Source organism: Bubalus bubalis, chromosome 9 (genome assembly GCF_019923935.1).
Source record: "Bubalus bubalis isolate 160015118507 breed Murrah chromosome 9, NDDB_SH_1, whole genome shotgun sequence".
Classification (NCBI taxonomy): Eukaryota; Metazoa; Chordata; class Mammalia; order Artiodactyla; family Bovidae; genus Bubalus; species Bubalus bubalis.
Genome location: NC_059165.1, coordinates 13,965,684 through 14,087,579, shown reverse-complemented (window position 1 = coordinate 14,087,579; position 121,896 = coordinate 13,965,684). Strand labels below are relative to the sequence as shown.

The following is a 121,896-nucleotide window of genomic DNA, read 5'->3' as shown; positions in this document are numbered from 1 at the left end:
CCTTTCCCACAACTTACTTTGCACCAAGAGAGAATGTGCTACCAGAGTTGGGTAAGGTTTAAAGAAATGACTTTAACCATAAGCTAATAGAAGATTTTCACGGTTTCCAGTAAAGAGATTAAAGCTAATTCCAAATGTTGAAGCCAAAGTGATAAAAAGAGTGGGAGCTACTCTTTTGGGAGAGAAAAGGCAGCTAGCCCTTCTGTTTCTCTTTAGCTCCAGGAGAGTGAAGAGGCAACCTCCCCGTCCTCCTTTATTCCTTTCTGTACTCTCCACCAAGAGGCTGATTATGTTAGGCCAAGGCTGTGCTGCCTACTAAAGAATGTGCTAAGTAGCTCTTGGCCAAAAGAACTCAAATTTAAGTGTGATCAGAAACACCTGGTGAAGTGGTAAATAATCCAGACTCTCTCCTGGAATTTGGTTAGCAGGTCTGGGCGTGGACCAGGAACTTGTATTTTTAAAGGATGATTCTGGTAAGGGTAGTTTGTGTGGCATATTTGAGAAAAAGTCTGGACCTGGAATAGAATCTGGCTCTCCTGCTAAGATAAGATGTGTGTGTGTGAACACATGCTTGCCCAACTTTAGTTCTGGGCTCCAGGAAAGCCTCTTGCCCAAGCAAAAGGTTTTGCTTCTACCTAAATCAGAAGAGCTCAATGTTTTTAATTTGGGGCCAGTGCCAAGTTAAGTAACAGCTCCCACTAGTTAGTCTGCAGACCTTTGAGCCAGAACTTCCTGGGTAGAACCATGGTTCTAACCTTATTGCACACTGGAACTACCTGGGACCTCTAAAAAATACTGATGGCTGGTCCCACTTCCAGAGAGTCTGATTTCATTGATCTGGGGATAGTCTGAATAGCTAGGATCTATTAAATCTCCTTGAATATTTCTAATGTGAGCCAAAGTTGAGAACTACTGGGGTAGGGAAAATATTTTCATTTCCCTGGAGCCCTGGCTAAAAATAATCTTAATATTCACCCTTTAACATGGTGGACACCATAGAAGAAATCTTGAGTTTTGCATTTCTCCAAGGTAAAACAAAACAAAACAAAAATCAACAATATACAAGAGGTAATGTCTTAAATAGTCTTTACCTGTAAACATAGTCAGGGATAATAAAAATATTCTTAGTCTGGCTTCTTTTGTCATTTGGCAAGAAAGAGAGGCATGGCATGACATAACTGAGAACCCTCTAAAGTATTTCAGAGATTAAGTCAACTACAACAATGCTCCTGATGTCAACAACTTTCTCTAAAGAAATTGAAAGGTGTTAAGCTTTTATGTTTTCTTTCTTGTTTTCCTGAGACCTAGCTGATCAGATTTATCATTGATGTGGGTACAGCATTTCAAGAATATCTATGGCTTGATTCTTTTCCTTTTCTAGAAATAGGTGAATGAATGTAACAGCAAACATACTGAACAAATGGACGACCAAATTCTGATCATTAGAGGAACAATGACTTTATTAAATCTGTGATATTCTGATATGTTCATACAAGTTAAGTGACTAATTTTCTTTAAGCGGTTTTTTTCATAACAATCTGGGGTATTTGGGTTTTGTGAAAATTAAACTATCTCTTGTCACAAATCAGTGCAATTCTTTTTTTTTCATTTTTTCATTTTTTTTTTTAAAGAGTGCAATTCTGTATTTAAGGATGATGACATTTGTCTCAGAGACAGGTTAATGGGACTATGTCTGAGTTAGGTTGGAGCCCTGTGGAAAAGTTTAAGAAAGTGTAAGTAGATATGCAAAAATTAAGAGTTTTAAACTGGGCATCCTTTCAACAGAGCAATGTATGGATTTTGGGGAGTTTCACATACACTCTGAAACAGTCTGCGTAATTTTGAATGTAATTGTTTCATCCTGTTTTCCTAGGATAAGGTCCATAGCTTCTATCAGATTCTTAAAGAATTTATAACCACAAAATGTTAGAACCCAGGGTTCTATATATTTAAGTAGAGAATCCTCCACTCCAGGCCCATTCAACACAGTGTGTTATTGAGAACAAGATATAGAAAATGAAAAATAATAATAGTCTACTTTGCTCTTCAACCCTGCTAGTCTCAAGGCCAGAATTACAGATGTTTATGTGATATACCTTGGAAGGAAACTTATGACCAACCTAGATAGCATATTGAAAAGCAGAGACATTACTTTGCCTGCAAAGGTCTGTCTAGTCAAGGCTATGGTTTTTCCAGTGGTCATGTATGGATGCGAGAGTTGGACTGTGAAGAAAGCTGAGCAGCGAAGAATTGATGCTTTTGAACTGTGGTGTTGGAGAAGACTCTTGAGAGTCCCTTGGACTGCAAGGAGATCCAACCAGTCCATCCTAAAGGAGATCAGTCCTGGGTGTTCTTTGAAGGAATGATGCTAAAGCTGAAACTCCAGTACTTTGGCCACCTCATGCGAAGAGTTGACTCAGTGGAAAAGACTCTGATGCTGGGAGGGATGGGGGCAGGAGGAGAAGGGGACGACAGCGCATGAGATGGCTGGATGGCATCACCGACTCAACGGATGTGAGTCTCAGTGAACTCCGGGAGTTGGTGATGGACAGGGAGGCCTGGTGTGCTGCGATTCATGGGGTTGCAAAGAGTCAGACACGACTGAGCAACTGAACTGAACTGAACTGAACTGAACTGATGTGATATAATGACAGACATTAGGTCTCAGCTGATACTGATTTGTGATAAATGAACATCAAAGGGAGTGGCAAAGATTCTTACTTTTGCTTATTTTGCTGAAACTCCCACACCGTGGTGGGAAGAGTGGGCAGTTTTGACCAGTCAGGAAAAGTTGATAGTGGCCAAGCCAGAGCCTCTGCTTCCAGTGTACGGAATGGGTACAGTTTTTCTAACTGCCAGGCAGAGACTACATGTAATATTTTCTAGCCGATTCTTGTTCCTGCATCTAGTTAGATAATGTCAGCCTGAGGTGGTCGTTGTTAAAGACTGCAAATGCAGTACAGAAGTACCTACTTTTCATCACACCTAACACGGGAAGCTGTATCTTTTCTGAAAGGATAAAGAGGAATGACTTCTTGAAAACATTACTTTAAATAGGATGTGATTTAATTTTAAAATGTATTCACTTACAGATATTAATTCTAATTTCTATTTGGGAATTTCTTCTAGGTGGCATTTAGCCTTATCATGGGGAGGGATGTGATTATTTTTTGTTAAAACAATATTTTAAATAAAATGTATCTAATATTATATAGTATTATGTCTGCAAGACATTTGAGTAGGGAAGGTATATAGCTAAATTTTTCCCTGGGGTGAGAAATATGATGTGTGAAGTTAATTTTTATTAATAAGGCTACTTCCAAAATACATGCTCAGTATACAGTTTCTTGGGGATTCAAGGAGTGACAATTAGCATTGTAGATATTTAGATATGAAGCTACAACTCTCACGTTTTTGTAAACATTAGTGTCATTATAATGGTTTCAGCTTTCATGAAAGTTAATGTGCATTTGCCTAAACAGGAAGAAAAGGAAATCTTATTGAAAATTGAGAAAACTGTTTTTATTAAATTTGACATTGGAGTAAATGCAAGATAATCCATCCCATGTTAAAAATAAGGAACTATGTATAAGTGTTTAAAATTGGCACTGCTACCATTCTTAAATTTGAGTGACGAAGAACCATAAAAACTGGTTTGTATTTGCTTTTGGTTTTCTAATCAGTTGATTGACCCAAGCCATTTTAAAAGAGAGATGGCAATGTTTTATCTCTCCTTTAAAGAAGAGTCCGGTAATTTAAACGGAAAAGTGACACTACATTTGAGCTACTGGTGGCTTAAGTTCCCGAACAACAACAAAGACAATTAATAATTCCTTTTCTCTAATGGAGGAGAAACAAATCAAATGTAAATATAAGTACTGTTAAATGCTAATGATTTTTCAAAACGTTTTAGTCTTAGAAATGCCAGTAACTGTCCCCATTATAGATATATGACTGAGGTGGCAGACATAAAAATAAAGCACTTCATCTGTTTGCAAATTAAAAATGCACATGACTGATTGAGGACTCACAAAAACTGGATATTAATTCTTCTTGAGGAAAAGAAGTAAGGGTGCTATCCTGGGTGACATTTATCCCCATATGGAAGAGCGGGCTTTTTAAAAAAATTATGACAATGACGTTTTAAGCCACATTACATTTATATAGTGTTTTCATACCATTAGCACTTCAAAATCTTTGATAGTGGGATGTCCAGATAAAATCCCCGCTGAAGTTTTATGTTACACCTGCTGCTGCTGCTGCTAAGTTGCTTCAGTCGTATCCGACTCTGTGCGACCCCATAGACGGCAGCCCACCAGGCTCCCCCATCCCTGGGATTCTCCAGGCAAGAACACTGGAGTGGGTTGCCATTTCCGTCTCCAGTGCATGACAGTGAAAAGTGAAAGTGAAGTCGCTCAGTCGTGTCCGACTCCTAGCGACCCCATGGACTGCAGCCCACCAGGCCCCTCCGTCCATGGGATTTTCCAGGCTGGAGTGGGGTGCCATTGCCTTCTCCATATGTTACACCTAGTGGAGTGTAAATGATCTTGCAGCTGACAAAGCTTAAGAAGAAACTCTGACCCTTGGATATTTTAAAAAATAATCCATATTGTTTATTTAATCCCAAGTATTTTTTAATTGCTATCATGCTACTTTCCCTAGTCCTGGCTGGTGTTTTTTTCGGAGTTGCTACACTGGTTCTTTCTTTGAAACAACATACGTAATCCAGCAAGGCACATGTCAGCCAGGCTTCAGGTTGAAGCCAGGCCTGGGAAATATTTTCCAAACAATCCCGTCTTCATCCTTTCGGCCTGAGGTGGAACTATTGAGAACGCAATGGGGAAATTGCACTGAGGGGGACGTTGGGTCCTGTAAGGGTCCTACTACTCTTGAGATACTGTGCATGGAATAAGTGAGGAGAATTACTACCGCCTTCACGTAGCATCTGGAAGTGCTAAAGCCTCTGATGACCAAACCTCTCCATGAGCTTCCTCATGGGAGAGTCCGGCTTCTGCCCACCTTGGGGGCAGCTGGGACCTGGTCTTGCTAGTGATAGCCACAAAGGGCCGTGAGGCTCAGCTGATCATCACTGGGTGAAGAAGCGTCAGGATCACTGTAGATCTGCGTCAGGGCTAAACTCAGGATCTCTTTCTTTTCTTTGTAAAACCGTAGTTCTTGTCCTGCTTTCCTGGCTTCCTCCAGCTCCCTCAGGGCCATTCGCAGCTCTTGGGAGAGAATTCCCGGCGACTCCCGCTCCTTCATGATCCAGTCTAGGGCCATGTGGCTGCGCATCTTTTCATCCAGGGAGTACTGGGAATAATAGGAGATGACTTCCTGGGAACCAAGAGACAAGGTCCAGAGCATCAGTGAAGAGCAACAAAAGTACCTGGGCTCATGGCCTGCTGACACTTCGTTTCCTATGCCTCCACCCCCCACCCCAGCACACAAACACCCGTGGGGGTTCTACGGACAACCAAACCTCTCTGATGTTCACGAACTGAAGCCCAACCCCAGGACACACCTCTTAAAGGATCAAAATGACTTAAGTTGGTACCCAAAGTAAAGGTCACTCCAGGTTGAATCAAAACACTGCCACCAGGAATGACCTAAAATTATTCACAGAACAGAGCTCTAACCTTACTGGAAAATATATATTCCTTTGAAACTGCATTGTTACAACAATTAGTATGAGCTTTACCTCATTTATTTATAATCCTTCTGCCCAACATTAGCTGCTTTGGCAAGATAGAGGGAAACAACTGCACAGAAGGATTCGGGCAGAACTGGGTTTGGTCACACCCACTGCGGAAAACAGGAAGCTTTGAGTCAGGACAAGACTTAGACACCAGGAGAGTCAGCTTTCTACCTGCTGTGTTGTTAGCATAAGGAAGATGACAGACTAAACAGCTCACAGTAACTATGGGAAGGACCCTAACAATTATGGAAGATAGGTATTATCATCACTGATATCATAATGGTAACTTTATGTGCACTGTCTCTTACTTTCTGCAGACAATGCAAAATTAGTCACTATCTTCCAATTCTCATGTTTAAAATTCGCCCGTACACTGTAATGTCATGTGTAAGTTTGATGAACGCTCTTTAAAAAGACCTTGTGGAGTGGATGTGTTGCTTATTTTTATTTTCAAGAACATATGGTATTTATTTATGACCTTAACAAATTAAAAACAATCACGGAAAAGTGTTTGTAACCAACTCGGCATGTTTCAAAGGCTTTTTATGAAATCAAAGGAAAAGAAAAAAATAGGCAAAGCCATTGTCAGCTACTCATTTCTTTTGCATCTTTGACATTTTGAAAGCCAGGCTTTCTAGGCAAAGAACAAAAACTCCTGGGGCAGCAATGCATGGAAAACTTTTACATCCGCCCTCATCTTGCTGACTAGTAGAGGCTGTGCTCCTCATACAACTTCCTGTTAGCAAATTCTCAAAAATAAACTACTATCCTCGAAATCTAGTGGGATAAAGGAAGAATAAATCTTCAGTGATAGTAGGGTGAGAACCATTACGTGCATGGGAGGGGTTTGCCTTTGCCACCAAAAAAGGGGGCAGGATGCTTTTCATAGATAGCTAAGAAATAGTGAGGCCCTGTCTCTGAAAAATAAAGAAGGAACTTCCAAACCCCAAAACTGAAGTGACTGAAAAAAAAAATTGAAGTTATAGAAAACAAAAACAAAAAATTGAAGTGATGGAAATACCATGTCTCCCACCTTTATAATCAGTTCTGTTACCCACTGGGAACATTTGGTGGGGGTGAGAAGAATCCTCCTGCTACAAATAACTACCTGTTCTCGGTGAGGAGGTTTGGAGGTGGCGCAGACTCACATTTCTTTCTGCTTTGAAGAGTGGGAGGGGCACACTGCATGGAGTAGATGCCGTATCTGACTTAGGAACTAAGTCTGTGTTAGTGATCCCTCCATTCTAGCGTTCAGTACAGGTGTCTAAAGCTGTCCTATGGCTAGCCAACATTCTTCTTAGTGTGTGGGGTCAGTCCCTGATGCAACCGGACTGATATATCTAGATCTAAATCTAGATAGGTATATCAGAGAGAGATATACCAGATAGAGATATACCATATATATATATGTGTATATATGTTAGTACACTTATATGTTGCACATATAGTTATGTGCACATAAATTTACATATATATGTTAGCATATACATATATACATGTTAGTATACATATACTTCCCTGGTGGCTCAAACGGTAAAGTATCTGTCTGCAATAAGGGAGATCTGTGATTGATCCCTGGGTTGGGAAGATCCCCTAGAGAAGGGCATAGCAACCCACTCCAGTATTCTTGCCTGGAGAATCCCCATGGACAGATGAACCTGGCAGGCTACAGTCCAGAGGGTCTCAAAGAGTCGGACATAATGGAGTGACTAAGCACAGTGTATATATATATATATCCTCTGCTTTTAATAAATAAGGTGCTAAACAGAGAAAAATTCAAATAAAGGAACCTCAGTGGAAGATGCCATACAACACAAACCTGCTTTTTATTGGGAAAATCTCACCTGTCGGGAACATTTTGTTTCACGAAGGGCTTTGAGGCTTCCATTCCAGTGCAATAGTTGGAAAATGGTCATGAGCTCCTATAAAACCCAAATGTTTGTCATTAGTCTCAAAGCAGAAATGTGAAGGAAAGTGCCTCAGTGATTGCTGAAGAGGTCGTAACCCTAACTCCAGCTATATCAGGCAAATGGAATACACAGTACTGTCAGAACACTTTGAGACTTTTCAAATACCACAGCCGTAGGCTTCCGGAGCGTTTTTCCTTCCCTCCTCTGTTTTATCTATATTTGGCATGAACTATTAAATAATGGACAAATACCTCTCAACAGTGTAAACACATATGCTGTAACAATTTTACACCCAGGAAGTTATATAAATATACCAGCACATCTTCGAATAATGTGTAGGCAAGGCTATTTATTGCATCATGTAAAAAAAAACTGCTTGAGACTGGCAATATTTTAAATGTTCATTTTTAAAGGAATGGTTAAATGAAATGGTTACAAAAAGGAATGGTTAAATCCTGAATTGTAGCAGAATATAGCACCCCCAAATATGCAACTTTGGTATATTGATTATTTTGAGCTATAACTACTTAAAAAACTGCAAACAGAGGAAGAGGCTTTCTCTGAACTCCCCTTATCTCCCAAAAGACAGATCCTCCAAAAGGAACTTAATTGTTATAAATCCCTTCTCCACAAGTTTCATCAACCAGGGTGTACTGACTCTTATCACAGAAGTAGAAACTGAAGTCCACTCCATGCTCAGCCAAACTTTGTCTCTATCATATCTCCTATCTATTCTTCTAAGGATCAATTCATCTTTCTTAAAGATTATCTCCTTTCTCCTGAGGGGCTTCCCTGGTGGCTCAGCAGTAAAGGATCTGCCTGCCAATGCAGGAGATCTAAGAGACACCGGTTCGACCCCTGTGTCGGGAAGATCCCCTGGAGGAGGAAATGGCTGCCCATTCAAGTATGCTTGCCTGGGGAATCCCACGGGCAGAGCACCAGGTGGAGCCTGATGGGCTATGGTCCGTGGGTTGCAAAGATTCAGACATGACTGAGCAACTGAGCAGGCACACATGTGCTTTCCTGAGAGGCCCACACCCGCTCTCCCTTCCGTATTAAGATGGTATTTAATCCTGAATTCTAAGCCGCCTTGTGGAGGTCCTCATTTTTCCCTGGGTATCTCTCACACATACATGAGGTGTACTTCTGTTTTTCTCTTTCTAATCTGTCTTTCATTACAGGAGTCTCGGCTAAGAATTCAGAAGATAAAAAGAAAATGATTCTTTCTCCCTTACAACATGGTCATCCTAGTAAATACACGGCAATCACAAAGGGTAAGAAGGCACTCTCGTTCTAATGTAGAGTCTCTGTGAGGTGGTGTTAAAAGCAAGGTGTCCAACATGTATACTGAGTGCTACTACTTGATTAAAAAAGAATTAGAAGATGCCTATAAATATTTGCTTATAAATGCCTAGAAGAGCTCTGACAAGATACAAAAGAATCTGGCAACATGAGTCGCCTCTGGGGAGAAAAATGGAGCGAGACTTTCCTCCGACACTCGTTTGTACCTTTTGAGCTTTGAACCAAGTGACAATATGCCATATGAAATAATTTAAATTTTAAAAAATTCAGGCCAAAAAATAAATATAGAGCATATAATGGACAAACTACAGAAACTGTAAAATACCCCTGAGTTTATAAATTCAGTCAAGAAAATGCCTTAAAATATGACCAATAAGGATGAATTGATATTAAAGCCACCCACAGTTTTCACATTCAACGGCCAGGGCTGAGCACAGCATTTAGCCTTTCTGTCAGCATCATCCTTTCCCTGCATGATACCGAGTGCAAGCTAACATGTATTCAACATACTGAAGATTTTGTTTTTCCAATCTGATTAGGATTAGCAGTCTTCCGTAGGAGTCGGACAGGACTGATCGACTTCACTTTCACTTTTCACTTTCATGCGTTGGAGAAAGGAACGGCAACCCACTCCAGTGTTCTTGCCTGGAGAATCCCAGGGATGGGGGAGCCTGATGGGCTGCTGTCTATGGGGGTCCCACAGAGTCGGACATGACAGAAGCGACTTAGCAGCAGCACTGAAGTTACCTACATTTTTTTTTTTTTTCTTTTTTGATCAGAGAAACATCTACAGTGGATTAGTGGTAGTACAAACCACAGCCACATACCTATTGGAAAATAACAATACAGTTAAGGAACTTCCTGGTCATGAGACAAGTTTTGAAAGCTTAACATTTGAATAGATGTCTATGCCCATTCAAAAAAAAAAAGTGGACTTTTATTGTCTTTATGTCTGCTTGCTCTGGAAAACGTTTTCACTATGAAATCTGGAGACATAAGCTCAGTTTGAGATTACAGTTACCTTGAAATTATGAGGTAAAATTTAAAGAGATACGATCATCAGAATAAATATTCTCATGTCTAAATGTCTCCTGTCTGAATAGCACTATTCTCACGTTTAAATTGCCCTTAGAATGTAACGCTTTTCTTCTTTTCAGTTTAGGATTTTGTGTATGTATTACTACATGGTAAGCACCACAAGAACACACTTTGTTAGTCCCTCAGTTGTATCTGACTCTTTGCGACCCTATGGACCGTAGCCCACCATTCCTCTGTCCATGGAATTCTCCGGGCAAGAACACAGGAGAGGGTTGCCATTTCCTTCTCCAGGGGATATTCCTGACCCAGGGATCAAACTCGGGTCTCCCACACTGCAGGCAGATACTGTCTGAGCCATCAGGGAAGCCCAAGAACAGACAGAGACCTTGGTAAGGGCAAAACCATGTGTTTCCATTAATTAGAATATGACATGGACACCAGCTGAGCCACACACTGACCCCATGTCTGCCCAGGGTCCTGGGTCCAGTGCCAGGGGGACTCACCCCTCTTAGGACTCCTCTCCACTTCTCTCTGCCCCCTTCCAGATTTCCACTCTGTCACAGCACTATGCTGCTTTGGGAAAGTGAGAATCTTTTGTTCCCAACCAAATCCATAATCTAATCTGGCTCCCACCACTGTGCCTTTTATTAAGATAACCCCAGTGGCTGAGGAAGGTAAACTTGTGTTGCCCTCCTTGCTATACCCTCAGGCCTACTCACCGAATGCTTTGCAGACATAAACAAAAATGGATAGGAACGCTGTTTAGGTTCCGATATGAAGCAGTCTCCATGGTGTTACAGGAGGGACAATATTGACAAATGTTTTATTGTAAGACTCCTCTTAAATTTTGCATTTTATTGTATATGTCTGTTTCCTTAAAGAAGAAAACGAATGCCACTCCACTCCTTTCCTTATCCTGCAATCTTCACATAATGTCGACAACCCAGAAAGAGGTATTGAGTTTATTCTGTGACTTCAGTAACCCTCCTGGCATCGTCCTTGCATCCATGTGGCCCAGTTTGAGAAACAACCTATTGCTAAAAGGGCTCTTAATTCCATCCTCTGATAACTGTCCTGCCTTTATAATATATTTTCCCTCCAATGTCCTCTAAGCTTTCATTCTTATTTTTGTGCCAAGCCCCTCATCCAGATAAATTTCTGTTGTGTCACTCAGCAACCCTCCGAACACTGTGGAACCCACAATTCTGTGAACAGAACTGGAAATCTTTCTCATATCCCTTGACAACCTACCCCTCTCATAAAACTTCCCCACTGAGACTTGGACTGTTTTCGCCTGCAGGAGGAGGATTATCCTCCTCACCTCCTCTGGTTTGTCTAAATTTCTATCCTGTCATCAAGCAGTTCTTTCCTCTGCAGTAACACAACTGCCTCTTCTTCCCTGCAGCTCTTGTTCCTAAATCCCCTAGGAAAGATAACCTTCTTTCTACCTTCTTACTTTGTGTCCTGATCTATAGTGCTTGCCCTCCTCTCTGGAGGAGGATAACAGATCTTACCATTGTTACATGAAGTATACTGAAATATTTCCACATTCTCCCTGTCCCATTTCTTTATTTCCCCTCCCATGACCAAGAATTGATGCTTTTGAACTGTGGTGTTGGAGAAGACTCTTGAGAGTCCCTTGGACTGCAAGGAGATCCAACCAGTCCATCCTAAGGGAAATCAGTCCTAAATATTCATTGGAAGGACTGATGTTGAAGCTGCAACTCCAATGCTTTGGCCACCTGATGTGAAGAGCTTACTCATTGGAAAAGACCCTGATGCTGGGAAAGATTGAAGGCAGGAAAAGAAGGGGATGACAGAGGATTAGATGGTTTGATGGCATCACCGACTCAATGGACATGGGTTTGAGTAAACTCCGGGAGTTGGTGATGGACAGGGAGGCCTGGCATGCTGCAGTCCATGAGGTCACAAAGGGTCGGACACGACTGAGTGACTGAACTGAACTGACCTGAACTGAACTGACCAAGTTCGCTATCTTCAGATCTTCCTGAAGCTGTGTGTACCCTGGCTCAACCCCAGGAAATCCTTGCGTGCTTATCATTGATGGCATTGGAAATCCTTGCATTATGAAAGACTGGCAAGGAGAGGGTGGCTGTGGGCTTCTGTGAGGACTCAGTTCCTAGTTTTCCCATGACTCCTCACTGCCTGGTCTTCTCAGCCTTGTTTTCTACTTGTTGAAGCCCTATCGTTTTGAATGAAGTCTGTTTGGTGGGCTATCTGTCCTGTTTCTTCCTCACTGAAGTCTTTGAGCTGTGTTTGTAACGTAGGCTGACCTAGAAGCCTGGCTCCTCTCCATGGGCTTACAGATAAACAAGAAGCTGGCCTAGAGGTGGGGTTGAGACTAGGGCCAGGTAAGTGAAGCAAGACTTAAGGTGAGTCGCACAAGTTCAGGGTCTGTTATTTAAAATCCTATCTTCATTTAAAATTTGGATGTTTCATTTGTCATAGATTTTTGCACATTTATTTTGAGTTTTAAATGTATTACATTATAATATTATTTGCCTTGATTACTGAATTTTTTGTTGCTCCTTTAAATTTTGTACCCCAGTTAAATGCTTGACTCTTCTTACCCTAGTCTGGGCTGTTCTGGGGATCTTGTCTCAGGGACAAGGGCAGTTTCACGAGCTTGTGATCTGTGCAGTCACACACGCTTTGAGCTTGGTTTAGTGCTTTGCTATCTTTAAATTCATAGCAATTTTTGAACAAAAGGCCTTAAACTTTCATTTTGCACCAGGCCCCATACATTATGTAGCCAGTTCCCTTTACCAAGTATTAATCGCTCAGTCGTGTCCGACTCTGTGTGACCCCATAGACTGTAGCCCACCAGGCTCCTCTATCCATGGGATTCTCCAGGCTAGAATCCTGGAGTGGGAAGCTATTTCCTTCTCCAGGGGATCTTCCTGACCCAGAGATCGAACCTGGGTCTGCTGCACTGCAGGCAGATTCTTTACTGTCTGAGCCACAGGGAGCCCCCATAAGTAAATTTGAAATCAGATGGTGAATCGAGTCCTGTGTTTTCTTTCTCTTCAGGAGCATTGCAGTTGTAGCTTTTGTTCTACAGCTTTTCTGGTTCATGTTGTCATTCATTAAATCTAAACCAACAACGACCGGGGTCTGTCCTAACAGAGCTTCCTGGTGTTGCCTCCTACGAGAAACGATGTGTGGCCTCCCAGCTACTTCGCAGGGAGAAAATGAACACTGCTTCTCTCTGGAACTCTGTCTGGGAGACTGGCTTGGTTCTGTGATTCATCAGGAATAAGAAAAACAAACAGTGTAAATGGAGAACTTGAAAAGCAGGTGGGCACCATCTCCCCACCCAAGAGAATGGATTTAAGAGGAAATTTGTTTATGGGATGAGGTTTTAAAAGGCAACCTGGAGAATTTAGCAAAGATGTAAATAAACAGCTCATCTTTGGATTGCATTAGGCTTCAGAATAAATATATTAACCAGCTTCAGTCAAAGTCTGCCTTGAATCTGACCTTGACAAGACCCAGTGGCTAGAGCTGCCGCCATCCCACCCCTGCAAACATGAGGCAGTTTTCTCTACGGAGAGAGGCAAGGCTACCTTAAGCAGGCACCCCAGCCTCCCGCCCACGAAGTGAAGGTAAGCAGAAGCCGATCAGGTTTCTTCTGAGCTCTGCCTCCTTAACGGCCGCCCTGGAAAGCCGGAGGGCAGTCAGGAGACACCAGTCTTGTTTTTAGACTGTATAGTCATCTGTAGCTAGATACAAACACACATCTATTACCCACCAGGGGGACTGAATTGCTGTGTTGACTGCAAACAGCCCAGGCCTGTGGTCAGTTCCCATTATGAGCAGAAACAAGTTGATGCATTTAACCCAGGCCATGGAGGAATGTGTAGGAAACCAGCAGGCAACCTGGGGCTGGAGGAAGGAAGAGGGGTGTACTTCATGGCCCTCCCTGTGGGTTGCCAGCATCCCTACTGGGAGGAGGGAGTTTGGATTTTTCCTACTCTCACGTCTTCCTCTACCTCTGTCTCTCATCCGGCATCCAGCCTCCTTTACGAGAATTTATGAAACATTTCCACAATATGAGTCAAATTATTATTTCACATTCTTAAATACCTTACTACACAGACCACACAGAAAACATGCAGCCCATTGTAAGGCAATTAAAAAAAAAAAGTATTACTAAAAGGTGGTTGAGTACAGCCTTTCATAATACTTGGACAGAATTTAAAAATTAAAAAAAATTTTTTTTGCCTTTCCTATATTTGGCAGACTAACCCACTGCATTAAAAAAAAAATCATTCTTGATTTTTCTGAAAAGAGTTACTAAATCCTATACAAGCTACCATGTTCTTGGCCAGGCAACATTCATTCTGTAAGAAAAAAAAAAGTACAATATTCTTCTGTCAGGGAGAGAGGAGAAATTAAAATAAATGATTTCTTTCTTAGGGAATCATTGTGCTAAATGCTTTATAAATGCCACATTGTATAAGTCCCACAAAAAGTCTACACAATGGACATCATGATTCTTATTTTGTAGATGAGAAAAACTGAGTCTCAGAATGGCTGAGTTCACAGGCGACAAGTGGTAGAACAGGCTTGGCTCTTGGATCTGTATGATTTGTTTTAGTTTGTGTTCCTTCTCTTGTGTCATGCGCCTCCCTTTCATGTTCCCTCTGACTTTAGATTGTTATGGGATATAAAAAATGACTCTTGCCAGTTTCACTCTTGTATTCTATAGCAGGGCTTCCCCCATAGCTCAGTTGGCCAAGAATCTGCCTGCAATGCAGGAGACGCAGGGCCCTGAAGCATTTATTGCTGGGAAGCTACTTTGTCCTCTTCTGGAGACTTTAGGTTAGATAAAGCTGTCAGGGGAGTCCATCCGGTAGCCTCTGGCATTTCAAGTAAAGCAGTCCTTCTTCAGAAATATATATCTATCAGTTGTCCTTTTTTACTGAGCATTTGCCATATGCAGGAACCGTTCTGAACTCCCTATGCAGGCTCGTTTAATCCCCACAATGGCACAGTGAGGTAGCACCGCTATCATTGCTATTATTATTCTTCCTGATTTATGTACAAACGAGGAAACAGATTTAGAGGTGGGCAGCCGAACCCACTCCCCAGCCAGGGCTGAGAACCACTGGCTGCTGCAAGCAGCTGTCTACACCAGAAGGTGAGCTTCAGGGTCTTTTGCAAACCAAGACAAGCAACGTCAAAGGTCCGTGAGACCACAACTGCTTAAGGAGAAATCTGGATGACTGAGATCTTCCTAGGAAAGGATGAGAACAGAGCAATTTTGCTTTAATCAAACAAGAGAGTGGTGAGTGAAATTAATGAATTTTAAAATGGGCAGGACGGACGTACCCACCTGAGAAGCGGCTGTGGCACCGTAATCAGGAAAAGAATTTGAAAGGTACCAAAGACGGTATTTGAAAGCTGGCTTTAGGGTTCAGCTATACCGCCACTGTAAATTATACCACGATGAACATTTTTGTCCATAAAACTTTATATTCTGATTGCTTCTTGGAATCTAACCTAAAATAATAGAAATCTTGGAGGTAAAGTCTCCTTATTATAACACTGCATATTGATTCTTAGTAGCATTGATGTATATGGATGGTCAACTGTATTCAAATTTAATTTTTTAGAGAGCATACTTTTCATTCTCAACCACTATTGAATTTTTGTCTGTCAAGCCCAGTATAGGATAATAGTCAAAATATGAACTCAGAAATCAGACTGCCTGGGTCTGAACCCAGGCTGTGCCATTTACTAAGCTGTGTGACATACTTCCTTCAATGATGACATGGGTATAATAAATACTCATACGTTTATTGTGAAGGTTAAATTATGGTAAGACTTGTTAAATGCTTAGCACAGTGCCAGACAAGGTAAGCATCCAACAAGTGTAAGCTATTCTTCTTCTTCTTACTACTAATATAATTAATTTACAAATAACAGGTAATATAGTTCCTTAGCTCTGTTATTGCTTGTCAGCAGTGGAATGAAAACAGCTAGAGCTTGCTAACTTTTTTTATTTACTTAATGATAGGAGATGGCAGATTTGTTTAACAAAAATACCATAATGGACGGGGAAATTATTTAATATACATTGCAGTCACCTTCATCTATAACTTCTGAAAATTAAGAACCAAACGGTCATGAGCAGTATTTCAAGCTGTTTGATTTGATTTAAAGGGGAGCTTTATACTGAAAAGCTGGTAAAGTGCTAATAGGGTCATAAGATGGTTATGTTCCCTACCTGTTTCTTAGCTTAAGTCTTCTACTTTCCTTCAAGAAGCAAAGATCGTGCCTTGTTGACTTGTTTGTTTTAGCCTACTGCAGTGCTGCTAAAAGAGAGTTACAGTGCTGGATTCTAAGAGGGTTAAATGAAAATGACCAAAATAAACAAAGAGCTGTTTGTGATAAGACTGGCATTCCCCCAGGCTTCTAGGGGCTGTGTAGCAAAATAAACATGTGGCAGGTACCTGAAACTCTAGCATGGTCTTCCCCATGTTTGACTCCAACATGTAGTGATAGGCTCCGATGCTGGTGCTTGGGTCGTCTGCGTCATCCAAAGTGCCCTTGGGAAGGAAGCAGAAAAGGAAAGCATCACGGATTTTTCCTCCTCTTCTTTGGGGGTCATGAATGAATCCTGTGGCCCCACGGTGAAACTCCTGTGGTTCTAACCCTTCAGGTGTGCACCTTATAACCATCTCCAGCTGATTTGGGATAAAAGCCTTAATCTCACCATCTCTAAGTGAAGAGGGTTTTGAAGTCAATTTGAATCTAGCTTTTCATTAGAATGTTAACTGATTATATACTCAAAGAGAATAATTATACTAAAGCAGAAATTCCCACATCTCTATAGAGTTTTTATTGGTAGTGGCATTAATGCCACCCTCATGAGCAGCCATGAAATTAAAAGGCGCCTACTCCTTGGAAGGAAAGTTATGACCAACCTAGACAGCATATGAAAAAGCAGAGACATTACTTTGTCAACAAAGGTCCATCTAGTCAAGGCTATGGTTTTTCCAATGGTCATGTATGGATGTGAGAGTTGGACCATAAAGAGGGCTGAGCGCTGAAGAATTGATGCTTTGAACTGTGGTGTTGGAGAAGACTCTTGAGAGTCCCTTGGACAGCAAGGAGATCCAACCAGTCCATCCTAAAGGGGATCAGTCCTGAATATTCATTGGAAGGACTGATGCTGAAGCTGAAACTCCAATACTGTGGCCACCTGATGCGAAGAACTGACTCACTGGAAAAGACCCTGAGGCTGGGAAAGATTGAGGGCAGAAGAAGGAGACGACAGAGGATGAGATGGTTGGATGGCATCACCGACTCAATGGACATGGGTTTGGGTAGACTCCGGGAGTTGGTGATGGACAGGGAGGCCTGGCATGCTGTGGTTCATGGGGTCACAAAGAGTTGGACATGACTGAGTGACTGAACTGAACTGAATGAATGGTTGCCCTTCAAGGCTGTTTTCATCCATTATTGAAATCTTGAAATGCTGACTTGCTTCATAGGATTCTAATGATCACCAAGCAAATTATGTAATTAACAGGGAAAAAATTTCCAGTTGTATGGACCATTCATATTTTACCACCATGATTCTTTTTTTTTTAAATTTATTTATTTTTTAATTTGAAGGTTCAAGAGAGAGGGGACATATGTACACCTATGGCTGATTCACGTTGATGTTTGACCACCGTGATTCTCAATGGGAACTTTTCATAATAGGCTGGTGTTCAACCTGGAGACATGGATTTTGGTTTACATTTTTTCAATTCTGGGCCACTTAATCTTTAAGAAACAAGGTGGGTGGGTGATGGGGAAAAATGAAATTCCCCTTCAATATTTGGTTATGGGGAGTGGCAATAAAAAAGCTAACATGAGCTCTGGAATGGCATTGGGGCCTGCCCTTCAACATCCCATGGCCTTGGATTCCTGGGAAGGTGGGCAGTGGCTTTGTGAGACTGAGCAAACAACTGCCGGCCTCAGATAGCCGCAAATTTATAGCTTTTGAATGCAATAACATTAACACACTACTGCCGAAATATTTATGTTGGCTTTTTAAATATCCCAGAGGAAATCCATCCAGAAGCCTATGAACCATATATATTCTCCTTCCTTAGAAATTTCCATGAAAAAAAATGATAAATTACATTTACACTGTGGACCCCTCCCTGCTCCTGAGTAAATTCCACACATATAAATCAGGCATCATTTTCCTAACTTCTCTTCCTCAAAGGCACTTGAAATTTACAGGGTAGAAAAATAAAGGCTTCCTTTCATCCTCAGAGCAGAGACAGACCAGAGCTCCCTGAAGTCTCTCTGCCAGGACAACCACTCTCAGTCCCTGCCGCTCTCCCCCTCATCGCTTCTCTGTGTGATAAGAGCATTTATGAGCGGGGAAGGCAGCAAAAAAGGTCATAGCTGGTGTGATAATGTCACCTTCCTTATCAGTAGCTTCTCCAGAATGACAGAACCTTGATTTGCATAGTCAGGTTAAGGGAAGCAGGGAATGAAAGTCTCAGGGTTGATCCATGCTAAAGACAAAGCAGGAGGTAGCTTATCTCTTTGGTAATGCCCTTTGGTTTCTGCACTTTTGGTAATGCCCTTTGGTTTCTGCACTTTAAGGACACACAGGGAGATGCCTGCCCCAGGTGAGACCCAAGGCTTCCTCCATGGTGAAAATGGTTTATAGTTTGGAGGTACAAGGATCAGGAGCACCAAATAATTCATGGGGCAAATAATCTACTCCTAGATTGGCGAGAAAATGTCCTGTCTAAATTTCTAAGACATAGTTTGGCTCTCAAAGCACTTTGCATTTAATTCCATCTATTACAGAAATTTCCCGAGCTCTCGGAATAAAGTAATCGATATTAAGTGTGATAACTCTAACATCTAACAAATATTAGGCATACAGCTTTTCTCATAGCTAAGCAGTTAGTGGGTTTCCCTTGTGGCTCAGCTGGTAAAGAATCTACCTGCAATGTGGGAGACCTGGGTTTGATCCCTGGGTTGGGAAGATTCCCCTGGAGAAGGGAAAGGCTACCCACTCCAGTATTCTGGCCTGGAGAATTCCATGGACTGTAGAGTCCATGGGGTCGCCAAGAGTCACACACAACTGAGTGACTTTCACTTCACTTCACTTCAAGCAGTTAGTATTTCCTTAAAAACACAGATTGCAGGACCTCGTGCTGGCGGGGGAATTGGCACTTTTAACAAGTGCTTCAGATAATTTTTATGATTAGTCAAGTTTGGGAAAAACTGAACTTCTTTATGTCTAGGTTAAAGTGGTATTCAACTGCATGCATCCTCAGGCCCTAAAAGAATCAGTGCTCCTCAAACAGCAAACACCCAAATAAACAAATCAAGATGGATAATTCGATCCACTTTGATAGACAGCATGATTAACTGTGATCCAGGAAGGCTGAAGAATCTTGCTGAGACATGGCTAGGGAGACAGCCCCAATATCATGATTTTCAAGCTAAGTGCTCTTTTTGCTGAAAATTAATGATTTAATGGGTTTAAAAAAAAAACAAAACAACAAAAACACCTGCACAGTTCTTAAAGAACTTGTACACATAGCATCTCCCAAGATTCAAAGGCCTCAGTACTCTCAGTATAGCCAGCTCCGCCTTCCCTGGTGGGTACTCACGCTGGTGGAGGCAACTGCTTCCTGCACACTCTCCATAATGAATTCCTTGGTGATCCGGCGAGAGGGCAGCTCGTTGAAGAGGGAGTTGATTAGGGCCACTTTAGCTGCATCCCGTCTGGCCTCAGCTCTACTTAAGCAGCACTTAAGAAGGGAAGGAGAAAGGAGTCATTAAAGAATCTGGCATCTCATCATTTTGCCCCAACTCAATGGGTCTCTGGACATTTATTTCTATTTATACATTTACCGTCTGCATCTATTCTTCCATAGCCATTGCTAATCCCCTTGATGATCATGCAGACTTTCTTGCAGCCCCAGAGCCCATGCAAATGTCTTGGTTAGTCTTCAAATGTTTTAGTGTTATTTCACAGTCACTGAATGCCTACTATGTACGAGAGGCTTTCACGCTCTGTTAATAAATAATAACAAAAGTAATAATGGCAACTGTTCTGTGCTTAGTGATTGCACTCATTACCAGGGCCCTCCTCAAATCTTTATTTCAGAGAAAAGAAAGTAAGGAACGAAGGAAAATGGGAGACACGTTTAACACAATAATTAAAAACATATATTCTGGAGTCAGACTCCTTGGGTTCCGATTCCAACTCTGGAACTTACTAGTTGAAAAACCAGGGACAAACTTGTCTTTCTGTGCCTCAATTTCCTCCTATCTAAATGGGAATAATAGTGGTCCCTGTGTCGTAGGGTTGAGGATAGGCTCAATTCATTAATATAGAGAAAGCACTGAAAATACTCAGAATGTGGTAACACTCTATGAGAGTACCTCAGGCTTATGTGTTTTTAACCTTCAGGTTAGGACCAAGTGGCTTCTGTGAAAGATGGTTTGGGCTTTTTCTCTTTATTGTTGGATGGCAATCTATAAGCTTTTTATGTAGCTTCAGGCAGCAACACCCTTCAAGCTTTAGACCTCTCTCAAGGTTTAGGCCAGCTGCCTTAAACCAGGGGTGTGGAGACTGGGAGAGGTGTCTTTGCAGTTATGGATCTGGCTGGAAATATTTGTACAGGATACGAATTCTGAGTCAGTAGTCTTTCACTAAAGCTTGGGTACCACCTCTTCCAGGAGACCTTCCCTGAGCACTCCCGGTTGCAGGCTGGGAGGACCAGCATCCATAAGAGGCACACACCACACTGAGGTGTAATTGTCTACTAGCGCTCTGCCGCCCAAACCCAGGCTGTGAGCAACCTAAGGGCCGAGTCTTTGACCTAATCTCTCTCTGTCTTTGCCCCTGCAACATAGTTTGTTGAATGAATAATTGAATATAGCCTAGGAAATTGAAAGCACCCATCACTAAAGCGACTGACAAAGTATTTAAGAAATCCTCTTAAAGAAGAGAATTTAAGATATACACTTATTAATTTTTAGAAGTCCCATTTCAATATACCCTTTGTTGTATTCATAATCCAGTAATAGAAAAATATACTAATATGTGAATTGCAGAGGGAAAAATTGGCCTTTTAGTTAGGCGCTCTGAGAGTACTCATTTTGCCCGAGTGTAGGATGTTTATTATTCTTTGGAAAATCAGTTCCCTGTTAAAAAGCAAACAGAGTTTTTGCAAATATTACCTGACATCTGTAAAAGCAGCTCATTTTAATAAGAATTTGCTGTATGAAACATATAATAATGCCGTTGGGGTTTTAGAATTTAGAGAATTAGATTCAGATCTGGGCACTCTTACGAAACTTTATGTAACTTTCTATCTAAATAATAGCAATTTAAACCATCTTTCATAGAGCGAGACCTAGTAAACACGACTTAGATAAAAGAAGCTATCTATTTTAAATAAGACCAGCTAAGTACTAGATCAAAGGCGCCACATACATTTACAACCAAATGGCACTGCTTCTGAGATCAAAGTGCTGCAGGGCTGAGAGAACAGAAAAAGCCTTTACCCAGAAAGCATGGAAAAGGACTCTGAGATTTAACCAGTATCGAGATTTTTAAAGAAGACACATGTCTTTACTTATTTTATTGTTTCAATGTACAGAATCTTTGGTTAAAATGGGGGAGAAAGTGTACCAATTAATAAGTACATAAAATAAAATAAATTCTGAGCCATCAAAGGCTTTCCTTGCTATTGTTCTTTGCATTTCTGAAAGACAAGTACTTCAAAATGTCTATAATGTTAACCAGCCGCTTTCTTTTAAATTTTGGAGCTACAAATCCAAGCCAGTAAAACTGCATATTTTTCTTTAGGGATCTTTTAGTGGGAACTCTCAAACTGTAAGGACCTGTGTTTGGACAAGAAATTTGGCCAAAAGCAATCTACTTGGCAAATCGAAATCCGAGTGTGGATTGCGCTGAAAGCACAGGCACTGTGAGAGTTACCATCAAACAGTGGGAAATGCTGCAAGAAAATAAAATATGGTAAGTGACAGGACGTTTTATTGATGTGTCCAAACTGGTCGTCAAAGACATCATTTGGGGAGTGAATGAAGTATGATGTTATTTCAAAGCAACTTCCTGCTGGAATTGGACTCCCCAGGTTGTATGGTTTATTCTTGCTGTTTGTCAGCCAGACCCCAATCATAAATACAGATTTGTAAACCATGACTTATCCGCTAACCATTCTTACTTGTTAACACAGAGAGACAACTTCTGTCCTTTGCACTTTGTGAAAGTGCAGGGCTGGAATATTTAATAGTCAAGATTTTACTAAAGGCAGCTGTGGATTTCTTTAGCATGTGGAGCCACATGTTTTTCAAGAGGCTAGAAGACCCCACTCAGACATTTATCTTGATGCTTGGATGCCTTTCATTTGCCGGTAGATTATAAACAACTATAATCATTTCAAAGCCTCTCAGCTCTAAAATTAAAGCCAAAAAAAAAAAAAAGAGCATCTGTGGCATTGCTCAGGAAAACTATTTAAAGGTGGGGGTAGCCAGCCTCTGAGAGAACCCCCAGCGATCCCTGCCTCCTGGTATTCACACACTTGTACAGTCCCCTCCCATACTGTACAGGGTTGGTCTGTGTAACCAACAGAATATGGCAGAAGCTATGGTACGTCACATTTGATATTAGATTATAAAAGGCACTGTGGTCCTTCCTGGTCACACTTGCTTTCTCTCTAGGAAGAGTGAGCTGCTGTGTTGTGAGTAGTCCTACTGAAAGGTACACATGCTAAGGATCTAACTAATTCCTACTGCCAAGAGCCTTCTGAGGGAGATTGGAAGCTGATCCTCCAGACCCCATCAAGCCTTTAGATGTCTGTGGCTCCAGGCTTGACTGCAACCTCTGGGAGACCCTGGGCCAGAACTACAAAACTAAGCAGCTTCCAGATCCCTGATCCTCAGAAAGAGTGAGACAATGAGAAGTTTTGTGGCAATCTGTTACCCAGCCACAGATAGCTAACACAGAAGCTTTGCTCCCATCAGGTAATTGGGAACTTCTTCAGCCCACCCTTGAGGTCTGTCTGTCTTGGTTGTTCAGTCGTGTCTGACTCTTTGCAATCCCATGGACTGTAGCCCGCCAGGCTCCTCTGTCCATGGGATTTTCCAGGCAAAAATACTGGAGTGGGTTGCCATTTCCTTGAGGCAGAACTCACTAATAGTAATCCTTGTTGCTGGGTGCTGAGCTAAGCTGTTCCAGGTGGTGCTAGTGGTAAAGAACCCACCTACCAATGCAGGAGACAGAAGAGACGTGGGTTTGATCCCTGGATCCCCTGGAGGAAGAAATGGCAACCCACTCCAATATTCTTGCTAGGAAATCTCATGGACAGAGGAGCTTGGCAGGCTATAGTCCACAGGGTCCCAAAGAGTTGGACACGACTGAAGTGACTTGGCACGCACGTACAAGCTGAGTGTTTTATGTCGATTGTCACATTTAGTTATCACCACAATCTTGTAAGGTTTATTTTATTGTGATCCTTACTTTTCCCTTGAGAAAACAGAGGTTATATAGCCCAAAATCATACAACTTAAAAAATTATCAAAGCAAGATTAAACCCCCTGTCTGTCAGACTGAAAGCCCAGATTTTTAACCACAACACTATTCAGCTTGTCACAGAAATGGTCACCTACCTTGGAATAGAGAAGAGAGATAATTTGGCTAAACTCTCCCAGCATTCCCCAAATCAGTATAGATAGTACTTCGAGTGAGTGAAGTCGCTCAGTCATGTCCAACTCTTTGTGACCCCCATGGACTGTAGCCTACCAGGCTCCTCTGTTCATGGGATTTTCCAAGCAAGAGTACTGGAGTGGGTTGCCATTTCCTTCTCCGGGAGATCTTCCCAACCCAGGGATCAAACCCAGGTCTCTCGCATTGTAGGCAGACGCTTTATCGTCTGAGCCACCAGGGAATTCATACTTTAGCCCAAGCTAAATACTTGGTACTCCATGGATTGTTTTGACATAAGATTCCAAGAATATCTCTTCCCATTCCCACATGATGAACTCAACTTCTTTTAAAAGAAAAGGCCAAGGAAGAAGCAGTGTAGGGTCTCAAGAAACTGTCCTCAGTGATGAAGGCATGTGCTAACAATTATATTAATATCATCTTCTCTCCTATGTCCTTTTGGTTCTTTTCTTCACTTGGACTGTAGGAATAAGGAAAATGGAGAAAGACCAGCTGTGACTAGAACAGGAGATCAACTGTCAGTCCCTGTTAGAATTTTCTTGTGCTGTCTGGAATTGTTCCCTTGGTTAAGAATGGAGCCAAGAGACTTGAGAGTTTTACCACACAAATTTTAAGGGTTTTTACCTCAACAACTTTAAGATATATTTGGTAACCCTTCAAGAGCAAAAAGTCATTTAAATTAAACTTCTCCGGCTCCACCGGATGAGAAATTCTCCCAAGACCAGCTCCTTCTGGCTCTTTATTTTATTTTGGATGTGAGATCATTGACAAGCTACTAGGAGCCCACAGGGTATGTTATAAAGACCATTGCTAAGCCTCGGCCAGCAGTCCAAACCAAAAATTCGAAACCTTTAGTTTTCTTGGTAAGATCACCTGGGGAACTTGATAACATGCACATTCCCAGTCAGAGTCTCTTCAGATGGACTGCAGTGGGGGTCTGCATTTTAACAAGCTTCCCAGGTGATTCTGAGGCAGGTGGATCCAGGACTATCCTTAGAGGAATGTTGCTGTAGCTTCTGTCCATTCTGTGTCTCATTTCTAATCAGCAGAGGCAGAACCAGGTTTTGTGTGGGACCTGAAGCTTACACAGTTTGAGGGATTTTGTATGAGAAAAGCAATAAGAAATCACACATTTTAAAAACTGGCCTGTGATTTGAAGTAACCTATGCAGCAGAAGTTTCACTGGCTTCATGGTTGAGAGGGAGAACAGTCTCTGGTCACCACCATATGTGGGGTTTTCCCCTTCACACCAACTAACTCTCTTGTTCCAGCTGGGTATGCTACAGTTCAGTTCAGTTCAGTCGCTCAGTCGTGTCCGACTCTTTAAGACCCCATGAACCGCAGTACGCCAGGCCTCCCTGTCCATCACCAACTCCCGGAGTCCACACAAACTCATGTCCATTGAGTCGGTGATGCCATCCAACCATCTCATCCTCTGTCGTCCCCTTCTCTGCCTGCCCTCAATCTTTCCCAGCATCAGGGTCTTTTCCAATGAGTCAGCTCCTTGCATCAGGTGGCCAAAGTATTGGAGTTGCAGCTTCAACATCAGTTCTTCCAATGAACACCCAGGACTGGTCTCCTTTAGGATGGACTGGTTGGATCTCCTTGTAGTCCAAGGGACTTTCAAAAGCCTTCTCCAACACCACAGTTCAAAAGCATCAATTCTTCAGTCCAACTCTCACATCCATACATGACCACTGGAAAAACCATAGCCTTGACTAGATGGACCTTTGTTGACAAAGTGATGTCTCTGCTTTTTAATATGCTGTCTAGGTTGGGTATGCTACAGTTTAACTCAATTCTGAAACTGTCCACCTGGAGATAGCATCAGATTCCATAGATGGCTCTGTCCTACCAGATTACCCCACTTCAGACACCAATCACACAAGTCCAGGCTGTCCTCTGTGTTTCTGACCAAACTGCTAAAAATGACAGATTCCTACAACTCCTTCCTCAGCATCCATCATTTGCTAGAACAGTTCAGAGCACTCATAAAAATTAGTTACCTACTAGATTATTGATTTGTTATAAAAGGATACAACTCAGGAACAGTCAGAGAAAGATGCATAGAGCAAGGTGTGTGTGGAAGGACTCTGTGCTTCCATGCCTTCTCCCAGCACCACCAACCTAGAAGCTGTCTGAATCCCACCATTTAGGACTTGTATGGAGTCTTCATAACATAAGCGTGATTGACGAAATCTTTGGCCACTGGTGCATAAATCAATCTTTGGCTCCTCTCCCTTATCAGATCAGAGGTCGGGGCTGAAAATTCTAAACTTCTCGTTATATGGCTGATTCTCCTAGCAACCAGGCACCATCACTATGAGCTTCCCCAAAAGCCACTTCATTAACATAAACTCAGGTGTGGTATAACCCTTTATTTGTTATGAATACTAAAAGATACCTTTATCACTCTTATCACTTAGGAAATCCTAGGGGTGTCAGGGGCATTTGGGCAGGGGCCAAAATATATGTCATTATGAATCTCAATATCGCAATAGTATATCCACCTCTGCTAACATGAAACAGCCTAATTTCTCACTAGAGAAATTACTTTTACACAAAAGTTAGGGACAGCAGCATTCAGGTTGAAAAAAAAAATCGTTTATGACTGTTCTTCTAAAATTAAGCCTTTAGGAAGTATATAGGCACTTCTAACTTAACTGAAGTCTCAATATTCCTTTTTACTCAGCGGTTCTTATTTCTTCATGATAATTTTCCATGTGTCATACTATACAACAGAAAAATTAAACCAAGATTTATTGGTTTAATAAATAAACAGGACAGCCAGTGGGCTGTCCTGAAATAAAATGGTAGTTAGCCCATTTTTTTAGGATGTACAGAAATTTTAAAAATTCATTGAAATAAAATTTTAGCAGTCATGTACATATTGTAAACATAGAAATGCCTAATAAGATACTAGTTTTATTGTTAATTATTGATAACAATAAAAATTGAAATTATTATAAGTGCATTACTATTCACAGAAACATTTTCCAGCCAGGATGACACAGTTTATATTCTGAATATTAACTTTCCTAGTATTCCTTATTTTATTAACAGTTTTTCCCATGCTTTGTATTAGAACATGTATTGAGTGACTGTTTCCCGATACTAATATTTTTCTGTCCATACACCCCAACTATAGGGCGTTCAAAAGAAAGTCTGTGGAAAGATATCAATATAAGTGACTTTTCTCCATCTTAAACAATAGACTTTTTAGAATTTTTCACATTTACATTTTAAAGACATCAAGAAAAATAAAAGTGTGCAGATCCCAAATCAAGTTAGGTACACTTTATTCTGTGCCTACCAGTGGTAGCTGAGGAGCTGAAAAGTGGTTGGTAAGGAGCAGGTTTTTTGAAAAAGACCCGTTGTGTATTATACATTTGACAGACCGTGTCTACATGTAGACTCGGAGCTGAAGACGCCATCTTCTCTGGGGCCAACAGCAGGTCAGTGTTATTTAGTGGCCTTTGCTCAGTAGCACGTCGGACCCAAGGGGCTCTCCCAAGCTGGAGCTTTGCAGGTGGCAAAACCAAATAAACGGACTCTGTGCGAGGTGAGAATTCTTGCCCAGATTCTTTAGGCTGTCAAGCCTGTCATTCAGGTGGTGGGGGGCATTTGCTGGTATGACTCGGAGTCCAGGTCTCAGCAAGCGACTTGCAGAGTCTGCATGTACAGCCTGCCAGCTCTGGCCAGTGTCACCAACACCTCGCTTTCATCCTGACAGCAAGCCATCAGCACAAAGAATACCACACAAACCAGGCCCTGATGCTAATTGTCCCCTTTCAGTTCTTTAAGACCTCGACTGCCCTGGTCTAAGCATGAACATGTGCATATGCTCCAATTTATCTAATTGTGGATATATTAGCTTTTTTTTTTTTTTTTCTTCCCAGATGGTGATGAGAAAAAGGGCAACCGTTAAGACTCAATCACCCAAGTTAATATGGTGTCTCTTCCCCCATAGGTCAGGCTGGCTGTAAATACATTGGGAACAATTTGGAGCTCTGTGTGTGCTGGGAATGGGGGGGGTGGGGGGGGGGGGATGGTTTTTGCTAGGTGTGGGGGAGGGGCTGGTCTGGGAGTCCAATTTTCAGGGAAAACTCACCCAGTTCCTGTCAACTGAAAGAAACGTTTCACGCACATGGTGGGTCAGAATGTTATTTTTATAATATAAACCACCTGGCCTCCTCCTTCCTTTACCTCTGCTGCAAATGCTATTCTACACACATACCTAGACCCAGGTCCCTGGCAACTATTACAAAACCATGTTGTGCTTGGCTCCTGCAGGTTTTTTTTCTTTTCCCTTTTTTCTTTTCTTCTTATTCTTTTTTTTCAAGTTAAGGTGAAGACAAGATGGATTGATCAGAGCTCAAAGTTTTGGTTTATTTTTACAGTTGCTTTGATGTAAAAGGACTTGGCTCTGATTGTGTGGAGAGAGATGCAGGGATGGGGTGGGGAAAGGTGAAGTCAGCCTTTCTTCCTCACTCAGCAACTCCTAAGACTGTGAGCATCTTCCTCAAGTTTAATAGCAAAGGCTGGGGATTGTCCCTCTGGAGATTGTCCCGAGTCAATTTACCTGGAGCCTTTCCCAAAGCATTATCTTTCACTATATGTGGAGGTTCTATTGGGAACAGCAATAACTATCTCTGTTCACTTTGCTTGATGAAAAGTCAGCAAAGAGTTCTGGGTGATAACCAGGTCTCATTAAAACAATACTCACTTCCAGTTTCACAGGCAAGCCATTAAAGCCTGGATCATTAGCTGACATATGACTTTCAAATGGGAAGGGGTTTTAACTAATCTTCCTATCTTTGAGTCTCCTTAGTTGCCAAACAGGATGCTTTCCTGTGGAGATTTCTACCAGGAAATACCTCCTTTAGAAGTTAAGTTACATTGCATAGCATGTCGTGCGTCTGAGTCAAGGTATACACATCTAGTGACAAAGAAGAGGTCGTGGCTGATTTCAAACAGTAATAGTTGACATTAAAACAGCATTAGTGCAAGGCAGTAGTCTCAATTTTATGGCAGGAACTAAATCTTTCTTTGGAGCATGGAATGTTAAGGCTAGGCCTTATTCAATAATCAGTAAAAAGAGAACATTACAATTCCATTTAGCCATGACTATGAATTAATCAAATTTTCTCCTAGTCCTTCTCTCTTGGGAAAAAACTTAACTTTATAAACTTAGTTCATTGTGATTTAATACTTTAAAACAAAAAGAAGAATCATGCAACCTATGAAAGTCTAAAATATGTTTTATATCTGATAGTAAAGTGCATTTATTGCCTTAAAAATGTTCAGTTGCTGTCATGTCCAACTCTATGCGACCCCATGGACTGCAGCATGCCAGGCTTCCTGTTCTTCACTATCTCCCAGAGTTTGCCCAAAATCATGCTTATTCAGTCACTGATGTCACCCAACCATCTCATTCTCTGTTGCCCTCTTCTCTCTGCCCTCAATCTTTCCCAGCATGAGGGTTTTTTTTTCTCCCAATGAGTCAGCTTTTCGCATCACGTGGCCAAAGTATTGAAGCTTCAGCATCAGTCCTTCCAATGAATATTCAGGGTTGATTTCCTTTAGGGATTGACTGGTTTGATCTCCTTCCTGTCCAAGAGACTCTCAAGAGTCTTCTCCAGCATCAGTTTGAAAGCATCAACTCTTTGGCGCTCAGCTTTCTTTAGGGGTGGTGGCATGGAGTCAAGCACATGTTCTAGAGTCAGGGGAGGACTTGAATCCTAGTCCTGCTGATGTAGAAGTGTGCTTTTAGGTGCTCCGTTCACTCTTTTTGAGCCTTAATTTCATCATATATACTTTTGGGGAGGGGGGTGGACTAGAGATACTATAGCCCTAAAAGTAACTAAAACAAATGAAACATACCTATCCTTCTTTTGGGTAATATGTACCTTGGAAAAGTAGTTTTTCCAGGTGACTGGCTGTAGAAAAGTAGTCTTTCCAGGCAAAGGCTTTGGTGTGAAAACCAACTGGCATAAAAATGGAAGGCCTCTCAGAGACAGTGCTTTGGAAGAAACTCATCTGCTATGAGTGTTCTCCCGCTTACTTCTCCCAACTGTGTGACCTTGTTACACATGCCATATACTGGTTGAAAATGAAAAGAAAAGAAAAAAATCAATCAACATATTTTTATGGAAATATTAAATGTCTCAATTTTATATGGTGCTTGGCATGATACGAAAAGCCCAAGTACCACAAAATAGGTGAAAAAAAAGTATGGTACCGCAGTGAATTAGTGTTTTAAGCGTCAAATAAACTATCACATCAATATTTTAGCCAGGGGATGTATTTTTTATACAATCAAAACTCATATACATAAATAATCACATGGTGTAGTATTATACTCAAAAGAGTTTTTACTTTTTATTCCAAATAAGAATAAAGTGCACTAACCCAAATCATTCTAGCAGACTATAGGGAAGACTATGTCACTGGCTTGAAAACAAAAACTTGAATCACAAAACTTTTAATCAAAATATAAAATAAGAGAAAATACTCAATTAAGTTCCCCCTTTTGGATTTGGAAACAAAAACAGCTGCTGAAACAATGAGTGGCTTTCCTTCTGAGTTCATCAAGAGGGGAGCCAGACGTTGAGCTGATGGCTCTTGTGTTGCTCTTATTGTAAAAAATGGAAATTATTGCAAGTTTTCATGGTCATGATATGTGGCTAGGGAAGGATTAACTGCCTAGACAAAAATGGCATGGAGAGAATGCATCCAAAATGCATGAATTCATACTAAATGCCTGCAGTATTAGAAGATAGTTTCTTTTATAAAAGACAATAAGCACTAATGTGTTTCAGTATAACTTTCTAAAAGAAAAATAGTTTAGTAACAATAGATTGTTTTATTTATTGTTTAGAAATTCAAAAACAACTCATATTTTCACTTCTCTTTTTCTATACCAAAGTAGTTTATGCAGGCATGGTTAAAAGGCAGATTTATGGTTGATTTATCTCCCTCTGGCTCTGTTTTTTAGGGGGTTGTGGCATCAAAACGAACTGAAAATTCTTCAATTAGTCTTCTTGGACACAAGCCTCCCATTTACTTCAGTGGGAGGTTTCTTTTCATAAAACCAGTGGTTTGTGTCCACCAGAGCCTTTTGACTGCTTTCCTTTGATTAATCAGAAGACTAAGCTCAGTCTGAATACCGCTTTTCTAAAGAATGAATGGGCGTAATCTCTTAGAGCTTTCATGAACCAGAAGGATTAATCCTGCAATCCAGTCCCATACTCCACTTCAAGTATTTTCAATTACTTGGCACCATTGGAGGTGACGTCCATGGCTCAGTAAGAAGGCTACTGCTGGCATAATGATTTCTCCATGTCCCAGCACATGGTCTTGGCGTTAATAATCCATCGTGAAATGATTTGCAATGCACAAGGGTGACATTTGATTATGTGAGAGGCATTGCAGGAATGAGCATGCGGGCTCTCACAGACCAACTGCTGGCAAAAATATGATGAAATGTTATGTGGTGAAAATAGCATTTAAGACGGTCTCTGAAGAACCAAGAAAAGTGTACGGACATTGGTTTTGGAGAAATTTTCTTTTTCTCTTTTTTCCTTCCTGGTTTTCCTTTCTCAAATCACATTTTTGGGGCCAAATGGGTTAAGATTTGGCAGCCAATCACCCAAGCACATTTTCAAAAACATATTTGATTCAGGAAATTCTGGATCTTTTAAAGCAAGGATGTTAACAATCCTCCTGAGAACCTTAAAATATGATGGTTTAAACATAAGGAAAAGGAAACCCTGAAATGATCAGAGAAATCACCAAGAGGCCACCTTGCTGAAGAGTTCAGTTTTTAAAAGTTTGTTTCCTACTTTTTAGAGACCACAAGGAAGATGGTAAATTTACTACATATGGAAAGTCTTACCATTTGGGATAGAAATTTATGGGATGATTGGGAAATTCATAGTTCTCAAGGCAGCAAATGCAAAAACAAAACATTAAAATTTCTTAGACTTACATCCTCTAGATCTATTCACAGATCTGTCAAATGTATTATATTCTAAGTACATTATAATAAATATAGTTATTACATATGAACAAACATAACACATCCCTGGGTGTGAGTATGGCCAAATATTGGTTATGTGAGATTGTGGGTGGAGGAAAAGTTACTTTGCATAAATGAAATTCAGAGAGAATTAGAAGGCTTTTTTTTAAATCAATAAGTTAAAATTAATCCATTTTACAAACTAATCACAGACAGGAACACAATGATATCAGCTGATTTTAATGTTACTGATTTTTCCTTCCTAGCCCACCATCTTGCAGAATTAGGTGAAATACCTTAGTTGATGTATTATGTTGTATATAGTAGTATATACTGTTTTGTATATCAGTCAATAGTGATAATATTCTAAAAAAGGACAAATATAAACTTCATTGATTTTTTTGATTTGTTATTCATCATTTAGTTATTCATTCAACTTCCCTGGTGGTTCAAATGGTAAAGAATCTGCCTGCAATGCAGGAGACCTGAATTTGATTCCTGGGTTGGGAAGAGCCCCTGGAGAAGGGAATGGCTACCCACTCCAGTATTCTTGTCTGGAGAATTCCATGGACAGGGGAGCCTGGTTGGGCTACAGTTTATGAGGTTGCAAAAAGTCAGACATGACTGAGAAACTATCACTTTTTTCCTTTTCAATAACATTTATTAGGCACTTACTATATGCAAAACACAGTACTTGACATTTTAGTGATATAAGAATAGAGACTCTGTCCCTGGGGCACTTACATTGTATTATAGAGACTGAACATGCACATAAGTAGCTGTTGTTGCTGTTTAGTCACTAAGTCATGTCCCACTCCTTTGTGACCCTATAGGTTGTAGCCCACCAGGCTCCTCTGTCCATGGGATTTTCCAGGCAAGAACACTGGAGTGGGTTGCCATTTCCTTCTCCAGGGGATCTTCCTGACCCAGGGATTGAACTCAAGTCTCCTGCATTGTAGGCAAATTCTCTACTGCTAAGCCTACAGGGAAGCCCCATAAGTAGCATAAGGTAAAAAAAAACATTAAATACTAGAAGAGAAACAAGGATAACTGCTTTGGAAAATCAGAGGAGGTAGAGACTTCTAATAGGAAGATTCAGGGAAAATTCATGGAGAACATGCTATCTGAGTGAAGTCTGGGAAGGCAGGCAGGGTTTAGACATGAAGAGAAGGTGGCGATAGAACTTCATAAGTAGGTCACACTCACAAATGTCTTTCTTATTTATCTTTTCAAAGATATAGTTTTTGATTTTGTTGACCAGGTTTGCCAGTTTTGGCCCTATTTCATATCAGATCCCCCAAAGGTATCCTACATATAAATCCAATCTACCTTAAAAGAAAACAAAATCCCCACAGTGAAATCAATGACGAAAGTCCTTTGATCCATGAACAGAATGCTGTCCCTAAGTCTCATGCAGTCACAGAGTTGTGTAACTTTTGTTATGAACTTGCTTGGAATATAATGGGCCATTTCAATATGAAAATCTGTGCTGCTTTAAGTCAAAGAAATTCTCTTTGTATTTCTTTGTATTAATACAAATTCTTCTTTGTATTTATTTCTTAGTATTTGTTTTGTCCCCTTATTTCCTTTGTCTCTTTCTAGAACTCTTATTGGGAGAAGGCAATGGCACCCCACTCTAGTACTCTGGCCTGGCAAATCTCATGGATGGAGGAGCCTGGTAGGCTGCAGTCCATGGGGTCGCTAGGAGTCGGACATGACTGAGCGATTTCACTTTCACTTTTCACTTTCATGCATTAGAGAAGGAAATGGCAACCCACTCCAGTGTTCTTGCCTAGAGAATCCCAGGGATGGGGGAGCCTGGTGGGCTGCCGTCTATGGGGTCGCACAGAGTCGGACACGACTGAAGTGACTTAGCAGCAGCAGAACTCTTATTAGATGAATGTTTACCTCCAGGATTAGTCCCACTTTTCCTGTCCTGTCTTTTTTCCATCTCTTTGTCTTTTTGCTCTAAGTTCCAGAAAATTTACTTTGTTATTTAGTTTTCACTTTGTTATCCTTTATCAGTTTGTCCGTGATCTATGTCTCAGTTCAGTTCAGTCGCTCAGTCGTGTCCAACTCTTTGCGACCCCATGAATCGCAGCACGCCAGGCCTCCCTGTCCATCACCAACTCCCGGAGTTCACTGAGACTCAGGTCCATCGAGTCAGTGATGCCATCCAGCCATCTCATCCTCCATCGTCCCCTTCTCCTCCTGCCCGCAATCCCTCCCAGCATCAGAGTCCTCTCCAATGAGTCAACTCTTCGCATGAGGTGGCCAAAGTACTGGAGTTTCAGCTTTAGCATCATTCCTTCCAAAGAAATCCCAGGGCTGATCTCCTTCAGAATGGACTGGTTGGATCTCCTTGCAGTCCAAGGGACTCTCAAGAGTCTTCTCCAACACCACAGTTCAAAGGCATCAATTCTTCGGCACTCAGCCTTCTTCACAGTCCAACTCTCACATCCATACATGACCACTGGAAAAACCATAGCCTTGACTAGACAAACCTTTGTTGGCAAAGTAATGTCTCTGCTTTTGAATATGCTATCTAGGTTGGTCATAACTTTCCTTCCAAGGAGTAAGCGTCTTTTAATTTCATGGCTGCAGTCACCATCTGCAGTGATTTTGGAGCCCCCAAAAATAAAGTCTGACTATGTCTACTTATCTATTTACTCACTTTTTTATTTTATTGTTCCAATCTGGCAATCACATTTTAAATTTCCTGTTTCCTGCTTGCTTCTTTTTTCATAGCTACTTTAGGGATACTTATCTTTTCATAATTTTCTGAAGATACTTTTTGTAACACTCTTTTAGGTACTCTGCTGTTTGAATTGTTTCTGTTCTTTTATTTGTTTGCCTTTTTTCTTTTGCTTTTCTTCAAATGTTTGGTGATCTTTAGATCTTTGACATTCGTGGACAAAAAAATAAAACCCAGATTATTTAAGCAGCTGGCAAGACCTTGCTCTGTGGCTGAGTAGGTCTGTTTTCTTAGGAGGCCTCCCCTGAATGGAAGTCTGATGCAAGCTCTGTATGAGTGGGCAGCTTTCACCTTGAATGCTCAGTGATGGACCCGCAGACTCACAAGGATTAGAGAATCCTCTTCTCAGGATTCTCAGGATTCTCGCTGCCCTTCTTTCCCCTCCCCTGTCCCTCATTCATGCCTAAGTGTCTAGAGTTACATCAAGTTCTGTTCTAAAGCTTCTAGACCACTTTCAAATCATCCTCATCAGGCAATTCACTTTCACTAGTCAGATGTAAAAATCTACTGCTGACCACAGCTCAGGGCAGAAGAAGGCAAGACCCCACTGGCTGGCAGTGTCTGAAGTTTTGAAAGCAATTCTTTAAAATTACCCCCATGCTACTGTCAGAGTAAGTCTTCTGAAACATGTTTGAATATATCTTGCACCTGCTCAGAATCTTTCAAGGGTTTTGATTTTATATAGAATAAAACCCATTCTTCATTGCGAAACATGAAGATACTTACAGCTTGATGTGAGAGCCTAACCATCTTCTACCATTTCATTGCCAAAGACACACTTAGGCTCCTCACATTCTGAAAATGCCTGTGGTTCTCTCATTCCATGCCTGTGTACACTCTGTTCGCTAGGCTGAGAATGTCATCTTGCCTTCACCAATTGGCAAAGACACCCTCAATTGCCCATCTCCGTTTGTGATTGCTTCCTGTGAATTCTTTTTTGACTTTCCCTAGGCAGACATAGGGTTGTGGGTCTATTTATTAAACTACATCTTCCCTTCACTCCACAAAGGATTTGAAATAATATAAAACAGATACATGGTAACCGGATGAAACAAAATGAGTGAGGCACACCGAGTTCAAAGGGAGAGTAAAAGTAGAAATATAAATAATATCAAGTATGTGATTAGTCCTAAAAATTACATGATGCAGAGTTTTATAGATTTATACTACAAAGAGATACACTGAAATCTTGCCCCTGAACTTCTTAGTTGTCAAAGAGGGGAAGTTGAGTTCTTCTGAGTTTCACATTGTCCATAAACTATAATTGAGGAATTTTTGCCAGCTATTGAAAATTAAGAAAGTTCACTGCACCAAAGGGCTATTTACAAAGGTGATTGGTAAACTGAGAAGTTCTTACCTTTATGCCTTCATTGACCCCTGAATATAATGATGTAATTACTATAACTTTTTTTGTACATTTCTTTCCTCCAAGTAATTACCATATATCCTCATTACTTGGCCCAGTGCTTGGTATTTCCTAGTCACTCAATGAGTATTTGTTGCACACACTAGATAATCTGATGCTGATTGTTTGTACAAACAATCTAGGGCTACAACTAGAAATGTATCATCATTTATACCCTTTCATAAACATAATAAAGAATTAACCAACTGGAAGACTCTTTATACTAATGATCAGAACAATACTTAGAATACCTCTATAACTAGATAAACACATTGCATGTATATCTCATATGACTCCCAACCAACCGCATGGGTACTATTCCCTATCTCAAAATCAGGGAAATAGATAAATGTTTCCCCAAGGTCTACAGGTATTCAGAACAGAACTTGGGATTAGCACAGGTGCCTGAACCCAGCCCTGTGACTCTCAGCCTTTGCTGTAGGTTCATACTCTGGTGTGTAGTAGATTGATTACTATTTGACTACAAATTTCATGAACATGAAGATTTCCTACTGATGGAAAGGCCCTGATGGAAGGACTTTGCCCAAGTTCCTTTGTTCTTTAAGGCTTATTCCAAAATGTTTGAGGGAAAAGGGAGCAGCTATCAGGCAAATGAAATGCTATAAAATTCATTTTCCACAAAGCAATATCAGGGGATAGCACCCTAATTAAAAACTACTCAATTTAAAAGCCAGAACCTCTGACCAATTTTTCTCATATGTAATGGAATATGGCACAACTTTTTTTTCATTACAACCAAGAAAACTTAACGATGTTACCATTTTATAAAAAGGCTTACTCTATGTTGTCTGCATCAGCTTTCACTGATCAGTTTATGGTTTCTTACCTGAAAATTGCCAAAACAGCTTCCCCCTGGGAGGGTCACATAACTCACATAGGGTGGCCCAGGAGATGGCAGCGACTCGTAGACCACCACACCTTCACTTGGGAACGCAGCCCTCTGCTGCTGCTTGCTTTCCCAAAATTCCTGTAACATCGACACAACATTCACTGAAAAAGACAAGAAAAATAATCAGTAATTAAGGGTGGACATACCCTGGCAAAAACAATATTTTATTTGTGGGTTGGATCGTGTAACATGTCATTTCCAATGTAAGGAAAACAGAGTATGTGTATGTTCTGGGGGGGTGGGGGTGGGGTGCTTTCAGTTGTGAAAGAGGCAAATACTATTTAGCACAAAATTGTTTGACTTTTCATGAGCATGGCTGAAGGGGTTTGGCACCATAATTCTAATGACATTGCAGCCTGTTACAATTACAATTTAATTTTTGATATCAAATTAAAAATCTCTTCCTTCTTTGACAATTTTCCTTAAAAATTCTGTCCAGAGCTATGATTATCCATGAATCCCATTTCTCACAGATCCTTAGACCTGCAAAGGGAAAAATACAAGCAATGAAACTTTCATTGGAACTCACCTATTTTAAGATTTAAGAGGAGAAAAGCAGAGAGAAGAAAACTCTTTCATGCTCCTCTCCACCCTAATCTAAAAGAGAATGAAAGCAATTGTGTAATAAGCAAGAGGCTGGGGGGCGGGGAAACAAACTCTAAGTGAAACTAATAACATGGAAACCTTGTTAAGGACCACGTCTGTTAGATGACTTCAGAAAACATAGTAATGGCCACAGCCATGTGTTTTGGATTAAATGACCTGTGATAGCCTGCAGAAGTTCCAGATCAAATTAGCTTGGTTTGTTTATCCTCTACTGCAAATTGAATTGTGGAAATTAACAAGGATAATAGAATTGTCGAGGCAAAGGAGACCCTATAGGTCACGCAGGCGAGACTCTGCTCCATGCCCGAATTCCTTGCACAGCTCCACTGCCAGCTGCTCATCTGCCCTGATTCTGAACATGTGGAAGGACCTGGTCCTTGGCACATCGTAAGGTGCACCATCTCAAATGCTAATGGTTTTAACTATAAAAAGGTCCTTTTGGGGAGTGAGCTGAAATCTGCATTCCTATAATGTTCCTGCAAGCGGGCTATTTCTCATTTCTGGGACTCTGACCTCAGAGAAGTTAATCCCCATCTTCACAAGAAAACCCACTACGTACTCGAAGGTGGCATAGGAAATATGTTGGTTTTGCCTACCTGGCATTTGCTTTTCCCCTTTGTAGGAAAAGCCTAAAAGCTTTCTTTAAAGAACCACCTTTCTTTCAATTGTGTCTTCTCCAGGGCTGAAGGATGGATATTACCTCAAAGTCAAGTCACTTAGGGTCAATAATTTTTGTTGGGAATAGTGGAAGACTGGATTCTCCTTTTTCACTAGATTGTTGGGGGTATGGGAGAGAAGTGTGGTGCTGCCCAAGCAAGGGGGAAATCACGGCTGAAAAGAAAGCCAGCGTAGAGAAGGGCAGAACCAAGAGACAGGGAAAGAAAAACTAAGTTCTCATGTCATAGTTTGAGCTCCTGAACGAACACAACTGCTTTTTCCTTAAGCCATTTTGAATTGGTGTTTCTCACTTGTATATGAAAGCGGACTAATGTAGAAAGCTCTCAGGTTTCCTCAAGTTCTAGATTAAACAGCTTTTTTCTTTCAAACATTCTTTGTGTAGTATGGTGTCTAGGCCCTTTGACATCCTCCTGATGTATTTCTGAATATATGTGCTTCAAAATGTAGGGCTTTGCTATTTTGCAGGAAATTAGGAGAGTCACAGTTTGATCTGGAGGCAAAAATATTTCACAACCACCTTCTAAGCTGTTGAATAGAGCACCTGGTTCTTTTACTTCATTCTTAGGTCACTGATCAGCTTCCAGTTTACAGGGCATAGTTCAGGAAAATTATCAAGATGCCTAAGGAATTGGATGTCTGTATATATTTAAGAACTGCAGTTTTTAGTATTTATGATGTGTTTTGGGAAATAAACCGGGAAATATAAGACTGTCAGGGGGGATAATTGAATTAACCAATAAAATGTATGCTGATTGGTCAAGGTGAGCTTGGTAATTACAGACGTTTTTCATTCATTCAAAACTATTTGAAGTGATATTTTCTACCAGTTGACGTCACTCAGAATAGAACATTTATTTCCTAAATTGTATTTCTGCTCCCTATCTTCCACTCCCTCCCATGTCCAGGAAAACAAGTATTTTTTGAGCCAGCTGATCTGTCTTTCTACTTGTAGGTGACCTCCAGAATTCAGCAGTGATGTCTTGAAGATTAAAGCAGTGATGTCTTGAAGCCTAAAACCAAAACCAGCGGTCTGTTGCTCTGATAGTCAGCAAGGGCCATTAAGCTGCTATTTTAAGTTAGTTCATTGCTGAATGATGTTCAGCTAAGACCTGGAGTAGGAAGATGAAGACTCATCTAGGTAAAATGAACACAAGAATTTTGGCATGTAAAACTGTGTGGATTAGAGTTCAAAGTATGTCCTAAGTAAAATTTATAGAGGAATAAAAGTAGCAGTTTTCAGATCTTTTATTTTGCAACTTTGAAGGATTTCTTTGATGGTCTTACGTATGTCATCACCTCTGAAGAGTGCAACATATGTCATGCACACACAACTCATCTTTCTATCTCTATCTTCTCTTGTCGACTGGAAAACCAGATGAATGGAGTGCAGAGGGAAGAGGGCCAGCTTGTTGTTTGGAATTCCCAAGATCAGCATATCTGAAGATGCTTTATTTATGAAACACACGCTTCTTTATTTTTTTGAAGTAGTAACAGCAAAGTTCACCGACAGCGTGAAAGAGAACGCTAGCAAAGGGTCAAGAGTGCTGAAGAAACCACCCAAACTGGAGGGAAGGCCTCATGGCCAGTTTAGACTCCAGCAGCAGCTGCGCCTTCACGGACCAGCCAATGATCCTGACTTTCACGTTACAAACTCAGGCCACCAAGCATGCAGTATCTCTCCTCACATCTAGGGACCCACCTGTGCATGTGCTCAGGCCCACCTTACTTCCTTCAGTCTCACATCAATTGGTGTCGCTTCTACTGGGCATTGTTCTAATAGTCATTCTCTTGACCTTCTATTTTTAAATGTTTCTTCTCCTCACTGCTTCTCAGCAGCCATATGTATGCCCAAGACAACAATATATGAATAATCAATCAAAAGAAGTACTCGAACTTGGGACTACTTTTGGTTACTAGTTATTAAAATTTTCTCAATATACCCCAAGCTGCTGGAAAGAATATTCTGTATTACTCTCTCTGCTTCTCTATCTTCCATTCATTTTTAACCCACCACAATCTAGCGTTCTGCTACATTAAGCTTCTGAAACGACTCTGGCAAATGTCACTAATTCTAACTTTCAGTCCATATTTATTTGACCTCTAGCTGCATTTGACACAGCTGATAAATTTCTTCTAGAAACTTTCATATCCCTAGCCTTTTTTGACTGTATTCTCCCTGTTTCTATCATTTCTTCTGAGTTGTTTTTATGGGTCTCTCTTCCTCTGCTCACCCTTCATGGTGTTTTGCGTGAGAGTCTTGTCTTCGTCTTTTCTTGCTTCACTCTGTTGCTCTTGAATGACAGAACCTATTTCTAGTCATCCGTCTACCATAATATATGCCAATGATTACATTCTCCTGTAACTTCAGCATTGTTAATAGATCTTTCCGTTTTTTTATTGCTTAAATTCAACATATTGCTCAAACTCAACCCATTTGCTTTTCCATAAACTCTTTTCCTGAGCCACTTAAAAAGTGATATTATCATTTACGCAGTCACACAAATCAGAAAACTGACAGGAACTTTCAACTTAATTTCCTCTTTCCAGACCTAATAAGTGCTAGAGTTCTGTCACTTCCATATCCCGATGTCTCTGATCACCGCTTCCTCTCCGTTAATATTGCCATTGCTTCATGGGTTCACATCTCACCGTATATACTGCAGTACCCTCCTGACTCCAGCCACCTTCCCATCTAACCCATCCTCAGTGGTTTCCAGGTAATCTTTCTGAATGTCATGGTTGATTAAATCACTCCCATCTTAAAATCCTTCTGTGAGTCCCTCATTACCTTCAGAGCAAATAACTCCTTGGTAAGTCATAGAAGGCCCTATGTCTTGATTCTCTTTCTCATTCCAAACTTCTCTCCTCAAATCACACCCCAGGCCCCCCTCTCTCTCAGGCTTTTTATGCTACTAGCAAGCCCCTTACTTCTGTTTGCCCTCTTGAATGCCTTTCCATTCTCTGTCATCTTCCTGGCTGGCACCTACTCATTTTTTTTTTTTTAAAGATCTGCCTCCAGTAATAGCTTCTTAAAAATGAAAACAAACCCAAAATAATCTCTAAACCCTTCCCCTGGAAATTGTAGTTCTCTGAGAGATAGCATGGATATTACTTGGGGACTTGTTAGAAATGCAGGGTCTCAGGCCCTACTCCAGACCTACTGAACCAGAGTCTACATTTTTAATAAGATTCTCAGGCAATCTGACGCACATTAAAGTTGGAGAAGCCCTGGGTAGGGTAGGAAGAAGTTGCTCTTCTCGTCTCCCTTATCACGTGCCTATTATATGCCAGGTATTAGGCATTTTCTCATTTAATTCTTACAACACTTTCTAGAAACAGGTATTATCATCCACAACTTAGAGATAAGAAGTTAAAAGATGCTCAGGGTACAGTCCAGTCACACAGCTATTAACTCTCAGCCTTGGGATTTTTAACTTAGTTTTGTCTGGATGTATAGTCTCGCTCTTTGCTCATTCTGAGCCACTCCTAATTATAATGGAATTTAAGTTGTTTTCATGCGTGTCTACATCTATCAGGAGGATTTTAGAAGCATAATAAATGTTGGTTGAACAGCTGATGCCATGAAAGTTATGCAAGATGTGCTGCCCTTGTGAAGTTGTTGGTAGGGAAAGTGTAGGGGACTCTGCACAAGAATTACTTCACCTACCATTTTCTATGGACCATTTTTCTGATGCTTGTCTTTGGCAGTCAAACAAAGCAAAGGGTTAATATTTGTATTTCTCCATGCACGTGATACGACACATTTCCAGCTTGGAATTGTCACAGTGAATGTCAGTCTGTGTCATGTCAACAGGTGTCCTGATCAACCTTCAGCCAATACTCTGCTCTAGCTAAAAGCAACACTGTAAAGCCCCAACAGTCATGGGCTTCAGAAGGGGCTGTGATTAAGTCTCACATTCCAGTCCCTCCTTTCAAGGAAAAACGACTAAAGAAGAGACCACAAGAGGAACAACAGCAAATGACAAAAGACTGAGGAAGGCCTTGGCACCGGTTTCCTGGGAAGAGGGGCATGAACACAAGTCAGGGTCAAGTCTCCCTGCCTGATTGTGCCTTCTCCCTGAGGGTCAGGGAGCTATAGTCTGGAACACATATTTTTCTGGCTATGCATTATTTCTCCCAAAGTTTAGTGAAATTCTTTTTCAAGAGTTTCTACATTGTTTGGACACTAAAGGAAAAGGGCGTTTATTCATAAGCCAGGACAAGATACACTAATCATTCACGAGGAGTCTTGACACCAGACAGGAGAGAGGCAGTGAATCCTGAGCTGGAGATCCAGAGAAATCAGATGCGTAACAACCTGGCTGATGCTGGAGTCAGGACAAGTTGAGCGACCCTCCAACTTTAGGGTTTAACACTCATAGGCCATACATAGGTCTTGCCTTTGATAAGGCTACTGATGTTTAACTGGAAAAATTACTATACAGAAATAGAATATCAAATGGCTGAGGCTGGGGGTATGAGAGGAAGTGGAAGGAGAGAGAATTGTTGGGGAGATCCTAGGAATGATAGCATGAAATCCAGTTCCTTTTTGTGACTACTATCAGGTTATGATATCTGAGAGTTAAAAAAAACAAAAACAAAAAAAAAATTAACCCCTGAGTTGACTTTGCACATCAGACTTTTTAATCACACTCCATTGCTCCACGTTGCTTTCTCAGACACATGTAATAGACCCTGTTCTGGACTAAATATTTGTGTCTCTCACACATTCATATGCTGAAGCCCTAACTCACAATATGATGTTATTAGAAGGTGGGGACTCAGGGAGATAGTCAGGTTTAGATGAGGTTATGAGGGTTGAAGTGAAGTGAAGTCGCTCAGTCGTGTCCTACTCTTTGCGACCCCATGGATTGTAGCACTCCACGCTCCTCCATCCATGGGATTTTCCAGGCAAGAGTACTGGAGTGGGTTGCCATTTCCTTCTCCAGAGGATATTCCCAACCCAGGGATTGAACCCGGGTCTCCCACATTGTAGGTAGACACTTTACCGTCTGAGCCACAAGGGAAGTCCTTATGAGGGTTAGTTGTAACCTTATGAGGTTAGATGTAAACTAATAGCTCAGTTGGTAAAGAACACACCTGTAATGCAGGAGACCCCGGTTCGATTCCTGGGTCTGGAAGATCCCCTGGAGAAGGGATAGGCTACGCACTCCAGTATTCTTGGGCTTCCCTTGTGGCTCAGCTGAAAAAGAATCCGCCTGCAATGTGGTAGACCTGGGTTCGATCCCTGGGTTGGGAAGATGGAGAAGGGAAAGGCTACCCACTCCGGTATTCTGACCTGGAGAATTCCATGGACCATACTGTCCATGGGGTTGCAAAGATCTTCATGGCAAATAGATGGAGAAACAGTGGAAACAGTGACAGACTTTATTTTGGGGGTCTCCAAAATCACTGCAGATGGTGACTGCAGCCATGAAATTAAAAGATGCTTACTCCTTAGAAGGAAAGTTATGACCAACCTAGGCAGCATATTAAAAAGCAAAGACATTACTTTGCCAAGGCTGTGGTTTTTCCAGTAGTCATGTATGGATGTGAGAGTTGAACTATAAAGAAAGCTGAGCACTGAAGAATTGAAGCTTTTGAACTGTGGTGTTAGAGAAGACTCTTGGGAGTCCCTTGGACTACAAGGAGATCCAACCAGTCCATCCTAAAGGAGATCAGTCCTGGGTGCTCATTGGAAGGACTGATGTTGAAGCTGCAACTCCAATACTTTGGCCACCTGATGCAAAGAGCTGACTCATTTGAAAAGACCCTGACACTGGAAAAGATTGAAGGCAGGAGGAGAAGGGGACGGCAGAGGATGAGATGGTTGGATGGCATCACTGACTCAATGGACATGAGTTTGAATAAGTTCCAGGAGTTGGTGATGGACAGGGAGGCCTGGTGTGCTGCAGTCCATGGGTTCGCAAAGAGTTGGACACGACTGAGCAACTGAACTGAATTGATGAGGGTTAGAGCCCCACGATGGGACTGGTATCTTTTTATAAGAGCAGAAGGAGACACCACAGCTTCCTCTCTCAGCCTTGTGAGGACACAGCAAGAAAGTAGCCATTTGTAAACCAGGAAGAGGGCTCTCACCAAAACGCTGATTCTGCCAGTAACTTTATCTTGGATCTGTGAGAAATACCATTACATTTCTGTTGTTTAAGCCACCCACTCTGTGGTATTTTGTTCCAGCAAGCCCAAGCTGACTAAAACAAACCTCTTTAGAGGGTTTGAATACTTTCCTATCAATAAGAAGACAATTTGCTATGCAGCTGATGGGCATTATTGTGGGTACTTTCTTTCTCACTGTGTTTTGAAATTTGAACATGAGAGTCTCCAGAGCAGTGACTAGATCTCCAAGTAAGTCTTTCATTAAGTGAGGTTTCCCCCTTCCTCCAGCTTTCTTTCTGAGTATAAAGTTCAGCATTAAAGCTTCACAGAAGGCACTTGACCAATGAAGACATCCAGCAATGTGGAACACCTTAACCGTCCAACCTTGACCCTTCCTAGCAGAAAGCCTCCATTAGCTTCAGCAAAGGCAGTGACTTCACTTGCCCTTGAACACATACTGCACGGTTTTTCCCCTGTGCTTTGGTTCAAGTCCTCCTTCCTACCCTGAGTGTTGTTTCTGCCTCTCCTTTCTAGCCATCCAATTTACTCTCAAATTTCAGAGGAAATGCCACCTCCTCCATCATGCCTTACTGCCTGATTCCAGCCCACATGAATTGCCTCTCCTGTGCTCTTATTCCATCAGTGGCCCTGTGTCTTAGCACTTAATCTCCTATAAAGCATGCTAACAAAATGGATGTGGTGCTCCTGGCTAAATTTATCAAGTCAGACTTGGCTGGGCTTACTTCTGGCCAGAGGAATGAAATGCCTTGGGATAACAATTCATCTTATAGAGAAGAGTTGTATGTTATTTACCTAACAGCAGATTGTGATTCCAGAGGACAGGAACTCTGGTTCATTCTTCTCTGTATTCTCCTTGGTATCTAGCACAGGCCTGTTCATGTAGAAGCAGTTGCTGAATTCATCTGGACTCTAAACAATACTACATATCTGAACCATGCAATTGAATGAACATACAGAAGAGAGGTGAAAGTACTCTTGGAGTACTTTTAAAGTACAGTTCATGGGGAGATTAAGACTTCCTTCTAGAATAGGAGATTTCTTATAGAACCACCATCGTGCCCACACAGCATGGGTGTGTTGGTGGCAGCCATGTCTCAGCTGGAGATGGTTGAGTAGGTGCAGGAAGATGAACCCTGGGTAGGGTGATTGCTAGTTGCTTGCCAGCTAGGGTTTTACTTTCATGATAACTAGAGCTTGTGGCTATCCTGAACAGAGATCTAAGTACTTTTGTCTTAAAGTGTCAGTTCTCCATTTATGTTGACTGCCTGGAGCATAGTGTTGAAAAGGATTTGAAAGTAGTCTCTCTGGGATCAGTGGAACAGAACACCAAAATTAACCAGCAATGAGGCCCTGGTCTATCTGGGGACCCTGACCTTGATGACATAGAGTCAAAAAGAAGAAAAAAAAAAACCCTCAAAATAGGCCTTTGCACAACCCAGAGGGATGGTATGGGGAGGGAGGAGGGAGGAGGGTTCAGGATGGGGAACACATGTATACCTGTGGTGGATTCATTTTGATATTTGGCAAAACTAATACAATTATGTAAAGTTTAAAAATAAAATAAAATTAATTAAAAAAAAGATTTACAATTTGATTGCAGAAATAATGAATTCATAATATAATTTGTTAACAAAATATTAGACTGCTACATTGTATAAAAGAAATGATTTTAAGGTAATATTTAGAGTTCTAAAATTTATGGCACAATAACTAAGTTGCACTATAAAGAAAGCTGAGCGCTGAAGAATTGATGCTTTTGAACTGTGGTGTTGGAGAAGACGTTTGAGAGTCCCTTGGACTGTAAGGAGATCCAATCAGTCCATCCTAAAGGAAATCAGTCCTGAATATTCCTTGGAAGGACTGATGTTGAAGCTGAAACTCCCATACTTTGGCTACCTGATGAGAAGAACTGACTCATTTGAAAAGACCCTGATGCTGGGAAAGATTGAAGGCAGGAGGAGAAGGGGATGACAGAGGATGAGATGGCTGGATGGCATCACTGACTCAATGGACATGGGTTTGGGTGAACTCCGGGAGTTGGTGATGGACAGGGAGACCTGGCGTGCTGCAGTCCATGGGGTCGCAAAGAGTCGGACACGACTGGACTGAACTGAACTGAACTAAGTACATTTAAGGGGAAAAGTAGATAAATGTGGACTGAAAAGGACAGAAAAATTATGCAGAGGAGGAGAGTCTAAGTTGAACCTCCTCAGAAAAATTAGATTTAGACCAGGATGGGGAAGGGGGTAGAAACTATGCTCCCCAAAAAGTGAGAGTGGCATTTGACAAAAAGAGTAGGAAAAATAGTAATGCCTCAGTGGAGGAATTGTGTGTGGGAGTGATAGGAAAGTATGCCATGAAGAAGGGGGTAAGATTTGATAAGCAACATGGCAAGGGGACTTTGCTTCTTTTAATAATTGGAAATTAATTATATTGTTCCGGTGCCCCAGGCTTAGGCAAGCGGGTGAGAAATGCAGGGGCACTGATTTCCTTGTCCTTTGTCTTTGAGGTGCTGTGCTGTCTGTAGAGGCTCATTCATAAAAAACAAGGGCACAAACATGGTGAGAAAACGTGTGGCTGCTCTTGTGCATCTGGGTGAACCCAGGAGAAGTGTTTCTCTGGTGGGAGCTTGGGCAGAAAAATCTACAAGGAGGGGGTAGGAGATGGAGCAAGCAGAGTCCTCCATACCTACTGAATGCCCCTGTTCTCTCTGTAAAAGGCAGTATTTACAGGGTTGCTGTAAAGCTTAAAATGGAAAATGCTCAGAACAGAACTTCACGCGTAGTAAGCACTAGAGGGTTAGCTATTATTTGCGGTTGGAGAAGGTGAAGGAAGAAAGGAAAGGGCATGATTATATGCTGGCACATTGCATCTTTGAAACTGACTGTTCCTAGATTGGAAACCATATCATTAAACATTCTGAAAATAGTCTCAAGTCTGAAAATTCTCTAATTGTACATGTTGGGCTATTTAATTTGTGTCTAAGATATGTGAAGAATTCAGAGATGGAAATGAGAAAACTCTTTTAATATCGTTCACTGGTAAAGTCAAAGCTTCGTAATAGCCAGAAAATAAAGGGAAGAAATACTACATGTCTCAAAATCTGGAAACACGGATGTTTGTCCAATTTTTCACTTTCTGATGAATGCTAATGGTAACAGTCCTGCTCTTAGGAAAAACTACAGAAAGGAACTAATGCTTATTTCAAATTAATGTTAATAACTCTTATGCTTCGGGAAAGTAGAAATATTATAGTCCATTGCCCAGTTCAATTACCTAATATGAGGTAAGTCCTGACTGGAAAGACAGTCACTTGTCAGCAATAAGGGATCTTAAAAGTATGTCATAAATCTATCAGAAAAAAGAGCCCATTTTTTTATGCCTTACATGAGAAAAAATTCTAGCTGGGTAAAAATTTCCTTTGCCAAAAACTAAGACAAATTGGAAAGGCTACCGTTTTAGGATAAACCAGTTAGAGGCTTTCAAGATGAGAAACATAGTTTCAAATCGATTCTCTGCCTCCAAACTGATGGATTTATGGTATGTAATGTTTTAACATAATCTTTAACTATAAATTACTCTTAGCAGGTGATATTTTTAAATCAAATGAACAGCATTTTCTGTTCTAGTAATTCAATCACATATACCTTGTTTTTGTAAACGTGATCTCCTAGTTTTGTTGAGGAGAAACAGGAAAAGGATTTCCAAATAATTTAAGGAGCAAGCTCAAGGCATCTTACCAATTTGACATTCATGCAAAATTGGGTTCCTTTAGGTCTTGTGTTTGGCTTGGCAAACACCAGGACAGTGACCAGCAGAGCCAGCTGTCTAAACATTTATAACCATTCTCAGGCTCTGACAAGTTCTGATCAGGCTAAAGGAATCTTGCTGACACCGCTTATGTGTCGTGTACAACATGTAAGAAACTTGGGCCACGTCTTCTTTTCTGTAGACACTCTCTCAAAGGTAGCCACAACCACACACAGATATGAGACAGCCGAGAGTCTTGCTTTGTTCCCAGCATTAGTAGCTTTCTTTTAGTTATTCTCCAGAGTCAGTGCCTAGCTCCTGCAGCAGTTGGGCAGCTGATCATATTTCTTCTTTTGTTTCCTTTTTCTTTTCTTCTGATCTGGTCCCTGTTCTCTATCCTGAACACGTTTTCTAAGGGAATTAAATCCTTTGGGTTGTTTTACAAAAGTAACGTCTTGGAAGACTCTCCAAAATTAAAAAAAAAAAAAAAATTACATCATTCTTTTTGTTTTAATTTTCACCTTTAGAATTTAAAACTGAGCTATAAATCATTTAGGAGAGAAATTTAAATAACACTTTTTTATTGGATGATAAATGCTTTACAATGTTGTGTTGGTTTCTGACACACAACAACATGAATCAGTCATAATTGTATCTATCTATCTGTCTAGTCAAGGCTATGGTTTTTCCAGTGGTCATGTATGGATGTGAGAGTTGGACTGTGAAGAAAGCTGAGTGCCAAAGAATTGATGCTTTTGAACTGTGGTGTTGGAGAAGACTCTTGAGAGTCCCTTGGACTGCAAGGAGATCCAACCAGTCCATCCTAAAGGAGATCAGTCCTGGGTGTTCATTGAGAGGACTAATGTTGAAGCTGAAACTCCAACCCTTTGGCCACCTGATGCAAAGAGCTGACTCATTGGAAAAGACCCTGATGCTGGGAAAGATTGAGGGCAGGAGGAGAAGGGGATGACAGAGAATGAGATGGCTGGATGGCATCACTGACTCGATGGACGTGAGTCTCAGTGAACTCCGGGAGTTGGTGATGGACAGGGAGGCCTGGTGTGCTGCGATTCATGGGGTTGCAAAGAGTTGGACACGACTGAGTGACTGAACTGAACTGAACTGATCTATCTATCTATATATATCCCCTCCCTTGTGAGCCTCCCTCCCGCCTCCTAGCTGACCCTCTAGGAGCTCCAGAGCTCCAGAGCTCCAGGCCAGGCTCCTGTGTTAAATGAAACTTAAAAAAAAAAAAAAAATCTTTGGAAGTACAAGGTAACTTTTTAAGAAGGTAACTTTTTAAGAGAGAGAATATCAAGGAACAAGATGGAATCACAAAGACAAAATAAAAGGTCATTAAATATACCACCATTAAATGGCAGCACTTGAACTCCCAAGTGTGGTTTTCATGTACATCATGGTTCAGATGATGTCATCCAATCACAAAAGCTACATAGACCTAAAACCTGATGTAATCTATTTAAGCAACTAGGAAGTATATATCTTTCCCGTGTACCACTGGGCATTGCATTTGCACTGTAAGTCAGAAAGAGAAAAACAAATATCCTATATTAATACATGTATGTGGGATCTAGAAAAATAGAACAGAGGAACCTAGTTCCAGGGCAGGAATAGAGACACAGACATGGAGAACAGATATGTGGACACAGCAGGAGAAGGAAAGGGAGCGTAGAAAGGATGAATTGGTAGATTAGGCTTGACATAAATAGACGACCATGTGTAAAATAGATAGCTAGAGCGAATCTGCAATATAGCATAGGGAGCTCAGCTCGGTGCTCTGTGGTGACCTGGATAGGTGGGGTGGGGTGGGTGGGGCTATATGGATACACATGGCTGATTCACTTGCTTATACAGCAGAACCTAACACAACATTGTAACACAATTATATGCCAATTAAAAAAAAAAAACCAGAGAGACTTTGTAGGACTGTTGACTTTAGATAACAATCAAAGATCCAAGAAAACAAAAAACAAACAAAAAAGAGCAAACACTGTTGCTTTGCCGACCAGTTCCGTTTGTTAAAATGGTCAAATCTGTGCAAATGTGGCTTTAGGTATGTCACGAACTTTCCCCCGGTATAGTCATTATAAGAAAGCTATTCATGACCCTGCCACAGCTATTTAACTGGGTTTTTGTACAAGGCACAGACAGGGTTCAGCCCTAAACAGCTTGATGTACACAGCCTCTGGTGATTCAGAGTTGAGGGTAGACTGAGAGAATGAAAATAAGAACCGGCGATCTGAGTCACTGTGTCAGTGTGGTATATGAGATAATTTGGGTTGCTCTACCAAGGCCAGGGGCTTCCCGGGTGGCTCAGATGGTAACGAATCTGCCTGTAATGCAGGAGATCCGGGTTCGATTCCTGGGTTGGGAAGATCCACTGAAGGAAATGGCTACCCACTCCAGTACTCTTGCCTGGAGAATCTCATGGAAAGAGGACCCTGGCAGGCTACAGTCCACAGGGTCACAGAGAGTTAGACATGACTGAGTGATATCACAATACCAAGGTCAACCTGAGGCAGTGCTCTGGGGAAGTCGTCTGAGGTGGCTGTGTTTATTTTCAGAACCCCTTCTTCTGAAGAAGAAGATGCGCCCTCCTGTCTCACAGAGCTGTCAACTGAACCCTGTGTGCAATTAGGCTATGATTAAGGTGTCAGTGGATGATGGCTTAGTAAGTCCCAGTACCATTTATCTCATCATATTTCACCTGACAATGGGAAAAATCTTCCTCCTTTTTGAGAGGGAGAAAACCAGTGAATCAGCAACCAAAAAAGTCTGTTGTACACCTGCAAGGTGCCTGGCCCCATGAGGGACGCCTCTGGTGGCTACACAGAAGTGCAAGGTATGGCTTTGCCCTCCTGGAACTCGCAACTGAGATGTGGAAAAAACATGCCAGCAAAACTATAACTCAAGGGGCAGAGCCTTGTGAGAAAAATGGAAACTACATTATGCAGCCCATAAGTGCCAAAGGAGTAGTGACTAAATGATGGGTTCCCACAGCTGTGTAATGGGATGGATCAAAATAGGGATCAACTGATTATCATCGCAGAGGAAGGGAAAAACAAAGCGAAACCATAATGCAAACAGGATTCCAAGGACACCAGAGAGAGAATGTAGAAAACGACAGGGACTGTAATAATTGCCTATTTTGTCATTATTAAACTTTCAGTAGGATTCTTTTTTCCCCCTTTTTCTTTTAAAATAGGAGTTTTAAAAACTACCTTGACAGATTAAACTGATGTGAGCATTTGAACATGGAAGAAAAGGAATAAGAGCCTTTGGGGTTAAAATGTCAATATAAAATGTATTCAATAAAGAAGATTCTTTTATGAAAGGCTTCTAAAGTTGTCTTACATTTCTTAAATCAATCTGTAGCACATAATCAGTAAAACCGTATCATTTAAACAGAAAAATCATAACTTAGAAACTCACCCTTGTGCAGCTGTATCCTATTATGGGCTGTAACTTAACACATGAGTTTCATAAGTTGTTAAAGTTGAGCTCAGGCTAACAAATCTTAACTGTTAAAAAAAAAGCCTAAGGTGAGATGAGACTGCAGACCATGGAGAAGCAACAGACTTGATCACAGGATTGGTGTCAATCAATATTCTTTTTGATTTGTTAAATCTTATTTATATATTAAGAAATAAATGTATTAAGACAGATGTTGCCATTAAGTGATCAAGAAGCCTCTTCCTTTTTTTCCATTTTGAAAAATTTTCCTCTGACACTATTAGTATTTAAACTCTTCCAAATGTATCTTTACTGAAAAAAGGAGAACAGTGCTTATGCCACAGACAGCTGAACTGAAATCTGCATTTTTCTCTTGAAATAAGTCAAAATAAAAGTTGTATCCTACAATAAAGTAAAACTAGCATTTGAATTGGAGAAGGCAATGGCAACCCACTCCAGTGTTCTTGCCTAGAGAATCCCAGGGACGGGGGAGCCTGGTGGGCTGCCCTCTATGGGGTAGCACAGAGTTGGACACAACTGAAGCAACTTAGCAGCAGCAGCAGCATTTGAATAGGCTTCTTCAGTAGAACAGGCATCCACAGTTTAGATGCTAAAATTATCAGAGTTCAAATTATTGTAATTAAGATGTAGTCATTAATCCAAAATGAGCTAGCAAGAAGTAGAGGTTTTTGTTTTTTGCGTTTTAACCATGTTCTTTCCAGCATACTTTCTGTGGTGGAATGCAATGCAATACGTGGACGGATTTTACTGCACAAATGCCTTCATCTCTCAATTCCTACTCCATTCCCTTATGTGAAATACAGAAACCATAAATGTATCATCAAATTTATAGATTTCAGATAACTATGCTAAAAAGCATGGGGTGGGGAAAATACTTGACTCTTGAGAATTTTTCTTCTCTTGCATTCTATACAGCCAGAATCATGATTACTAAGATATTTAATAGGTCTATAGTCTGGTTCAATTTTTCCAAAGGGTAAAAATGTACTTTTTGAGGTATTCCCCTAACTGGGATAAATATAAGCTTTCATACAGAAAAGTGTCTCCTCAAATGGAAGAGTTAACAAACTTCAAATATGTGACAGTTTTCTTCTCATTGTGCAATGTGTAGTAAAGGTTCCACCTAATTTGTTTTCATTGCAAAATTTTGGGGAACATTAGTGAAGTCTAACACATTACTTTATAAATCAGTGCTAGAAACCAACACATTCTCAGTGTTTCAGTGACAACTAAGATAGTTTGTAACTATCTGTTTGAGAAAGTTTGTCATAATTTTGGCTTTATTTAGTGAAAGTGGTTTCTCCCTATAGGCATGTTTACATTCACAACTCTTGTATCTTGCCTGAATGGGCAAAAGGATTCTTGCTGTAAAAAAGCTGCAATTCTCCCCAACTTAATATCAGGAAGTGTACCTTCAACAGATGTCAATACAATCTTTTCCTCAATACAACATAATGCCCCATGCTTTCAGAACTAATCTAGCATCACTGTTAACTCCAACAGCTCCCTGTTGCCTGCACTTGAGTGTGATTCCACCTGCCTTTGCAGCCTTGTCTCCACCTTCCCTGATGTGTCGTTCTTGTATTGCCTGATCTGCCTTTCGGCAAACTGTTCTCTCTCTTCAAAAATTCCCTTCCCCTCTCACTCTCCTGTTACACTGCCACTCAGATAGGCTTATTTAATGGACCCTCTCCAAATATCCAGAAAGGTCCATTTCAGTCCCACCTCTGTTTTCCTGACAGACACTGCCATGACAGCACAAATGACGTGGCAATATAACTCTTCTGAGAGGCAATGTCTTGTATCAGTTAAAGGTGAGAAGTTGGAATATAGAATTTGAATCCTGGCTGTATCATTTCATTAGGTGTGGCCTTGAGCAGGTCACCTTAAGCTCCAGCAACTTCACTTCTCTCACTATAAATCACAATAGTACCTACCTTATTGACATGCTGTGAAGAATAAACAGTCTCAGCATAGTGTCTTAATCACAGGATGAGGACTTGACATCCTAGCATTACTAATGATGCATGAAGAAAGATCCCAAAGATGGCAGATAAGCTTATGATGCTCTTGCAGTTTGAAGAGTTAACAGGATAGGATGTGAACGTGAAGACATCTTGAAATCAGGGAGTGGTGACTTCCTTTGGGCAAGCATGTGAGAATCTGTTAAACTATGGCCAACAGATAGTAAGCTTACTCACAAACTCAAGAAAGCTGACAAAGGCTGCTTTCTGGATAGCTCATCTTAGGTTGTGACGCATGACCAAGAAAAGAAATTGGATGTTGCACAAGGCCAAGAATGGAAGGCAACATGGACGTATGCCTTACTTCCTCTGCAAAGAGATTCTGCTGGGCGGTACAGACTCCTGGAGATACCTGTTACAAAGTGGAGACATTCAGGCAGTGGAGAACAGTCCCGTGCCAGCTTAGATGAACAAATTACAAATCGAGAGCCCACCTCATTTAAAATTTCTTTCCATTGTTTTTCATTTGAAACTCGAAATAGAGGAAAGGGGGAAAATGTCATGAAATTCATTTCCTTTCAGGAAAGAAAATAAATTACAACTTTTGTCAGATGAACACCTTGCCTAACACAAACTAGAGATTTAGTGCAATAAAAAATGCCACGTGGAGGACCTCCTTGGCTGAGAAAAGCATTCATATTTTATTTCTTTAAATGAATATAACTATCCCCATGTGCATTGGTCCCAGACCAGAAAACTCTCTGGGTACTTTTCCTGACCAATTTGAAGAGAAAATTCAATTTACTTTTGCTTGTTTTTATACAAAATTGAAAGCCAAGTGAAGGCAACAAATTAATCAAATGTACCTCTCTTGTATTCTATGTTTCAGAAGAATAAAAAGAGAAAAAAAACTACCTTTGCATGTACAGAAGAGAAATTTAGAAAAACTCATTTAAATGTTATTATTTTTCTATGCTCCCTTGTTCAACTGTGTATGGTTTCAAACATCATTGAACTGGCTTTTCATCTTGCAGGAAAGCAAGGTAGTAATTTTTCTTATGGAGTTGGCAGTGATGTGCTGAGGTGCTCAGTTCTTCCCTTCTGGCAGAAAAAGGCTGGCCTGGGGTGGGGGGAAAAGGAGCCAGGAGTGACTAGAGGAGAGGAGGCTGCTTAGAACCTACTATTCAAGGTTGATGGTGACTTTTTACAGGCTGGGTAAAGCAGGCTTGCGGTGGTAGCAACTTACGGGTGTGCCAAAGAAAATGAGTCCATGTGCTAAACCCTGGCATGTGCATGGTAGCTTGCCAAGGCACGGCATAGGCCCTTGTGAAGTCTGCCTCAGCAAGTAAGTGAACCTGTTCCCATTTATTCCACGAGGATGGTGAGTGGTTGGATGTTTCGATAACATAAAAACCCCTGGCACAGAATTCTGCCATTTGGCTTCCTTTCATTTAGTCGTTTTTCAGATTAGAAACACCTGAAGGGAGAGGCTCAGTAGTTAAAATTCAAGCCTATTCAGCCTTGTGAGCAGAGTCGCAGAGTGGCAGCCCATTCTAGGGTAAGCAGGCAGTGCTCTCTGATTAAATTTAAGTTCAGTGTTAATAAACGAAGTGTGTGACACCTCTTTTCTTTGCTGCATGAAAGAGTTTCCACAAAGGCCTAGATGACAGGGCATAAGTTACGTTTTATTTTAACCTTTTTCTATCTTATTTTCTCTGGTAAACTGTAAACAGCTGCTGGGATTTAGTTGGATTCAGAAAGTGGTCCACATAATTTCAGATGAAGTTTCTTAAATTCACAATGAACTCAGTGAAACATTTTACCTCTATTTCTTTTTACTGTTTCCACTATCCAAACCCTCAGCGGAAAATCCCTGGTCCTCTACAATTTATCCAAAGCCTTAGGTCGAGAGCCCTTTTACCCTTCACTAGTGAATTCAGTGCTATGATATGCAGTCTTTCCTTGCCTCTTCACTTAAAAAAACATGCCAAACCTGAATAGATTCCAGGCTAGACGGGAGGGGGTGGGAGAGATTTTTGTTAGTTCTAACACAGCTATTGACACATGCTTGAAAATAGTATTTAAAAGAAAGCAAGAAAATTAGGAAACCAAGAGAACAAGAGAGAAATAAAGGAAGAAAGAAAAAAGAAAGAGCAGATTTTCCACTTTATGCCTTAGAGGGCAAATTGGTTACAATTTAATTTCTAGGAAGAATATTTTATAGAATAAAATTGCCTAACATTTCTTCATCACACATATGAGAAATATAAACTAAAAGGACATCTGGAAACGAACATTATTCAGCAATCAGAAAGCAAAAATCCAAACCATTGATGTTTTGATGGAGACAAACATATGAGATTCCCAAAGAAGAAAGCTGTAACTTATTTGAAGTTAAAAAAAAAAAATTCCATATGCATTTTACCTTTTGGGCAGCTCCATAGCAAAGTTCTGTTTCAGAAGCCCTTTGTAATATGAACCCCACTGTAGATAAGATACAAGGCGAAGATAGTCTGTCTTGCAGCAGCAGGAAATCAAATTGGTTCCAGAAACAAAGTTACATGACAAATGGTTTAATAGTATTGCCAGAATTGGAAATCTTGATTGAATTATTTTTCATAATCATTAAAAAAAGATTTTGAAATAACTCTGCCATGCATAGTTGTTTAGTTTGTGTGTGTGTGGGGGGAAACGTGTTGTTGCAGAGGTGGGAAGACATCTTATTTTATTGGCCTTTTAACGAAAGTGTTATCATTTGTTATCAAAATTTAAGAGCTCAGTGGTGATTTATTGTTAACTTTTGTTTGCAACAAAACATTTCAAACACAGTACCTCTTTAACAAAACTAATACATGGCATGGAGGACTAAACAGGTTTAAAAGGGGAAATATCTTATTATCGTCTTCAAGTTATTTTTTGTTTTAATCCTAGTACCAATCAGCTTTGATTTATTTTAAAGAGCATCTGGAAAAGTTCATCAAGTCTGAGGCGAGTCTTAGACTTTAGGACAGACTTCTAAACGGTTAGCAAGATGTATCATTGAAAAAAATAACCCAGCGACTGATACCCGTAGGTGAAATGAAATCATTCTCCTGACTGAAGTCAGGAACAAGTTAAATACCACTTAGACCACAGCACACGACTACAGAGATTTAGGAGAAACCATACTTAAATAAGATGTGACTAGACATTTAGGACTATTTTCTAAAAAAGTCAAAAAAACCTTTTCCCCCTGCAGTACTTACAGTCTTTGAAGACCAGAGCCGGGTCTCTGTGAGGCAAGACTTGGGCAATGATGTGTCTCAGGGATTCCAAGGTTCTGTCCATCTTGTGTCTGCCTGTGCGAGCCTGCAGCACAGTGCCCTCATGCCTGGATTCTTGCAGCCCTGGTCTGAATTTGTGCAGCTCATTGATGCACAGGATTACCAAAGAATCTCTTTTAACATCTGCCAATCAGACATTTCCCAGAATCTAAAGACCCCTCAGGGGGCCCTCCTCCCAAGCTCACTTATCTTTGTTGTATGCTGAGCTAATTAGCTCTAAAGGCTGGCTGACAGGCGGGTTCCCATTGCTTCCTTCTGTTAAACACACCCACCTACAGGCTAGCTGGGGAAGCTCACTAATCATGCGAACAGCCTTACTCTCCAACCAGATTCTGCCTGAATGGTGTGCAGCTTTCCGACTTCGATATTTCTTTTGGTCGTTCATCTTCTGATGTGCTGTCTTCGGGTGAATAGAATCAGGGAGATGATTTCTCAAGAAAGTTTCCTTAGTAGCAAAGTAATTTCCAGCTTAGAATCCATATAATCTAAACTCTTCTTTGGTAAATAAAAAGTGCTATAAAGATTGTGGATGTAGCCAGGCTCTAGATCATGCTTTCAGTTTGAATTCAGGAGCATCTCTTTGGGAGCAAAGTGTTTAATCTTTTCATCCACCCAAATTATAGTCACTTTTGATGGGCAGTGGCAAGTAAAATTTCATAGTCTGTCTTTTGGCTTTGCCTGGGAACATTTGTTTCCCTCTTTATCCTTCGAGGCAAATCATTCTCAAGATTGATTTTAATGAATTCTGATATCATTCACTTCTCTTCATGATAACTTTTTATATTAAAAATTTCAGGAGAAGTAAAAATATATGTTTCAAAGAATATAGGTGGTTATGAAAACATCTGAAGAAAACAAAGCTGCTTTTTCTATTGAGGTCCTACACTGCTCACAATATTAAATAGTCTTTTCACAGGAGACATATCATAGAATTCCACTGCAGTAATAAGGTTTTACACCAGATATAAAAGGACTGATTTCAGTGGCTGTAACCTACATTAGTTGAAGGATTATTGAGGACTTCTTTACTTTTATTTAAAGTATTTTTCCAGGGTAGGCACAAGAGATTGCTTTCCAATTTCTAGATTCCATAATCATGTTGTACCATACAATTACCTGAATGCAGTCCTTTAAAGACTATATAAAATGTTTTCCATGTGATCAGTTTCTTCAGCTAGTTGGTAGAAGGGGTGGGCTTAATAAAAGGAAACAGAAGGAATGAGGCTAGAATAGTAATTCCTATTGTAAGGACTGCCACTAAGTAAATCCCCACAGGAATATGTATATCCCACAAGGGCTGCCTCAGAGTGCAAAGATATTATAAAGAAAATCAATTGAAAGAAATCACACTTTACGTTAAGACACAGGTATACTTTACATGTGCTGTAACATGAAATCATCAATGCCCCTGCCATCCAGTTTATAATTTAAGAGAAACTAGATGGCTTGTAGATTAAAAACTATTATATATTGATTGGACATGAAGTATAAATGAATGCATAATATTTTCAGTGTGATAACTGAATTGGAAACATTCCCATTGGAAGAACAATATCAAGAACAACAAAAAGTACAGAATTCTCAAAGACTGATAATCTAAAAGTAGAAAAATTAGAAATGATTAATGCTGGGATTTCAATCAATAATGGACTTTTTAATGGGATTAAATTTAATTCCAGTAGTACTTTAGATGTGTAAGGTGGTGGAAGGAACACTGAATTTGGTATTAGTATGATCTGGGATTTGATTTTTGTTACCTGTGTAACTTTGAGAAAGTCACTCATCTTCTTGGGACTTGGAATCCTCATCTAAAAAATTAGGGGTTTGTGCCAGACGCTCTCTTTTAGATCCAACATCTGTGACTCTATGGCTACATTGCAAATGAGCACAAATATTAACACACATTTTCTAAACTTCTGCAAAGTCATAGATTTATTTCCTAAAAGCTAGATTGTTTTCATACAGATCACTTTTGTTTTCATAGTCAACTTCGTATCCCTTCATCAATAAAAAGGGACACATATACATAGGGTGAAATCAAAGGCACCTTTAATGCTAACTAGAAGGAAGGGTAAGCCTTTATTAAAACCTGTCTTCAACCTCCAAAGATTTTTCTAAAAAGGTAACCTATCAGAATCTGCTTGCTGTTGTTTTCAGTTGCTCAGTTGTGTCTGAGGCTTTGCCACCCCGTGAGTGTAGGCTGCCAGGCTCCCCTGTCCATGGGATTTCCCAGGCAAAAATACTGGAGTGGGAGGCCACTTCCCTCCTCAGAGGATCTTCCTGACCCAGGGACCCATGGATTCTTCACCACTGAGCCACCTGAGAAGCCCAAACAGCTGCTAGAGAACCCCAAAACAGCTTTGCAAAGACTATTAAAAAAAAATCATGATCTGTAATGGGTTCTATTTTAAGAAATAATATAAAACAAGGAAATTCTAGAAAGGTGGATATACAACATTCCAGTTGGATAGTATAGTTTCTTCTTTTTCATTAGGTCCAGTCTGAAGTCTTTGCATATTCCCTTTAAAGACTTCTCACCTTCCTTAAAGCACTGTTGTGAAAGTCTAGAAAAACAACTCGGTTTCTCACCACTCTCTCTCTCTGATGTAGAAAGCACCTGATGAAGATGAAAGAGCCTGAGAAACCCCTGTGCTGTGTGCCCATGTTAGTACAGAGTCTATGGTTCACACATTAGATCCCACCATCTCTAGTTCATATGCCAAAAGCACAATTAGTAAAACAGGGTAGATGACTACAGTGAAAATACAAAATGATGTTTTTAGAAATCCTGTTAAGAATACCACTTAGAAGTATGAGAAATGGCATCCAACTGATATATTCAGTGTTCAAAACTTATCAGCCAGTAGTAAAAGGGGAAGGCCGGGTGCCACAGCACGTACTAAGCTCCCAGAGAGGATGGTTAATAATACAGATGAGCAATCTCTTGTTGTTAACTAGCTCATTACAGGTAAAACTGATAAGGAGGCAAGCCATCAATTAAAATAAACAGAATAAATGCAACAAAGAATCATCTTCAGTTAAAACAGGAAGTATCTCCACTCTCCTGCTTGTGGTGTCACTTCATGCCGTGCCTGGACCTGGAGGAGGAAGATGGGTAAGTGAAATAGGAGAGCTGGTGTGTAGATGAGGCTATAGTGCAATTGGTGGGAATACAGGTCCTGAACGATGTTAGCGCAACGTATGCCAACTCCAAAGACTCAGTTCAGTTCAGTTGCTCAGTCGTGTCCGACTCTTTGCGACCCCATGAACTGCAGCATGCCAGGCCTCCCTGTCCATCACCAACCCCCAGAGTTTACTCAAATTCATGTCCATTATGTTGGGTGATGCCACCCAACCATCTCACCCTCTGTCATCCCCTTCTCCTCCTGCCTTCAATCTTTCCCAGCATCAGGGTCTTTTCCAATGAGTCAGTTCTTCGCATCAGGTGGCCAAAGTATTTGAGTTTCAGCATCAGCATCAGTCCTTCCAAGGAATATTCAGGACTGATTTCCTTTAGGATGGACTGGCTGGATCTCCTTGCAGTAAGTGAGCCTGAGCCAATTTAAGACTATTCAAAACAAAAACAGTGGGGAAAGATTGACGGCAGCTCCTTCCAGATTCCAATGGAGATGTGTAGGGGAACTGGAAGGTCCGAAATGCCAGGTTGGCCAAAGAGGGTCAGAGCCCTGTGTAGTGTTGCTGGGGGTATGGGGGAAGGGGAAAAAGGGCAAGGCCAGGAAGAAACTGACTTTGCAGAGATAATGACTAATGACTGTTCAGTGTCAGCTTTGTTTAGCCTCAACTAGGAAGGGGCCAGTAGGAAGAATGAATGGCTGGTTAGCATCAACTTTGTTTACTCGTAGCTGTGAAGGAACAAGTAAAAGGAATGAAATGGCTGCTCAGTGTTAATTTGTTTACTCTCCGCTGGGAAGAGACCAATGAAATGTTTGCATCAAGGAAGGTATTTATGAAAGGGGTCAGTTGGGAGAGGCTTCTTCAGATTACCAGACAGAAGAAGCTTAAAAACACAGGCCACATGAAAGAACTTTACCTCAGATTATTTGTTCATTGATATTTTTCTACATTCAGGATATTAAGTATTAATCTGTTAAACTACATAAATAACTAGAAAATTAATTCTCCCATTTACAGATTAAAGGAATGTATGTTCTCTGATTTTTATAGAAAATTATGAAAAATGCTTTCCTGAAGTAATTTCCCTCCCCACTGGACAGAACCACTCTACTGAACTGCCCTTTATCTTTGCCAGGGCAGTCAGTCAACTCTTCACCGAAAAGCACAATGAAAGGAAACCCCTCATTTACCTCAGCCTTACGTTTCAATATATTTGAGGATCCTGAATGAGCCGATGCCACGCTGGTTGTTTTGTGTAACCAAGTACTCAGCCCTATCCTGGTATTTGGTCTCTAAAGAGAAGTACAATTGATTCTTTAAGAAGTACTTTGTACATATACACAATGGAGTATTACTCATTGAAAAGAATACATTTGAATCAGTTCTAATGAGGTGGATGAAACTGGAGCCTGTTATACAGAGTGAAGTAAGCAGAAAGAAAAACACCAATACAGTATACTAACGCATATATATGGAAGTTAGAAAGATGGTAACGACAATCCTGTATACGAGACAGCAAAAGAGACACTGATGTATAGAACAGTCTTTTGGACTCTGTGGGAGAGGGAGAGGGTGGGATGATTTGGGAGAATGGCATTGAGACATGTATAATATCATATATGAAACGAGTCGCCAGTCCAGGTTCAATGCACGATACTGGATACTTGGGGCTGGTGCACTGGGACGACCCAGAGGGATAGTATGGGGAGGGAGGAGGGAGGGGGGTTTAGGATGGGGAACACGTGTATACCTGTGGCAGATTCATGTTGATATATGGCAAAACCAATACAATATTGTAAATTAAAAAAAAAAAAAAGAAGTACTTTGGAGGACAAAGATATCATTGGGGGAAGACTTTGTTAGTTCACGGGTTAACAGTTCCAGGATAAATTCAGAGTTTTTTAAAAGGTGGAAGAATCTGGACGTTCAAATTTACAAGACTGGAGATGACGATGCCAAACCTTCTTGGGTCACGAGATACATGTTCTATGGAAACGGAACTGACTCCTGGCTTGCTGTACTTCCAGGATACTATGTACTTTGAAAGAAGAGTTAAAATTTTTCTTTTAGCTTGTTAGAGTGGACTTTGCCAGTGGCCTTTACGACAATATTTTATCTTCTAGAAGACTTTATCTGATTATTGGTTCCTCTCCCTCTCCCTGTACTTTCTCACAGGATTACCACCCCTGTTGCCTCTGCTTCCCGCTGTCCAGGACAAAAATTTGAGTGTTGGGGAAAAACTACATAAGCTATGGCTATTAAATGATCAGCTGGATCTTAAAAGAGTTACCTGAATGCCATCTGAGTCTCAGCCACTCTGTATAAATGGAAAGATGTGGCCTTCCGTAACGGGCATGCTGGGGGCTGAGACACACCGGTTTACATGGGCTAATTAGCTACCTTCTTTCTTCTTAATGTAATGCCACACTTCTGGGTATGAATTGCATGAAATGCTTAAAACTTTGCAACAGTGAGCAATTTAAAATGAAAATCTAGACTATGAAAAGAATTAGTTATTAGATTAAAACAAACCAAGGGAAATGTTTTTGGCTATGAACAAATGACAAAGCTGAGATTAGTTGATGGCAACATGAGGTTCAAGCAAGCCAGTAACTTCACAGCTCCATGTATTTCAGATGAAGCTTCCGGTAAAGACTGCATCATTAGTATACTCTCAATTCAATTCAGGCCACACTTATGGATATGCTTACATTAAGATAAAAGCCCATCCATTTCACACTGTGAACTATAATTTCCATTTCACTTCCTATTCAGTCACTGCCAGAGCACTGCACTTAGCGTGCGTCCTGCTGACACAGAGGAAACATTATTTCTTTCCAAATTTGTTTAAAGAAGGAGGGATAGAAAGGGGAGCTATTTTTCCACAAATTGAAAACTGGAGAACGACCAAGTTAGAGGGAAATATATTCTCTCATCCTCTCGAGGTGCCGCAGCAGACTTGAGCTCTGCTCAAGGAAAAAGAACTACTCCTTCGGTATTACCCTGCTTCCCTTCCACCTCCTCCAATCAAAGAAATTCCATTCAGGGCTTCAGTCTACTGACATGGGTTTTCTTGGGTCTGTGAGAAGATGCAAAGGCTTGTTACGGAAAAACAAACAACAAAGAAAAACCAACCGCTTTCTAAAAATGGAGGAACTTTGTGAAAGACAGGACTCAAAGCCGGGTCTGGCTATAGGGCTGTCTTTTCTTATATCTCCACTGCACCAGGAAGACAAATCAGTCTGTGGAGCTTAATCACTTGTAGAATTGAAAAGCCCTAAACCACCCGAGTACACTGCTTCTCCTACCATTTGCCTAGCTGTTAGCATGAATTTTATCTTTTCTCTCACTTCCAACCTTATCCAGTCAATGTGACTTTGGGGAAGTAAGTTTACACCGTAAGTTTTCTTATCTCTAAAACAAGAAAAAGACAATAAAGACTCTAAAACTCTCGTAGGATAGGATTCTATTTCAGATTGTCTTAGTTGGAATACCTAGGCTGACAACAGGATTAACACTTTAGATTTTAGTTTTCCTTCAATCCACTGTCTAACTTTGACAAAGTTCCCTTTAGTTCCACCCACTTGTCCTTTTTTTAAAACCAAATAATTGCACTGCTTAAACATCTATAATCATGCATTTTCCTAATACATCAAGTTAAACTTATTTTTAAAAATATATATACAATGGCTAAACAAGGTGCCTTCTCTATAGGACTATATTCAATATCCTGTGATAAACCAGAATGAGAAAGAATATGGAAAAGAAAAAAAAATATAACGGAGTCATTTTGCCGTACAGCAATGAACACAGCATTGAAAACCAACTATACTTCAATAAATTAAAAAAAATTTTCAAAATCATCTTTAATTTGAACTTTTGGCACACACCACCTTTTTCCACATACAGTGTAACAAGCTTACTACCTTAATTTCTGTCGTCTGAATTTTCTGCGTGATTTCCTCTTAGCAAGCTCTTTCAGTCTACCTATTTAAGCAAACCCCCCTTGCCCAAGATAGCTCACCAAAACACTCTGGCATTTCACTTTTGTCCTTAGAAATTCCTCAGCACTAGATTCATGATATCAGGCTCTTTAGAATAGTCCACTTTGAGACCTTCAGTCAACAAAAATTTCATTAAAAAAACCTGTGTACCCCTTCCCCAGATGTCACTTTATACCCCACCAAACACTTGGAAAACTGGACGTTTTTCTTTTTCCTAATGTAGGACTCTTAGGTAGACACCTCTTCTACCAACAACAGTACAGTTACAGTAATCAGGGTGTGTTTTTTTTGATTCATTTAAGTGGTTGTATTTTATTCTAAAAGGAAGCACACAATACTTGACACATGTCCTAAACAACATATTTATGAGGTATGCTCCTATTTATGAGATTAAACCAACAATGACTTGATTCCACGTTATACAGTTATAATGTCATCATTATAATATTAAGAGAAAAACTTAAGATCGTTAAATACATCAATATTAGTCTTTTGAGTATTGTTTCCCACTCCTGGTTATTATGCAACTGGGCAGCTCGAGACTATCCTGAACCTTACCAATCCCCAGCCTTATACAGTAGAGAAAGATGGTTCCAGTACTTCATAAAGCACGTCAAGGTCAAATTAAGATGGCCCCGTGCTCTCTAGGGAGCCGTTCTGAGGAGGGACGAAGAACAAAGGTGGTGAACCTTAGCCCGCCCAGAGCACTCCGTCTGCAACATGAAACAAACCTACAGCTCAGGGGACTGCTCTCCCTGAGAACCTGAACTCGACCCTCTATCCTGCGGAAACAGCTGATAAAACCTGTGAGGCAGCAGCTTTACCTGGAGTTTTTAAATTAGGCAACTATGTGTTTCGTCAGGAAATTTACTGAGCACTTAACTAAGAGAATGATTATTTTGAGCTACACTAACCTTACAGTTAGTACCTTTTAAAAGATCTTTATGGTTCTGGAGAAAGCTCAGCCAGCCATCTGTGCGCCAAAGAGCAGACCAATGGCTACCAACACCACAAACTTAGCCCGAGTTACACAATTTGTTATTTTATAGGAAAAGCTTATTTCAAGGGAACACCAAGTAGACAGCTTAAGGCTGCAAGCAAAGCATCTGTGCGCCTTGATAAAATCAGCTGAAACACCATGAAAAAAGATTCCTTTGGACTCTCCCTTTTGGTAACTTTAAGTCATTCGAGTAATACATATTCTACTCAGCCCTCCATATCCTTAGAGGCAGAAACTGCTGAGAGGGAGTCCACGTGTTTGCATTTTTATGAGGGACTTGAACAAGAGAGGATTTTGATACCCACAGGTGGTCGTGGAACCAATCCCCAGAGGATACTAAGGGATGACCGTAATGTATCAAGTCCTGTGCTAAGCTCCTACAAGGTGATGCTTCATTTTGTCTTCAGAACAACCCTGACACAGACACCATTACATGTCTTCATTTACAGATCAAAAAAGTGAGGTTAGAAAGGGTAGGGGAAGTACCTGAGGGAAGTGGCAGAACCAGGATTTATATCTCAAACTCCCAGGTTCAACAAGTGTTTTGAATCGCAATACTTTCACTACATTAGTAGTAGTAGACTTAAAATTTTTCTTATCGTTCACTGAATGAGTGAGTGAAGTCGCTCAGTCGTGTCTGACTCTTTGCGACCCCATGGACTGTAGCCTACCAGGCTTCTCCGTCCATCGGATTTTCCAGGCAAGGGTACTGGAGTGGGTCGCCATTTCCTTCTCCAGGAGATCTTCCCGACCCAGGGATTGAATCCGGGTCTCCCGCATTGTAGGCAGACGCTTTTACTGTCTGAGCCACCAAGGAAGACTCTATTGTTCACTATGGATGCTTTAAAATGTGAGGGTTACATTTTGTCTGAAAGCAAAGTCTCTAAATTCTAAATGAGGGTCACTTAAAAACATCTTTTAAGAATCATTATTGTGATTGGATCCAGAATTAAATTTGTCTATTTGACTAACGGGAAATCTTAGGCTGTTAAAAATAAGAACTATGTTTATTTGCCTTCTAAGTTCCTCAAATTGTAGATTGTTAGGGAACAGGCACCCAAAAGTAGGCTGATCAAATGAATAAAGCTGAGTAGGGTGAAGTCATATAGTTTCACTCCCAATTTGTTTTTGAAACTTTTTAATATAAGAACATGTATTCCAAAATAGTCTGTGGTTCTATTACATTGTCTTCAACTTTGTTATTAAAATGCTCTAAAGTAGATAATTAAAAAAATGAATACCTCCATTTAAAGACATACCTAAAATTCAAAGCTATGTAAATACTTTCAAAATTAGTATAATTATCAAGGGACTTGGATTTGACGTTTTCTTGCATCTATATTATTATTAAAGTGAATTTATCAGAAAGGTTTACTGGGAATGGACAGTAGGCCTAGTTTTGCAAAGGTTAAAGGGAATCTGCTGTATTTATCAAGCTTGGGAAATAATCTGCTGTTATATCTCCTGGCCACTGCTAACTACAGATTCAAGTAATTCAAGGTCATCCTGGCTGGCGACTGTGGGGTCACACTGCCATCTAGTGGCCATCTCCACTGCAGGTGACATCTCTCTTTCTGGCCATGTTGATGCTGAAGGGACTGGATTCCATTAGTTACCTGTATCTAAGAACCTATTTTCACATCTCACTGGATAATAAAGTATTTGAGGGAGAAACCATGCCTTATGTATTCTTTTTTTTCTGGGGGAAACGACCCCCAAGGCAGCGAAATATCCACCTATAACTTTAGTCAGCCCTCCTATAAGTGCAGATTCAGCCAACCTCAGACCAAACAGGACTGTAGTATTTACTGGAAAAAAAATCCATGTATAAGTGGACCCTCGCAGCTTAAACCCATGTTGTTCAAGGGTCAACTACATTTGTTAACTTTGATGTGAAATATGTTCTCGACTCACCCAGCTAAGGATATCAGAATTTTTCACTTCTCATCCTTTCTACTCCTCCCTACCCTTAAGTCTACTTCTGCTCAGGCTGCATAAAATCCGGAAACAGTAAAAAATCATAGTGAGACTGTCTCAAGTTTCTGGTCCCATTATCATGTTTCCAATTTAAGAAATGGAAATAGATACTGCTGGCTTATCCTTAATACTAGAGACTAAAAAAAATAGATGGCAGTGAATTCTTCCAGCGGCTAAATGAAACACAACCAAGTCATTAGCAAATTTTCTAAAAGATAAACATCATTATAATTATCATTCCAATGCCCAGGTACACTTTAAAGTGCTGGGCATTGTTCCAGGTGCTTTCTGTGAGTTCTCATACAGTCCTCAAAACAATACTACAAAGTGGTTATAAACCCAGTTTTAACAGTACGAAAACTGAGGCAGAGGAGGAGAAAAAAAGAGGGAGAGAGAAATGAGACTCGCTTAAAAGTTCCCAAGGGTAAATGGAAAAGCTGGGATATGAAACCAAGCAATGTACTGGTAGAGAACAAAGAAACAACAAGCACAGTGATATTTAGATTTCAAAAAATACTCAAATATTCCTAACAAAAATAACTCGGAAAAGTGAGTTGCTTTAGCAGAGAATTACTCTTATCTATTTTTTAGAAAACATGTATTGAATGAGCCAAGTTTATCGATGAAAGAAAGTTTATTTACCTATTTATATATCTGCCTTGGTCCAAAAAATACTAAAGGTGGCTTAAAAAGGGATCATAGTCACTTTTTGCAATATAGTCAGGTCTTAAATGTATTACTCTCCCCAAAAGCTAGCTGCTTCCAAACTTGATTTAATATTTTGCATGTTTTCTCGCCGTTGCTTGGTGAATATATTTGCTTCTCCCTTCTGTAACCGTCGTCTCACAGCTGATTTTTGTTGTTTTGTCAACTGACGTTTCACCTTCTGTTTCACCAATTCCTGGAAAGATATTATGAATTAGTATCACTGAAAACTGATCATTTTGATAAGGAGTAAACGGTCAATAAAAGAAAGATTTACATTGCTAATATTTTAAAATTCTCTGTTAAAAGCTTGAGTTTAAAAAGTTCCAAACACTGACAGTATACTATATTAACCAGCAATAAAACAAAACACTGAACTGCTACAAAATAGGAGGAATTAAATTCTTAACTGAAATACAGATCACAGCCAAAAGCAGGGTCTAGCAGTATAGTAGTGAACAGGCACAATGTTTGAGTAACAAATGATCACAGTGCCACCTGGTGTCACTAGGAAAACTGGGAAACCCAAACAACTGGCCAAACAAATCCCCCAGACCCAAACCCAACAAGATGGAAAACAAAACCATCACCACCAACAAAAAACCAAAAAATCCCCAAGACAAAAAAATCTGCTGATTCATTTGCTTTCTAAGTAAAGGCAGGCATGGTTCTGTAGCAGAAAATTATGTTTGAAAGCATTTAGTACTGGTCAAATACACGCAAGAGCGCTTGCATAACTTTAGGTGTAGAAACGACTCGATGGCAGGAGTTACTCATGGAAAAGTCCTCATACAGTTTCTGGGAGAAACGTATGTTTTCACATGATGAATGATCATAAATTCAAATTATTTCTTTATCACTTAAGATATAGGCTGCCAATGCTAAATGACATGCAAGATGAATATTTTGTTCAGAGCAACCTTTTTTCCCCCCTCTGGAGTATTCAGCCTGTTATTTAATCATATATAATCTTACATCATTCAACCTCTCCTAAAAAAAGAAGTTGAACGGTGAAAGGATTAAAGCAAGGGGCTCTTCTTACTATGCCTCACCCTGTTAGGCACAAAGAAGCATTTATTAAAAATCTGTCATTAAAAAGTAAAGATTAATGGATATGAGAGGTAAAAAGGAACTAGGAAAACTAGTCTTCCTAATGCAGTGTTTCTTGGACTGTATGTGTATTAGTGTAAAAATCTGGATGAGTCGAGTTAAATGCAGACTTTGGATTATTTCACATAGTTAGGCAGACGGGCTTTAACAAGTTATCCCTCTTTATTTTAGTCTGATGATTCTCAATGGGAAGAAAAGTAAAAGAAGAGAAAGGGAAACAAGAATCAGAACGCAAGTTCCTGCAGAGGCTGATACCCTATGAGATGCAGTCTCAGGAAAGTCACAGTTTCAGAACCACCTGGTTGGTATTGCAGAAGTTTCATGACTGAAAGCGTTAGGACTGGCTGAAAGTTTAACATGGGAGTGACTTTTTTCTATCTCAGGAAACTAGGCAACTGTCACAGTTCCTCACCCCAGGACACCAGAAACCTGAATCAGATCAGCATTATAAGCCTGGTGTCCTGACTTATCACCAAGACAACAGAGCAACACCTTCAGACTTCTGAAGTCAGTTATTTCCAAATCACAACTCTAATACTTAAATTCTCAATCAGGTGTGAGAACAGGATAAAAAGACATATCTAGTAATAAAAAGTCCTCTCCCCACCCACCCAAATAACTACCTAAGTCCATACTGTCCCATAATAATGTAAGCTCGGTACAAAAAAAGAGATAAAACTAGGAAAGAAAGCACTTAACAGATTGGTGACTGGGAAAATTATAGAATGTGTACCATGTTTAAACCAGAGTTCAGACAGAGGCCTCCAGGATAGCTCTAAGAAAAGAAAAAATCAATTCGTTTTCTAAATATTCTGCTTGAACTTCCCCTTGGTTCTTTACTTCAGCGAGACTGTAAGATAATCATATCAAGCAGCTAAAGAAAATAAGGAGATAATGAATTACTATGCATGCATGTCCTAATTTAGAACAATTTACAACTCCTACAAATTTAACTTTTATGTTAAAAACAAGTGGGAAAAAAAGCCACATTAGTATATTTAAAAAAGAATGATGAAATGGGAAATAAAATACAGTTGACCCTTGAATAGTGAGGCTGTGTAGGGGCATGGACACACTTTACAGTCAAAAATCTGAGTACAACTTGAAGAGTCAGCCGCCTGCATCAGAGGCGCCTCTGCAAGTGCAGAGTCAACCAACTGCAGACTATGTGGTTCTGTGCGTGCTCAGTCGTGTCCAACTCTGTGACCCTGTGGACTGCAGCCCGCCAGGCTCCTCTGTCCATGGGGATTCTCCAGGCAAGAATACCAGAGTGGGTTGCCATTTATGTCTCCTGCATTGATAGGCAGGTTCTTTACCACTAGAACCACCTGGGAAGCCCACAAGAGTGACCCAGTAAACATCCTGGAAATGTTGAATGAATAGTTACCGGAGGAATCGTTGAACAGCTTAAAACACTGCCCACAGAAGTAACACTCAGGGTTCTTGTTCTATGTCGATTAGTATCTTCCATATTTTCTTCATCTCTAAAAATAAAATGAAAATTTACCTAGTTAATTCTTAATAGTTAATTATGCTTGATTATAGAATATTTCTATCAATATTCTGAAATAAAGCCATTTCATTAAACTACCCCAAATCTAAAAGTTAAATTTTAGATCTTTTGCTATCTAAGCTGAGGCTGATTCACAAATATGTGAATTTGTCCAAAAAAAAAATCTTAGAAGAAAAATAATGTAATGGTAATTTTAATTGTACATTAACAAATAAGTACAGAAGTTTCAAAGTACCAGAGAAAATTCATTTTAAGTACATATATTAAGAGCACACTTACTACATTTTTATTAGACTATACATTAATCAAACATACGTTAGATGAATAATTATTTAAAAATACAAACAATTCATACATCTAAAACCTCATCAATTTATTATTTGAAAGTAATCGTTTGAATTTTAAGGCAGAACTGCTTAAAACTGAATACATGTGATAGCATCAAGTCAACGGTAGACAGAGTTATTTGAATTTTAACAATATAAGTGATATTTGCTTTTATTCTGTGCATGAAAGTGAAAGTCGCTCAGCTGTATCTGACTCTTTGCGATCCCATGGACTATACAGTCCATGGGATTCTCCAGGCCAGAATACTGGAGTGAGTAGCCTTTCCCTTCTCCAGGGGATCTTCCCAACCCAGGGATCAAACCCAGGTCTCCCACATTGCGGGCAGATTTTTACGAGCTGAGCCACCAGGGAAGCCCAAGAACACTGGAGTGGGTAGCCTATCCCTTCTCCAGCGGATCTTCTCGATCCAGGAATCGAACTGGAGTCTCCTGTATTGCAGGTGGATTCTTTACCAGCTGAGCTACCAGGGAAGCCCCAAAGGAATGTTGCACCCGAAGAGGAACTTGAACCCTGCACCCTCAGATTAAAAGGACGCTCTACTGACTGAGCTATCTGCACATACCGATGCAGAATACAGCTGTCATGCCATTTGAAAAAAGCACTCATTTACCAGAATCAAAGAACAGGTCTCCAGATTAAAGTGAAAATACAATCAACAAAAATCTATACCTGAAAGGCCTGAATTCTTTGTTGAATGATGACAAGGCAATCAGATGAGGGCACTCCTCTTCATCCTCCTCAGGGCCCACGAGGATTCCACCCTGACCTGTCTCCCCATCTTGCCTGGCGTCACGTTCATGTCTGTTCTCCCAAGAAAATTCACTTACAGAACTGTTTTCAACAACCTGCCCTTCTATTTCTTCTAAAGCTTGACTGAATTCAGTCATTTCAAATCTGTGTGCATCAGCATTGTCCTCTGACAAACTCTCTTCCTTTATTTGCTCAAGGTTTTCAAATGACCCGCAACAGCAGGCAACTGATTCACCTACACAGTTCTGTCCACTTTCATTTTCTGATCTACAATCTGACATCTCTTCGTCAGAAAGTGGGAAGTCAAATCTCTCCTCTGTTTCCGTATTTTTATCCTCTGGACCTGCTGGGTGAAGCAGTTCGTCGTCTGCCTGCATCTCCTTAGTGTAGCCACTGGCAGAAACCTCTACGTCAAGAGAATCCTCCCTCCTAGGAAAAAAGAATGTTACGCATTTAGGAGGGAGAAAAAAATCCACCTGACATGGGCAAGTGTATTTAGTATTCGGATGAATCATGACTCTCAAATGAGTTTAACAGTTTATAGATTTTAGAGGTTTTTCTCTGGCTAAAAGGTAATACTTAAATCACTTAAGTACACAAATATAAAAGACATAGGTTAGTTGTCATTTAAGAATAAAAGGACTGCGAAGAGCAACAGATATTAGAAAAATTACAGAAATTTCAGTGCATACTGACTTAATAAATTAACTTTCAGAGGGGGCTAACAATTTTAAGTTAGGTCAATCATCCCAAATCAGAAAACAGCATCTTAATTGAGCACATAAAATGAGAAACTTTGGCTATGAGAATTATATTCCATGAATCAATTAAAGATAGTTTCTATAGTGAATAAAGGAAAAACACATTCTGATAAACACTTGACTTTATTCCTTAAAAATGCATTCTTCACAGAGCATCCACTACTGAATAAGAGTTCTTGAATTTATAAGAAACTATGTTCCTCTTCCAAATTCAGTAAGGTTAATGGACCACAGGGAAGCATAGTTTTTAAGTTTCATTTGTATATTACCAGCAGTGATACTGAGCAATGATTATAATGTACCACAGGTCACTATTCGAAAAACTTTTAGATGAAAGCGTTAACTTCTAAGTAAATAAATCAGGTATTTTAACAGAATTCTATCCTTTTATCCAATACAGTGTACAAACCTTATATCACTAAAGGTTGGGAAAAGCTCACTTTCATAGCTGAAACGTTTCATGAAGAAATCTCTAATGCATTTCACATCTCTGTCAAAATACCTGCAAAAGCAAGAATCATTTTTTTTTTATACAGACTTTGTTGCTCATCTTTTTCCTTATTAGCCAATGACAACATCCCTGCTATTTGTTATGACACTCTTATCCTTACATGAAAGAGAAAAGGATGTTACTCAAAAGAAAAATCAGTTGCCAGTATCTGAAAAACTAAAACAAAAAGCAGAGGAACTAACAAGGACTATAAGCTATCAAGGGCATACAGTTCCTACGGTTAGAATAAACTCAAGGTTTCCCCATACTGTGACAGATATACATACGAAACAAGGAAAAGATACGGGCCTGCAGTTTGGGGGCCAATTTCTACTTTTCAGTCTGTCTAGTTACAGTTCCCATCAGCTATGTTCACTAGAACCTCTAGTCAACTGGGAAAGTTGAAGACAAAAACATAGACTAGTGACTCAGAAGAAAAAGTCTGGGGACTAATGAATGTTATGGTTATATTATCTTTATTACCCATTAGCTAATATGCAGTAAACATCTATAAGAAATTAATAATGCTATGGCTTATAATTAGTAATCTGAAGACACGTTACTCTGGGAGTAGAAGGACCTCTGAGTATCAGGGTGCTTTTTAGGTAACCATAAAATAGCAGGAACAGATTAAATTCTCCAGAAGGTGTCCAGAAAGGGAGAATTGAGAGACAGGATGACATGGAATTGAGAGAACAGGAGAGAAAAGTACTCAACCTTAATTTGATTATGCTCAATTGCATCATGGAATACAAACACATAAAGGAAAATGTTCTGTCATATTTCACAATTGGGCTTGTTTAGATGGTCAAGTAACATGAGAAATAAGATTACCACAGTATATAAATTGATTCTGCCCTGTGTCAGGATGAGGTTTTACGTGAATTCCTTTCTCTTAACAAAATAAAAGCTAAAAATGATAGGAGGTGGTATCATTATCTGTCTGGTAACTGAGGTTTAGTATAAAACCACAACTTTCATTAAGGCCATAAAAAATTATTAAATTATGCTGGTGAAATCCTCTTGGAGGCAACTATGCAACAGAGAGAAAAGCAGAAAAAGGCAGAAAGGATGGTGTTCAGGGTCCTCCCTTCTGTGTCCCTACTTCTGAACAGGCTTTTGTTTTAAAAATTGGGGTTTTACCCCAAAGTTTGCTTGGATAGATAGTTCCATAGCTAAGAAAGCTTGACTTTTGCAAGTCTGTCAACTCACAAGAGTAATTCAAATTATTTTGATGATTTATAAAAGTAAACAGTTTCTTCAGACTTCTAATAAACAATATTATTTTAATGAATAAATTAATTTTAAAACTGGATCAATGTGCATTTTTCCCCCCCTTTAAAATACTGAGGAGTAAGAAAAGTTCTTAGGTGGAAAGATCCTAGCACTTTGATATCCTTATCAGCCACTTCAAAACAGTTATTAACCCAAATGGCAGTATGACAAGGCTGAAAACTTAAGAATAAATTAAAAAATGACTGCAGCACACATAAACACAGCTATGTCCAGAGTATACCATTCAGCATTGGGATGAGAAGTTGAAACCATCTGTGGAAAATCGATCATGGTAATGTGGTCATCTTTATCCAAAATGAGATTGAATTCATTGAAATCTCCATGAATCAGTCCATGATTTGCAAGTTTAACAATTAGTTCCATAGCTTCATCATATACTGATGCAGGATCTTCAACATGGTGTATTTGACATCTGAAAGTATGGAAATGGTTCATTTGTCATCATTTATAATTTTAATTAAAGCAAGCATAGGTGTATTTACATATAAATATTATTTCCATTTCAAGCCTCTCTAGCTTCTCTTCATTCCTATCTGTATATAGACATGATATAATACCTCTTATTTTTTTAAAAAGAAAAAAGCTACAACCCACTCAAATCTACATCTTTCCACTATTATACACATTCTTTATAACCAAACTCCTCTAGTTGTGCTTTACCCAATTTTTTCCCTCCCATTCTAATGAACCCATTTCAAACAGGCTTTCATCCATCCTGCTCCAATAAAATAGCTCTTGTCAAAACTACCAATGACTTGCCATATCCAATGGTCAATTCTTGATCATCATCATAATCTGGTCTATTAGCTAATCCCTTCCCGGTCTCTGAAGCAGATCCTTTCACTTGACCCTTGGCCTACTAACTCTTAAGGCTATCCTCTTTTTGCACTGATCATTCCTTCTTAGTCTTTTTAGCTAGTTTTTTAGCTTTTCCCTGACTTATAAATTTTGGAGCTCCTCAAAGTCTAATCCTAAAACCTATTGTCTTAACCATTCTTGATCTCATTCACAGACTTCAATCTAGACTTTCTCTGAGCTTATAGGCATCTCTAACTTACCATGTCCCCAAGTGAACCTCTGATTCTGCCCCACTCTCTAACTCCTAACTGTCTTCCTGCAGCCTTTCCCATTTCTATAACTGGCAACTTTATCCCTTTAAGTAATTCACTATTCAGGCCCCAGATTTATTTGCCACTTTCTTCTTATCAATATCTAATCTCAAACAAATCATGTAGGCCCTAACTGTAAAACTCATCCAGGATCTGACAATGTTCCCTCACCTTCAAGTCTACCATTCTGATCTAGACTACCATCATCTCTTTCAAGGATGATGATAATCTCCTAACTTTTCTTCCTAATCCTGTCCTAGTCTTCCTTTAGTCTATTTTCAATACAGCAGCCAGAGTGATCCCATTACAGCATTAATCAGATCATGTCTCTTCTCAATTCAAAAATCCTCCAATGGCAGGGAATTCCCTGGCAGTCAGTGGTTAGTACTGTCATTGCCACCAAAATAATCCTCCAATTGTTTCCTGTCTCAAACAAAACAGTCCCTGTAATATTGTCTCAATGGCAGTCATGTGAGGAAACAGAAGTGTATCAAAGCAACCTTAAAGTTACTCAATGTTGGCCTTCCCTGGTAGTCCTGGTAGATGGTAAAGAATCTACCTGCAATGCAGGAGATCTGGGTTCGATCCCTGTGTCAGGCAGATCCCCTGGAGAAGGGAATGGCAACCCACTCCAGAATTCTTGCCTGGAGAATTCCACGGACAGAGGAGCCTGGCAAGCTACAGTCCATAGGGCTGCAACGAGTCCGACATGACTGAGCAACTAACACTTCCTCTTTCTTTCATATTTAAATATATCCTATCTACCAAAATAGTCTGCTGCCTCTCCGATCTCATCACTCACAATTTTCTCCTTGACTCACTCAGCTCCAGCCACAGTGGCTCCTCACTGTTCCCTGAACATGAAGTTATGCTCCCATTTCAGGACTTTTGCTCTTTTCTCTGCCTAGAATGTACTTAGATATCTGCATCATTTCTTCTTTTGCTTCTTTCAGGATTCTGCTGAAAAGTCCCTTTACCAATAAGAACTCTTCTGATCATCCCAGCCTTCAACATCCATCTCAGTATTTCTTGTCCCACTTACCCTACTTTATTTTTATCCATAGCATTCACCACTCTCTGATGTATCATATAATTCCTTGTTCACCTATTTATTGCAAGTTTCCTTTCATCAGAACGTAAGCTCTGTGAGGACAGGGACTTTGTTTATTGGGGTGCCTTGAACAGTGCTTGGCACCCACTAGATTGTTAATAAAAATCCACATTGTCAGAATGAAACTGAATTTTCAATTTGCCTTTAAGTCTACTGCTTTTTGTTAATTTCTAACCTCCCCAAAGTCATACTGCATTTAATGAAAAAACTTATTTAAAAAAAACTGAACCTTACAACTATTTATTAGAACTCATGGTTTTAAGAATAATAAATACTTACAGAGGATAGCCATTTATGAGTTCCATGACCACTGCATGGCGATTATAATCAATTGGCTTTGGAACTGGAAACTTCCTTTCATACAATGCCTAAAATATAGCAAAACAGGTAAAAAGTAATGAAGAGGTCATTAATTTTTAGGCAACAATAAAGTTAAGTGTACCTGTCCAAAACCAGGGGGGGAAAAAATCATAACCTTCACAAAATTATAGTTAACACATGATTATGTATGGCTTATTCACAGCACAGGATGAGCTGTACATAAAAATAAAATTGGAAATCAGTTTTGTAATTCACTTTTTTTTTTACCAAACGTTCATTTATTGAACATTTACCAAATATACATTGTGCTAGGGTTACAAAAGTGAGTGTGAAAATGTCTCTGCCTTCAAGAAGTTTAGTCTCTTAGGATATGTATGTCCTCTTCTATTTTGTAAGTTTCTGTCATTTACTGGAATGTGCTTAAAAAATTCAAATGGAAATAAATTGTGTTTTAGGAAATCCTGTCTTCTGATGCATCAGGAAATGAAGTATTGCAGGATACTGGACATTTTGGTTTATAGAGCGCTGACTTATCCATCTGTTGTGTGACAAAGAGTCACTGTAGTCACAGACACTGGTAGTCTGAGGAATGTTACTACCCACCATCCATAAATTCATTTTTTCCCCTATGCTTCACTTTTCCTATCCTATTGCTTTCAAAGTCGTGTTGTTATTACTTCCTTCAAAATATCTTGGTTTTCTGTATTCTGCCATTTGGAATGCCATTTCTAACAGGGCTTTGTCACTGTTACCCCAGCCACATCAACGATGGTTCTAGCTCTGCACACCAAACCTTTCTTCAGTGTACCAGTACCAACTAAGATGCTTGTGTCAATGCTCCATTTTAAAAAAAACTACAACGCTGTAAACATTGATTTCAGTCTGAATAATTTTTCCTAGTTTTCAAAACTCTTTAATCCACTTATCCAGTCCTAGTTCTCTTCAATACTCTGTCCAATAAACACTCTAGAGTGTGGTCGTACAGCCACCTCAGTGACTGTTACCGTACACCCAAGGCTCACGCTCACATCCATGTCTTGGTCATTCTAGCTTCTTTGGAAAAGAATACTGTCTTATCTTTTCCTTATAGACAAGTCATATGAACTCCCACTCAAGAAATCTTCTACTCTACAGAAGTTTCTACTCTACAGAAGTTTCTCTAAACTCAACATGATTTGACATTTAAACTGCTTTTTACTTTATTTTTTAATTGAAGGGTAATTGCTTTACAGAATTTTGTTTTCTGTCAAACATCAAGAATCAGCCACAGGTACACGCCTGTCCCCTCCCTCCCTTCCATCTCCCTCGCCATCCGCCATCCCACCCTTCTGGATTGTTACAGAGCCTCTGTTAGAATTCCTTGAGACATACAGCAAATTCCCACCTGGCTATCTACTTTACATATGGTAATGTAAGTTTCCAAGTTACTCTTTCCATGCATCTCACCCCCTCCTTCCTCCCCTTTCCTTAGTCTATAAGTCTGGTCTCTATGTCTGTTTCTCCATTGCTGCCCTGCAAATAAATTCATCAGCACCATCTTTCTAGAGTCCATATATATGCATGAGTATATGACATTTGTATTTCTCTTTCTGACTACTTTACTCTATAATAGGCTCCAGGTGTGTGTTTATGTTACCTTCCTAATTTTCAGACAGACTGTTACTCCTTTGGTATTCACTGTTCACTTCCACCCTCCCACTCCTACGCTGCAAAATCCTCAACAGAGAGGTAGGCACATAGCCGACACTCAGTGTATGCCTAACAGGGTTACTTTCATGAGGCTGTCTACTCTTTCCTACCTTCCTTAGACAGGAACTGAACTACTTCCCACTCCTCAGTGACTGCTTGGTTGTATATTTTTTATTTTTAAATCCAAATGGTTTTGAATCTGACCCTTGGCAGCTCACGAGTATATAACAACTTTAACTAATGTCACAGTGGTGTAGCCCTGTGCATAACTCTTAAGTTAAAGCTCAATTTTATTTTTATTTAGGAAAAGAGGAATAAACTTATGAAACATATTTATGTACAACCAGACTCTATTCCTGTATCTTCCTATAAACATACCAAGAAAACATTTAATATAGTTTGGGGGAAATGTGTAACAATTTCTACCAAACTGCTTACTCTCACATTACTGATGAGTAATGGTTTGTGGTCACAGGACACAAACCATTGATATATGACAAAAAACAGAGTATGTATGATATTAGTAGCACTTATTTATACTTCCTTGAGGATTCTTCCCTCATGATTACTAAAAATTTAAGTACATGAAACTCCCAAGAAACAACAGGTCATACAACTCTTAATAATTCAAAATTTTAAAAAGTTATAACAAATCCTACTGGAGGGAATAATAAAAATGTAGTTACTTTTTTATTTAATTTACTAGTGAAGATAATTAACTTGGTTATTTTTAAAGATATTTAATTAATCTATATGAACTTATTTTGAAAGGTAAAATGTTAAAAACTAAGATTTTTACCATTTCTAATATACATACAAATTCATAAATTAACATTTCTTCCATTGTGGGGAAAAAATAGTAGTCAACTATCTGAGACACTAAGGTCTCTAAAGAAGGTAACTATCTGATGTTTTTAATTAGAAACACACATACATATATACACTGAACAGATATACATTCACACACACACATTTATATCATTAATTATTTTAGGCTACTCTACCTTGTTAACATTGCTGCATAAAAATTGCCTTTATGCATTTATAACAGCTAAAAACACCTTTGCATAGACGGAAACCACCAGAAAAACATATAACAGAAATAGTCAAAAGAGTTACAAGTGACTGTTTGTAAGGACTGCAACAGGGAGTAGGGAGATATGGCGGCAACGGACTGATGCATGTCACTACAATCTTTTAACTACACATATTGTTTGGTTAATAATTTAAAATTAATTAAAAGTACCTTCATATAAGCAAATTCTTTCATGGCAGAGAGACGAGATAAATAAAGCCAAGACATGTTATGCCTGTGTTTATGGTAATCACGCTTGTTTTTCAGATTTCGAAAGGAGGTTCTTCCCAGTCTGTGAAGCTTTAATGCAAACTGCTGCCCTTCTTCATTTGCAACAATGTAAATATCTACAATCAAAATTTTAAAAGGATTATTATTATATTTTTATTCCAGTAAATTTAATCAATTCTAATTTTCTAACTTTGATTTTAGTTGTACGAAATTTTATCTTTCTCAATAACTCGAAATACTTATTTGGCAAAACTGTTTATTTTAGTTACAATTCAAAGTGATGACATGTATTAATATCTACTACAAAGAAAACAGAGGTGCAAAGGTGTCAAAAATTATTGCTTCCAAATGTGTTTAATGCTCAATTCAATTTAGTGGGAATACATCTAATTGTTCTTTAGTGTCCTACATGTATGAGAAGGGATTAATAACATCTTCCTTTACAATAGTGGTTAAGACTCTACACTTAGACTGGCTAGGAGCTAGTCCTACATGCTGTGAAGTGAGGCCAAAAAAAAAAATTAGAAAACAAAAAAACCCTTCCTTTTTAGCAATGTGAAGTTCAATTTTTAAACTGTTTCAATGAATAAATACTGAGTGTCAGAATACAATCCTAAAGTAATCAGAATGGAGCAGATCTTCCCATAAATATTCTATTTTATTACTGACATTTAGAACATGTCCTAATTACTCATGAGACAAACAGCCTCTCTCTCATGTTGGTGAGATTATAAATTGACACAAATTGGAGGAATTTTGGTAATAACTTTAGCTCTAATATTTCTAAGAATGTAATACTTGACAACTATGAGGAAGACAGCTATGCTGATATGAAATTTCATGGATGCACTAAATGGAAAAAAATCAAGGTGTAGAATTGTTAAGGACTGCTTGCTTTCACCTATGATTATAAAAGATAAATACATCCTCAGAACATTATACACTTGTGTTCACACAGAATATTTCTAGGACATATAGGATATTAAATAAACAGAACAGTAATAGCTGAAACTCCAGTACTCTGGCCACCTCATGAGAAGAGCTGACTCATTGGAAAAGACTCTGATGCTGGGAGGGATTGGGGGCAGGAAGAGAAGGCGACAACAGAGGATGAGATGGCTGGATGGCATCACCGACTCGATGGACGTGAGTTTGAGTGAACTCCGGGAGTTGGTGATGGACAAGGGGGCCTGGCATGCTGCGATTCATGGGGTCGCAAAGAGTCGGACACGACTGAGCAACTGAACTGAACTGAACTGAATAGCTTTGGGAAGTAATAACAGGAGATGGAGACCTGGGTTAGGAGTTAAGATTCACTTTTCATTGTACTCTCTTCTGTACGTCATCATTTTGCAAGTAATGAAGTTCTTTAAAAAAAACAAAAGCCATTTTTTTGACTGAAAAAATTGGACATAAAAAACATTAAGAGGAAATGTATCTCAAAAAAAGTGTTTCATTACAGCATTTTATGCATATCTACATACCTTCTCATATTTAGGAATCTAGTATTAAATTGACTATGTGTGTGCTCAGTCACCTCTGACTCTTTGTAACCCCATAAACTACAGCCCACCAGGCTCCTCTTTCCACGGAATTTTCCAGGTAAGAATACTGGAGTGGGTTGCCATTTCCTATTAGAGGGGATCTTCCTGGCCCAGGAATTGAACCTGAAATCTCTTGCATTGGCAGGCAGATTCTTTACTGCTGAGCCACCAGGGAAGTTGGCACCACCTGGGAAGCCTTATTAAATATAGATAATAATATACTAGACATGCAAATCATATGAAGTAACCAAAACAACTTCCTTTGAAATAGGTTTTCTAATAGTTCTTTTGCTTTTAATTTTTTTGCTCTCAGTTTAAATTATGTAACTATACAGGATAAACTATGTAGGACAAAAAGCAGTGTATAAGAGAGCATGTCATAAAGAAAATCATCCTCTGTTCTTTATTTTTATAATACATAAAAAACCCAAAACATAAGTATTTCTTTAATGCTATTTCAGAATTTTTTTCTGTGTTCTACACATACTTAACTTTGCCTTGTTGATCATACTGCTGTTATGAAAAAATGTGGTTTTTAGAACTTCCTTGTAGTATTTTTAAAAATTATTACAAATGTCCAGTTTTTCAGATATTAAAAAACAAATAAAGTTTTTGCCAAAGATTTCAGTTAGTATAGGAAAACTAATTCTAGGTGTAACTGAACTTTCAGTGATAGACTTAGGAAAAAACAATTTACCGAAATAAGGGTAATTTCAAAATCCATATTGCTTTTAGAAAAATAGAAAATTAAAAAGATGAATCCTTTTCAAAGGGAAATATAAACTAAAGCAAATAATGTACTCAATAGTACTATCAGCACTTACCAGATTCTTTGCCGACACCCATCTGGTTTCCAACAGACTCAACCACCTGTCTAGAAGACAATGTTTTCAAAGCTAGGTAATCGTAGCCTGCGTTTGTCAACCGATAGCCCTGGACAGCTAGACAAAATCAAATGAGAAAGATCATATTTTAGTTATATTGTACCATCAAGTCACATCATGTCAAGAGAAGAATTTAAACCTGGGAAGTCTTAGCTGGAAAAAGACTGGCTACCTAGTCTTATGAGTTTTGGCATTTCTTTTAATTTTTATTTCTTCTCTAGAGCAGTGTTACTCAAATGGTAATCTACAGACTGACACCAGTCTATAAATGCTTGTTACTAGTCTGTGACAAGTTATACAAACTGAAATTAAGTGGTTAAAAAATTTTTGTATCAGTTTGTCTCAGTTGCATCTAACTTTTTGCGCTCTGTGGACTATACAGTCCATGGAATTCTCCAGGCCAGAATACTGGAGTGGGTAGCCTTTCCCTTTTCCAGGGTATCTTCCCAACCCAGGGATCAAACCCAGGTCTCCCACATTGCAGGCAGATTCTGTACCAGCTGAACCACCAGGGAAGCCCAAGAATACTGGAGTGGGTAGCCTATCCCTTCTCCAGCGGGTCTTCTCAACCCATGAATTGAACAGGGGTCTCCTGCAGATGGATTCTTTACCTAAACTGAGCTACCAGGAAAGCCCTATACAAACTGAAATTAAGTGTTTAAGTTAAAATATTTTTGTATCAATATTACAAAATTATTTTGCCTTTAAGTCTAACAAGAAGGAATATGCACCTGTATTTTGATCTTTCTAGTATTTATATTATTTTATCAAGGTACGGACTCTTTATAAAGGTAGAAAAGAGAACTCATCCCTCACCATGATGGTTTGAGAGGTAATGCTCTAGAGTCCTTTGGCAGACTGTACTTTCCCAAGACAGTAGCAACAGTATCTCTATCCTACTTGCTCTTCTGCACCTGGAACTTCCTAATCCCTTACCAAGAAGTGGAAGTTATTTCTCTAACTTCTTTGATCTGGGTGGGCCTGGTGATTGCTCTAAGCAGCAGAACATGGTAAAAGTCTGCTGTGTCAGTTCTAGTGCCTTCTTAGCCTGACAACTTCTATCTGCCTTTTGGAATACCTGCTCTGGGGGAAGCCAATTACCTGGAAAATCACAAATGGTGCCTCAAATACTTACTTTTGGTTCGCTCCCAAGCTATAAGTTTATGTTTTACTAGTTCTCTTAAGACTTTATTACAACCACCATGTTTAAGGCTGGCTATAGAAGCAACCAAACTGCAGGGAACAATTTCATGGTTCTTCATGCCCATTTCAACCTGAAATTGAAGAAATCAAAATGTAATCATAAACAATATAGAGTTGCTGTCTATCAAAACCTTGTTAAAAACTTAACTTTTTCAAACTTCTCTGACCACGCAGTTCCGGAACGAATGGTGAGACACAATTATTACCTTCCCTAGTCATATTTTATATCAATGAAAGCAGAAAACTCATGATGTTTAATCAAGGGAAATTCATGAAAAGGGTTGCTTTAAGGACATTAATTTAGCAGGAATATGCAAAGCAGTCTAGGGAAGGCAAAAACTGGAGGTGGTATACTGGAGAATAAAGACAACAGTCTAAGTCAGAGAAGACAGAAGCCAGAATAGGGAAGAGGTGGTGGTAATGGAGGGGAAGAATTAAAGAAATTAGTATGGGAGAGACTGGCACTTGATAGGGAACAGTAAAGTGAATGAAGAGTGAAAGTTGAAGAAGAGGAAGGACAAGTTTCAAGACATTAATAATCATCATTTGAATGAAGTTTGGGAAAGGAGTGAGGATGTAGATCAGTTCAGTTCAGTCGCTCAGTCGTGTCCGACTCTTTGCGACCCCATGAATCACAGCACGCCAGGCCTCCTGTCCATCACAAACTCCCAGAGTTCACTCAGACTCATGTCCATAGAGTCAGTGATGCCTTCCAGCCATCTCATCCTCTGTTGTCCCCTTCTCCTCCTGCCTCCAATCCCTCCCAGCATCAGTCTTTTCCAATGAGTCAACTCTTCGCATGAGGTGGCCGAAGTACTGGAGTTTCAGCTTCAGCACCATTCCCTCCAAAGAAATCCCAGGGCTGATCTCCTTTAGAATGGACTGGTTGGATCTCCTTGCAGTCCAAGGGACTCTCAAGAGTCTTCTCCAACACCACAGTTCAAAAGCATTAATTCTTTGGCGCTCAGCCTTCTTCACAGTCCAACTCTCACATCCATACATGACCACAGGAAAAACCATAGCCTTGACTAGACGGACCTTTGTTGGCAAAGTAATGTCTCTGCTTTTGAATATGCTATCTAGGTTGGTCATAACTTTCCTTCCAAGGAGTAAGTGTCTTTTAATTTCATGGCTGCAGTCACCATCTGCAGTGATTTTGGAGGAGGTAGATAAAGCTACTTAATTCTATTTGAGCACACTGAGCTTGAGGTGCTGGAAGGTCCTTCATAGAAGACACTTCAAATGACGTTTTAAGGAAAATTGGAAAGGGTGACCTGCACTCGGGAATGAAGTAATAACTACAGGGAAAAAACTGTTAATTATTTGATGAAGAGATACAGTCATGAAAGGGCGTGATCATTAATCAAGAATATAAGGGGAGAAAAAGGAGGGATTAGGGACAGAACTTGGGTGGGAATTCACACCAAAAGGTTATAGGCAGCCAGTCAAAGTATGATTACTGACATAGGAGGTACCAGAGAAATAAAAGGAAGAAGGTCAAGGAAAGGTGGTCACCTATATCAAGACTGGTAAGACTCAAGTGAGACTGAAATATTTTAACAAGTAGGCCACTCCTTGGTGAGCTTCAAAAAGAACTTAAGAATTGCAAAAATCAAGTTTTGGAAGAGAAATCTGGCATCGTTCTAATGTCCCAACCAAAACTCACACTTTAAACTTAATTCACCTTCCATGCTTTGTACTGTTTCTCTAACATTCTCTTGACTCCCCTATTTCTGACAGAGGCATTAAGGGATGAGTTAATGCGCTGAGCAAGTAGAGAACAAAGGTATCTTTTGACAGTAGGTATTTAGAGGAAGTCTAGCTGAATTTCAGAATCTATGGGATGGCAAAATAATGTCTTCCAAATTTTACAATGAATTTGCATTTCAGTTTAGTCCTTAAGCATGCCTATTTAAGCAAAAGATAACAGCTCCTAAATAAAGGTGTTTTATTCTGCAAATGCCTAATCTATGTGTTGATCTTTGTGCTATAAGACTAAGACTATAAATTCAGTTTTTGGTCACTTTCCTGCTTAAAACATTCAGGGGCTCCCCTATACTTAGATTTTATTCCAAATTCTTTACCAAGCCTGTATGGCTCTATATCTATAGCATATTATCTGGCTCCCACCTTCTCCAACTCTTCAGCTTCTTACTTACTATGCTCCAGCCACCCTGGCCTTTCTATTCCTCAAAAATTGTTCCTGCTTCTGGGTCTTCGCACTTAACCACTGCGGTTTCCTCTCCCTTCAATCTTTGCAAGGACTTTACTCTGCCGGCTCCTTTCTATTCAGCTATTATGCCCGCTCCCCCCATTCTTTCTTTCATTTAGCAAATACTTATTCAGTACCTAACGAGTGCCAGAAACTTTTTAAAACCAGACAAGATTCTTGCACTCAGGCAGTCTTGTCTGACTGAATAGTTTAAAAACAGTATTCAGCCCCCTTGCTCTCATCATGCTGTTTCTATTTTATCCTCTTATCATCTTCATAGCACTTTTTACCTGATATCCCTCATATTTATTCGTTTACCGGATGACTTGTCTACTTCTTATCTGTTCTGTACCCTCTGCAATTCCCTAAAACGTTACTAAAAATCCGTGAAGTATGTGTTGATTGAATGAAACTGAAAGAATGCTATGTGACTGAGTTTGTGAGTAGGAAATGCAATTCAGCTCACTCGCTCAGTCGCGTCCGACTATTTGCGACCCCATGGACTGCAGTATGCCAGGCCTCCCTTGTCCATCACCAACTCCCGGAGTTTACTCAAACTCATGTCCATTGAGTCGGTGATGCTATCGAACCATCTCAACCTTTGTCCTCCCCTTCTCCTCCTGCCTTCAATTTTTCCCAGCATCAGGGTCTTTTCAAATGAGTCAGTTCTTCACATAAGATGGCCAAAGTACCGGAGCTTCAGCATCAGTCCTTACAATGAACACCCAGGACTGATCTCCTTTAGGACGGATTGGTTGGATCTCCTTGCAGTTTAAGGGACTCTCAAGAGTCTTCTCCAACACCACAGTTCAAAAGCATCAATCCTTCCGCGTTCAGCTTTCTTTATAGTCCAACTTTCACATCCATACGTGACTACTGGAAAAACCGTAGCTTTGACTAGTCGGACCTTTATTGGCAAAGTAATGTCTCTGCCTTTTAATATGCCGTCTCGGTTGGTCATAACTTTTCTTCAGCTACCAGTTAATCCTCTTCAAGAGTTTTAAACCCTTCTCTGTAGGGAAAAGAAGCCCGGGGTCAGAGAAACTTCCCAGGCCACAGAGACTGGAATGTGATTCTGGAGAGAGGGAGCAGAAAGGACGGACAAAAGAGGGCCTTTGCTTCAAGTAGGGGAAAATAAAAGCTTATGCACAAAGGCTTTTGAAAAACCCGACTCTCCGATCTTCTTTTCCTCAGTCCTAATGTCGGCTGCGTTCTGGGGGGCCTAGGGCCCTGCTCAGCTCCCAGCAAACTTGGAGCACGAGGAAGGGCACGCGCGGCGGAAAAGGACAGAGGAGTGGGGGAAAACGGGGTACTTCTTACCGCTGTCAGGACCCTGAAGTCATCCCGGCTCATGTAACGCAACTTGGCTACATTCACCTTCCCCATGGCGGACCGGAACTCAGGCAAACCCGGGAGACCAGGAACGCAGTTCCCACGCTTCTCACAGCGGCCGGGCGGCTCGCGCACGCGCAGTTTATCCTACAGGTCCTTGTCACTAAATAGATGTTCTGTTCTGACTGACTTGGGGCAATGAAACATCTTCTGAGCCTAATGAAGCACACAGTATGGAACAAAGCAGAGTACTTTTTGTAAATTGATTTTGTTATGCCGCTGAGTTGGCTGACTCTTTAAGTGTTCTCGAGATCATACGACATTTTTTTTTTTTTTTCATATCTGTCAGGACCGGCTGTCGAAAGGCCCGTGACCTGCCTCTTAAGAGCAGAGTGGTAATTTAATGAGAAGACCAAGTTTTATCTCCAAACCGCAACTCCTTCTTTAGATGAAGTGAGTTACATCAAGAAAGGGACAAAAAGAACTTGAGCTGGATTCATGAAAACCAAGGCTGTTCGGTAAGGGTAATCGCAGGATCGGGTCCGTATCTACCCGCGCATGCTCAGGACGGGCCGCCAAGGTGGAAGAGAACTCGGGCGTCTCTTAGCGTACTAGGTCGAAGTTGCTCCCTGGACTCCCCAGTGCGCCTGCGCTGCTTGGGGGTGGGGTCTGGAGTGACGTCAGAGGACGGGGTTGCAGTCGGCGTCCCTCCCGCGCTTTTCCAGAGAAAGGGCGCCCGTGGACGGTTCCCAGTGGAGCTATCGAGGTTCCGAGGCTAGCTCCTAATTTAAAGGCTTTCGGAGAACTGCGGACACAAGCCCAGGGACTTCTCCCTAGGACAACAAAAATGTAACCTGAGCCGGACTGTTAACAGCTTGCACCCCGACAAAAAGGGTGCCTACTCAGTACTTTGGCCACCTCATGCGAAGAGTTGACGTATTGGAAAAGACTTTGATGCTGGGAGGGATTGGGGGCAGGAGGACAAGGACACGACAGAGGATGAGATGGCTGGATGGCATCACTGACTCAATGGACGTGAGTTTGAGTGAACTCCAAGATTTGGTGACAGACAGGGTGGCCTGGCGTGCTGCAATTCATGGGGTCGCAAAGGGTCGGACATGACTGAGCGACTGAACCGACTGACTGAACTGACTCTGTTTTTTACAAGGATGACAAAACTTGTACGATAATGTTGGCATTTTTGTCTCAAGAACTATAGTTTAAGCCTTTCCATTCAGTTCAGTTGCTCAGTCGTGTGCATGGACTGCAGCACGCCAGGCTTCCCTGTCCATCACCAACTCCAAGAGCCTATTCAGACTCATGTCCATGGAGTTGGTGATGCCATCCAACCATCTCATCCTCTGTCGTCCCCTACTACTCTCACCTTAAATCTTGCCCAGTATTAGCATCTTTTCCAGTGAGTCAGTTCTTCCCATCAGGTGGCCAAAGTATTGGGAATTTCAGCTCCACCACAGTCTCTCCAGTGAATATTGAGGACTGATTTCCTTTAGGATTGACTGGTTTGATCCCCTTGCAGTCCAAGGACTCTCAAGAGTCTTCTCCAACACCACAGTTCAAAAGCATCAATTCTTCAGCACTCAGCTTTCTTCATAGTCCAACTCTCACATCCATACTTGTCTACTGGAAAAACCATAGCTTTGACTGGACGGACCTTTGTTGGCAAAGTAATGTCTCTGCTTTTTAATATGCTATTTAGGTTGGTCATAGCTTTTCTTCCAAGTAGCAAGTGTCTTTTAATTTCATGGCTGCAGTCACCATTTGCAGTGATTTTTGGAGCCCAAGAAAATGAAGTCTGTCACTGTTTTCATTGTTTCCCATCTATTTGCCGTGAAGTGATGGAACTGGGTGCCAGGATCTCAGTTTTTTGAATGTTGAGCTTTAAGCAACTTTTTCACTCTCCTCTTTAACTTTCATCAAGAGGCTTTTCAGTTCCTCTTCACTTTCTGCCATAAGGGTGGTGTCATCTGTGTATCTGAGATTATTGATTGATATTTCTCCCAGCAATCTTGATTCCAGTTTGTGCTTCATCCAGCCTGGCATTTCACATGATGTACTCTGCATATAAGTTAAATAAGCAGGGTGACAATATACAGCCTTGATGTACTTCTTTCCTAATTTGCAACCAGTCTGTTCCATATCTGGTTCTAACTTGCTTCTTGATCTGCATATAGATTTCTTAGGAGGCGGGTAAGGTGGTTTGGTATTCCCATCTCTTGAAGAATTTTCCACAGTTTGGTGTAATCAATAAAGCAGAAGTAGATATTTTAAACCTTTAAAAGGCAGTTATTTTGGTTCACCCATCACCGGAGGTGAGGGCACTGCATGTATTTGAGGAGGATTGTGGGCCACTCCTGGCTTGGCCACATTTCAAACCACTGCTGTTCAGCCTCTCCCTGGGTCCAGGCTCAAAACTTTCAGTGTAAACTTTGGAACTCAGTATTTACAGGTGTTCTCGCCTGCATCCCCGCCCCTGCCCCCTCCAGTTTTCCTCTTCTCCAAGGCGATCTGAGTTTGTTGTTGTGTTGAAACACAGAACTAGCCCTTTCATACTGGAATTCTAAGGCATATAGTCAAATCATCCCTATCTTTACAGCCATAATAATTAATATCCTAAAATCAGAAAATAAAGAAAGCAGAACAATTCTCTATCCCTTTGACACACCCTTTGCCTTCTTTTTTGTTGCTGAGGGCAGGCTTTCTCTAGTTGCAGCCAGGGCTTCTCATCATAGTGACTTCTCTTGCTGGGGCCTTCCAGATCTAAGGTGCGAGGCCTTCAGTAATCGCATCGCTTGGGCCCTGTAGTTGCAGCTCTGGGGCTCTAGAGCACAGGCTCAGTAGTTGTGCCACACAGGCTTAGTTGCTCCTTAGCATGTGAGATTGTCCCAGATTAGGGATAGAAACTGTTGTGTCCCCTGCATTGCAAGGTGGACTCAACCACTGAACCATCAGAGAAGCCCTGAAAGCAGTAAATCTTTAATTAACTAAGCTCAACTAATGGAAACCTTTATTGAAATGGAATTTTTCTTTCTGTAATTCACATAAGACATAAAATGAAAAGTTTTTAAAGAAACCAAATTACTAATTTATGGAGTAAGAATGGGATGGGAAACACGAGTTTTTTGAATGTCTACTCCTAATCCAACACTTTAGCAGACATTGTTAATTTGTTGTGGCACAAACCTTAGTTTACTTCTTAACTCTGCTCCAGACAGTAACCATTAATTGATTGGATTTGGCTAGAATTGCTGTGCTGATTCTGGAGTATTCCCTGGGGTTAATCAGGGAATACTTTCCAAATATCTTAAACTTTCAACATTAATATATATATTTATAAAATTATCTTACTCAAACTCTTGAAAAGTAAAAGTGATTCAAGTTCTGTTCAGTATTCTGCTGTATTCTACTATACCTTGCTTCAGTTCGGTTCAGTCGCTCAGTCGTGTCCGACTCTTTGTGACCCCATGAATTGCAGCACACCAGGCCTCCCTGTCCATCACCAACTCCCGGAGTTCACCCAGACTCATGTCCATAGAGTCAGTGATGCCATCCAGCCATCTCATCCTCTGTCATCCCCTTGTCCTCCTGCCCCCAAACCCTCCCAGCATCAGAGTCTTTTCCAATGAGTCAACTCTTCGCATGAGGTGGCCAAAGTACTGGAGTTTCAGCTTTAGCATCATTCCTTCCAAAGAAATCCCAGAGCTTATCTCCTTCAGAATGGACTGGTTGGATCTCCTTGCAGTCCAAGGGACTCTCAAGAGTCTTCTCCAACACCACAGTTCAAAAGCATCAATTATTCGGCGCTCAGCTTTCTTCACAGTCCAACTCTCACATCCATACATGACCACTGGAAAAACCATAGCCTTGACTAGATGGACCTTTGTTGGCAAAGTAATGTCTCTGCTTTTCAATATGCTATCTAGGTTGGTCATAACTTTTCTTCCAAGGAGTAAGTGTCTTTTAATTTCATGGCTGCAGTCACCATCAACTCATTTACCCTTCATCAAATGTATGTGTCAGAATTTTTCTCAATCTTGGGGAAACTCAGTCCCAGTCGTTAAGCCTTGTGGTGGAAGGATATGAGTACAAAGTTAGAGAATAGTATAATAAAGGTATGCAAAGGATTTCTCACATCGCTATTTCTTTCTCCCAGACTGTCTCCTACCCTTTCCTCCACCACACACAGAGCTTGTCCTCACAAGCTGTAGAGGATCTTGACTGTCCAGAAATTAAAGTTCAGACTTCTTAGATTGAAGTTCGAACTTCTTAGGCTTCCATTTAAGATCTTCAGGAATCTGTGTCATAAATTCTGAGTAGCATGTTCTCTTAGCTAATTGAATTACTTTGTTTTTTACATTGCACAGCTCCCTTGGTTTTCTGTTTCACTGCTTTTTCCCTCTGTTTCTAATTCTCATCTTTCCTTCCCTTTTTGTTTTTTTTCTTTACACTCATTGTGTATGTAGACCCTACCTGCCATTCTTAAAATGTGGTGTATTCCATAAAGCTTTTGTTTAATATCCTTATGTTGGTTTCCTAGTGCTCCTTAACAAATTACCACAAACTTGGTGAGTTAAAACAATCAAAATTCATTATTTTATGGTTCTGGACCATGCTCCATCTGTAGTCTCTAAGGGAGAATCTGTTTCTTGTCTCTTCCAGTTTCTGCCAGGGTTTGGTGACTATTTCTTTCCTTGTGGTTTCATCACAAGGACTTGTGTTTATATCACTCCAGTCTCTCTGCTTCTGTATCACATTGACTTCCCCACTTCTGTGTGTGTCTCTCTGTCTGTATCTTATAAAAAATATATGCTATTGCATTTAGAGCCCTCTAAAATTCTTGACCACATCTGAAAAGTCTTATTTTGTTTTTTCTTTTTTTGCCATAGACGGTAAATTCATAGGTTCCTTTATATTGTGAAAGGGTTGGACTTGGTGTTTCTAAACCTTTGGTTAATGTAAGTCCTAATAATTGGCCTCATAATCTCCATTCTGCTCTGGTTGAGAATCACTCTCTTCTGTGTATGCCTTGGAACCAAGAATATTTGATTAAGATTTATTTTATGGAAATAATATATTTTTTTCATATTGATGACTTTGATAGCACTGTTCTCCTTTGGAACTACTGGAGAGGTGGTCAGTCAGACCAGGTTCAGTCAGAGGAGAGAAACTGTATTCATTATTTAAAAAGAAAATTTAATATTAAGAATAATGAAATTGGCATAAAACTAAATGGAAAACTGTAAGGGAAAAAAAGAACAGTAAGACACCACAACTACCAGGAAGATAAGGATTGGTTTAGCAGGTGTGGCAGAAACTGCAAACTAGATTCACATGTTGCTATGAAAGGGTGTTGCTGCTGGACTGAGGTATTGGGACAATGCTAACAAGAATGATGTACCTAAAAAGCCTGAAGGAAGTAAATGAGATGCACAAAGTTGATTTTTTATCCTTCTAGGATTGCTTTTCAGCAGAATCCAACGTGGAGACAGCTGGAAAAACAGAAATGTGGTTTACAGGATCTCAGCTCTACCATCAGAAAGTGTCATGTAGAAGTCTGGGTTTGGAGCTAAAAGACAATAGGTTAATAACTGACACAATCTCTGAGATGTTTTTGAGATTTAATATGCCATTTGTCTGTCTCTTAGACCTGCACAGGGTAATACCTGAGTAAGAATCTTATGGTTTGTTTTTGTTTTTTAATGTACTTTGATTCAGAGAGTAAATAACTTGTTTCATATTCTTGATCTACTTCATTGCCTTATTTGACTTAATGAGTGTCCTTGCTTTGGTCCTGTTCTTTTGTTCTTGTTGTATTTTTTTTTTTCTATAAGAGTTAAAGATAATCCCATTATTCTAATAGAGATTTTTATTAAGTAAGGGCTTTTGGTTTACCTAAAATAGTGTAATTATCTTGATTCCAAATTAGAACACTTAATATATTATTCCAAGTTACTCTTTCAAATGGTGGAATTTTAAATGTTTCCACACATTAAATTTTACATAGTTTTATTACTTTTTCTTTGAATAATGAATCTTAGTTTTAAAAATATTCTTCAGACTATGGGGTATTTAACTGGCCCTCTGTTAGAACAGCTTTATTTTTAGTCTAAGCTACTGCCGAACTTCCAAACTTGGTTAAACATTCTTATCATTCCTTTTTTAATATGGCTTAATATGCTAGTCTTTAACATGAACACATTATTTGCTCACAAGGAGTTCTCATGAAAGTAGACTTTATATAAATTGTGATATTAAACTTTCAATAGGAAATGGTCAAGTAGAGAGTATTAACAATGAAGTGTTCAAAAGAGCAATGGTGGTTTAATTACCTGAAATGTACTTAAAAATGTCTGTCGACATAAAGTAACATGAAAATGTAATTAGTCACTTGTGTTTATCAATTAAAACTTTATTATAAAGAATAATCTATGAAAAAGTGTTGTTTTTACATTTTGTCTTTAAGTTGTTATATATCTAAAATTTTTATTTTGTTTAAAATTTGATGGTCCAAAAATGTACATTCTCCAAGATCCCAGTTGTGAAAATGGGTTCAAGTTAAGCTAATGAAAGGCAGTAACCATGCCAGACCTCCAAATGCTGCAAATTCTTTTCCATAGGTAGATTTATAAATACCTCAATATGCTTTCTCAAAGTCTAGCCTTAACAGGGCAGTTTATACACTGGATTCTTTCATCCTAGCTTTGGGAAAACCACTCTTCTTGAGACATGTTCAAATCGTTCTACTTTTATTATTAAAGGTGTCCCTTTTCAAACAGGTTTCCCAAGGATAAGATTGTTTAGTTATCTTGGAATTCTCAACTATCTATAGTCAGAGGACATCTGGAAGCTTTGGAATTAGGTTTTTAAAAAGTGACTTGGGTTACCATAGTCACTAATACTCTGATAGTCCAAACTCATTTATTAACATATGAGGGATTTCCTGTCAAGGAAGTCAGAAGTTGGCTTTAATTGATCTGTGGTTGCCGCCTGAATATTAGTTCATGTTGAACAGATTTGTTTTTCTGAACACATCTTAACATATGTTAAGCCTGCATGGAATAAAGCTGACACAGTATAGTTTAGCCAAAAATAACCTGTTAGCTGGTAGTTTTTAGGACTTTCACTATTTCTATAAATATTAGAGGTGGTGCCTTGTAGTACTTAATACACGGTCTCTTTATAGTCACTGGAGGGATTGATTATTTAGTTTGTGAATGAACAGTACCCTTTTCTTGAGTTTTTCCTCATGGCTTCCACTCTAGGCATTTTCCTACCTGTTTAAGTTAGGGTAGGTAGATTGAAAAAATGAGGTGAAGTGAAAACTATGCTGTTTTTATTGTTTTAATTTTATTGGCTCTGGTAAAATGGTTCAGAGTTTGAAAACGTTGCACTAAAGGTCCTGGCTCATCTGAGGATCTTTTTTGTTGTTTTCAGTAGTAGATCTCAACATTATTTTCTTAAATATCAAGGTAGATTATAATTTATGCAGGTTTAAGATATTTTAGAACTAAATTTTTAAAGAAAACTTTTTAGTTCTAAAAGTATATTCTGAATGTAACATTTCATGTTAAAATTTTTCAGTAATTTCATTTTAGTATTATTTGAATTTTGAACTTATTTATAAGTGATCATTAGCAGAATCTGCTAATTATCCCAAATGTCTTTCCTGTCTAGCAATAGAATCTTCTCACTTCCAGCTGGGCACATGGCCCCCGAGCCAGAGATTACATGTCCAAGCCTTGTTAGAACTAGATGTGATTACATGTCTAAGTTTTTCCTATGCCATGTGAGTGCAAATTATAAACATGCTCTCTGAGTCTTGCCTTTAAAATATTGGATACGCAGATCCCCCTGTTTAATTCAGTTCTTCTGAAGGCTGTACTTTGACCATCACAATAGTGAGCCAACTTCAACTATGCAGGTGTGGGCAGTACTCTGAGGGGATGTCTGAAAAAAAGAGGTGGAAGGGTCCTGGTCCTAGGTGACATAATGGAGCAAGCTCTCCTGCCATGAAGTAGAAGTCTATTCTTCCATAAGGTAGAAGTTTATTGCTCTCTTAACAAGAGAGAGCAGTAAAACTCAACCTTATTTGAGTTGCTGCATTTTGGGGTCTTTTGTTATAGAAGATTAATTTATACCCTAGCGAATACAGATAGGATTTTAAGTGAAAACTTTTCCTTATGACTTTAGGTTTCAGAGGAGGCTCTAGGGATCAAGGCTTATAAATGCTACAGATAAAAAGGCTGAGGAATATTGAAGATTGAAAGATGAAGGCCTGTATTGAATATTTCTTGAGAGAGAAATGTCAACGTTTAATGATATTTCCTCTCTCATCTTTTTCACGGAGAGGAAAGTGGTACTGGCCTGTACCTCAAGTCAAGTGATGGGGCCTTGAAGAGACCCATTTAGAGAACTTCACATTTGGCACTGAAGATTTAGAGTATATAGGGCCTGGTGACTGTCTCACTTCTAAGAGTCTTAAGTCAAAAGATTGGTGGGAGAGGTCTTCATGAAAAACAAGAGAGGGTTCTTTTGAGGCCATTCTGTGCACCCAACATTTAGTTGGGCACTACTCAAAGGGTTTACAGAATGTTGCCCATTTACAGCTGTATCATGCCAGGTGGGTCTCTTTGTGGTCACTACTTGCTGAACATGAACTTGGGGATAATGTCATATTCTGTAATGCCATGTTCATGGGCTATGCATCAGGTTTTACTGAAGACAGTGAAACTTATGAATCAGTCAGAGTCTGGTCAGGAAGCAGGAAAAATGAAACCAATTATTTTTACAGGAGAATTTTATGTAAATAATTATTAACCAAGTATTAGAGAACAGATAACCTCTTTAAGTCAGGGGGTACAAAAGGGAAGAGGTTGGCATCTTAAAGTCTTAAAGAAGGGAACTTGAGCTGGGAGTCAGACTTCTGAGGTGGGGTCACTGTGGAACTTTAGGAATGTGGAGGTTGGACCAACAATTCTGGTGAGGGGCACTGGCCATCTGGTACTGACCTATCTGAGGGATAAAAGGAATGTGGTTTTGAGAGTGAAACTGCCACCCACTACTGCTTTAAGATCAACTGTTTCTGCTGAGAGTCAAGTGTCATCGCTGGAAGATGCTGACAGAAATAGGGCACACACAGGAAGAGGCCAATTTGCTTCCTCTCCTCCTTTCCTCTAGTTTTCTTCAGGTGATCCTATGGACAGAGTGCAATAGGGGGCCAAGTGTTGCTTTTGGATAGGATCTTGGTTTGAGTGATTCCAAGGCAACATCAGTTCAGTTCAGTTGCTCAGTCGTGTCCGACTCTTTGAGACCCCATGAACCGCAGCAGGCCAGGTCTCCCTGTCCATCACCAACTCCTGGAGTTTACCCAAACTCATGTCCATCGAGTCGGTGATGCCATCCAGCCATCTCATCCTCTGTCGTCCCCTTCTCCTCCTGCCCCCAATTCCTCCCAGCATCAGTGTCTTTTCCAGTGAGTCAACTCTTTGCATGAGGTGGCCAAAGTATTGGAGTTTCAGTTTTAACATCAGTCCTTCCAATGAGCACCCAGGACTGATCTCTTTTAGGATGGACTGGTTGGATCTCCTTGCAGTCCAAGGGACTCTCAAGAGTCTTCTCCAACACCACAGTTCAAAAGCATCCATTTTTCAGTGCTCAGCTTTCTTTATAATCCAACTCTTACACCTACTATGAATTCTGTATTTTGTTTTTAGGATTCACACATTTTGGTTATTCATTGGAGGAGAGTGCAGTTACTTCCCAGATGCAGCCCTGTCTATTCTGCTATCATAATCTGCTTTAGTTTTCTCAGGAACAAGTCACTCAATAGATTACTTTGTCCCCCGACTTCAGGGAATACCTGAGAAATTTCCAGGTTTTTTTTTTTTTTCTCAAATCTCTCTGTCTAGGCTTGGGGTAAAGTGAGGATACCACTCACATCTTCTCCAGAATGGGTCAGAATGACAACTTTCTTAGTGGAAATCCTCTTTTCAAATACTTTCATAATCCTCATCAACAAAATTCTTTATAAAGGTGAGTTGTCTATCCATTTCTCAGCTACCTATACTGAAATCTTGTGGTAATAGTGAAGAAGCAGTTTTTGAATGTACATGTGAAGAGTTTGAATAAGATTGTTTCCTCAGACTCTAGGTGGAACAAAGCAATATCTCTAGATTACTATGTAATCTTATGTGTAATTTAATATATAACTAAATGAACTAATTTGATATTGTTAATAGATATATGGGGATTCCACCCACTTACATAAAAGTTTATATATTTATTTTGGAAAAAATCTTTTTAATTGGATTTGCCATTGAAAAAATAGGAGATCACTTATCCTGACATATATGATGGCACATAAGTGTGTCATAAATCACAATTTAATTAAGCAAGGAGCCATACATTAGTATTTCATTCTCCACTTGTTATTTAAATATGCCAAATAATACAGCATTGGTGTCTCTACCACCATTTTCATACCTCTGATGAGGAATGTATAGCACAAATATATAGTTAACATTTCAACAGTTCTTACCTGTTGCATTGCTTCCTACTGGTGAATTTCTAGTAGTTATTATGTATAGCATAACTATATCTGGTAGTTATGCTAGCCAGCATTTAAAATTTAATTTTGATAGGGTATTTTTTATTTTTGGATATTATATTTCTGATATTAGTTTGTTAGCTTTTAAAATGACCTTTGCATAATGACATTTATAATTTAATTTGCACTTAGACATTAGCATACTCATTTAAATCTGTCACTTTTGACTTTGATTTAATCTTTAAGAATTTTAACAATAATTTAAAAATATATTACAGTGTTTAATATTACAGCTATCTTACTGACTTAAATAACTGTGTGTATCTATATTTCTAGAACTTTTGGTTGAGTCTTTTTAAGAATAGTTTCCATTTCCCCACAGAACTTCCCCATCTGTTCACTTATTGTGTGTGTCTCTCTCTTTTTTTAAAGTATTTGAGTATATTTATAAAGTATTTTCTGCTACTTTCAATATCTGGATATTTTCTATTGATTCTTTTCTCTCTTGATATGGGCCAGATTTTCTTGCCTTTTTCAAATATAGTGTCTTTTTATTTGATAGTGGACATTGTCAATGGTAGGGTGTAAGGATTCTGTATTATGTTTTTGTATTACATTATTATCCTTTGGGTGTCAAATTTGTTTTTCCTGATGCATTAAATTTGCTAGTTAAATTGCTATAAGATTACAAATAATAAAAACTGGAGAGGGTGTGGAGAAAAGGAACCCTCCTACACTGTTGGTGGGAATGTAAACTGGTATAGCTGCTATGGAGAAGAGTATGAAAGTGAAAGTGAAGTCTCTCAGTTGTGTCCGACTCTTTGCGACCCCATGGATTGTAGCCTACCAGGCTTCTCTGTCCATGGGATTTTCCAGGCAAGAGCACTGGAGTGGGTTGCCATTTCCTTCTCCAGGAGATCTTCCTGACCCAGGGATCGAACCCAGGTCTCCTGTATTGCGGGCAGACACTTTACTCTCTGAGCCACCAGGGAAGCCACCAGGAAAGGAGAACAGTATAGAGGCACCTTAAAAAGAAGTAAAAATAGAGCTGCCATATGATCCTACAAGGCCATTCCGGACATATATTTGAAGAAAACCATAATTTGAAAAGACACATACACCCCAATGTTCATTTAAGCACTGTTTACAATATTTAAGACATGGAAGCAACCTAAATGTCTACTGACTGATGAATGGATAAAGAAGATGTGTGGTACATATATACAATGGAATATTACTGAGTCATTAAAAAGAACAAAATAATGCCATTTGCAGTAACATGGATGGACCTAGAGATAGTCCTACTGAGTGAAGTAAGTCAGACAGAGTATGACATCACTTATATGTGGAATCTAAAAATATGGCTACAAATTAACTTTATACATAACATAAATAGATATAGAAAATATGATTACGGATACAGAAAATATAATTATAGAAGTAGTAAATTGATTACCAAGGGTAAGGGGGGAGAGGAAAATTAGGAGTTTGGGGTTAACCTATACATACAACTATATGTAAAGTAGGTAAACAACAAGGACGGACTGTATAGCACAGGGAACTCTAGTCTGTGCTCTGTGATGTCCTATATGGGAAAAGAATCTAAAAAAAGAGTGGGTATATGTGTATGCATAAAAGATTCACTTTGCTGTATACCCATAACATGACATTGTAAATCAACTGTATCCCAATAAAAATAATAATAATAAAAGACCTGGTATACTTTTACAATGGAATATTTCTTGGCCACAAAAAAGAACAAAATAATGCCATTCGTAGCGATATAGATAGACTTAGAGACTGAGTGAAGTAAGTCAGACAGAGAAAGACAGATATCATATGATATCACTTATAGGTGGAATCTAAAAAAGAAGGCTGCAGATGAACTTATCTACAAAACAGAAATAGACCCACACACATAGCAAACAAGCTTAAGGTTACCAAAGGCAAAGGAAGTGGGGGGGAAACTTAGGAGTTTGGAATTAACATATAGAAATACAACTATGTATAAAATATGAAAAAAAAATATATAATAGGTAAACAACAAGGATCTACTGTATAACACAGATAACTATACTCAATATTTTGTAATAACCTATATGGCAAAGGAATCTGAAAAAAATAGATACATATGTATGCATAACTGAATCACTTTACTATATACTGAAACTAACACAGCATTATAAATTAACTATACTTCAATTAAAAAAAGAAAAAAAATGTTTTTCCCATTAAACAAATTGTTGGAAGATCCTTTTGATCTGTCAGAATTAGAATAATGGTTTGTTAGTGTAGGTCCAATTTAGATACGTCTTTAGTCCTAAGGTTTGTCTCTTCTTTTGGGTTTTGATTCTTACTGTTAAGGCAGATCCTGTTGGGAATTGCAACCGAGTACCTGAGAAACTTTACAAGATCTTTCCATTCCCTTTGCCCTAAACGTTTTCTAACTTTGTGTGACTTCTCTTTTTCCATTCAACTCTTGGTAGCTACTGTCAGCTAGTTCTCAGGGAGTCTTAGCTTGAAATGCACAGTTCTGGCTGTGGCCAGAGCCCTGAAGGACACTATGGTGCATGCTTCTCTGTTACCTCCTCACCACTGCTCCCCTCTCTGTGACTCCTGCTCCATAAATTCCAGTTGCTGCAATAAACACCCCAATCTCCAGTCTTTGCCGTGTCAGCTCAGAGAGAATGATACTTTCTACTTGAGCTCCTCCTCACTGTGCCATGGTCCAGAAAGAGCCCCAGAGGCTCACCTGACTTATTTCCTTTTGTGCTACAGGCTGTCCATTTTACAAAAGAAGTAGTCATATATTTTGCCCAGTTTTATAATTGATATGTCCAATACTAGTTACTGTACAATGACCCAAAGCAGAAGTCTGTGCTCCTGCAAATCCTTTCTATAATTATCTTTTTATCTTTTTTCACTCAAAATCTGAATTCTTAATGAGTACATAAAATCTTACAAATCTTTTTTTATTACTCTGCTCTTATAAAAACTAGAAAAGGAGGAAAAACTTCTCAAATCATTCTGTGAAATCAGTATTATTCTGATAACCAAAGCCAAATGAAGACATTACAAGAAAAGACAACTACCGACCAATATCTCTGTGAATGTAGAGCCCTGGATTTCACAACAAAATATTAAAAAACAGAATCAAGAAAATTTTTGAAAAGGATTATATACTATGATCAAGTGGGGTTTATCCTAAGAATGCAAAGTTAATTCAATATACAAAACCCAATCAATAAAATGTTGTTGTTCAGTCACTCAGTCGTGTGCGACTCTTTGCGACCCCATGGACTGCAGCACATCAGGCTTCCCTGTTCTTTACCATCTCCTGCAGCTTGCTCAAACTCCTGTCCATTGAGTCGGTGATGCCATCCAACCATCTCATCCTCTGTCGTCCCCTTCTCCTCCTGCCTTCAATCTTTCCCAGCATCAGGGTCTTTTCTAATAAGTCAGTTCTTCGCATCAAGTGGCCAAATTGTTGGAGCTTCAGCTTTAGCATCAGTCCTTCCAATGAGTATTCAGGACTGATTTCCTTGATGATTGACTGGTTGGATCTCTTTGCAGTCCAAGGGACTCTCAAGAGTCTTCATCAACACCACAGTTCAAAAGTATCCATTCTTCAGGACTCAGCCTTCTTTATGGTCCAACTCTCACATCCATCCATGATTACTGCAGAAACAATAGCTTTGACTAGATGGACCTTTGTTGTCAAAGTAATGTCTCTGCTTTTTAATATGCTTTCTAGGTTTGTCATAGCTTTTCTTCCAAGGAGCAAGCGTCTTTTAATGTCTTGGCTACAGTCACTATCTGCAGTGATTTTGGAGCCGAAGAAAATAGTCTGCTACCGTTTCCATGGTTTTCCCATCTATTTGCCATGAAGTGATGGGACCAAATGGCGTGATCTTAGTTTTTTGAATGTTGAATTTTAAGCCAGCTTTTTCACTCTCCTCTTTCACCTTCATCAAGACCCTCTTTAGTTCCTCTTCACTTTCTGCCATAAGAGTGGTGTCATCTGCATATCTGAGGTTATTGATATTTCTCTTGGCAATCTTGTTTCCAGCTTGTGCTTCATCCAGCCTGGCATTTCACATGATGTATTCTACATATAAGTTAATAAGCAGAGTGATGATATACATTCTTGATGCACTCCTTTTCCAATTTGGAACCAGTCTGTTGTTCCTTGTCTGGTTCTAACTGTTGCTTCTTGACCTTCATACAGGTTTTTCAGGAGGCAGGTAAGGTGGTCTGGTATTCCCATCTCTCATGGAACCAATAAAATAGATTGTAACAATAGAATGGGCTTTGCCGGGTGGCTCAGATGGTTAAGAATCTACTCACAATGCAGAAGACCTGAGTTTGATCCCTGGGTTGGGAAGATCTCCTGGAAAAGGGCCTGGCTACTCACTACAGTATTCTTGCGTGGAGAATTCCATGGACAGAGGAGCCTGCACAATAGAATAAAATCCCATGGTCATCTCAAAACAGAAAAAACATTTGAAAAAAATCCATATATTTTTATGATAAAAGCATTCAGTGTATTAGGAATACAAGGAAGTTCCTAAATCTGATAAAGAGAATCTATAAAAAATTCAATGTTAACATCTCACTTAATGGTTAAAGACTGATAGCTTTACCCCTAGATTAGGAACAAGTTGAAGATGTGTCCTCTAATCACATCTATTCAACATTATATTGAAGGATCAAGCCAGGGCAATTAGACAAGCAAAAGAAATATAAGGCATCCTCAAGTCCTATTTTTGGTGCAGTAAATTTTCAATTCTTAAAGAAATTATACTTTAAATTTTTAACAACTGGATGGCTGTTACATTGTACAACAACACCTCATTTAGCCATATCGTAGAATAACTTAGGACTTTTAAAATAACTGAAGCTTAAATTTCAAAGCTTTTACTTTACTTATTTACAGTGAAAGTATTTGCACAATGCTTGACTTCCTTGACTTAAATGGTATTTGAATCTCAAAAACTAAACCGTGATGCACTGACATGTTGTTGAATATGTTGTTTTATTATTGATTATTTTTGATTGATTCCCTGGTGTATAGTGGCAAGGATTCTGGGTTTTTACTGCAATGGCTGTGGTTCCCTTCCTGGTCTGGGAAGACCCAGCAAGCTGTGTGATGTGGCCTCACAAAAAAAGGGGGAAAAAAAACAACCAAAGTGAACACCTGTACATTGTATAGAAGAACCCCCCAAAAGACAAGATCTGGTCTATTCTTTCTAGGTTGTCTACTTGCTTTTACTTCTCACTGGCTATTATATCCATGTATCATTTATCATGATATGGTTTACTTCGTTGTTGGTGTCTGCAATGTGTTAATAACTCTGCTTGTCCTGTGCTATAAAGTTCATGGGTCTCACAAGGCCTTCCAGCTGTTTTTTTTTTTTTTTTTCTTTAAACCAACTTATATAGGAGGCTATAGATTGTCAGAGTTGTGACCTAAGTGGAGACATTATTGTATTTTTATATTTAAAATAATTTTTTTTTAAATGTGACCAAACACTTTAAGACAAGTCTTGCTTGTGATCTAAAAATATATTTCTTATATTTTTGGCAAGTCTCTTTTGCAGAAGGCTTTAGTTGAAGTATGTGCTGTGCTGTGCTTAATTGCTTAGTTGTGTCTGACTCCTTGTGACCCAATGGACTGTAGCCCACCAGGCTCCTCTGCAGAGGGGATTCTCCAGGCAAGGATATTAGAGTGGGTTGCCATGCCCTCCTCCAGGGGATCTTCCCAACCCAGGGATCGAACCCAGGTCTCCCACACTGCAGATGGATTCTTTACTGTCTGAGCCACCAGGGAAGCTCAAGAATACTGGAGTGGGTAGCCTCCCTTCTCCAGGGGATTTTCCTGACCCAGGAATCGAACTGGCATCTCCTGCATTGCAGGTGGATTCTTCAACAGCTAAGCTACGAGGGAAGCACTTGTTGAGGTGTAGTACCTTTTATTAAGCACTGTACTTGGCTCTTCCATGGCAAGGCACTTACTCTCTTGTGCAGATGATAACTACACCTATCCCACAAGGTTTTGAGGGGATTAAATGAAATGTGTATGTAAAATGCTTAACGCAGTGCCAGGGGCATTACAGGTGTACAATGTTTTTTTATCTGAGAGAGGAAGAGGAACTGAAAGAAGGTTAGTATGGATGGAGAAAGGTAGAATGCTGTACCACTGGAGGAGGAAAATTAGGCAAGGGCAAGGTTAGGATGTGTTAGGATTTTGGACTTTATTCTAGGGTAAGGTGGAATCACTGAAAGATTTTAAGCAAGATGTGACATAAACAGATTTGTGTTTTGAAAATAACTTAGAGGCCACTGTTTGGAGACTGGAAATTAGAGAAGCCAGGGTAGGTGTTCTTTCCTTTGGACAGTATGTCTGTAAGTTGAGTATCTTTGATTTAAATCTGTGGTTTTAAATCCTTCCCATAAGTATATAGCAGGAATCTTGGCTTCTTTTATTTTGACATAGTCGTGGTATGCTTGCATGTCACGAAGCTCTTATGTTGTTGGTATTTTATGAACAAGCTTGTCTGTATAGGGCCACCCACATTTGGCAGAGAATAGGCAGAATGCCAAGGAGCCCACCAGCCTTTCATTTGACTACAGGATAATGTATGCTACTTTTGACTTTCTTTTGGTCTCCTGGAGTCTCAGGTAATGCCTGCCATTTACATGGAAGCTAAGTTTCCTTTCCAGGATTTATTACTTTGGCAACTCTGTGGCATAGGTGCTACCATTTCCCTATTCCTCACTGATCTTGGATTTTTTTCCCCCCATCTTTTGATTGCCAAAATCTTTATAAGATCACTCCAGATAGCTATCAAATGATTAGAACTGGCAAGAACATTAGGACTTATCAACATTTCTGATACAGACCCTTGGCAACTACGTGCCATCCTCTCACTGCTGCCTTACTCTGCATGCAGGTCTAACTATTTTATCTATGTCTGGCTGCACCCACCATAAGTGCCTTTGTTTTTCACTGTCTTTTGGTGCGCAGCCCTTGGCTCACTTCTTATAGCCATGGAAGACTTGCCCTATCATGTCTAGATCTGGAATGTCTGTTCTGGTCCTTCCCATTAATTCCTTACTTTATTTAACTTATCTGATTATTTTGTTGCCCATTTCCCAAATTGATCATATCTGGTTCATCCTGAATATCTTTCTTCAGGGGTTAATTACATAGGAAGAAAGTGAAATATTAATTGGTCAAGCAATATGTTGTCTCAGATTTTCTTTTAAATATCCATGCAAAACTACTAAGCAGGAGTGGTAGAACCAAAAATGAAAATGACAAAATTGAAATATGAAAGTCTGTTGACACTTGTTAAAGCTGGGTGATGATTATATTATTCTATTCAATTTTGTGTATGTATGGATTTTCCATAATAAAAAATGAAAAAAGAAGACACATGGAGAATTCAAACATATTAACTGTCAGCCAAATAGAGGTCCTGGACAAGTGGGACAGAGGTGTGAGGAACAACTGAGTGATGGCCACAAAGAAAGTACCCTGTGTTTTCTCAGCAAATTGGACAGGCCAATCATGTTGTCTTCTAATACATGGACCTTTTCTGAGGGATTCTTTCTAGGGATCACTATTCATTGTTCTGTTTGACTTTGCTCTTCTGGGCAGAGCTGACTGACCCAGGGAAGGGGTCTTAAACAAAGTCATTTATCTATATAGCAGAGTGTCTCAGTATGTGCATTACTGATATTTTCAGTTCAGTTCAGTCGCTCAGTTGTGTCTGACTCTTTGCAACCCCATGGACTGCAGCATGCCAGGCTTCCCTGTCTGTCACCAGCTCCTGGAGCTTGCTCAAACTCATGTCCATCAAGTCAGTGATGCCATCCTACTATCTCATCCTCTGTCGTCACCTTCTCCTGTCTTCAATCTTTCCCAGCATCAGGGTCTTTTCTAATGAGTCAGCTGTTCACATCAAGTGGCCAAAGTATTGGAGCTTCAGCTCAACATCAATCCTTCCAATGAATATTAATAGTTCAGACTGGGTAGTTTTTTATATAGAGTTCTGTCCTGTACATTGAAGACGTTTAGCAGCATTCCTGACTACCCACTAATACCAGTAGTGCCACCTTCCCTCCTTCTCAGTTGTAATAACCAAAAAATGTTCCAAGACATTGCCACAAGTCCCTGGGGGGCAAAATTGCCCCTAGTTGTGAACCACTGAAATATGTGAATAATGTGAATTTTTAGTTAGGCTCTGTCCTTGTGGGTGCTGGCTGACTTGATTTGGGTTTTTAGGTGTTAATAATTTTTCCATGCTGTATTAAAAGGCTGATTGTAAGTAGTATAAATAAATAATATTTTAAAATAGAAAATTTCAGGCTCTCCAAGCATGTTTGTCTCCCTGTAATAATATAAACTTATTTTAATCCCGAGCCCCCTGGTTTTTCATCTTATCATATGCAGTCTTGATTTTTTTGCATAAAATGTTCTTAGGATCATTATTTCCCCTATCTCTGTGTGCGATACTTTGTTTTACAAAATCATTTGTACATTATTTTTCATCATTTACAGAATACTATTTTTCTTCTTTTATGATTTTTAGATATAATCATATAATGCTAATTCTTACTTTAAAAAGTATGAATCTTACAGTGTCTTTGGAAATGTAGCCTTTACTTGGATGGAAGAGTCTGAAAATTTATTTGATAAATTTTGTGGTTCTGGGCACAGTGTAAATGAAACATTTTCAGGTGCTACAGTATATAAATATATGAATGTTTTTCCTGGCTCAGTTTTGTACCATAACTAGCCAACAACTCTTGTATTAACTTCTTCAACTGAATGGAAATGTACTAGTACATACTTTTGATTTAATAAAATCCTCAAAATAGGTTTTTGTGCTAATATATTTATAACATGCAGGTGTTTGACACAAGGACATAAATTACATGTATATAAAATTGGTTCAGGGAAATACTGAAATGTGCTGGGAGGATATTAAAATATATACTTGAACATTTATTTTGTAATTTAGCTTGAACATTTTTCAGAACAGTTAGGGAGTTCATAGCTCAATTATATGGTTCTTTTTTTTTTTTTTTTTCTGTTAAACATTTCTAATCTTGTATGTTTTTTAGCATTTCTCTGTTTTCTTAAGTGATTTTATTTCATTAGTCTGATTATATAATTTCTTCTTTTTTGGAGCATACACAGAGATATGAGAGCTAAAAAATTCATGTAGTTATTTCCAAGAATCTTATTTCTCAACTCTTTTTATTATGCTTTCCTGTAGAAATTTGCATAGTTTATAGTTATCTTGCTTCTCAAGAAACACAAATCTGCCGGTCTACTTAGAATGGCAGTCATATTTGTATGTTGTGCTAAAAAATATTGGTCACCTACTTGGGAATTTAGAGAAACAATGCATTTAATAAAATGAATTATTTTAAAAAGATATTTAAGTTAAGTGAAGGATCATCTCTGAAATTTAAAAGTGGTAATTTAATTTAATTTGCCTCTTAAATCATATTTATTAAAAATATGTTTATGAATGCTCACTAAATGACAGTGTTCTTTTTGATCAGCAGAATTTTTTGAGTAAGAAGAAATAAGAAAAATTTGATAATGATTAACAAGAGAATTACAGAGAATTAGAATTGAGAATCAGTAATTGACAACTTAAGAAAATTATTGATTATGCATCCATTTTTAGAATGATATTCACATAGCCAAGTTTCCACTCTCCTTCAAATCCTCCCCTAAATATTCTCTTTCCAATGGGACCTACTCTGACCAACCTATTTGAAATTATAATCGTATCCCCACCAACTCTGTACTCGAAATCTTCCCATAGTCTGCTCTCTCTGTCTCTTTTTTAGTATTTGTAATTTGCTCACAGTTTGTAAAGCACTTCTCTTTGGCTGTGCCAGGTCTTAGTTGTGATACACTGGATCTTTGATCTTCTTTGCAGCATGCAGGATTTTTAGTTGCAGCATGTGAACTCTTAGTTGCAACGTGTGGAATTTAGTTCCCTGACCAGGGATCAAACCCAGGTCCCTTGAATTGGAGGTGTGGAGTCTTAGCCACTGGACCACCAGGGCAGGCTACAGTCCATAGGGTCTCAAAGAGTCAGGTGGGACTGAAGCGAGGTAACACATACACACTAATGCAGGAGGGTTAGAGCAGTTACAGGTCCCATTCAGCCATTGGTCAGCACCGTGGTGTGCCCCGCTCCCATCTAAACATCGGCCGTTAGTGGTCCTTCTCAGCCATTGGTCAGCTCTGCTCCCGGTGGGTTCCTCCCACCAGCGACCAACTGCCAAGGAACAACCGTTAGAGGTCCCATTCAGCCAACAGTCAGTGGAGTGGCGGTTGTCAGGCGGAGAGTGAGGAAAGAGGTGGATCCCAGCCTTCTCCCCAGGGGCTTCCAACTCATGCAGCCTTAGGCCCAGCGAGTGAGCTGGGGGAGCCCAGGGAGCAGACTGGGGGCTGTGTCCTGCAGGGCTCCAGAGCCCTCACCAATGCCACCTACTGGCTGAGCCCCGGCCTTGAAGCGAGGGGGTTAAACTTCTCCCCCATCCGTCTCTACGACCTAATGGTAGTGGCAGTCTGCATGGGATGCAGTCTGAGGGAATTGGCTCCCGCAGTTTGGGTGGCCTGAGGAACCTGAAGACCAGTTGGGCGCTGGGTTCCCTCAGAGATGACAGTTGGGAAGAGTCTAGGGCCCTGGCCCCAAGGAACTGCGAACTAGAGACCTGCCTCCTCCTCAGGCAGGATCTGGATCTCAGAGGGTGAAAGTCGTGTGGTGGAGCCTTGCTCTTGTCATAACAGAGAATCACATTTGTTTGGTGGAGATTTATAGAAACTTGGTTAGGAAACCATGAACTGACCTTAAGAACAAAGGCTCTGACATCAAGAAGTTGGCAATAATCAAGCCCGCTAGTCCCTCACCTTTCCTAGAAAAGGGTTTTGCTGAAAGTTTTCAGAGAATTTGAGGGTTTTAAGGCATGAGCCACCCATCTCCTGGCATGGCCGTCAATAAACCTTGCTCCGTTCTAAATGTCTTGGCATTGTTTGGCTTCATTATGTGTCAGGGACTTCCATTTTGGTAACAGTATGATCTGAATGAACAAAAAACACCTAAAACTTTGGTGTGGATTTTATAGTTTCATTTTTTAAAAATTATTATTTCTTTAAGGGGGGGAAGCAGACAATAACTATCACTTTTGATCAAATGATATTCTATGTACCTCACATGTGTTTTCTGCTAGCCCTCTTGCCCTCTTTAATGAGGTGGATAGACAGTGTTACTGCCATTTTATCAATGAGGAAAACTGAAACTCAGAAAGGTTAGGTAATTCTAAATGGTTATGGTTTTTCCAGTGGTCATGTATGGATGTGAGAGTTGGATTGTGAAGAAAGCTGAGTGCTGAAGAATTGATGCTTTTGAACTGTGGTGTTGGAAAAGACTCTTGGGAGTCCTTGGACTGCAAGGAGATCCAACCAGCCCATTCTAAAGATCAGTCCTGGCTGTTCTTTGGAAGGAATGATGCTAAAGCTGAAACTCCAGTACTTTGGGCACCTCATGCGAAGAGTTGACTCATTGGAAAAGACTCTGATGCTGGGAGGGACTGGGGGCAGGAGGAAGAGGGGATGACAGAGGATGAGATGGCTGGATGGCATCACCGACTCTATGCATGAGAGTTTGAGTGAACTCCGGGCGATGGTAATGGATAGGGAGGCCTGGCGTGCTGCGATTCATGGGTTCGCAAAGAGTCGGACACGACTGAGTGACTGAACTGAACTGAACTGAACTGATCTAGAAATTAAACTCATAAGCTTGATTTCAAAGTCTGTGTGTGTGTGTTTAAAACTGTTTCTAACTTAAGGGGAACTTTTCTATTAACAGAATTAATCAGAAGTCTCATTCCATTACCATACTGAATAAAATATTTAGCAAAGTTTATAGTATAATTGGAGGAGATGGGAACCCACACCAGTATTCTTGCCCAGAGAATTCCATGGACAGAGGAGCCAGGGGGGTTACCGTCCTTGGAGTTGCAAAAGAGTTGGACACAACTGAGCGACTAACTCTTGTATAAATATTGGCTAGCACACAATATGCTTACTTATTTCACTTACGTATTAAAGTAGTTGTGTACTGCCGTGTGCTAGGTGCTGGGTATGTCACAGAGAATAAAATGGACATGGATCCTGCTAATTATTTGTTTATGGCTGTGTTGGGTCTTTGTTGCTGACCCAGCTTTTGTCTAGTTGCAGAGATCTGGGGCTACTCTCTAGTTGCAGTGTGTGGGCCTTTAATTGCAGTGGCTTCTCATGTTGCAGAGCATAGGCTCTAGAGCTTGGGGGCTTCAGTAGTTGCAGCTTCCAGGCTCTGGGGCACAGGCTTGGTAGTTGTGGCACATGGGCTTAGTTGTTCCGCAGCATGTGGGATCTTCCTGGATCAGGGATGGAACCTGTGTTTTCCTGCATTGGCAAGTGGACTCTTTACCACTGAACCACCAGGAAAGCCTGGCCCCTGCTCTTAAAGAACTCGTGGTCTTCTGAGTAAGCTAGAGGTATCGCCAGAGATTCAGAACTACAGTCCACCCCCCAGCCCCGAGCCCGGCTGCCATCATTGCCTCCTTATCACTGGGAGTAGAAAATACTCTAATTGCATTCAGATTTTATTCTATCTTACCAGCATACATTTTATGTATTATAAATTATACAGCTTATTTAATTTATATGCAGAGTACATCATGAGAAACGCTGGGCTGGAGGAAGCACAAGCTGGAATCAAGATTGCCGGGAGAAATATCAGTAACCTCAGATATGCAGATGACACCACCCTTATGGCAGAAAGTGAAGAAGAACTAAAGAGCCTCTTGATGAAAGTGAAAGAGGAGAGAGAAAAAGTTGGCTTAAAGCTCAACTTTCAGAAAACTAAGATCATGGCATCCGGTCCCATCACTTCATGGCAAATAGATGGGGAAACAGTGGCTGACTTTATTTTTCTGGGCTCCAAAATCACTGCAGATGGTAACTGCAGCCATGAAATTAAAAGACGCTTACTCCTTGGAAGGAAAGTTATGACCAACCTAGATAGCATATTCAAAAGCAGAGACATTACTTTGCCAGCAAAGGTCCGTCTAGTCAAGGCTAGGGTTTTTCCAGTAATCATGGGTGGATATGAGAGTTGGACTATAAAGAAAGCTCAGTGCTGAAGAATCGATGCTTTTGAACTGTGGTGTTGGAGAAGACTCTTGAGAGTCCCTTGGACTGCAAGGAGATCCAACCAGTCCATTCTAAAGGAAATCAGTCCTGCGTGTTCATTGGTAGGACTGATGTTGAAGCTGAAACTCCAATACTTTGGCCACCTCATGCGAAGAGCTGACTCCTTTGAAAAGACCCTGATGCTGGGAAAGATTGAGGGCAGGAGGAGAAGGAGACAACATAGGATGAGATGGCTGGATGGCATCACCGATTCAATGGACATGGATTTGGGTGGACTCTGGGAGTTGGAAATGGACAGGGAGGCCTGGCTTGCTGCGGTTCATGGGGTTGCAAAGAGTCGGACACGACTTGAGAGACTGACCTGAACTGAACCAGCATACGTGGGTAAATTTTTGTTTTATCAAGAGATATCATCAAGGTCCTATGTTCTCATGACCCTGAAACTTCTTACTTTCTTGAGTCTTCCCGCACCCTACATCTGTAAAGAAAAATCCAAGCAGCAGCAGTGGTAGTTTATTTTTAATGCTTTGTTTTATTCTGTTATGATGAGAGAAAAGTTGGTTATATTGTCATAGTTAGTTTCTGAAAATATTTCAATTCTGAAATACCAGATTAAGCATAAAATAAGCATGCTGCTGCTGCTGCTAAGTCGCTTCAGTTGTGTCTGACTCTGTGCGACCCCATAGACGGCAGCCCACCAGGCTCCCCCGTCCCTGGGATTCTCCAGGCAAGAACACTGGAGTGGGTTGCCATTTCCTTCTCCAATGCATGAAAGTGAAAAGTGAAAGTCAAGTTGCTCAGTTGTGTCTGACTCTTCGCGACCCCATGGACTGCAGCCAACCAGGCTCCTCCGCCCATGGGATTTTCCAGGCAAGAGTACTGGAGTGGGGTGCCATTGCCTTCTTCGAAAATAAGCATAGTGATCATTTTTAGGTCATTCACATATTGGTCTGTTCAGACTGTGATAAATTAATTTCTTAATAATTCATTTTGAATATGTTTATTATCTCCTATTTAATTTACCTTCATTGAACTTTTTAAGGTCAGTTTTTCATTCTTACTGGATTGTGACCAAGTCATATATGCAGATGAATTCGGAGTAATAAGGAATGTTAATCATGAAATGCAGGATTTAATAAAGATTTGATTTTTCATCCAACTGTAGTATCCTAAGTTGCAGTGTACAGAATGATATCTTTCATTTTAGTACGACTTGATTTTTTTTTATTTCATAAATATCCCATCTGTTTATTTTTCTTTTGCATGAAAGAGAAGCAGCAGAAGGAAAAACTAAGGCACTCATTATTAGCTCTTAAACAACTGATAGCTTTGGCTGTTTTTCTCTTTGTGTTTGCATTATAATTCTCTCAATATTCAGTTGAGATTATCATTTTTAAAAGGACTTTTAAGTAATCTTTATGAATAGAAAGTAGAGTTTAAAGTAGAGCATTTTGACCATTTGGGCTTTGACATCATTCAAGTATAAATTCTTGTTGGGTGTTCTAATAGGGTGTTTATATCTAATAGGGTGTTTATATCTTTACTCTTTTAGTATAGTTTGATTGGAAACACTTCTAGATTAATGTTCCTTAAGAAACACATGACATAATAGGGGAAAACCCATATACAGGGCCATGAAATGTATCAAGGTTCCATGTATCAAGATTCTCCAACCTGGGAAAGTCAAGAGTTAAGAAAAAATACAGTTAAAAACATTTCAATGGTTTTGAGAAGTTGCATTAATGTGAATACTTGGATCCTCAGTTCCTAAATTTCTTGTGCAGGGCTCAGAGAGAAATAAAAAGTGGAGATTTAAAATAGCCGGTTTTTGTGCTGAATCTGGCCTACAGATGTATTTTGTTTGGCCTGCATGGTGTTTTTTGAAAGTGTGAATTAATGGCAAGTACTTTACAGTTCAGAAATTTTGCACAAAAATGCAAGTTTCCAACCTCTGGAAAATTAGAATATCTGACTATGGTGAACCTGCTCCCCACAAGCACTCACTGGCTGAGTTGAGTGACTGGATCTTCTGGACCATGCTCCAGTGTGCCATAGTTCCCACCACTGCCTCTTCTCCCTGCGCGCTGACTTGTCACCATTGTGCGTGCACTGCTGCTTTTTCTTCTATTTGGTCTGGAGTCGTAAGTTTGCATCCCTTACCACAAGTGTTCTTCCTAGAGAGACTCTCCCTGGAACCCTTTTTGCAATCTTTAGTGTCAGGCCCTCTCTTCCCAGTGCCTGTGTAACTCCTAGTCCATACTTCCCTTTAATATTTACCATTTTTTATTGTTAAGTGTTCATTTGATAACTTTTCTTGCTAGACATGAACTTTCTAAAATAAAGGTTTTGTGTTGTATTCTCAAGGGATTCAGACACTTAAATAGTACTGAATTTTTGCTTGTTTTTTGATAAATGAGGTAAATTTTAAATATTTCCTGGAAAATATAAAGTCTAGGATATAAGTGAATTTTTAGGAATCTTTAGTTTCTTATGAGGTTCTAATGTATGTCAGTAAATTTTTTTTTGCTTCTTTTGAATACTTTATTTGTTTTTTAATTGGTGGAAAATTGCTTTACAATTTTGTGTTGGGTTCTGTCATACAATAATGCGAACCAGTCATATATATTTATACCTTTCCTCTTCCTCTCCTTTCCCTCCCCTCACCCCACCCCACTAGGGCATTACAGAGTGCCAGACTGGGCTCCCCATGTTCTTTAGCAACCTTCCACTAACCATCTGTTTTACACATGATAGTGTATTTATGTCAATGCTGCTTTGTCAATTTGTCTTACCCTTACCTTTCGCTGCTGTGTCCACAAGTTCATTCTCTACTGTTTATCAGTAACCATTTTTTTTTTTAAGTTTACTACTTTTTTGTTTTTGGCTCTGCTGGGTCTTTGTTGCTGTGCACAGGCTTTCTCTAGTTGCAGGAAGTGGGAGCTACTCTCTACTTGCAGAGCATGGGCTCTAGGGCACACAGGCTTAGTTGCCTGGTGGCGTGTGGAATCCTCCTGGACCAGGGACTGAACCCGTGTCTCCTGCATTGGCAGGTGGATTCTTAACTCCCTTAACCAGGGAGGTCCCTATCAGTACCATTTTTCTAGATTCCATATATATGTGTTAATATATGATACTTGTTTTTATGACTTACTTCACTCTGTATAACAGGCTCTAGGTTCATCCAACTCAACTACAGCTGACTCAAATTCGTTCTTTTTTTAGAGTTGAAAAATATTCCATTGTAGAAATGTACCACAACTTCTTTATCCATTCATCTGCCTAGGTTGCCTCCATGTCCTGCTATTGTAAATATTGCTGCAGTGAACATTGGGGTACATGTTTGTTGTAGAATTGTGGTTTTCTTATGGTATATGCCCAGTAGTGGGATTGCTGGGTCATGTGGTAGTTTCCTAGTTTTTAAAGGAATCACCATACTGTTTTCCATAATGGCTGTATCAGTTTACTGTTCCACCAACAATGTGAGAGGGCTCCCTTGTCCCCACATCCTCTCCAGCATTTATTGTTTGTAGATTTTTTTGATGATGGCCATTCTGGCTGGTGTGAGGTGATACCTCATTGTAATTTTGGTTTGCCTTTCTCTAATCATGAGCAATGTTGAGCATCTTTCTATGTGCTTATTGGCCAATTGTATGTCTTTTTGGAGAAATGTCTGTTTAGATCTTCTGCCCATTTTTTTTTTTTTTTTTTTGGATTGGGTTGTTTGTTTTTCTGATATTGAGTTGTAGGAGCTTCTTATATATTTTGGAGATTAACCTTTTGTCAGTTACTTCATTTGCAGTTATTTTCTCCCATTCTGAGACTTGTCTTTTCATCTTGTTTATACTTTCCTTTGCTGTGCAAAAACTTTTAAGTTTTATTAGGTTTCATTTATTTATTTTTATTTCTATCAATCTAGGAGGTGGGTCAGAGAGAATCTCGCTGTGGTTTATGTCAAAGTGTACACTGCTTATGTTTTCCTCTAAGAGCTTTATAGTTTCAGGCCTTAAATTTAAGTCTTTAATCCATTTTGAGTTTATTTTTGTGTATGGTGTTAGAAAGTGTTATAATTTCTTTTTCTTTCTTTTTTTTTTTATGCATAACTCCCTAGTTTTCCCAGCACCAGTTATTGAAGTGCTGTCTTTTCTCCACTGTATATTTTTGCCTCCTTTGTCAAAGATAAGGTGACTGTAGGTGTGTGAGTTTATCTCTGGGCTTCTTATCTTTTTCCATTGGTCCTTAATTCTATTTTTGTGTCAGTACCATGCTGTCTTAATGGCTGTAGCTTTGTATATAATTTGAAGTCATGGAGGTTGATTCTTCATGCTCCATTATTCTTTCTCAAGATTGCTTTGGCTATTTGAGGTCTTTTGTGTTTCCATACAAACTGTGAAAATTTTAAATTTTAGTTCTGTGAAAAATGCCATTGGTAATTTGATAGAGATTAAACTGAACCTGTAGATTGCTTTGAGTAGTATATTGATTCTTCCAATCCAAGAACATGGTATATCTCTCCATCTGCTTGTGTCGTCTTTGATTTCTTTCATCAGTATCTTATAGTTTTATGCATGCACGTCTTTTGTCTGTTTAGATAGGTTTGTTCCTAGGTATTTCATTTTTGTTGTTGTTGCAATGGTGAATGGGATTGTTTCCTTCATTTCTCTTTCTGGTTTTTCAGTTTTAATGTATAGGAATGCAAGGGATTTCTGTGTATTAATTTTATATCCTGTGGCTATTAAATTCATTGATTAGCTCTAGTAGGTTTTTTTTTTTTTTGGTGGTGTTTTTATGGTTTTCTGTGTATAGTATCATGTCATTTGCAAACAGAGTTTTACTTCTTCTTTTCCAATCTGGATTCCTTTTATTTCTTTTTCTTCTCTGTTTGTTATGACTAAGACTTACAAAACTATATTGAATAATAGTGGGGAGAGTGGACACCCTTGTCTTGTTTCCAATCTTAGAGGAAGTGCTTCCAGTTTTTGCTGTTGAGGATAATGATTGCTCTGAGTTTGTTGTACACAGCTTTTATTATGTTGGGGTAGGTTCTTTCTATGCTGATTTTCTGGAGAGTTTTTTTTTTTTTTATCAAATACATGTTTAATTTTGTCAAAATCTTTGTCTGTATCTATTGAGATGGTCATATGATTTTTATCTTTCAATTCATTAATATGGTGTATCACATTGATTGATTTGCATTTATTGAAGAATCCTTACATCCTTGGGGTAAAGCCCTCTTGATCATGCTGCTATGATTTGTGTTGTTGGATTCTGTTTGCTAGAACTTTGTTAAGGATTTTTGCATCTGTGTTCATAAGTGATGGTGGTGGTGGTGGTTTAGTCGCTAAGTCGTGACCTACTCTTGTGACCCCGTGAACTGTAGCCCACCAGGCTCCTCTGTCCATGGGGTTCCCCAGGCAAGAATACTGGAGTGGGTTGCCATTTCCTTCTCCACTGGCCTGTAATTTTCATTTTTTGTGTGTGATATTTTTGTCTGGTTTTGGTATCAGGGTAATGGGTTTGGTATCAGGGTAAGGCTCATAGAATGGGTTTGGAAGTTTTCCTCCCTCTGCAATTTTTGGGAAGAGTTTGAGCGGGATAAGTGTTAGTTCTCTGAAATTTTGATAGAATTTGCCCGTGAAACCATCTGGTCCTGTGCTTTTGTTTGTTGGGAAGTTTTTGATTACAGTTTCACTTTAAGTGCTTGTAATTGGTCTGTTCATATTTTATATTTCTTTCTGGTTCAGTCTTGGAAGGCGCTGCTTTTTAAAGAATTTGTCTATTTCTTCCAGGTTGCCCATTTTATTGGAATACAGCTGCTTGTAGTAGAGTAAAACTCTTTAAGAGGGGGTTCTCTGATGATTGCTGTAGAACAAGGCCAGGTCTAAGGAGAGGCAAGAAAGGATCCTAGGTGAAAATTTAAGGAACCAGTCCCTTTCAGGGTCAGGTAAGTGCCTCCTTAAATTTTATTACAGAGGAACTTCTCTTCTCTTGACTCAAAGTATTCCTAGCACTGCTTCTGAATTTTATATATATGTAATTTATGTTATATGTATCTATATAATCTATAGTTACATAGATTTTATGTATTTATATGTATATATCATATTCTAGCTTAAAAAATAAAATATTGATCCTAACTGGAAAAGTTACAGAAAGAGTATAGATTGGTTTAAAAAAAAATGACCACAGGAAAACATACTATTGTTAAAAAGTTATACTTGTGACTGCTTTAAATATGTTCTCTTCGACATCAGTTTTAAGTAACTTGGTTTTGATGTGCTTGTGTATAATTTCTTCAAGTTTCTTCTGCTTGGGGTTTGTTGAATTTCTTAGATCTATGAGTTTATAGTTTTCATCAAATTGGGAAACATTTCAGCCTTTATTTCTTAAAGTATTTTTCTATCTTCCTTTCTTTTCTTTTTTAGCAACTCTAATTACACACATATTGGCTATTTGAAGTTGCCTCATAGCTTACTGATACCCTATGTACTTTTTTCAGTCTTTTTTTCTCTTTGTGTTTCATTTTGAATAGTTTCTATTGTATGTCTCCAGATTTTTACTTTGCTATTTCCTTCTGCAGTTTCCAATCTGGTATTAGTCCTATTCAGTGTATTTTTTCTTGAGATATTTGTAGTTTTCACATCTAGAAGTTTGATTTGGGATTGGTATTATGTCTTTTACATTTAAACATAACATGCTCCATTTTCCTCTATTTTCTTTATGAACAGAATATAGTGATGGTAACTGTTGAAATGTCCTTGCCTCTTAAATCTACCATTTGTGTCATTTTTGGGTTGGTTTTGATGATTAATTTTTCTCTTATAAATACAAGCTTTATGGCTTGTACTTTTCTGCTTATTTTTTTGCCTGGTAATTTTTCATCAACTGCCAGACATTGTGATTTTAGTTTGTTGGAGGCTTTGTATTTCTGTACCTAAAATAGTTTTGAGTTTTATTCTGGGATTCAAAAAGATGAGATACCTTCATCTTTTCTGGGTGACATGAACATTTAAGGTGGTAAATGGAAGTGAAAGAAGCATCAGGGAAAACATCAATGGGAAGAGAATCTTAGAAGTTCACATATTATCCAGAGGAGGTTGGTTGGTAATTGCCAACTACCAACCTTTATTTAATTGGGTATAATTTTAGGGGCTGGAAGAATAGATATTTTCTGCTTTAGCTTTCAAAATACAGAGGAAAATCCTAAATAAATTTCTCATTGTTACTGATTTGGCATTACAGTGTGCGCAGTTTCTAGTTCTGGTCCTAAATAGAAGCCTTAGTTCCTTTCTAAATAACACACTGTTATAGCTATATTAGCATCAGCCTTCAATGTTAGCAGTAAAATAGAGCTTCTTGACTGCCAGAGAAGACCAAAGCATTCCTTTATATTAATAGCTTTTCTCATTACAAAATAAAACAAAGTTAAAAAAATAGATATAATAGAAGTAATACAAGTGGAATTTCAAAAATTTTAGGGGAATTCATCAGATGGTACTTCCTTTTTCAGAAATGGTAAAAATTTGATCATGGTCTTCAGCGTAGTATAAGCACATAATGGGTCCTTTATTGAGAACTTTTTTAGTGATGAATACTTTGTGAAATTAAATCTAAGGATATGGATTCAGTGGAGGTAGAAATAGTCCTGAAAGCATCATTAACAAGTTTGGCGTCTCTCTCTCTTCTATTACTTCCTAGCTGTGTGACCTTAAGTAAGTTGCTTAAATTCTCTAATCTTCAGTTTCCTTACTTGTGAAGTGAAAGTGTTAGTTGCTCAGTCATGTCTGACTCTTCACGACTGCTTGGACCGTAGCCTTTCAGGCTCCTCTGTCCATGGAATCACCAGGCAAAAATATTGGAGTGGGTAGCCATTCTCTTCTCCAAGGGATCTTCCCGACCCAGGGATCAAACCTGGGTCCCCTCCATATCAAGCAGATTCTCTACCATCCGAGCCACCAGGAAAGCCCATCTTTACTTGTAAACTGTGGTAAACTTTGACCTCCCAACCTCATAGACTGTTCATAATAAACAAATGAGAGCTAATGATAAACAAAGTATGATATATCATAAAGTATTAGATGTTTTCATGGCATTTCGAGCATTAAGTATCACTTGTCATCATAGGAACTCATTGAATTCTTAATTATTTTATTAACTTCTTTTTATCCTAATAGCATTTAGTCATTGATTTTCTCCTCTAAAAGTATAGGACAGGGTTATTTTAATTATTTTAAGATAACAGTTCTACTTGAAGAAACCAAAGGCACTGCAGGATTGTTCTGGTATGTGGATATTATTGAGCAAATTATGGGGACAAATTTGAGGCTGTGGACACTTTCTTCAGATCCTTGTGATCAGCCACTTACAAACAGAGTGATAAATCCTTTACTGTATATGCTGGTTTTCTTTTTCTTTTTATTAAAATATTTATTTATTTATTTGGCTGTGCTGGGTGTTAGTTGCAGCATGCTAGACCTTTAGTTGTGGCATTTGAACTCTTAGTTGCAGCATGTGGGGTTTAGTTCCTTTACCAAGGATGAAATCTGGGCCCCTGCATTGGGAATGCAGTCTTAGCCACTGGACCACTAGGGAAGTCCCTGAATACACCATTGAGAGCAAAAAAGGTTAATGTTAGTGGAAAAAAAATATTGGTCATCATTTCTTTGTTGCCTTGTGGACATTTGGGAAAGAAAGGAGAAATAAGGAGGAAAGGAGTGGTGATATTAGAGTGGTTTTCTTGCAAATACTTTGTTCTTGTGCTACATTTTATAACCTAGGATATTTACTTTGCTAATTTTCTCTTTTATGATTGGTGCTTTCCAAAGCCCATTCATTTCAAGTGCTTTGCAAAGTTACAAAGAGTATTTATCCTACTCAAATTGCAAATAATAAATTCATGTGTTATAAGAAATTGAGAACTTAATGTTACAGGAAAACTGCAGGGTCATAGAATTTTATAAGGATTTGTTTAGACTAGAAAACAACATTGGGATCACATTTATAGAGTAGACCTTATGTGTACTGATTTATAGTAAGTAAACAAAAGATAGATGCTGTTATAGATAATATAAATAGTCTATTTTTTATTTAGAGTTTTTCTGGGGAAAATATCTATGATGTTTACCAAGAAATCTGTTATTCTGTTGATCTGGCAGCAAAGTGTGACTCATTTGATTTTTTATATGATAAGGGCAAAAAATATCAGGAAAGATTTTACAAGTCTCTACCATGGTACCATGGAAGACAGGAATAGCAGAATTTCACAAGTCAGATGAGATGGACATCTAATGTCAATATTTGTGTACTGATGATGTGAGTTGTGAAACTTGGCTCCAATTACCAGATGCTTTAGAGCTCTGCAAATTACAGTAGTGAAAACTAATGAACACAAAATTTCTAGTAAAAAAAACCAAAACAAAACAGTCCTACCCAACTTATACACTTTTTGATAGAAATAACTTTAGATAGTTTTGGCAGCTGCTGATTAAATATTTGAATCTGGTTTTGTGCACACAGAGCACATTTTATTCATTACATTAACCACATGGTAAATAAAGAAATACCACAGTCGTTTACTTTGCTTAGTATAACTAAAAAGTTAAGTATTGAGTGTGTAATAAATATGTAGAAATGAAAAAGTAATGAGGAGTACTATGTACAAAAACACAACATTCTTGTATCTGACCATTACATTTTTCTTATAATTAAAACTGAGTAATCCTAATTTTATTTCTTGTATAATTATTTAAAATGTTTTGGTTTCAAATAGAATTTTGATTCATTCCTTCATTTTCTTAAACTGTTTAATATTTAATATTATTTAATATATTTAATATAATATATTTATATTTTATATTATATATTATATTATATTATATTATATATTATAAATATATAAATATAAATATGTATATTTTATATATAAAATATATATATAAAATATAAATATATATAATATATTATAATATAATATATTATATTAAATATAATATATTTATATAATAAATAATATATTTAATATTATTTAATAATATTTAATATTCCTTTAATTTCTAAGTTAACACGTGCTTAATTGTCCTTGTTGATAAGAAAATTTTTAGATATTGAGAGAAATTATAATTGTCTGTCAGTGACTTCAGATGTCTTTCCTTCTGACATAAAACTCTTCTAGGTATTATTACCTAGAAGTGTGAAGGTAAACAGCTAAAGTCACAATTTTAATTTTTACACAGAAATAATGTATTACCTGAACTTTAGTCACGTGGCACTTATCTCAGAGTTGTTTTCCCTTTCTAAAAATGTTTTTTACATATTTTTGGTGATTACATATTAGAAGGAATGAGAAGTGTACCTTTGATAGACATCTAGGCATGGATGGGTATTTTAGTCTTCCATTAAAACTGAAAAATTAGAATTTTAAATGACATTTTCAATGATAATTAAATTTCATATTTTTTGCCTTAATTAAATATATGTATAATTTTCACTTAAAATTAAAAATGAAGAGGTGAGTTATTTGAAGGGAATGTTGGTAGCTATAGTTACTGAATAAAAATAAAATTATATAAAATTTAATAATATAAACATAAAATAAATCTAAAATTATACTGATGATAACAGTGTATTCAAAACCTGTGAACAAATTTGTGTGTAATATTTTATTCTGTGTAAGAACTACAGTTGATGAACTTACCTTTAAGCTCATTGCATAACTAAGATATTTCAGGAAATTGATGTTTAGAGAAAAATTAAACTTAGACACATTTCCTTACCTATTTCCACTGGTACCATTGTTGGAATATAACACAATATATGATAAGTGCCTTTTCTGCAGTAATTATAAAGAGCTGGTGATTCAGAGGCTTTTTTGTTTGAAAGATCTATCATACTTTTAAGAAAAGGAGAAGTAAAAAGCTCCACATTTGCTTTTCCTTTCAGGATGAGAATTGGAAAATTTAGCCTGGTATGACGTCAATGATCAGAATATATTATGCTTTAAAGGTTCCCATGGAATGGAAATGTAAATAATTTAGTATGAAAAACTTGAATCTGGAATTGAATTCTTAAGGCAAGAAGAAGTTTGTTTGAAGGACTTGAAGGGAACATCTTAGTTAAAAATCACAATCATAGTAAGAAGCTATGTGTAGTCATTATTATATTTCAATAAAATGTATATATATTTCAAAGCCATTTGACAACTTATGTCCAAAATAGGGGTGAATTTATGGTTTAAATAATGAAGTTTAAACTTTAAGGATCCTCACTTGAGGGGGCTTTTTAAAAGACTGACATGCTGAAATAAAATACCAAATTAGATTTCCTGTCTTCATAGGAAATGATGTTTCAAATGATTGATATTTTAGTGGTTAGAGGGTATACAGCAAAAAAAACATATGAAAAAAAGTATCATGGCAATAGATAGATAATAAAAATATATTGTCTTCATTGTTTTGAAATTTTTGTTGTATTTTTCAGCTTTTAAAAATTTATAATTTGTTTTGATTTCCAATTTTAAAGAATTTTACATTTGTTACTCTTTTGAGTAAACAGGGGCCTCATATTGTA

At 39.3% G+C, this 121,896-nt stretch overlaps 2 protein-coding genes and 2 long non-coding RNA genes across 5 annotated transcripts; 2 read left to right on the top strand and 2 right to left on the bottom strand.

Moving 5' to 3' along the window:
* Positions 1-4,588: 4,588 nt before the first annotated feature.
* LIX1 (limb and CNS expressed 1) lies at positions 4,589-56,963 on the bottom strand. 2 transcript variants are annotated; one of them, XM_006064456.4, is made up of 6 exons: positions 56,662-56,963; positions 36,723-36,886; positions 19,608-19,748; positions 16,425-16,520; positions 7,540-7,617; positions 4,589-5,334 (listed from the first exon to the last, which is right to left on the bottom strand). In XM_006064456.4, exons 1-6 carry the CDS (start codon positions 56,741-56,743, stop codon positions 5,047-5,049), a joined length of 849 nt encoding a protein of 282 aa, XP_006064518.1. In that variant the 5' UTR covers positions 56,744-56,963; the 3' UTR covers positions 4,589-5,046. The 2 variants fall into 2 exon arrangements, with proteins under 2 accessions (XP_006064518.1, XP_044803215.1); XM_044947280.2 differs by lacking the exon at positions 56,662-56,963 and adding an exon at positions 37,315-37,433.
* Positions 37,963-40,677, top strand: LOC123334974. The gene is made up of 2 exons (XR_006553145.2): positions 37,963-38,112; positions 39,022-40,677. It is a non-coding gene; the product is annotated as an uncharacterized LOC123334974 (long non-coding RNA).
* A 10,507-nt stretch (positions 56,964-67,470) lies between the features above and the next one.
* Positions 67,471-86,903, bottom strand: RIOK2 (RIO kinase 2). Its single transcript, XM_025292199.2, has 10 exons — positions 86,528-86,903; positions 82,928-83,066; positions 81,733-81,849; positions 79,305-79,480; positions 76,328-76,416; positions 74,049-74,240; positions 72,452-72,544; positions 71,201-71,710; positions 70,058-70,154; positions 67,471-67,756 (listed from the first exon to the last, which is right to left on the bottom strand). Exons 1-10 carry the CDS (start codon positions 86,591-86,593, stop codon positions 67,592-67,594), a joined length of 1,644 nt encoding a protein of 547 aa, XP_025147984.1. The 5' UTR covers positions 86,594-86,903; the 3' UTR covers positions 67,471-67,591.
* LOC123334973 lies at positions 86,898-92,995 on the top strand. The gene is made up of 2 exons (XR_006553144.1): positions 86,898-87,057; positions 92,013-92,995. It is a non-coding gene; the product is annotated as an uncharacterized LOC123334973 (long non-coding RNA).
* Positions 92,996-121,896: the final 28,901 nt, after the last annotated feature.

What these genes read in the sequence shown, in the direction of transcription:
- LIX1 (XM_006064456.4), bottom strand. Translation starts at nt 56,743, where the DNA reads ATGGACAGAACCTTGGAATCCCTGAGACACATCATTGCCCAAGTCTTG. An exon ending in AAGCAGTTGCCTCCACCAGC is followed by an intron (nt 16,521 to 19,607) that starts GTGAGTACCCAC and finishes TTCCTTCCCAAG; the next exon opens with GGCACTTTGGATGACGCAGA. An exon ending in AGACCATGCTAGAGTTTCAG is followed by an intron (nt 7,618 to 16,424) that starts GTACCTGCCACA and finishes TGGGTTTTATAG; the next exon opens with GAGCTCATGACCATTTTCCA.
- RIOK2 (XM_025292199.2), bottom strand. Translation starts at nt 86,593, where the DNA reads ATGGGGAAGGTGAATGTAGCCAAGTTGCGTTACATGAGCCGGGATGAC. An exon ending in ACTTCAGGGTCCTGACAGCG is followed by an intron (nt 83,067 to 86,527) that starts GTAAGAAGTACC and finishes CTTCAATTTCAG; the next exon opens with GTTGAAATGGGCATGAAGAA. An exon ending in CTCATAAATGGCTATCCTCT is followed by an intron (nt 74,241 to 76,327) that starts GTAAGTATTTAT and finishes CCATACTTTCAG; the next exon opens with ATGTCAAATACACCATGTTG.